Source organism: Toxotes jaculatrix, chromosome 8 (genome assembly GCF_017976425.1).
Source record: "Toxotes jaculatrix isolate fToxJac2 chromosome 8, fToxJac2.pri, whole genome shotgun sequence".
Taxonomy (NCBI): Eukaryota; Metazoa; Chordata; class Actinopteri; family Toxotidae; genus Toxotes; species Toxotes jaculatrix.
Window position 1 is genome coordinate 12,660,025 of NC_054401.1, and position 112,583 is coordinate 12,772,607.

The 112,583-nt window shown below is 39.8% G+C and overlaps 2 protein-coding genes and 1 long non-coding RNA gene across 5 annotated transcripts; 2 read left to right on the plus strand and 1 right to left on the minus strand.

Moving 5' to 3' along the window:
* Nucleotides 1-1,780: 1,780 nt before the first annotated feature.
* LOC121186347 lies at nucleotides 1,781-81,100 on the minus strand. Of its 3 annotated transcripts, none has more exons than XR_005894446.1 (4): nucleotides 80,994-81,100; nucleotides 78,914-79,032; nucleotides 64,148-64,239; nucleotides 1,781-1,814 (listed from the first exon to the last, which is right to left on the minus strand). It is a non-coding gene; the product is annotated as an uncharacterized LOC121186347 (long non-coding RNA). The 3 variants fall into 3 exon arrangements; XR_005894445.1 differs by lacking the exon at nucleotides 1,781-1,814 and adding an exon at nucleotides 63,412-63,750 and having other exon boundaries at nucleotides 64,159-64,239; XR_005894444.1 differs by lacking the exon at nucleotides 1,781-1,814 and adding an exon at nucleotides 63,412-63,750.
* dgat1b (diacylglycerol O-acyltransferase 1b) lies at nucleotides 80,571-96,815 on the plus strand. Its single transcript, XM_041045039.1, has 17 exons — nucleotides 80,571-80,975; nucleotides 82,125-82,212; nucleotides 83,636-83,676; nucleotides 84,198-84,283; nucleotides 87,495-87,547; nucleotides 88,070-88,175; nucleotides 91,346-91,474; nucleotides 91,756-91,824; nucleotides 91,934-92,037; nucleotides 92,469-92,507; nucleotides 92,716-92,757; nucleotides 92,896-92,940; nucleotides 93,462-93,574; nucleotides 94,080-94,145; nucleotides 94,833-94,920; nucleotides 95,125-95,187; nucleotides 95,658-96,815. The coding sequence occupies exons 1-17, from the start codon at nucleotides 80,728-80,730 to the stop codon at nucleotides 95,805-95,807; spliced, it is 1,530 nt and encodes a 509-aa protein (XP_040900973.1). The 5' UTR covers nucleotides 80,571-80,727; the 3' UTR covers nucleotides 95,808-96,815.
* Nucleotides 96,816-107,313: 10,498 nt separating this feature from the next.
* gpr20 (G protein-coupled receptor 20) lies at nucleotides 107,314-109,192 on the plus strand. The gene is made up of 6 exons (XM_041044866.1): nucleotides 107,314-107,511; nucleotides 107,634-107,900; nucleotides 108,032-108,276; nucleotides 108,510-108,594; nucleotides 108,765-108,890; nucleotides 109,013-109,192. Exons 1-6 carry the CDS (start codon nucleotides 107,314-107,316, stop codon nucleotides 109,190-109,192), a joined length of 1,101 nt encoding a protein of 366 aa, XP_040900800.1.
* The last annotated feature ends 3,391 nt before the right edge of the window (nucleotides 109,193-112,583 follow it).

Below are 112,583 nucleotides of genomic sequence, written 5' to 3' on the forward strand. Positions count from 1 at the left end.
CGCAAAAATAACTGAATCAACAAGTACTAAAGTATCCATTATGTGACTTCATTTAATCAGCATCACCTGTCTAAGGTTGAGCCAGGGTTGGTTTCTCTGCAGTATACAGGGCCACCACACAGGAGCGTGTCTGGAGTTAAACCTCCTGCTCTGATCTCTCTATTGCCTCAAGGATAAAGGTCACAAGTTACAATTAATGGGCTCAATTTTTTTTTCTTTTCTTTTAACTAAAATTGTAAAGAATGAACATGAAATAGGTGAACTATCAGTAGCAGTTCTCTTCCTGGGTCTGGTACTAAATCAAACATTTATGACCCAAAAACACTGGTCATTGAGGCAAGCGAGAGACAGAGGTGAGAGCAACAGTACAACAAGAAGAATATGGAAAACAGGAAGAAAGGATTGTAGGATGATATGAGGCTACTTCCAGAACACACACAGTAACCACCTTTCCCTGTCTCAAATATAAACAAATGGACTCACACAGACACACACACATACACATGCACATACAGTGCATTTGGAATGCAGCAACACTGAATCTCACTGCTACGCACAACTAAGCAGAAATGAGTCTGAAGCTAAAGCTACGATTTTCTCCTTCCTTTCTCTCCTTGTCACCCCGTTTCTTTCTCTCTCTGGTTCTCGCTCTTTGTTTGCCTTGTTTCAGAAGTCAGCGTTCTTGTTCATGTTTTCAGCTCCAGTGAGTCACCCTTCTGTATCTGTGTGTGTGTGTGTGTGTGTGTGTCAGGCTGCTATTTCAGCACTTTCCAGCACTATCGATTCAAACCAGCCTGCAGGGGAAAAACCAGGCCCCTTACAGCCACGCACACAACACACACAGACATACCTATACACACACAAGCAATTAAAGTTAAAGTTATTAAATGCATATGCAAATAATAAATAAATACAATTTTACAAACATGTACATGTGGTATATCTGTACATTCCAACAACAATATGAATATGTGTGTTCACAGAAGTTCACAGTGTGTAGCACATACTGTGTGTACACAGTATGTATGTAGGTTTATATGTTTTTGTGACCTTCACTTACAGTACTATGGACCCAGCAGGGAAGGGAAGAGATGAGAGGAGTTACGCACAAGCAGTCTGATGACTCAATGCTACACTAAAGCCTTGCCTCGACTATGTGTGTGTGTGTGAGGTGTGTGTGTGTCAGAGACAAAGAAAGAGAAACAGAGTATGCTAATGGGTGTCGATTTGCAAGGTTAAACTATTTTTGTAGTTCTGTTTACATATGTGTCTGTGTGATGAGGTGTGGAAGCATGTGTACAGTTATTTGCATGTGTTAATGGTTGAGGTGTGAGCTGTGTGTGTGTGTGTGTGTGTGTGTGTGCGTGTGTGTGTGTGTGTGTGTGGTCAGTTTACCAAATGACATGTGTCCAGAACAGTTTGAGAGCAGCTAGAGTATTTGTGTGTTTGTGAGTGCGGAAGAGAAAACAAAACACAAACAGATGTGTGTTTCCAGTGAGGCAGGACTGTGTGTGTTTGCACTCCCAGTCAAGGTCATCCACACAAACAAACAAATAAACACACACACACAGTGGACACTCTTTAACAGTTACCTGTTTGTATTTGCACACATGTGTTGCATATATGCATGTATCCTTATACACACACACACACACGCACACACACACACACACACACACACACACACACGCACACACACATTGACACACTCACCCTCTGGTGCTTGAGTGAAGGATACGCAGCAGGTGTGGGTCAAACCAACAGAGCCACATCACACCTCTCAGCATGGTGTACTCCTCCGCCGCTGACCTCAGCTGAAAATAGAACCAGGAAGTAGTTATTTCAGGATCTCATTTCCACCCACACCAGGGGTAGACCACAATTAGACCACATCTCTGTCTCTCTGACTGCCTCCTACTGACACTCCACTACCTTCCTCACTTTCTCCATTCACACTGACTGAACCTCTGTGGAATATGGCGAAGAAATGGGAGTTTTCTGCTCTGAAACAAGCTTCATTTTGATATTAAAGGGGGTCAGTGTGCTTCAAACAAAGCACTTGATGGATGGCTGAAACCCTCTCCCCCTCACACACACACACACACCTCTCCAACACTGGAATCGGGGATGTAAGGCAGAATTTGAACTTCTCAAGCTCTTGTTTTGCATTCTTCACACAACCACTTCCATCACTCCGCATATAAACGAATCCACCACCATGACTGTGTTTGAGGAGTGACAATCAGAAAGTGTGGGCCCCTCTCTATGACGGCAGACTTTTCACTAGTTGAAACAGCAATTACCAAAATTGAACTAAGAATACAATCTTTTTCCTGAATTCAACCAAGTCCTTTGAGCTGCCTAAATGCAATGATGCATACATCTAAATACACCAGACAAGTAGAAGTAGTACTATTTAGCCCCTGAGTGGCATTAAGGTGTTAATAGAATTTTTTCTCAAAAGCTAATATCACAATATGTAGCTGCTGATATCTCTGCCATCTTGTCCTAATTTGGCCTGTCTTTCATTTGATCCAGGTTTTAGTTGCTAATTCTTCTCTATTATGTCCTTTCTGTCTTAGTCATCCTTTCTTTCTGTTCCTCACACCATCTCTGTCTCTTTATATGGTTTCCTTGGATTTACCTCTGTCTTTGTCTGGTCTTTTTTCATACTCTGCGTTCTCTCTACTGTTCTGTCTTATCCAGAATACTTGTTTCTCATCCGTTCTTTACCTTCCTCTCCCTGCCTGTTTTCTCAGTACTTGGCAGGGGTGTGTGTTTTATGCAGACTGTGTGTATGAGTGTGAGTTGACAGTCACTGTGTATACACTAAACTGGGCACTTTGCGTGCATTCATGCACACATGAATTAGTACACATGAAAAAGCAAGCTAATCTTTTCTACTGGTATTTTTAGTTATTTTAGTTCATTATGAATCAAGTTTACACTGGTATGTTCTGCCTGCAGGAAATAGCCATGTCCTCGTTCTCCTAAGTCCGGCCCTGGCAAAGGTTTTAACCTTCTCTCGATTTTCTGGCTTCCATACATCACCAAACTCGCTGCCAGCCATATCAATTAAAGCATTACAACCTTAAATAGTGTGCAAAATCACTGGAGTGCTGTGTGACAAAGTTTAGCTATAGACAGCGCAGGTGGTGACTGACTGAATCAAGTTTTCCTCTTGGGGTTTGCCGTAGCTGTATGCGTTCGCTGCCAGGGTGAGACCGTTCAATACGACAAACCTGTAAAAACCTGTATAAACTCGTGTATCCATCTTGTCTCGATCTGGCTACTGCTGATACCAGCTTTTGTACATTCCTGCTGCCTTTGCCACTTCCTGTACACGCTGACCTGCAGCCCGTACACTGAAGAATGCTGAAGAGACCAAATAGGATCTTCGCAGGATTTATTCACATACCAAAATTAGCCAGCAGACTCAGTGCTGGATGTTACCCCTAATTTCTGTTGCCTGTGGCCTTTGGAGAAACTTGCTGCATTTTGATTTAAATACTTTTATCCTGTCCGGACCACATCTTATTTATGATAAATATTTATGATACAATATACATACAAGGTAGAAGAGTAGGTTTAGTATAGGTTAAGTATAATGATGCATATTGTTTTACTTCCATTTGGTACCAGCACATCATGTTAGTGTGTGCTGAAAAGCCCAATTTTAGAAAACTCGAAATGTTCAAAAATACTTGATATATTTAGAGGTCTGCACTTTTTTTTTTTTTTTTTTACATATTAATCATTTAATAAAGTATTTTAGGACACAAATTTCAAAAAGTCTGGGAAAAAATAAAAATAGACAAACAGTATTAGAAAATATACAAATTTAATCTATGGTGTTGTGGATTGTTCTAATAGAGTTCTACCTAAATTCATCGAGTAGAAGCAATAATTAGATTTAAAGTTTCTAACCGCTCTAGCAACCCAGTGAGAGATCCAGCTCCATACAATTCTTACATCTCAATGATAGTGAATGAAACTTAACTATAAAACCTATTAATTTGAAGCTATAGTTCCAAATTTGTTCTTGATTCCCTGTTCTAACAGCATAGCCATTTCTTTCTCAAAACCAAAATACTTACATACAACAATGCTTGCAGGCAAAGCAGATTTCTTCAATTTTTATGATCAAACCAGAAAATTACCAAGGTATTTGTGGCAGCGGTTTGTAATGCAGAACTACTTGTTAAACTTTTATGATGACCACAGGCAACCCTTAGTTAGGATCTCCACATACTGTGTGAATCATGGTCCACAGAAATCTGCAGAATAGTCTTAAGGAGTTTACTGTTGCTGCAGACTTCACTGGAGATGAGAAGTGTCTGTTTTGGGACTCAATTTAACTTTTAGTATGGAAGTGTAACTAAAAGTTACTGTAGCATGTCATCGATATCACACATCAATATCATGTATAAATATCATATCACAAATGAATGGCTACCTGCTAATCTGTCTCTGAGAGTGTGCGTGTTTGTTTGTAAACGGTCGAGTGTGTATTTATAATGTATAGCTGTAATAAAGTCAGTGTATAGCTGCTGTAAAATGGGATCACAGAGTAGATGGCTGCTTGTTAATCTGAGCTTTAGCTGCTTTAGTTAGTCTCATCCTCTCACAGCCTCTGTCTAAGGAACCGTGTACAGGGTAACTGTTACACACACACATACAAAAATTGCAAACACACTGGCATTGCACAGCATGAATGCACAGCTTACACTCACACACACGCACACACAGAGTGTTTCCTGCTCTCCATTAATCTTCACAGAACATTTAGACTGCAGAGGGAAATAGTGTAATAGTCAGCCAGAGTTCCTCTATTGAACAACTTCCAATCTTCACTGTAAACTGATGCATCACTATCTTGGAGACAGTGACATCACTGGAGACGTGCTTAATTGTTGTTTTGTTTTTTTTCTCCTTTTTTGTGCTAATCGTAAAACAATTAAAATCCATTTCTCATTTCCTTGCTTATGGAAAGCTGAAGACAAAATAGAAAGCGTAAATTCTGTTTTTGTTATTGGATTGAGTCAGTTGCCAAACTCATTATTTCCCTGCGAGTGCGTGGTACAAAGCTCCTGATAAAACACTGACGAGATGTGACAAACGTTTTCATTTTTCTTCACGTTATGCTGACGCACAGATTTTTTTTTTTTTGTAATGCAACAGCAGACTATGGTGATATAAAAGTATATAGTAACAAAATACAATTGCATTCAAACTGTCTATCTCCCTCTGTCCTTCTCTGCATCTTTCACATCAGGAAAATGCTCTCCTCTCCCAGACACTAGCTTGCTTTGGTTCCCCGCCACGATGAGAGTTGTGCTTTTGAAGCAGGTCTGTGTCTCTCACTGAGCTGTAACCTCTTGTCTCCATGGGCTCAATTAACCCGTAGAGTGGTACTACATGGCTGTTGTCTCCACTATCCTTTGAAAATGAGTGTACTCCTTGAAAGACTGTGAAACCAGACAAAAGTAAATTGACTGTTTTCTTGTTTTTCTTCTCTGCAAAATTTTCCCACCAGGAATCTTAAATGTCCTGTTCAGAAGCGTTTGTCAAGATTAATCCAAAGAAAATAAAAACTTTGCCAGTTGACCAAACAATCTCAGGTTGAGGTCGATTCAGTTGCCGTTCTGGAGCTTTCAGTGATATCACGTGATCTTCATCAGCAGATGGACGCCTGTCAGGTTGTCATGATAATACTGACATTCAAATTTCCACTTTTTGGAGCTCTTTAAAGACTTAAGGTCCCTCTTGACTTTGGAAACAGCGGAAACTATGTGCTGGTGAAGATCATGTGATATCACTGAAAGCTCCAGAACGGCACTGATGTCAATGTCCAAAACAGCTACTAAATGGACCTCTAGGTCTGACAACAGCTTTTTTGAAGGTCACATTGAAAGTGTATTGTTTATTTGCTTTCTTGCAGAGGGTTAAATGAGGTGATTGGTACCATTCTCATATCTGTCCATTAATTTTGAAGCTGCAGGCAGGAGATGTTTACCTTAGTTTAGCTTAGCTAAAAGACTAGAAGTGGGTGGAAACAGATAGCCTGGCTAACAAAACAAAAGAAGCAAAGAATGAAAATGACACAACTCCAGGAGATCAAAAATGGCATATAACTGTTTCGTTTACAACAAGCCAGAGATGCACCACAGCAAGTTCATCAGGGTCTGCTGCCTTTAAGAGATGCCTTAGCTTACAGTAAAGGCTAATGCCTGATAGTTGTTGTTGCATGGTCAGTGTACTGTATGTGGGCCTTTCAACCAACTATTATCCCTATTCTCATTATATATTGATCCACAGAGCCCCGTTTTATCACATCTATTGATTTACTGACTGTCCTCATCCTTACTGGAAACAAAACTTCCCATAACCACTGCCTCAAAAAAGTTGGCCTCAAGACAACACATGCAGACACAAACTAGATACTAAAAGCTCTCTTATAGCCTCCAGGCTGCCTTCTCTGGTTGTCAGTGTTTGTCTGTTATGTAAATACTCAGAGTACTCTGAGATTTCAGTTTCAGTTTCATACAAGTTCAGCTCCTGAATGCATCTTCTTTCCTGTCTGTCTGTTTGCCACCCACTGGCTCCTCAGCATCTTTCTGTATTTATCTCATTTATATCTCTGTACCTACAGAAGTGTGGAGATCACTCCCCGTTTCCCTCCACCTTTCTGTCTCTGCCTGTGTCTCTTGCTTTAGGACAGAGATAATTAATCTCTGATGAAACTCTGAGATTTCCTCTATGTTTACATCTCCTGTGTGTGTGTTTGTGTGCATCTCCTATGTGTCAGTGTGCATGTATGTGTATATATAAGAGTTTCACCTTACATTTGTATGCATGTGTGTGTGTGTGTGTGTGTGTGTGTGTGTGTGTGTGTGTGTGTGTGTGTGTGTGTGTGTGTGTGTGTGTGACTTGCTAATTTGATTAACGGGTGTAAACAGTTAAGCTAGCGGTAATGACTACCAAGCAGTCTGCTGCTGTAGCCAGTGGGCTTCATACTGATTACTATCAACATGAAGATAAACCCATGGAGCAGGATGTGTGTGTGTGTGTGTGTGTGTGTGTGTCTCTGCACTGTAAGTCAGTAGGCAATACGTGCTTATGTGCTCTCTGGATATGTGTGTGTATGTGTGCACATACTGTGTGTTGGCTTATTTGCGTGTGTCTATGTGTATTGGACCAGTGCTAATGGCTTTAAGCCTCTTTTTGTGTGTGTGTGTGTGTGTGTGTGTGTGTGTGTGTGTGTGTGTGTGTGTGTGTGTGTGTGTGTGTGTGTGTGTGTGTGTGTGTGTGTATCTGTGTATATGTCTTTCTCTAGTTGTGTGCCATTGTTGTGAGGATATTTTGGCCGGTCCTCACAGCTTTAAAAGGCTGTGTGAGCATTAAGACTCAGGGTAAGGGTTAGGATATGCAGTAGTAACTAAAACAACGGTTCGCTGAGATACATGTTAACCAGCAGCCACCTCCAAGCCATTTCCAAGCTGTTGCTCTTTTAAACTCCTGATTTTATAACCACAATGTTGTAATTTCAGCTATAATGTAAAATGATCATTCAGCAAAAAAGTTAGAAGCTCATTCATGTCTCATTCAGCTCCTATATGTCATGAAATCATAGATTAAGTGTTTAAAATGACCAATGCCGTGTTTTCTGATGAGCTTTATAAGGAGAGATTGTAAAGAAGGGAGTGAGCAGACAAACCTGTGGAGCTTCAGCACTGAGGGAAATGAGTCAAAGGTGTGCTGTTTTCCCACTGAAAAAACAACAAGTCAGGCTCATTTAAACCGGCCTGAGGATGCATGAGGATGAATATGTTCAATGCTCAGCTTGCGTCACCCACATTGGCATCATCTGCAGACTTTGACACTGTCCTTAATGAGGAACTGAGGGACTCAAATACATTTCTGTTCTGCAGATTTCCTTTTGAATCTCAAATTTTTCAGTTCAATTCAACTCATTTCAGTTCAATTCAATAACATGTAACTGAATTCTAGCTGTTGCAGAACGGTTTGCATCAATAACCTATTTATACAGTTTAATCTGCAGTGGAGTGGTATTCTGATATGTTCCACAGTATGCTCCTCTGTTCCCCTCACGGCTCTCTGCTCAGCGTTTAGGTTCACACTACTCATACACGCAAGTGTACACACACACACAAACTTGTACACGCTACATGCACAAACACAGGCATGAAAGCTCGCAAGCAGAGACGCTAATAAACAGAGAACACACACACAAACATGCCAGCACTCACACAGCGGCAGAAGGCAACTGGGAGGCTGCTCCCTTTCCTTGCCTGGAGAGGGAGAAGCTTATTATGGAGCCTTATTGAAGGCTTCAAAGAGTTTAAATTAGGGTGGAGAGGAGGGATTAGGAGACGAGCGAGAGAAAGAGGAGGGGAGAGGCAGAGGAAGAGGGGGTAAGTGAGAAGAAAGGACGAAGATAGAGAGAGGGAGGAAGAAAAGAGGTGCAAATAGAAAGAGAGGGTAAGATGAGAGCAAAGGGATGTTGGGAGGTTGGAGAGGGGCGAGAGAAGGGATGGAGAGGGCATGGGGGAGGAGACAGACAAATGGGAGGAGGTGAGTCAAAGAGTTTGCTGGCTCATGCTGATCTTACACTAGACGATGTTTGAAGTGATTTCAGAGTTTATTTCCAAGTGGGAGTCGCAACACTCGCTAGGAGTAAAACTCGCAGCAGCCTCAATACAGTCTTTTCTCATAATGACTGTTCTGACAGAATCAAACACATTACACTGCAGGAAATGGCTGCTGGTGCAAGGGCTAAGAGAGTCTCTGTTCATCTCATGATGCAAAAACAACATGTGTAACCTTGACAGAACAAAGAAGAGATGCACACTGCAGCAGTCTCAGAAGCAACCGAAGAAGTCAAAATTTCCATCGCAGTGTGATACAGTAAACTAACTCTCACAGTATCAATCAATATCACTTAGCTTCAGGTTATTTTTCAGTTGGTTTGTTTTTTTTTCCCCGTGCCCTCAGGTGAATGATTCAACCTGTACATTACTGGTATTAACAAATGGATGATGGTGCGTATGCTATTACTGGATATTTCTCAGCAGAAAAGAGAAGGATCTGAGTGCTTGATGGATCATTGAATCGATTTAATAAAACGCTACAACCTGAAAAGATTCAAAAATGAATGACTAAAGTGAACAAACATTTTATAAAACATTTCAGTGACAAAAAAAAAAGAAATACAGCAAATTTTATAAAATGTGACATAAACTAATATATGTTTTTGTCAGAATACAAGAGTTAAACTAAACCAGAACCTGGTGCTAAACTTCACACTGGAAATAGACATATTATGAGAGACTGTCAGGAATGAATGTACTTGAATGTATGGTTAAGCATTAATCTGCGACATCAACCTGCAGGGTTCAGCAAAACAGCTAACATTTGCTCAATACTGACACAATTCAGTGGACATTGTATTGAGTTTGTATCTAACTTTGTAACAATAACACGCTGACATAAATCATCGGTGGTGAGTAGAGGGAGAAACGAAGGAGGGCAGGAGAAGGGAGAGGAGGAATAGATGAAGGGAGAGAAAAAACACAGTGAAGCTATTGAGATGAAGGGGAGGGATGCGAGAGACCAGAGGACAGAGAGTGACGAGAGATGATTTGACCTAGAGGGATGGAAAAAGGCTGTCAAGGTTGCTAAACATGGAGCAAAAAGGAAAGACCAGGACAAGAGCAAGAACAGAGAGGAGAGGAGATCAGAGGCAAAGGGAAAAAAGAGAAAAGGGCTTTAAAGAGGTGGGTGAGAAAAATGGAGGGGAAAGGAGGAACAGAGGAGGAACAGAGAGGGGGAATAGTGCGACTCAGAGGGACAGAGAAAGGCTGTCAAGGTCGCTAAACAAGCAGCAGAGACGAGGACCTAAAGGGATTGGCTGCAGTGCCTGTTAGTCATGGTCACACACACACACAGGGAAGAGAAGATAAAATAAAATAAAATAAAAATGAGTGGAGTGGGAGATGACAAAGATATAAAGGATGACCAAAGAGATTGAAAAGGAAAGGAAGAAAAAGCAAAGAGACAAAAACAAGGAAGACTTTAAATATTCTTTGGCTGAACCTGAATTATGAGCCTGGTAACATTTTTCTCAAAGATGCCACATTCAGGAAACAGCGTACGTCTTTCCTTGAATCCTCGTCCACATCAACGGCAAATGACTAAAATTAAATTTAATGAGCTTATCTTTTCTTCCCCCTGCAAGCTAAACCAATTTGGGTCATTTCAGCTTGCTTGAAAATGTTGTTGTTTTTCTTAAATGTGCCACCAAAATACTGAACACCACTGGGAGACACAGATAATGCACTGACATGCAGATAATAGACTGTCAGACAACCTGTCTGTGTCTCAGTCTGCAAAGAGTTAAAAGACGCACACGGGAAACATGCAAAACAGAGATGGACGGTGCGGATGTCTTTCTGTGTCTGTGTCCTGTGTGTGTTGCTGCTCTGTGATTGCCCTGGGGAGAACAACGTGGCAGAAAGCAACAGTCACCTGTGTGTGTGTGTGTATGAGCCTAAGGGTAAACAAAGCACAGTGACAAACTCAAACACAGAGTTTGGAATAATTTTACTGCACTCAGCTCTCAAAGTAACATACCTGCATCTGACAAACACACACACACACACACACACACACACACACACCCACACACACACACACACACACACACACACACACCAGCAGCAGCAGCAGCAGCAGCAGGTGTAGACCTTAAAAACAAACACACATCACTAATGTGCTGTACTTCTACAGGGAATAGATGTTCCTGTCACCTGTAACTTCCTGTGATTTGTTTCATTTTATGTTTCATCACATAATGTGCTGGCCTTGACATAGTCTCCTGTTTTTGTTGTCTGACAGCCGTGGAAGTGTGAAAACCTGATTTGGTTACGGCTCACAAGTACATTAGCCATGCTGTGTAATTAAAGATAACAACCTTCAGCAAACATAAACCATGGCCAAGTCGCTGAAGCCAATGAGAAGAGCCTTTACATGCTTCTTTAATAATTTAATATTTATTTATAATAATAGGTAATGAATGGATGATGGACGGACAGATGCTGACAAGACTTTTTTACATCTCTTCTCTACAGGAAGCTATTACTTGTTTCACTTTTAGTTCTAAATGTATCTTTGTGGCAGTTTATTATTTCAAATTTAACCAATTTTACCCTTCCATTACAGAGATAGTAAGTCTTAAACAGGGGCATATTTTGGGTGCGAGGACGTTTGGTTGACAGGTCTCTCTCCGGGTATCTCAGTTGGTGGTGATCATTGCTGTTTGTCTGATCTGCCACGTAGTGACACACAGCAGCAAGCAGTTCAACAAAACTCAAACTTAAAGCTGCATTAATCATTATTTGTACACTAACAATGGGTGAAATGACCACAGTAAATGTGGAAAAAGTCACTTGCAGTAAATTCTTTAATATTAAAGTGCCTGTGGGACAAATGCAATAACTATCACCAACTCTGCAGATACCCACGGCTCAGGTTATGGTTCGCTCTCACCTCTACCTGCTCAGCACCATGGTTGGTGGTGAACACAGTTGAGCATTTAGCAGCTAAAGAGCCAGATATTTCCCTCAGGAATTGGTGGAGACCAAAACAGACCTGACAGTCATCAGGTGGATGGAAATACTATATGAAATGAGTTAAAGAGATAAGTGACGCTGCAAATTTTATCCATGTTTTTCATCAAGTGTATGACCCTAAAACAACAAATTTATATTTTATAAATGCTGATATATTGGTATGACAATGTACCACACATTGTTATGTATATTGCCTTACTGCTGTGAATCTTTTATTGGAAACCTGTACACTAATACAGTATTCACACTAATAATATTAGAATTTCCCCATACTTGCAGAAAACACTGGTGATAATTGCTGCTTCCTGTTTTTTGGTTCTGAAGTCTGTGGAAATCTAGAGTCCTTGTTTGGTTTTTCCACCCAAAGGAGCTTCATTTCCTAACAGCACCAGCAGCTCTGAACTGGAAAATGGGCCCATAGCCTTAGAAAATGTGTTTTATTCCAGGCACTGTACATCTAATTGATTTATTTACATTAAAAAAGCAGTTGCCAATTTCTGCTGAATGTTTCATGCTGTGTCTTCTGTAGTCTGTTCTTTGAGGACTTGGCAGCGCTATCAACTTCCTTATCATTGTCCCTGTTGGTAGAATAAATCAGACTGTTATGAAACGGGATTGGTGCACAGCTCAGGGATGACCAGAAATAAGAGTCTGACTTTGAGGATGATTGTAGAAGTAAAAAATTATTAATGGAAATAGAGTTAGATGGAAATATTTTTATGTATTTATGACAAATACCCTAATGGTTTCCTTCTCACTCCCCATCCCTCCCTCTGTCTCTCTCTCTCTCTCTCTCCCTCTCCCTCTCTCTCTCTGCTTCTATTTGTCACTGACATGCAAAAATCTCACACACCCAGACACACACAGATTTCAGTGTGACTATCAGGAGCGTTATCTCTGCATTGCAGACTATTAAACATTGATGTGTTGTTATTGTAACAGCAGCAATCTGGATCATCCAGACTGAATGACCCAAAATAAAAACACTTTGGCTTGCGACAACACGGATTCTCTGATAAACAACTATTTTGTCTGCAGTGAACAATTAGAGCAAGCTTTGCTGCTGGGACCCATTTCGGGAGAAGCTAATCTTTTTTTGGGAAGTTATTGTTGTTTTAAAAAGAACCTTTTTATGGAAACTGGTTTCCATTAGCCCTATGAGATGCTCAAAAAAATGCTGTAAAAAAAAACACTCACCAATACCATCACGGTATTTGATTCACCTGGACAATCTGAAAATCCAGAAATATGACTGGACTGCCTTTGCTTCCCTGTGTCACAGGATTACATGACGTTCCCTACTTGTCTTGCACAACCCTTGTGCTTTGTAAACATTTCCTACATTTACCATACTGCATTCTGGCACATCATTTTATGAGCTCCAAACTACATGTGAACTGAAAAGAAAGTCAAAATTCTTCTGTAACAAGATAATGAGTAATGCCTATTTTTTCCTCACTGCAGCTGCGTCCGCATTGTGTTTAGATTACCCAGATACATGACAAATGCAACAGAGCAACAGAGATAAAGGGAAGTGAAAAAAGACTGGAGAAAATTAAAGAGACATTCCACAGATTTTATGCATTTTATACAGGTTACTAAAAATGTCCTCTGTGGTTTGAGAAAATAACCCCAGTGATTTCATCAGCTCATCTCAGTTTGCTCTTTTTTACAGGAAGACTTAAAAACTGGTGGTATAGAGTTTTGAAAGACATGGCTATTTACCAGTTAAAGGGGGTTTAATGACAAACGCCACCCAATTACATCATGGGATGTGTAGGAGCTAGCGTTTTTGGAGGCTGACCCACACTGAAGACTGAGATATCTCAGCCACTGCAGCATTCATTTTGCCTTTTCTTTTTTTTTTTTTTTTTTTTTAAAGATCCTGTTCAATACGATCTTGACCTTTCTGGAAAACAGTACGTCTTCAGTGGTGAAATCACGTTGCACTAGTTGGTGTAATTAAAAATAACGAATCAATAAAGTTTTTTTTTTTCAGAAACTCTGCTCTTTTGCTTATGAAGTCTGATCCTTATGTGTCCTGTTTTAGCAGTAAATACATCACATGAGAGGCCAGGTATGGCTGAAAATTTCAAATTTCAAAAAAAACATGTCATCAGACCGCTTTATGGAAGTGTGATACTAAATCTGTTTAGTCTCCCTTTACGTTTTCTTCCACAGGTGCTCTGGTGGCTCAGGGGAACCACAGAGGAAAGACAAAAATCGCCAGATAAATTCAAGTCAAAGAATATGTGTGAATGTCTCTCCATAGTAGAATTAAGGAATTACTGGCTTCCAGGGTGACTAATACACAGACAGAAAGATTGGTTTAATTCAGATGAGACTTGTGCCCTCTCCCCCTGTCTCTCTTTCTCTCTCTCTTCCTCTCAATGTGTGTGTGTCAGCAGCTCACTCAAGCAGGATAATTCAGTTCTCACTCTGCGGATAAGGACTTCTATCCAGCTTTAGTCTGTCACAACATTTGTTCCACATTTAAATTAGACTGCTGCAGTGGGATGATTGCGTATAGATTTTCAGAGGGGAAACCAGGGAAGGGGAAATAGGGGAGTAAATGGGGGAGAGATGGGGCAAAAGGAAAGAAGAGGAGAGGAGAGAAAAAAAGGGGGGGGGGGGGGGGGGGGGGGGTAAAGGAGGAGAGATAGCAGAAGAGGAAAGAGGAGGGAAGAGGGAAGACACAAAGGATCAGTACTACTTTTCCTTGCCAGAAACTTTCAGTACAATCAACTGTTGTTGTTTCACCATCAGTCAGGTCCCCATGACAACTGTCCTGGATTCTGATGCATGCATCTCACAACAACACACATCTATTATAAATAGGCTGGAAATCAGACATCACATGTAATACTGCCTAAAACTATGCAAATGTACTCAGTAGTGCCACATATAGTACATTAATACTTCACATCCAGTTGATGGATCAGACTGGCAGGTGGATCTCAAAGTTTACCAGAACCCTTTCAGGGTTTTACCAGTCACCTACATTTATGTGAAACAATGTAGGTTATTTAAATAATGGCTGGTCATATACATGTACCAACGTGGATGTTACTGGAAACAAACTTAACAGTACAGTTAGAGAAGTGCCGTCAAGGCTATCAAGCAAACTGATGTGCATTATAACTAAATATATCTACTTAACTAAAATAATATGTTATTAGTCAACAAACGCTGCTGGTCATACCAGACCACGTAAAGTTGCATCAGCAAAGCCCCTGAGTGTTTTGAACTGGGCAAGGGTGCCTCTTATTGTTTCTAAAATTAAGCTTTTCGTTAGCATTATTTGGCTTTAATAATAAAGTTTGTCTTAAATAATACATTTTAAAATCCCTTTGATGATAATTGCCATCCGTAGACAGCACTGGTTTTTGCATTCCCTCTCAAGGTTCAACCATCAAATGGATTCACAAGAATAAACTGATATAACTAATTCATGTAATGACTGAGTGATGACTGGTTATTTATCAAGTGGCAGTTCGACATTACAACGTTAATAAATTTTTACTTTTTACAACCAGTGCTAACTAGTTAAAATCCTTCAGTAAGCTTTTAGAGTGTGTGACAAAATGCCACTAAAACAAACAGGCTGCTGTTGTAATTCAGTTTGCTCTGGCTGGTAGGTACAGCAGGTGGATATATTGATGGCGAGCCGTAAAAGCAGTAGATAAATGCGTTCTTGTATCAGAAGAAGCATAAAGTGGAAGTGTCCTGTTTTCACTGTTGAATGTATTCCCTCTAAATACATTAGAAAGCCATTCACTGTTCATTCCAGAGCCAGAAGCGAAATGTGTTTGCTGCTCTGGGTGTGAGAGTAAGAGAAAGCATGTGGGTTTTTTCCTGTGTGTGGAATGGAGCTGTGTGTGTTTGTCTTTTCCTACATGTATGGGACTGGATGAGTGCATGTTTTGTACAGTACATGGATCTTTGTACGTATGTGTGTCTACGTGTGTCTACGTGTGTGTGTGTGTGTGTAGGTGTCTGTCATATCCAGCAAGGGAATCTTTGTGTGATCCCCATCTCTGTGTCTCTGTCTCTCCCACACTTCCTCTGCCCCCTCTATCCCCAGTCCCCCCTTTGCCTCTCTAACCGATGGTGACGGTTGTTCTTTTTAAAGCAGAGTGGATCAGAATGCAGGCGGAGCGGCTGTTAATTATGGATGGCCTGTTTATCCTCCCAGGAGCACCCAGGGAGGGAAAACATCCATTCCAACTTTGCCAGCTAACGCCTCATCCGTGCTAATATGACAGGAGTCCACACACTGATTCTGCTTGCTAACACCTCAAAGAAACAGGCCCTCTAACCTCAGCTCAACGCACAGACCAAACACAACACTAATTCATCTGGAGCCTGTGCACTGATGCCACTCAGTAACTAATACAACTGAAATCCAACAGCTACTGGATGACCATAGAACCAAGACTGATGAGGACTTGTGATATTGATGTAGTTGATCTTGGCAATTGTGCCAGTTTTGAAAAGTTTCATGTTGTAGACTGTCAATTTCAGAGAATCATAACAGCAACTAACAATTCTTTTCATTATATGTCATATATTAATTTATTGATTTTTTCAATCAATAAATTATTGTTTAGACAACAAAATAGGAGAAAACAGTTTTCACACAGAGCTCAAGGTGACATTTAAATTGCTTGTTCTGTTTGGTCATTAGCCAAAAAAACCTCCGCAGATAATCAGCATAAAATCTCACATCTAAGCAAATTCCAATCCCTTAAGAAGGCCATGGGATAAAGTGAAAAGCTTCAAAAAAAGTAAGCGAACCTTAAGTTTTGAATGTTTTATCACAGATGCGTGCTTCCGAGGTCAAGACTGAATCTCAAGTCTTTTCAATGATTTAAATAGAGGAAAGGAAGCATTTCCTAAAAAATCTAAACATCAAATTCTCTCACAAATTTTCTTTTTTTTCTTCATAAAGGATTGATCAGTTTACTGATTAATTAACTTATTGTTTGCATATAATTTCATAAAATTGCATATCATGATTTTAGTCTCTCTGCCTTCTTCTCTTTTTCTTTGTTGTGGTTCCACAGGAAGCCTTTCACAACCAACTGTGTATATTTAAAATGTTCTCATTTTTTTAGTGGCTGAGGAAAAAAAATAAAATAAGATAAGATGAGCAGCTGAGCACAGACAACAGGTTGCAGAGAGCACAGTACCACTAACAGCCAGGTTTCATTTTGCTATTTGAGCAAGTTATTTATGGAATTAACTTTAATTAGCAACAGATAATACGGCATAATCCACCAATGACATCTGTCATTTCAGCCGACTGTCAGCTCCAGTTAAAAGCTGTCATCTGTATGTTTGGTATATTGCTTTTTGCAAATCAAAAGCATGAGGAGAGATAAAGGATTCACTGTGAGATTTGTTATCCTCTGACCTTCCATGAATTCCAAGTAAAGAACTAAAGCAGAGGCAAATGATACAGGTCATCTGTAATTCACAGTTTTTCACCTCTGTAGATAAAGATTCACTGAAAACCTCTCTAGAGTGGTGACTTGTTGTTTTCATTATGTTTAATGCAAAAGATCGTTTAACGTTCCCCACAGGCGTAAAATCAGAACATGCTGGAAGTTAAAAATATTTGGGTTTTTAACAAGAAATGTTTGGCTGCAAAAAGGTTTTCATTAGTCTTAAACAGCAGCCAGCACTTTTCATAAGCATCTGTGAAGCACTGATGGCTAATAGAGGTGCTTCAAGCCTGACACACACAAGGGCATAAGACCACACATCACATTCATCACCACACACACACACACACACGCATGCACGCGCATGCACGCACGCACACGCACAAACAGACACACACAAAAGGGTGTTTCCCATATTTTGCTTTTTTGTCAAGGAGCCTCTGGTTGATTAATCTCTTCTGGAGGTTGCTATGTGTTTCACCTTCATCTAGCATACTCAACACACACACACACACACACACACACACACACACACACACACACACACACACACACACACACACACACACACACACACAAACAGACAAAGATAGAATAAGACAGAATAGGATAACATAAGAGAAGAACTTAAACTCAAGTGTCAATATGAGACCAAGGTTTTGCAAATGAGTGACACATAAAGCTGATGACTCATGACAGACTCTAATAGCGTGAATACACACAACATAACAGAATTCAATAACCTGTTATTGTAAATGTTTTTTTCTATGTAACAAATTCTGATATTTGTATGACCTGATAATATTTATGTACTGAAGTTATTTTTACATAAACAGTTTCTGCTGGAACCACTCATTGTTCAGTGGCAGTCCACACAAACTGCTGTACAAAAAATTGGCTATTAATCATACGAGCAGGCTTGTTGACTTGTGAGAGGGCATTTTACAAATGAGGATGTCTAAAGTTTAGGTCATTATATTTGGTAGAGAGTAAATAAACTAAACTCAACATCTTATATTTCACAGCAAGGGAATTTTGAACTTTGATGGCCACCTTTAAAAAGGGACTCACCAGTGAGCTGTGGAAACACTGCAGCTGTTTTTCAGTGTGATTTAACTTTTGTCCTATTATCCTGCAAAACATGCGTCCTGTTGACAAGGAACACTCAGGTAAGTTTCATCTGTTTCTGGTGAATGCATGTGACATGGTGAAAAACATCCAACTTTCCAATGATGAAGATGCGACATCCCCAGGGGCACATACTACAGAGAGCTAATGTCACTGTTGTGAATACAGACCAATTAGCAATTACAGCAAGAGTCTGTTCTGCCTGAGTTTATATAGCTGCCTTGCTGTATCTGTAAAATCTACTCACGTGACTCAGCTGAGATTCATCCGCCTTGGTCAGAACAAACTCTTTTTCAACATGTGGTGCCAAACTGAAAATCCTTGCTTAGGTTGTGAAATGAATGTGTTTCTCAGAGAATGCCCATCTCATCCTCAAAGCCCCAAACCAATCAGTCAGTCCTCTGATGACTGAGACTCATTTAGCTCTTTCCTGATTGGTTCTAAAGGCAAGAGAAGTGCTGGGATTGCCCCAGTGGGAGGTTGGGAATTGGAGTTTTGAAGTTCTTTATGTGTTTCTCTTAATTTCCTCAAACTCTTTAATGTTTTTTCTATATTTAATGTGTGTGTGCTAATTCCTCGACTGCGTATATGCAGCAACTCAGTGAGAGAGTGTAGTTTAGAGTGTTTCTGCTAAAGCTTGTGTGAGTGTATACAGAAAAGTTTTTAATTAGCTAATGCTGCAACACACTGTGGCAATATGTGGTCCACAGAAAACCAGATGTTTATTGTTTTTAATAGTTTAACGATGGAGATCTCTGCCAGTGCTGCATGTTGGAAAGTGTTGCCTACTGTGTCTGCATCTACCCAACAATACTACATTTTACTCTGGAACATATTCATATCTCCACCAGCACAAACTGACTCTGAAGGCATGAGAATAAAACACTATATATGAAGCTTGAAATCTCAAGTTACACAATATGAACCCTAAACCATGTGCGGTTATTTGTGCAAAAAAGCAAGGAAATATTTAATTACTGTGTGTGTGAGTCTGTTTGCCTGAAAATGGCTTTTCAATTATGTACAAGAACATTTTGGGTGGATACATCAGCATTTTGGAGAGTGGAGGGCCGTGTTGTGCATCTGCTGAAGTAAGAATAGCAGCCATGGTACAGGAAGTCACAACAACAATGATCGCAAAAAAAGGATGAGAAACAAAAGAACAGCAAAGCAAACAAGAAGCAGTTTTGACGGACTAACAATATAGCTTGTGTCTCAGTGTGGAAATAATTCAAACTGCAGGACCCCAGCTGCAAGTAAGGCAAAATAGATTCTGTTATGCAAAAGGAGATGAAATGAAATATTAAAACTGAAGTGTCACACAAATCTACTTTTAATTGTGTCAGTGATTTTGTTTATTGAAGTCACCATGACAACAAGAAGAGCTTGTCACTGCTGCTGAGAAAAAACAAGTGTCGGAGGAGTTTATTTTATTCATTTATTTACTCTGGATCATAATGGAAGCAGAAGACTGAAAGGGAGGATCAGGCAGACGGTCTGCAGAGAGTCGATTCATGGACACACTACTAAGACAGATCTTTGTGAGCTTTCAAAGAGTAAACTCTAAAATCTCTAACACAGGTCAAGCTTTAACAAGACTAGGTTAAAACCTAATATACGGCTGGACATGACCATCCTTTATCTGTTTGCTTCACTCTTTATCTCTCTTTTCTCACATATACAGTAATGTAATGCAGTTGAATTCCCAATAACGCTGTTCTAATTTACATGTTTTTCTGTTACTGTTGTAAGACAATGCAACAAGTATGAAAAAGGGACTGAAACTCAGCCCACTGAGATACATGTTAACCAGCAGCAACTTCCAAACCATTTCCAAACTGCTGCTCTGCTAAACTCCTGATTTTATAACTACAACATCATCGGACAAAAATCACCCCACACTTAAGTTAAACATTTTGGCTAGATTTACTTAAAAATGTATGTAAAATGATCACTCAGAGAGAAAGTTAGAGGCCCCTTCATGTCTATGTCAGCTACTGTGCATTAAGCTGGATCAGAGAGAGGTGTGCCTGCGGAGAGAAAACCCAACCTCACTCACTCTTCTATGGAAAATCCTATGCTTTGTCCAAAAAGTCATTAGATTTGTCGGTGGGAGCTCAAAAATTCAGAAAAGTTGTTCATTCTGGAAACAAAGTTTGCAGCAATGACATATGAGAAACTGTTCATGCCAATTCATTCTGAAAAACCAATGGTGTAACTTCATCACTTAGTCAGTCAGAGACATTTTCATGTAAGGCTGGCCCCATTGTTGCGGTCCAGCAAAAAAAACTGGGTCTGACAGTTCCCATGATGCAACTCTGTAACATCCTAAGAACATCCCAGTCTGATAAACAGAAATTATGGCTCAATTTTACAAACTAAAGACATGATTTTTGCAATGTGATGAATACACTGCAATACATTAAAATGTTGCCAGGTGAATTGTGAATTATATCTTTGAATGGATTAAGATAAGTGCATTTCATTAACGTGACAGTGTGAGATTCTCTGTATCCACCAGTTTCCCAAGCTTTATATTATCCCTCCACAAATCACTACTATCTCTTTCTCTGTCTCTTTCTCTCAAGCCAGGAAGACCAGGAAGTGCCCACAGGCGTCAACCAATCAGAGTCCAGCACACAGCAGGAAAATCCCTCCAGGCCTGCCCACCACGAATGTACACACACACACACAGGCTTGTGTGTACGAGCACACACACATATATACACAAAGTCTTTTCTATAGGTTGGGTTGCCATATTGCCTGGGGAGTAACACCAGTACAGAGAGGACACTGGGAAGGACTGCAGAAACACATGCACCCACATACACACATACGCAGACACACACACACACACACGCGTATGTGTGCAGGTTCTCTCTCTCTCTCTCTCTCACACACACACACACACACATACATACACAGGGGAGCAGGATAAAAATACTGTGCTGACAAGTCAATTAATCAGATGTGAAGGTGCTGAGCAGAACAATCCTTTACAAGGCTGCAGTTCAAAAACACTGTGCGTGTGTGTGTGTGTGTGTGTGTGTGTGTGTGTGTGTGTGTGTGTGTGTGTGTGTGTGTGAGTGTGAGAGAGAGAGAGAAATATTAAACTTTCTGCGCTTAATAACCTGTGTCATAAAGCTGTTGATCAGAACATTTTAAAGAAATAAAATTAAACAGCTGCATTCTCGTGTCGAATGGGAGCTGAACTATTTTTGACTCACTGTTTCTTTGTTTTGGTCCCAGAAATGTCATTATGCTTATTCGGCACGGTAGCTGTGTAATTTAAAAATATAAAGTGAATAATTGCCCCATTAAAACACTTGAGAAATGTTTTGATCTGGAAATTGTGTTTCATTAGCTGCTCTGCACAGACACAACGGTGTCTTCAATTATCCTCACTGATTAGATCTTTTGCTCAGGCTGAAGTTGGGTGAAGCTATTTTGAGGATTATAGCTTGGCCACCAAAACCCTCGTACTAATAAAAATGATGAAGCTGGATTTATACTTGAAGCAAGGAGTTACTGTGCAGTCAGTGCAGTTGTAGATATCTATGGCATAGGCATCTATAGCTCTGGATCAGATTTCACCCGTTGATACCACAAGCACAGCACTAACCAAACCAGATGAATCACAGCTCTTACAGTTCATCGTAAGAGCTGTGACATCTTAGCCATTGTGTAGTTAAATGCAAACTACTAACTACTACAAACTATACCCCCCCCCCCCCCCCCCCCCCCCATCAAGGCCTATCAACCACAAAATATACACATGCCTATGTCTACATTAAAATGAACAGATAAACCAGAGCCTGTAACTTTCTATATGAGCCAAACACAGGTTTTATTGACTATTTTTCAGATGTGCACTGTGCTGCAATTGTTAGAAATTCCAACTCTACAGGTGGGTCAATAACTTTATGGAGTAAAACAGTGTTAATGAAACAGACTTCATAACTCATCAATGGCCAGTCTGTACTGTCAGCACCACTCAAGTGTGTTGACTTTGGCTTGAAATCAACAGTGTGACTGACTGGCTGATATCTCCTGAGCAGAGCTGAAAGCAGTCAATCAGCAGTGGGTACTGCAGTAATGACAGGGATGTGTGCACTCCCTCAGGAAGAGCTGTCAGGTCAATGGATCACTGCCACTCTGACACACACACACAGACACCCACACATACATACACAAAAGGAGACAATACATCCACTTATAAAATATGCTGCCATTTTGCCCGTGCACACACAGTATAAACAGTTCAGTGTTGACAGACTCTCGTGCTGCTTCTGTCTTGTTATTCATTATGGATTCTTCCCATGGGACTGACATGCACAAGCACTTCTTTGCGTCCACTGAACAGGATTATAACCGACACTGTATTTAAATAACAGTAGTTAAATCTTGAGGATATCCTATACAAAGAGTACAGTCTGTACTGCAGACCACCACAACTGCAGACAATGAGCTGAATTTTGCCGGCTGATGGATGCTTCCTAATCCTGTTTGTTCCAGGATATTTTATCTGGCCTGTGTCTCAGGCTGAGCAAATACATTTTCTCAGTTTGGGTCCCCACATGACAAGAGCACTAATATGTTTTAAATTGGCCTGAGCCCTCGGGTGAGAAACTACATTCCCTTTGTTTGGGTTCCTGTGTGACAGAAGAGCTGTTCTATTATAATGGACCTGGAACACAGACTTATTTTCTCATCAGAGGTGAAGAGTAAACATGTTTAAGGGTTGGTTTTGGTTGCAATCCTCATTTGTTGGAAAAATCTGGTCTTTCCAAAATTCATATGGAAAAATAAAAATCAAGCAAAAAAAGTGCTGGATATTTATACCCTTCTTATCAACCTTTGATTGAAAGCAACAAGTTCACACCTTCTGTTAAAAAATGACTGAAGTAGAGACACACTAGGAGGAAAAAGTACATCAAAAAAAGGACCATTACAAATGATCCATATCTAATATCAGATTATTTCTTTGGAGATAAGGTTCAAATTTGCCAAACAAATCTGCAAGATGTATCCCCATCATTTTTTAAAGCTCTCATTCATGGATGCTGAGCTTCTCTTTCCCTTCCCAGCATGGACATCCATCCACTAAGCCTCAGCACCACTTCCTCTTATAGCAGAATGACTTTTTGACTTTGGTTAAGTCACTAGAATTAATCTGTTGCTGTCCTACGTTTAAAACTCAGTTCCTCACATCCCCATCAGTCTGTCCCTCCCACATGATCCTCCTCTATTTCCTCTAAATCTTTCCTCGCTCCCCCTTCCTTTTTTCCTCAAGTGCTTGTCAAATGACAAGGTCAAATGACCGAGCTTTGTACTTGCAATGGTGATGACTTAAGAAACCAACTTTGCTTCACTGCAAATTACACTGGGTAACACCATCATCTATGGACCTGTAATTTATATGGAAATGAAATGTGTCTGTTAAACACCACAGAGAGCTGCAGACAGTTTCAGATAGAGCAGACGGAGTAGTAAACAGGTAGTTTTAACGACCTTTCATATCATGCGGTGACATGGTTGTTTACAAACAAACAGAGAGCGGTCGGACTTGTTTACCAATTAAACAGTTGTGGCAGATGTGTTTACAATCCACAAACACTGCCAGCCTCTGATGATTTTAATATTCATACCTTGCCTCACCAGAAATCCTCAGTAACACATGAGAGAAATGCATTTGGAATACTTAAAATAGGTAAAAGATATGTTTAATACTTAAGAGAACAAATGAGGGAAAAATAAACATGAGTTTTTTTGGCAGCTGAAATAAAGCTGAAATAAGATTATAAGATGAATAAACAACCTAAAAGTTTAGCATCTGGTGCATTCATGTTTGCACAGTCTGAAATGTAATAAGCCAACTTGTATTTAAACAGTATGCTGTATAGTGTGACTTACGGTCATTTGATTTCTTACAGTGCCAAAACTAAAAAAAAAATTACGTGGAACATTTCACAAAGCCTTACAATATTAAAGAGTTCTGCAACTGCAGTATTTCATGTTTTGTGCCAAGCAACATAAACAAGACGAACCATTCACTGTTCAACCTATGGAAGAGCATGAGGGATTAGGGTTATTTCAGTAGTGCCGCTCTCAGATGACTATGGAATAGTTCTGCGGGACTATTTCCTCTGACTGGTGGATTTACCTTGATTTATTGCTTTTGTTTTCATCATTCTCAGCAGTGTAGTTCACTACAGGTGTAGCTGCCTATAGAAATGATTCATAATTTATTTCATGTTTGCAGCTTTTCTCCGCCACTGTGGACAGGTGGGGAGTAAGGAGGTGCGAGAGCGGAAGAGACAGAGGGAGAAAGAGAGATAGAGGGGCTGATGAAACCGTGTGGTAGAAACAGAGAAGAGGTAAAAGGAACATAAAGAGGTAGAGTGGCAAATAGAAATAGAAAGGTGGGGAGAGTTAGAAAGAAGGTTAAGAGGCAGACAAGAGGCAGAGAAAGATAAAAAGCTAAAGAGTAGAAGAAGTGACTATAGAAGTAGAGATTAATATCAAACAATAGCATATAACATGTAATACAATAAAATAACTACAGGCCCCGCCTGGGAAAAGGTGAAGCAGCAGATGGATATCAATGCAGTGATAACAAGAAATATGGCAGTGCTACACACAACTGAGTTTAATGTAAGTTAAATCATTATGTTCATTTTTCAGGTGATTGGGAAGCAAACAGTATTGACCCCGACTTGAGGTTAAGTTTCTGACTCTTCCCTCTAGGAGAACAATAACATATGCAGCAGACAGCTTCACATGCATAATAAACCTGTGCATTAGGCCTTTGATATTGCCTTCATGCAGTATCTTTGTGCTCTTGAAATTTTCCCACGCTGCAACTGCTTAGAGAACCTCGCCACTGTAGGCTATGGCTTCTTTGATTTTGTGAAGGAAACTCATCGTAATTTAATGATCCTTGTCCTTCACATTCACACCCACTGCCTTTGTATGTTTCTCATTTCACCGTGGAAGACGTTAGCCTTGCGGAAAAAATGTCAGATCCTTGTTACATCTCACTTATCTACAGATCTAACTGCTACATCTGATTTTAGCTGTCTTCATTTTTGCCAAGGATCTGAAGAGTTTTTCCTCAAAATTAGATATCAACTATCTAGAAATATATATGTGTGTATATATATATATATATATATATATATATATATATATATATATATATATATATATATATATATATATATATGTGTGTGTGTGTGTGTGTGTGTGTGTGTGTGTGTGTGTGTGTGTGTGTGTGTGTTGAATAGCTTTGGGGAAAACATTATGATTAAAGATATTTTTGTGGTCTGGTTGAAATCTACTCATTTCCTCTGATAAAAATAATCTAAAAATATAATATTTTTTACCTAATAAAAGAGGGGAAATTAGAACTTGACACCGAATGACAGCTGAAACTGGAGACATAAGGACAGGTTAATAAGAACAAGAACAAAAGCTTCTCTGCACTGGCAAACTTTCCCTTTTCATGTCAGGTATCATCACATGAATAAATGAGCCACGTGCCACAAGGAGAAATAAATTAAAGTAATTGGTTTAATTTTTTTTTTTTTCCATCTGTTGATCAGACTATAACAGCAGTGAGTAGCTTCAGACAGTTTTAAATGTAACAACATCCCATTAACAAAGGAAGTTTGGTGTATGAAATCCAGCGTGCTGATGGAAACACCACAATGTCCCTAATGGTTTATCTTGGTTAGGCATGAGCAGCTTAGAGGCAAGCCCATCTTGAATTATAGATTTCAAGCACACACACACACACACACACACACACACACACACACACACACACACACACACACACACACACACACACACACACACACACACACACACACACACACACACACACACACACACACACACACACACACACACACACACAGCAAGACAGCACACTTGTACTGCATAGCTTCATATGACCTTAAATGCCCTGCCTGACACCCCTCACAGAGACATGATAAACAGACAGAAGGACAGTATTTATGGGCACTAAATGCTGCCTTCTGCAGCTGAACATGGTCCAGATTCATTCATGCTAGCACGACTAACCCCCCCCCGGGAGAGTCTGCCTCCCATTCAATGCAGCATTAATCAATACTTTGAATTAACAACCATAAAACAAACTGAAAAGGCAATTTCACACAGAAAAAGTGCACTAAGTATAAAAATGTCTTCAATTGAAATGCAAAACCTCGTCCCTCTGTCTTAGGGTGTGTGTTTGTACGCTGACTAAAATATGTTTGTCAGCTGGAGTTGTTATTTTTCTCTGCAGCATACGCCTCAATGGGCTGTCTGTCTTTTTGGATGGAGCTGGGCAAGACAAATTGACAGCTTCACACACGCACCAAAGTGCACACACATTCAAATATCTATACACAAATGAGTGTGTGTGGTGCCACAACGCCCCGATCTGCACACACTGCTCTCAAACCTTAACCACACAAGCGTGCACACATATGCAGAAACACAAGAGGCAGTCATACACTGGCTGATGAACTGAGTGACAGTTTATTTTCGGGACGTAAATGAACACAGGGATAGACTTGATGCTCTGAGGCAAAGGAGAGCAGAGTAAGCAGAAGAATAAGAGTCGCACTCACTGCTCGAGGGTGGATAGATTCCACATTAAACCACACACACACACACACACACAAACACAGTGGCCTTTGTCACTACTGTGCAACTGTCTACCGATGTTGGATTCAATGACCATTGCTGACAGAGCCGCTGAGAGAGCTGCACGAAGCAAGAGAACGAAGAGAGGATGTAGATGCGTAGATTCACTGGTCACCCACACATCTCTTTAATCAATCCTGCAGCAGAACTGCACCAGCTTCTACAAAGGATTAATCTTGAAAGTCACACTGTGATACAGTGATGTTCATAACTGGATCTATTGTGATAGAAAATTCTTTTCACTCAGACAATTGAATGCCAGACCCTTCACGGATCAAAATGGGAAAAGGGGGAGAAAAAAAATGCTAATGTTTTACAAATCTTCACTGAGCGTGGATCAACAGCGCAGCAAAAAAAGAAAGAAAAGAAAAGAAAAAAGAAAAAAGCGTGACTTTGATCATGGCTCTAGTCTTAAAGTGGACAGTTTGAACAGAATCAGCAACTACTGAGGCAAAAAAGTGTTTAATTAGTACGAATAAGGACTGCAACATTTCCCATTTTGTGGGCATGAATAACGTGACATAATGTGAAAAGAAAGAGAACAGCAAAAGCCACGAGAAGAGCTGACTTTGGAGATTTTCCCTTCCAGTAGTCTAACATTACACGGCAAGAGGGGAGGAGAGAGAGGCTGCTGGGAAGAAACGCTGAGGAAAGATGTGAGAGGAAGGAGAGGTCAGGGGGAGGAGGGATCATCCTCTACCCTTCACCTCCTGCTCCTCTTTTTCACCTTGTTTGAAGGTTTCTATACGTAGCATGTGACATCCTCTCTCTTATTTTGTCTATTCTGCTTCCTTTCTCCTCTTTGTCTCCTTCTTCCACTCCTCCTGTCTCTATTTAATGCCTGTCTCTCCTCTCCTCAGGCTATGTATCACATACATTTCCCCTATGTTTCTCCTCTACACTCTTCCCATTCCTTCCCTCATGACTTTCTCCCACTCTTCCACCTCCCTCCTGTGGCTGGATGTCCTCCACGCTCTTGTCCTTCCTTCCTCTCTCCTCTCCTCTTTTTGTTTTGTTGTCCTACTCCTCCGGCTTCTCCTCCCTGTGACAGATTTCCGTCCTTCCCCTTTTTCCTCTCCACTCTCTTCCCCAATATCCACTTTTGTAGCCCCCGCCACCCCCCACATCCTCCACATCCTTCACTTCCTCTTCCCCTCCCCCCTTGCTGTCCTCTACCTCAGCTCCCCTCCTCCTCCTCAGCCCTATACCTATAGTGCATTCATGTGGTGTTGGAATAATTGGAAAAATTAGTTTCTGACTGCAAAGTCCTGTGAATACCCTGTCAAGTCAGAACAATTACTTGGAAAGTCTGCAAACATTTTGGTGAGTTGTTGACGTCTTATACGTGGAATTGTGGCGGACGAAATTAAATGTTTGGTTCATGGTAAGAAAGTTTTGATTAATGTTATGAATACATGTATTGCATGTCAATTTTTTTTGCTCACATTTAATTTGTAATATGCTATTAGGTTGTTAGTTACTGTCCTCGTAGACTGACATATCAATTAATCACATGTCATGGCTCAACTGTTCCTTTTCCTTTACTCTTCAATGTCATGCAAACACTGGAAACCGCTATCAGTCTGTTTTTTAAACACTGACTAATAAAACACAACACATCTTTGTAGCGTCCATTTTTTTTTTTGGCCATGTTTCTTTAAAGTCAGAATGTTGTTTCCACGTTCTGGCTATAATCCCTTTTAAACCTGCCATAGAACCAAATCCTCCAGAACATATTTTACATTTTTACCTGCTGTGGTGGCACATATTTTTCTAAATACAGAGATGTCTTGGCTGTATCCCTCAAAATTAGAAATATAAAAAAGTTGCACAAATAATTTTAAATCACAATAAATTTGAGTGTATTCATTGGCTAGTCTTTGAGATACACTCAAATTTATAAACTAAGACAAAAACAAAACGAACACCCGCTATCTGGATTATACTAGTTTTATTGTGTGCACTGTTTATGGATTTTTTACTGGTTTTCTGCACACCCACTCGTGGAAGAGAACAGCTCTCTGAGACATGTTTAAAGTTTGATATGTAAGTGTTACTCCTCCGGTTTAATATGCAAAAAGAATTATTGCTTTATCTCATGTGGTTGTAGTTTTACCGGCATTTAAAAATTGATATGCAAAATAGATCGCCGGCGCTCCCGTCGGTCTAAACCCCTGAAAGATCGCCGGCGCTCCCGTCGGTTTAAAAGGGTTTAATAGCACATGAACACACCAAAGTTGGAGAATGACCTCCCAACTTGGACAATGGGACCGTCTGAGGAGCATGTGAATGCGACATTATGCGCTGGGACCAGCCCAGGGAGGGTTGCACAGGTCAAGTTGGTAAGGGTTGAAACTTTGTTGTGATTGGCCAGTGAGTCCTGTCCCAGAACACACACACACACACACACACACACAGTGCGCTCTCATGCGCACCCTGAATGACAGGCACACAGAGAGGAGCTGGTAAAAACTTTATGGAGTTTTTTTGACGGTCCCACCAATGCAGTGGCCCATCAGGATATGTCCTGGTATGCCCAATGCCCAGTCCAACAGTGCCCCTTCCCTCTCCTATTGTCCCCTCCCTCCGCCTCCCCTCTCTTTCCCAGTCCCAGGGCTCGTTAAACAATGTCCACATTCACCTGGCATCATCTGCAGAGAGCCGCCTATAGAGGTGACAGCATGGGTTTGTGTGTTTGTGTGTGTGTGAAAGAGAAAGTGTGCATGTACACATGGTCTAAATTAAGACTGGGAGGGTGCATTCATTACTTTGGAGAGGAAATAATAAGAGTTTATAAAAGAGTGACTATGTGCAGAGGTCCAAGAAAAGTATGGGGAAAGTTTTCTTTCACGCACACAGAAAGTTAACTTCAATCGAAGTGAAACTGTACAGAAAGTGAGAGGGAGACAAAGACAGAGGGAGAAGTAGAGATAAAGAGACGCATTTTGTTTTAGGAGTTTTTGGAGTTTTGCAATAGACTTTTATCACCGCAGAACAATTGGTATTCACCAGACTTAAGCATACAAGCTGTTGGTCTAGAGACAAGCGCCCAACCCTCTGTCACACCCACCCGCTTAACACCCCAACCTCACCAACCACCTCACACAGCTCTCCATGTTCCTCCTCTTTCTCTCTTTCCAATCTGTGTCTGTTATCATTCACACCCTCACCTTTCTGTCCATCCATCTCTCTAACATTTTCCTTTTCTTTCTTACCCTTAGTCCTTTTTTTTGGGCCTATAGATCTATCTTTGCTCCTTTTCTCTCCCTCACTTTCTCACGCTTCCTCTCTCTAAATCCTTTGATGTCAGCCCTTACCTGCTGTCAAATACCACCTGTTCAGTTCTCAGCCGGACAGGACTGGATTAAAATAAACTACACTAACCTGGATGGGACAGGACAGAACGGGCCCAGCCTGAATGAGACTGGACAGCTCAAGAATAGGTGGAAATTGAGGGCTGGTGTCAACTTTAGTGGCCCTGGTTACTATAAATATACTGTAGATGAAGAAGGATATAAGTGCTCACTTTCAGAGAAAGCTTTTTGAATAAGCCTGACCACTGACTACTTAACCTAACTAAACTAAACTAAACTAAACTAAACTGTTTCAGCTTCCTGACAGTAATTCTACTTAGTAGTTCCATGTGCATAAAACCATTGTCATTAAGTTACTCTTTTCTTGTGGCAAACAAATGAAAGGAGAATATGACAATACATTTTCCAAGTTCTTAGCCCATATCCCTATGTTAAATTCCACATTGTAGCTTGATATGTTAAATAAATATCAAAAAATCCTTTTGAGCAGTTATATGATAAAATCTCTCCCATTCTGTAAAATGTTAAAAGATTTTTGCCACGGTAACTGAGTGGGAACTAGAGGGTTCTCTGTGTGCAGCTGCCTAGCTAGCGCCTACCTATAGCTATCATGTGAGGCGTTTAGGGGACATCTGTGCATTGCTGTTACAGAAAATAACCTAGATTACACTCTCCCCCTCTACACTGCATGAATCTCTGCATGCAAGTCAGCCTCATGCTGCGTCACCCACTACCACAAGTAAATACTCGACCTGTGGGAAACAAAGGCCAAAAAGCCACACAAAAAAATAAGTTTTGGTACAACCATCTTAAATTATTGAGGAAAAATGCACTGACTTTCTTGAGATGTTTGGGGATTTCTTATTCTCTTAAATTCAATTTTATGTTCTTGGATGAACTCCATCTTAACACAGTTCTTTGTGGGCTTTAACATTCAGCCATGGTCTCTGCAGTTTGATTTTTTTTCAGCCCGAGTTGGCTCTGATCTTTATCATGGTCATTTCAGTTCAATTCAGAGAAACTCGTTTCTGTTTTAATCTGTCCTGTCTGACATTGTTCCGCTTTTCTCTTTGTGTTTCTGGTCTTTTCCTCTCTCTCTCTCTCTCTCTCTCTCTCTTCTTTGATCCAAAGCAATAGGTGAGTTGAAAGGTTAGCTCGTTCTTTGACCATGACTACTCTAAAATCCTGAACAGAAACATGAGCATTGCTACAAACTAGAGGAGAGAGGACAGGGTGAGTGTGAATGTATGTGTATGTGTGTGTGTGTGTGTGTGTGTGTGTGTGTGTGTGTGTGTGTGTGTGTGTGTGTGTGTGTGTGTGTGTGTGTGTGCGTGTGTGTGTGTGTTCTCCCAGGTGACGGAGCATGGACAAGAGAGATACTCGTTTGATCCCTGGAACAAAGAGAGAAGGGAGGGCAAAGGAGAGAGCAGCAGAGAGAGACAGCAGGAGGGCAAGAGAAAGAGAGACAGGAAGAGAGAGAGTGATGAGTGAGAGAGACAGATAGCTGAAGGGTGAAAGAGAGAGAGAGAGACAGGACAGAAAGAGAGAGAGAGAAAGAGGGAGAGAGAGACAGGGGGTTAGGAGGGATCAGGCCTCACGAGAACAGAGCTTTGTTGAAGGGGGTTTGAAGATCACGAGCTTTGTCAAACAGAGTGAAAAGGGAAGGAGAAATGTTGTGTCCAAAAACTGTTCAGTGCACACTCGCTCCGAATTTTAACAGCTAACCGTGCTGTTGCAATACAACAGGGGGGAAAAAATTACATAATTTTAAAAGGTTGGTTCAGTGAAACTGAAACAAACAAGCATGTATTCTAACTCTCCTGTTGTAGAGTGGCATGCAGATAGTTTTGGTTTAGTTTGGCTAGATTTGTAGATATCTGTCTTTGAGCTTTCTGTCTGGAAGATGAAGGTGGCTAGAGAGTAATGTTCCAACAGTGACGGCATTTGAAAAATATATCTTATCAAAAACAATGTCCCTGATATAATTTTCTTTTTCTTTTTCGAAATTTGGATGAACCCTTTAACTCAGTCTTCAACACAACATAGACAAGATGAAGTCCATACAGTGTTAATAGTATCACACTGCTATAGTTTTCTGCACAGTTTCATCATCAGTTGTGCTGTATGCACAGTATAGTGAATTCCTTTACCTTTCCTATGCAATCAGTCCCAGAAAACAGCCTACACTACCTTTATGGCATTCTACTGATGTCGGAGAAAAAAATTGCAAGGGAAATCATTTTACATCCAGTACGGTCATCAAGGCTCCTGATCAGCAGGTACCGTGGTGAAAAGTGTTTTCGACTTGCTGAAACAACTAAAAGGAGGCAGATGGAAGAGAGGAAGAGGAGGTAGGAGAAGAAGACAGACCTACACATATTGAGAAGAATGTTTAGCATTTTAAAGTACAAATTAATTATTTATCATTTATGCTACTGTTTGTCTTGTTGTAAAAGTTAATTATACATATTTACAAATGGTTTTGTAATATAATTCTTTCATCTCTCTCTATATAAAAAACAAACATTATGTGATGTTTCTAATCTAATTACAATATAATCTAGTCTACCATATGTATATGTCCTGTCCAAGGCCACAGCATACATTATAATATGACTGGATCACCTTCATGCACATATGCACACTATATTCTTATGTACACAGTAAAACAGCCCCCTCAGACTCTCTCTCCTTCAACCCTCCATTTAGTCACCTCCACCAAAGACATTTTTCTGCAGTTTAACTGCTGTTTATTAAAGTGTTTTTGCATGATGAAAAAAAATAACACTAACACAACTAATCACTAATACTCATATATTCCTGTCTGCGCTGATATGTAAATTCTTCTCTTGTTGGCTTCTTTGCATTAAAACATTATTCTACAGATATTCTCTGACTGTAAATTGACAATAAATTTCATTCACGCGATCTTGAAACTTCCTCTGAACAACATAAACAAAGACATTTGTGATGGCAGTATGCTCAGGTGTCCTTTAGCAATGCATTTTGCTCTGCTGGAGATTTTGGAATAGACCATTGTATTATGAAGATAAGCCTGTATGCTAAAAAGAAAAAAAATTGCATATGTACTCAGTCAAGACAAAGACAAATAATAAAGATGATGAAAGCACTGTTACAATATGTCTTCACAAGATGGAGATACATGTGAGTAATCACTAACTCTCATCCCCCCCTCATGCCTCACTTCTCCTGACATACTACTGTATATTGTAAAAGGGCTTTCATCAAAAGTGCCTCAAAATACCGGGAAAGCATACTGTACATCTCTCATGTGGATGTGCCCGGTGGGAATTGAAGAAAAGATATAAAATATGTTTTCCAGTTTCACGCAGCGCGACTAACAACCCAACCCCCACATCCCCACCTACATCTACCTTTTTATTCTCTTCCTCTCAGAGAGACTTTTATTATGATCCTCCAAACATGCCCAAGAGACAAGTGAGTCATTTAGAGAAATAGACTCGTTACTCTACAAGTTATTAATTTCATCTGAAGGTTTGGGTATGATGAGGCATGGCCCTAAAAATACTATCTATCCAATTTATGAATACATAAAATTGATTTTTGTATTGTATGACTTTAGTTTGTCTCTTCTAATGTGAACTAATGCCCAATGTCATCAGTTTCGTGTTTGTTTTAAGCTACAAGAGCACATCAGTAAGTGATTAAAACACATGGCACAGCTTTTTATGTCCCTCATGCCAGGAAGACACAGGTAAAGAAAGTAACTGATCTAAGAAACATATTCATCGAGTTGTTTGTTGCAGATGTAGCGGTAGAGGTTATGGGTGTTTTGTAGTGATAATGGCAATGTTTGGGAAGGTTAGTGTTGGGTGTTCACAAGCAAAACTTATACAAGATCACAGTGGCCTTGACCTTTGACCTCTGACCTCCAATACATATTGACTCCATCTTTGACAAGCAGTAATAATATGTGTGTGCAAAGTTTGAACATCATCACTCAAAGAATTGTAGAGATTGGGACCTCAAAGCGTTCTTGATATATATCGTGCGTAGAAGAATCCGGGACAGACGGATAAACGGAAGGATGGACAACCTGAAAACATAAAAATGGTGGATGTTGCTTCTTATAAACATCAGCATAAACAGGCCTGAACCGACTGAAATACGTTGGTTGTAGAGGCATAGTTCAAACCTTTCCATAAACCATTTTCCGGCTATGTTCTTTCCACGCACGCCCCTCGTTTTTTTTACGTCAATGGGTGGGGACGTACGTTTTTGTATACACGATGTATTCTGATTAAATACGTCGGCGCATGTAAACACCAGACCATATTAAATTGCTTCCCATGTAAACAATTGACTCAAAATCTTCAATCAGGGTGAAAAAACGTGCATGCAACCGCAGCTATAGTCAGTTAAACTACAACTACCAGGGGTCTATGCTAGTTGGGGATGGTACTTGCAACAGAACCTCTCTGAGCTACCTCCCACCTGATAGAAAGTTATCACATGATCACTGCCTGGACCTCATAGTCTTTCAGTAAGTTTTTAAACAGAAACAAAGTCAGTGTTTATCTGAGCAGACAACGATGCCTTCACTGGTGAGAGGAGTTCCTCTATAAAGTAAGTGTCCTCACTTGTGGCTCTACACTCTTTAAAAATAGTGATTGTAGATCAGAAAAGAGTCATTTGTGTAAATTCTGTAACTGCCCACAAACATTACATACATACATTACATTACAAATATCACAGTACAAACATTTTACCATGATTGCAGCATGAGAAAATACCTTATCAGCTCATATCGGTCATTTTATTGGACAATGACAAACAAACTATTTTGACATTTAGTTTCTGGTATGTTGGCATAAAGCTAATAATTTGGTCAGTGCCTCTGATGATTCAGTACACTCAGTTCAGCTTGAGGATTTGGTGTTTAACATCCACCTGTTCATGTCCTGAACATCTCTGGTAAAGAACCTTTAAAGACTCATGCGTCCTTGTGCTGCTGATTATGTGATTTAGGAAAGTGTTTGAGCAGCAGGGTAGTGAAGACAGGTTCTTTTTTTGGTAATTCGCTGGTGGCCTCTCCCTCTGTTTTCTTTCCCTCTGTCGTTGAACTAGACAGTGTTGAATCTAAGCTGCTAGCCTCCCTCTCTCTCGCTCTGTCTCTCTGTCAGACAAGAGCAGTAGAGAGTGCTGAATATGAGCTGGTAGCATGGTGAGTCAGCCAGCAGCTTTACATTTAACACATGCCAACGCTACCAGGACTGAAAAGGAACACAGTGGGGGTGCTTTCTCTCCCTCTGTCTTGTTCTCAGTCTGTGGCTCTCTTCCTATTCCTATCTCTTCCTCTTCCTCTGTTTCTCTTTTCTCTCTCCCTCTATCACATCTCTCTTTTCATCCTCCTCTCCCTCTTGCCATCCATTACCCATTGTCTCCCTCTCGCATACTCTATTTTTGCCCTCCCCCTCTCACTCCCACCCCCCTCCTTCTCCCATCTCCCTCCCTCTTTCTCTCTCTCTGTAGTCTCCCAGTGGTCTTGCTGAGGGGCATATGCTGTTGCAGGGAGAAGGGGATGTCAGCTTGGATTTCAGCACTGTCACAACAGGGGAACACACACAATCATATACACATGCACACAAACACACACACAGGTACACAGGCACAGGAAGCAAATGACCACTTATAAAATATGCTGCGTTTCTGTCTCACACACACACATGCACAGGCATACACACAAATGTAAACATGAATCAAATGGCCACTTGTACAATATGTGTGCACACACAGACACACACATACACAATGAAAAGAGTCTCACCAAGGTAGAAAACAGTGCTTGTCTGCAAACTGCCTGACAGGCAGAAAATAGCCCTGTCTAAGGAGGTGTGAGAGGAGAGGAGAGGAGAAGAGAGGAGAGGAGAAGAGAGGAGAAGAGAGGAGAGGAGAGGAGAGGAAAGAAGAAGAGAAAAGAAGAAAAGAGAAGAGAAGCTGTTTTAGAAAACGAGGGAAGAGAGGAAGCATATGAGGAAAGGAAGTGGGGGAGAAGAGAGGGAGGAATAAAGGAGAGTAGTTAGAGAGATAATAAAGTAGAGAGGAAAAACAAAAAGTAAATGTGTAATGGATGACACCTGGGGGCTGCGGTGCTTTTTGTGTGGAAACCAGATCACACCAGAAAACCACCACAGCTAAATGACAATTTGTTTAAAACAACCCATTCTTTCTTTTTTCTGTTGCCCTCATCCCTCTCTCCTTACCATCCTTTTACTGCCAGTCTGTTCCTTTGTTTTCCTTACTCATCCATCCAGTTGTGTGCCCTCCTCCTCCTCCTCCTCCCCCAAATTCTCTCTCACTCTCCCAGCTCCTGATATGGTATCAATGACCTTAGCTTAGTACAACGTGGTCACACTGGCCTGACCAGAATCCCATTACTGACACCCTTCATGTGTAACATTACTGCACTGTGTGTGTGTGTGTGTGTGCCTGTATACATGCGTGACATTGCCCTTTCCATAGCAACAACAATATTATGTGTGGTGCGTAGCAGACAGACACAAACTGACACACACATAAACACACACACACACAAACACCAGGACCCTAACACATATACAGGCTGACACAGACAAAATACATAGCTGCATGACAAAACTGGTACAGCACACACCCAACCACACTCACGCACACACTCTTTCCAGAATTATTCCATTCTTATTATTACGGCTCCCTTCTCTAAAGTTATTAATCCCCCACATTGGGATTTTTTTGAAACATTTCCGTCTGGGAGCCAAGCTCATTAAAACAGCACTCATGTGGGTACCGACCAGAAAAAAAAAAAAAAGCCCTCAGAAACAATCTGCAACTTGACGCTTAGTTTAAAGCAGCAGAAAAGTTTACATGAAACGTTTTATTTTTCATCTCATATCACACATGAGGTTTGGAATCTCCACCATGGTTTAAATGTTTAAATAACATCATTTGCCGTAGTTAAACACATTTGTTGTAGATGAGGAGCATCTGCTCGGTTTGCCTTTGAGGGGTTGCAAGGGGCGGGATCTGCCATGATTATGTAAATCAATAGCAAGTTTGCCAATACAAACCCTCATGGGGGGGGGGTTCTTTTCTGCCATAAATCAAGACTGGGAAAAACAGCCTTTATCACCTTAATGATTTAACTTTGACGTATGATGTAACACTGCTATACTGTTAATATCTACCACCTGTTAGTCAAAAAAAACAAACCAAAAAAAACCTGACCTTACCTTGTTTCTTACAAGAGCTGATTGAGGAAATTGGATTGAATTATGTTTGAATAATCCACTTTCATAGTATTCAGAAATGAAAAATCATCTATCTAACAAGCTATAGTGAATTAAATTATTGCAAACTGACCCAGAAATATATCTTTTCGACATCTGTATGTTCTATATAACACACATAAAGGCTCCGGCTCCCACATGGTGAAAAGACCTTATGAAGGCCAACACTTATGGACTGCAGGATTGATTAGAGTTGACTTTAACAGAAGAATGGCTTTGATTTTATAGGCTGTTGAAATTGCTGCATCAGCTCTATTGTGGCCATATGGTTTGTGTTGTAAGGATGGAACTGGCAGCCATGATGCTCGTAGGCAAGATGCTCTGAGTCGAATTTAGAAGGCAAATTTATATACAGCTTGAGTAAGACCTGAACACTTCGGGAATATGGTGCACAGTAAAACGATATACTGTGATTTCTTTCTCCTTACTCGAGGCCTGAATGAAATTGAAAAGGACCCACAAATGCAGAGGTTTGAATTAAAATTCCAGTAAATTTGGACAAAGACTCATAAATGTGTAATACTGCACCTCATGGGTCACACTCAAAGCTTCTTATCTGACCATATATTATGTTCCAGCATATAGATCCAATATGGTGGCTGTCAAATTCAACAAGGTTGGCTGATTTTTCTGCGAATAATTCTCAATGATTAATGGTCTTATTACTATAGCCACCCCTCCCTCCTCCTCAAATGCTCACAAGAGAGATACAAGTATATGATTAAGAGGGGTGGAAATGAGAGGAGAGAGAAGCAGGGCAGAAAATGGAGGGAGACAGAAGATGAAAAAGCAAAATGAGGAGACGAGGAGTGCCTGACAAAAGTAACATAAAAATGATCTTACAGTCATTGTGGGAATTCTTGCATAGTTATAATGATTGATTTATTTTCTAGCCATCTTACAGCAGCTCTGGGGTCTTTTACTTTTTAGGCCAAATAAATGAGAAACAAGCTTTTCACCTCAAACACTACTTACCCTGAAACAAAACGAACGAACTGTTCGAGGGATAATAAAAAACTTCTGTGTCTGGTTTGAAAAAAGATAAATTGAAGTAGAGAAAAAAAATGCATATTATTGTCAAAGTAGCTGTGATAACCACTATGGCATAAGCACTGTTTTAATTGTTGTACTTTCCTTTTGGCAGTTGGAGGTAAATACCTCTGCACCACCACAACAGACAAAAAGACAAAAATTAATAAATAAACAAGGAACATGTACTCTCAGCAGAGGCTGGCATTTAGATGCTCTACATACTATAGTGTTGAATGGGAAACAGCAATCGCTGAAGGATTAGGTTTAGAAAAAGATCAGTTTTAGTCTATTTGTGTGTGTATTTCTTTGTATGTTCGTGCACATGTGCATGCGTGTGCCCTTACGCATGTTTGTGTGTTCCCTTGTGTTTTACGTGGGCGTGCATGAGACAACACGATTTGTTAGATGTCTGACTGTATGTTAGCATGACATGTTGCTGAAACACCTGTAAGGTTTTGCAGAGAAGAGGTTAATGCTCTCTATTCTTGACTGGAAGAAAAACACATTTTATGTTATAGAGATCAATGCAGTAAAGTTACTCTCACTTGTGCTCCCTGAAGAAGCGGTTCATTTAGGGTAAAATAACATCTGTTCCTTCTGTTTGCATGATGTGATATGGCATTTTCATGGTTTGCTGAGCACAAACTTCCTTGTAATTGGTTTGCTTTTCTCCGAGCAAATGCAATGACCCCTGCTGCTGGTGACTGCCTACAAGTAAGTGTGTGGAGAGATGCTACTGTTTGCAGAACAGTTGATCAACATTTGTTTTTGAAATCTGTAAATGATGTTGTAGTGGATTAGTTTCCGTAATACCATAACCATAAAGAAGTGGGAAATTAATATGCACCCTGAAGTGTCTTAACACACAGCTACAAGTTACTAAATGGCTCATTATTCCCTGAAAATGTGAATTTTGTAAATCAAAATGTGTTTTCTCATCAACACTCTGAACTTTGCAGTTTAGCGAACACCACTGGGTAATCATTCATATTATCACATTTGAATATGAATATGAATTGTGTACAACTTGCTTTTGTATAAACTTCTTGTTTAATTAACACTCAGTTTCGTTTAATTCTTGCTTTGTGATAGATTCTGGTATAATTGTGTAATTATAAATAATGAGAAACCAGAAAGCTTCACATGGAAGTTTAGCTTAAATTGTTGCCTACAGTGCCCCTGTAAGAATGTCTCTAAGTCCTATTTTGTAAGAATAAGTGATGAATGATGGTAGGAACTGTATTCCTGTGGTACTGAACAGCTGCTCAGAGGACAGGCATCAGCAGAGCAGAGACGCAGACGCACCAGGACGAGAAAAAGTGAAGAACTGGCCTCACTAATGCCAGATTAGAAATCAAAATAATTAGACTAACAACACAAAGTGCACAAACAAGCAACTCTCGTTTTCTCTGTATTACTGCAGCAGTGCACTGAGTGAGGAACTGCAACAGTCTCTTGGCCTCTGTCTTCCGAGTTTAATGAAACCAGTCATGTTTCAGGTGAGTGTTTTTCCCCGTGTACCTTTTAAACTGCTCAATCACGCTACTGTAACAACTCTCTCGACACAAGTTCTTTGCTGAAGAAGTTCTTAAAATTTCAAAACGGAACTGGACTGGACAGTTGCAAATGTATCTTTCATTGACAATGTGCAAATTCATCCTATTTATTTGTTCTATGAAGGACGCAATTGGACAGACAGCGGAAAGCTCATGAGGGCTCAAAGTCGCTGCCTCATTGACAGGAACAGATTTTCTTTTCTTTAAGGGGAGCAAAAACTGCTGCTCACATCACTCAAGCTGCTGCAGATACAAGCTCCACGCTGTAACTACTCAACACCACTGCAATTAAACTGTTTGATCGTATTGTGTAACAAGAATAGATTCAGATTGATTCTGTGTCCTGTTGTTGCCCAGCTAACAACAGAAAAATCTAACTTTTGACTTTTTATTGCAACAACAGAACTTTTCTTTGCCAACAGTAAAGTGACTTTCAACACTATTGAGAATCATGGACAGACAGTCAGACCACAACATTAGCAATAACGTCAGTCCTTCAAAATGGCTGAAATATGTCCTCACTGTCCTCCATTTCTGTATAATCCTGTCTCTGCTCACCATACTGTCTATTATAGAATTTCCATCTGAAACACACACAGGTGAACAACAGGTATGAGGTGATTACAGTAAAAAAGAAGGTGTAGTTTATATGATACATGAAAAGGGTAAAGGAAGGATGGAAGAGAGGCAAGGGAAGGGAAGAATGTGGGAGGCAGCCAGAAAACAATAGAGGGAAGGTTAGACAGAGAGTGAGATAAAACATGAGTGGGGTGAGACAGAGACAGAGGAATGAATGGCAGAGGAGATGATTATGAGAAGAAAGGTGTGATGCAAGGAGCAGGATGAGTCTCTAATTAGTTTTTTCAGCTCAAACTTCAATCTCTCACTGTGACCTTAATAAACAGATGATATAGACACACATACGCATACACAAATCCATGGCTCCATGCACACACACACACAGACACACACATTCTCTTTCTCACACACACACACACACACACACACACAAACGCAGTGTGATGAAAGTGTTACCTCAGCATTTTCCAGCTAAATGTACTCATTAGCCTAGTTGCACATGGCTGCCTGGGAAAACAACAAAGTCAGCTCCAGAAAGCAGAGAGCATTCATCTAAGAGGCTGTCAGAGCGGGAGACAGGGAGCAGAGGTCTCAGCACTACCAGAAACTCATGGCTGCATTATTTTCTCTAAGTCAGTTTAGATGCCATTACATACATTTTCATGACATGTTTATTTGAGCAATTTTTGGCTTTTCCTCACAAGGAGCCCCAAATAAGTTGGACACTAAGCATTATGTTTTACAATTAACACTGCTAACAAAGTCTATTTTCCTTTTTTATTCCTTTTTTAAATTAGAGTCTAGCACCCACAATGCAAGCCCTATTAAGACCAGTACCTGAACTAATTCTGTTTGAACTCTACTAAATGCTATATAGAACATACATACTCTGTAGATAAGGTGGTTCCAAGGATAATGTGAATGCACTACCTCTGGATACATACAGCAGCTGGACACATGCAGGATTTGTACCCCATTACACCATCTCACCTCTCAACATTTACCACTCAAGGAAGAATTTAGCTTATCGCATCATCTGAGCATGTTACACTTACCTTTTCTAGCACCTGTTGAACTGGGATAAAGTTTGGAGATGCACAAAGATGAACTAGGGGTGAGAGGCCCTCTCTGGGTTTATCATCTCAAACAGGATACCATGGCAGACAGTGAACCAAGCCAGGTCTATACTTTCATGACTGAAATGATATCAGATTGTATGCATGGCATGGGATGGATGCTCCACTCCGATGACCATGGTTGTCCTGTGGATGACACATCCAGGTGCATATCTATGCATCCTTCCATTATTTACATGCAGCCACAGGAGGCTGGGACAAATTGATGGTGAAAGGCAGGGTTCACCTTGGACAGTTTGTCAGTCAATAACAGGGCTAACACGCAAACGGACAGACAAGCTCACACACCTACACACAAGAGTCTCAAAACCAACTGACCAGCGTGTCTTCCAATTATGGAAGGAAAAAAACCTGAACACAAGGAGGATGCCCAAACAGTCACTGAGAGGAAATGCAAAACTCCACACAGAAAGGCCTCAGACAGGAAACTGAAACTCATGACCTCTATCTGTGAGGTGACAGTACCAACCACTGGTGCACCACACCATCCATCCCATATTCAAATTGTTTTAAATATATGTACAATGTTCTCAGAGTACCAAAAGTGAATATCTGATGCACAGATCTGTAATAATTTTTCAGATTTTGTCATGCTCTTTTAAAAAAAAAAAAAGAATTAGATCATTTGAATGAAATGATGTGAGAAGTTTTGAGGGAAATGTCTCATCATGTGGAAATGCTAACAACATACAGACATCTGACGCCTGACAATGAGTTGGGAGTAAGTGGTAAGATCTTAATCTGAAAATAACTAGTGGCTCAAGTTGTCAGATAAGTGTAATGCAGGAGAAAGTATCATATTTCCCCCTAAAATGTAGTGGAGTATAAGTGTAGAGTAGCATAAAGTGGAAAAAAAAAGTAAGGGACAAGTATTTCAAAATTGTACTGTACTGGATTGAATGTACTTTCCACCACCGCTCTCACTCCGAGTGCAAAATGTCAGAAGTTTGTTAACAATTCACTGGTGCAGGTTTTGCGTTGAGGTGAGGAAATATCTGCTATATAAATTCTTCAAGCTGATTTCTCTCACATTGGTCACTTACAGGCAGATAGCTGCATTTCCTGCTAACACATAAAGGATTTTTGTCGACCTGCAAAAGCAAACTATGGAGCACAGCCCTTTCAAACTGTCTTCTCTCGTTAGCGAAACATTGGACTGTCTCACACCCTCACCCGAGTCCAAAGGCACCCTTTTCTGTGGCAGCAAAGACGGGATGACCATCTGATTCAAAAGGCTGAGCTTCTGGCAGAAATCTGCTGGGAGAGAGGAGTTCACGAGGGTTTCTGGTTGCTTTTGTGCATATTCCAGCCTCACGAAGCTTCAGGCTCATGTTTGCAGTCATGAAACTCATGGTTTCAAAGGGACAGGGGGCAGTGGTAAAGACACACACACACACACACACACACACACACACACACACACACACACACACACACACACACACAGAGCACATGGGAGAGAGGGAGGAGAAAGAGAGACAGTATTTGCTCAGTACTTCACACACAGCGATGTGTTGAATAGTTTAGCTTTTCGGGAAGACTAAACACACCCTAGATGCAAAAAAAAAGGAAAAGAAAAAAACATCATAGTCTAGAATAACACAAGCTAGCTCAAAAATGCAGGAGGATTTACTGTTTGCTCTCTCAGTCTCTCTATGCTCCACCTATGTGCTGTGATCAGTCCCTAAATGTGTGCAGGTCGCAACTGACCCCATCTAGTTACAGCACCAACTGATGCAGTCACCTCCAAATCCTCCTCTTCAGGGGATGTACCACATGATTGTCACAGTATTTACCCCTAATTACACAATCAGGGCAGATCAAAAGTAAATACTTGTGTTTACTGTGACTAAAACATTAAAAAAAATTCTTAAAACTTTCTATTTTGCCATCAACCATCTATTTTGCATCTGAGTTAGAAAATAACACACTCAGGCTGTGAGTTGTTGTTCCAGAGCGATGCTAATTTGTCAAATTTGTCAAGTGTTGTTACTTTTGTGGTTTGGCTTACATTTTTGGAAACTTGTGATTTTCTTTATCTGCTGGTTGGGTATATTTTGAAAACAGTTTAGTCCTTGCTCAACAAAAATGAAATTCAGTTAATTTTAACAAAACAGACTGTGTGTACTCTCCATTCTGGTCTTTTGTTTTTAAAGATTTAAGTTAGAAGTATAATATATTTAATGGCGGAGAATTGAACTTTGTGTAGACTGCAGTGAACAGCGGATTCAAAATGTTTCTGAGAACATTTGCTAGATTTACACTAGATTAGGAAGAACAATATATATCTATCTGGTTGATTGCATACAAAACTGTCTGCTTCAGCTAGGAAAAAACATTTTCAACTTCTGCAGTAATTAACAAGCAACTGGCTGTTGGTTAGTGGTATTGTCAAGTCCCAGGTGTATAAAATAATTGAGGCATTCAGAGGTCACAGTCATTATTTAGATTCACTATGAGACCATAATGATTCCAAAGGTGTATTTACATATATTACAAATAAAGAGTTTATTCATTTACACTACAGAAATGTGGGATATATATTTAACACTTATTATTGTTCTTGCACTTTTGCAAAGAATAAGTCCTCACTGTTTGAATAATATTTGACAAGCCTATATACTACACTTAAACATTGTTAAATGGATAAACAAGGGCTGTGTGGGATCAATTTTCAGTCTCAGTGTGATGTGATTTAAAGGGGAATGCTTTTAGATTATGAATGAGAAATGCAGTATATTAATTGAGACCCAGTGGTGGCGTGATAATTGAGGAGTTCAATTTATTCATATTCATTACTCCATAATGTGCTGCATATATAATCTGTGAGAGCTGAGCTGGAGATGCAAACAAGCTCCCAGTGAAATGTTTTAATTGGCCTGTTCTATTTCCATTTCAATAAGATGTCCCCTCCTCCCCTCTTCTCCTCCTTTGTCCCCTCCACTTCTCTCAAGCTGTCCTGTCTGATATCTGACATGTTGGCTCTCTCCCTCTCTCTCTGTGCTTCCTGTTAATGGATCATTTAGCTCCACAATTTGGAGCTGTACAGTAATGTGAGGGGATAAAGATGAGTGTATGTGAATGTGAGAGTTTGTGTGCGACTGGATGCAGCAGGACAAGACTAACACAGGAAGTTGAAAGAGGAGGAGATGGGAAGATGAAAGGAGAGACATGAAAAGAGATGAGACGAAGAGAGAAAAGTTGAGATTTCATGAACACTACAAGTAGAGCTCTGGCAACTGAGATGAGATGTGCTTCTGATCAGAAGCCATTACAGACTGACACCACCAAAACTGTAATCCAAAGTTATTCAGAATAGGGCCATCTTATCAGCACTTGAATTCAAATATCAAGACAGTCTTGAGTTTGGGAGTTTTAAAAACCTTGTTCAAATTTAAATCTATTTTAGACTAGTGTGATTCTATCATTTTTGACGCAATAATATAGTAGGCATACTGAGGCTCTCATTAACTGACAAGAATTTGAGCACAGCAGATTAGTCATGCATACTCTTTGTCATAAAATGTTTTGGTATCCTTGGAACAGGCAGCTATAGATAATACCTAAAGCTGAAATGAAGCACCATGTACAGTGTACATCCCGTGATAACATCAAGAATAAACTTTAAAGACCACAAATAAAAACACTGAGCAATAAGAGAGTCAGTTTTCATGAGAAAAAAAAAATTATTGGGTAATAAAAGGGGTTAGGTAAATTATCAAAAACAACTATTAATCAATATAAAGTTTTCCATTTAACATGTTATAGCAAAAACTACCCAAACCCTCCGTGCATTATGTATATAAAACCACAGAAATTATATTTAAAATATACACTGGAATCAATAACTGTAAAAAATAAAAGGGGATGTCTATGAAAAATAGAAATTAGAGAATTTAGAAATCACAGTGTGAAATAAATAAATGACACAAAAGGTGTGAAAATCTATGATAACCTCATGCAAACTGTAAAATAAAAAAAAAATGGAAGAAGCCATATTTATAAGTCAAAATGTTCAGTGCTGGAGTCCTCTCATGGCTGTTCTACAAACAGCACTCCCTCAATTCAGTCAAGTCAGGAAGCACATTTGCTTCAACAATCAACTACTTAAAAACCTCTGGCCAGAACGGAAATCATCTCAGTTTGATTGCTGATATTTAGATGCAGATGAAGAGGAAGGAGGGAGGGAAGAAATATGGATGAGAAGGAGAAATAGATCAAAAGTGAACAGGGTGGAGAGGAAGAAAATCCCGGCCTGTCTCCTTATGCCAAACCTCCTCTTCTGTCCCTTTCTCACCTATTTTTCTCACTTTTCTCCTTGTAGTTTGTTTAAATTCCCTTTCTTCATTTCCTGCTCCCCTCTGTCCTTAGCTTTTGTCTTTTATTCCATCAGTCTCTAATCTCTCCACTGTTCCCGCTTCAACCCCAATATTTCTCCCTCCTACCTTCCCCGCTTTTTCCCTCCCTATTTCAGTGGGTTCCCTATATCTCCTCTTTTTTTTACTCTAGGCCTTCTTTCTCATCCCTCCTCTTCCTTCCATCTCAACTCCTCCTCATTCGTCTCCCCCCTATCTGTTCGTCTTTGTGTGCCCTGCCATTCTCCGTGCTGCCCCAGGCTCAGACATATGGCGCTCTCCTCTCTGCTATTGTCATCCATTAACACAGTTGTCAGTGGGAATTACAGACACATAGCGCAACATGCAAGGCTGTGCTATTGCTTCTGATGTTGGAGACAGAACAAGGCAGGGAAAGATATAAGGTGTCTTAAAAGGGCAAAAACAGAAATCTTATACACTGCATTTTAGACATTATCTCAGACAAGAAATGTTTTGTGGTGAACGACTGACATAACTTACATCATTTTAATGTAAATAAGGTCCTTTTCAGTCCATTCAGTAGCTAACTAAGCAATTTATACCAAGGTACCTGGGGATGCACTCCTCCATCTGCAGCTGGGTTCAACACTTCCTGACAGGACGACCTCAGGTGGTGAGAGAAGAAAACAACATCCTCCTCAATAACCCTTAGCACAGGAGCCCCTCATGGACACATCCTCAGGCCCCTGCTATACTCCCTGTACACCAGGGGACTGTCAGACACCAGTTGTTCCAACAGACTCGTGAAATTTGCTGTTGACAAGGTGGTGGCGGCCTGATTAGCAAGAACGGCAAGAGGCCCTACCTGTGTGAGTTGGAGAGCCTGGCCTCATGGGGTCAGGCTATAATGACCTCTCCCTGAATGTTGAAAAGTCAAAGGAGCTGGTTGTGAACTTCAGCAGGACACAGTCCAAGAAATACAGCCCCGTCACCATCAGCAGGGCTTCTGTGGACTGACTGGAGTGTTTCTATTACCTTGGTGTCCATCTCATGGACAAAAGACACAGACAATCTGACAGTGAAGGCACAGAAGTGCCTCTACTTCCTGCGCTGCCTGGCCAAGTTCAGGATCTCCCCACAAGTGCTCAGGCCCCATGTCACCAAACTTTTAAAACCACGTATTTTGCTGTGCAACTTACTGGTGACCAGGCATTTGGCTTCATAGGTACCCAGTTAGCTTAACATTTCTTTTAGCAAATTAAAAGAACAGGCTTAAATTCTGTGGCTGTTGCTTGTTTATGACTTTACACACAGGACAAGAGGCCTGCTCATGTCCAAGCAAACCAGCTAGTAGTTTGTAGGAAGTGAACTCTCCAGGGAGTCACATATTTTCAGGGCTGTTAGAATAAATAAAGTAATATATATATATATATATATATATATATATATATATATATATATATATATATATATATATATATATAATAAATAGATCCAGAAAGCTCTCTGAACCTTAGCCCTCTGCTCACTGACTAAAAATGACATGGCTACACTTCGCTTTTCTACACACTCACACTCTTTTCACAGTGTCACAGCAGAGTGAACACAGCTGCTGCTTGTAAAATTAATTATGGGTAAGTTTGATTCAGGTGTGCCAGTTAGCGAGCGGTGGCAATGTCACTAATTAATTCAACTAACTTGCTCATTAGATTCTCAGACATACTGCTGAGAAAAGGGTCCACTGATCAATCAAACATAAACTATTATTATTTGCCTTTATTACATAAATGTACCATAAATGTATTTGATCTAATATATTCTGGATTGGGGTTTAAAGAAAAGCTGTTTGCAGTGTGATATAAAGAAGAAGATGTGGCCATTCTGATTAGATGCCTCTTTCAGATGCACATATAAAAGTAAAGTTTACATCTTTTCTGACAGCAACAGACTTGATTGCAGCAAGTTTGATTAGACTGGATGGAAAATCACCACACCAACACACACACGTGCACACGCACACACGTGCACACGCACACGCACGCACACACACACACACACACACATGCAGTCACTTCTCCAAAGTTCTAATTAAAGTGGTTGTGATGACAGAGCTCTGAGTGTGATGTACAGTATTACACAGCAGTCGGTATCACAGTCACAATGGTGTGTGTTGGTGTGTGTGTTGGTGTGAGATGCAGAGAGAGAGAGAGAGAGAAGGAGAGGGAGAGAGAGATAACAGCTCTATAATAATCAGTCCATAGGGAACAGCAGAGCAGAAAGCTGTGACAGCTTGTCCGCCAGCTAACTGTCAGTTACACAAACACAATCGCAAAACACACCTATGAGCACAGACGCACACGCACACACACCAATGCTAATCAAACCTTACAGTTGTTACATCTGATCCAATGTCAATGTCCTATTTAGAGATATTTTTACTTTATTGTGCAGTATGCAGTGGAGATATGGGAATTGTGGTGTTTGTGGGATAATATGGAGGGGCTGAATGGGAAACAGCTTTTTAATGACAACTTGACAGCTGATCTCAATTTGCAACATGAGAGTAAGAATTGGCTGCAGTTGCTGCAGCAGTAGCAGCGATGCAGGATAGATGCTGTAAGAAACAGGTAGATGGCAGAGTGAGAGGCAGACAGACTGACAGACAGTCAGGTATGAAGACAGAGACACAGACAGAGCCTGGGGTGGTGTGTTTGCATCTCTGCTTCATCGTCTGCAGGTTTTGATTCCGTTTGAAGTTCTCCTTTTCTGCAATGGGTTTTGTTAAGTCTTGTCAGATTGTTCTCTTGCTTTTTTCTGAGTTGTCAGGACAAGACGTCTTTAATCTTCCTTATCTACCGTATCTGCAAAGAAAAGACAAATACAGCTCTTTTCCATTTTTCCGCTCATAACTAGATGAAACCCACCAGCTGTGTCCATATTCCAATAATTTAAGGTTTACTTTGATACCACAGTTGTTAGAACAGATGTTAAAGAAATTGACATTTCAGATCTTTAATTGTGTGAGCGGACCTGGAGTATGTGGAGGAACATGTTCAATTTTTAAATATTATTTTTAAATATTAAAATCTTTACATTATGCAGCCGTTTTGGGAGTGTTCTTCTGAAATGAACATATTATCCATTAAACAAAACAGAGTAATATATTCTCTTTTAGACTGTAGAGCTTATGCTTAATGACCATTTAGAGTATATTGTTTCCCAAAACTAACAGTACATACTTTTCACATTACAACTATTACAAAGGATTTAGATCATTTGTTATGAATGAAAAATGGTAAATGTAAATATCATATTGCAGCACATAATATCAGTTTTTGAAGAGCAATGTGCTGTAGAAGTGCTTGTGTTTCTTTGTTCCGCACAAGTGAGTACTTGTAAGACATAACTATCAATGGAACACACAAGCACAACCTAATGGTGTAGGGGTATAAGCCTTTATTTTAATGAAATGCTCGAGTAAATATACTCACAGCTGCTGAAAACAGTTTAATGAGCACTTGTATAAACTATGCATCTGTTTGGTCATTCTTTTAGGCTGCAGAGTTGTATTCCAGATCTGAGCTGGTTGGGCAATACATCCCTCTGTTATGATCAAGCATTAAACAAACTATGTTTGTGATTATTTAGAAGAGGAGACGAGAGTAAACAAAACAGCACAGGGCTCAACTGAACTGAAAACTTCACAAGTGCAGAGCGGAGAAAAGAGTCATTGAACGTCCTAATCTTCTGTGACTTTGCTGGAAAGATCTGGAATCCTTGACCGTTAAAGTTAATCTCATCATAATATGGGTCTATTTTCCAGCTCACAGTTTGCTGACAGAGGAAATCATCATGCTGGGGACAAACCAAGCGTTCACACTTCAAATTACCGGTGACCCCAATGCTTACATACACACACACCCACACACTAACAGAGAGAGAGAGATATGGTACTGTAAATGAACAGATGTACAAAGAACACATGCTGACAAGCACATGCACGGATGGACACATAAAACACAAGCACACACATGTTCACACCTGAAAACACTACCCTACAGTTTCCTATATTTACTATTAGCAATTCTAAATATGCAGCATATTGAGGAAATCACCTTCACATTTCTTTGGAGGATTTGGAGTTAATGTGCAGCAAGATCAAAAAATGTATCAAATTTTCCTAAATGCTGGGTCTTACCAAAGACCACCAAAGACCAGAGTCATTACCTGAGAGAATAAAAAATAACTTCAGTTCAATAACCACTGAGCATCCCTTTATGCTGTTGCTGATATGCTTTCCCCATTGTTATCTGTATGTTTTTGCACAAATTAGAAAAAATGAAGCCTTTCTATTAGCCAAGGTATTGGCCAGTCAATATGTCAACTAGGATGATCTTTATTTATTCTTATTCACCAGACACAGTCCTCTCACAGTTTTAGCCTTTAAGGCAGCTCCATTGCAGGATCCACAGTGAGGCCCCACCAGCTTGAAGAAAATTGGAGTGCAGATAAAACAATGCAAGGTCTCACATAAACACACAGACGCATACAGTGTACACACACACACACACACACGGGTCAGTGCGAAAGACACTGTGGTGTGCAAAGAGAAGGTGGCAAATGAGGCAAATGCACAGGAAAGGAAAGTGCTCTAAAAGTCACTTACAATATGGAGAGCTACTTAGTCAAGGTCATTATTTTACTGAGTCTGTGAATGTGTGTGTGTATTCCTGCATATGTCTGTGTGTGTGTGTGTGGTTATCTAGTGAATACAATAATGCAGCCATTTTCAGCTATACCAGAGTGCAGTAAAACCATTAAGTGTCTGACAGAAGTGCTGACTGTAGATTATAGTGACTCTAAATCTGAGCCTGGCTTTGCTCCACACAACTGTATGTTATTTTCAACACCCATGAATGTGGCAAGGCGGTACCTATAAAAAGCGACACGTTGTGTTACTTATTCTAGTCAACATTTCCTTGTAGAATTGTGCATTGTGTTGCCACATGTTGTCGATTCATTTTTATTAACATAGACTACATATTTTGTAGGCCACACACCTGCCTCTAAGGAAGCTGAATTTATATGATAAATTGACTGCATACTCATTTTTGGCCAGTAGTGGTTCAACATTATCAAAATAATTATGATAATTTTTGAAGTGACCAACATCTTGCTTTGGAAAATAACTTATGTGGTCTCCCAAGCATCCCTCTCCAAAGAAAATGTGCTGAATATGTAATATCCTGCCATAAACTGTGACTATGAATGAAGAATACACTCACGCAGCCATTTGCAACACAACAGAAGCTCCATTTAATGTGTTTCTGCACTGCACTACAGTATGATTAAATAATAACTCGAGTGTAACAAAACCACTCGGGACGGGGATTCCTTACAGCCTGAACAGAGACAGGAGTGGCTCTGTGCTAATGGTTTAGATGCACAGACTACACACCCCGCATGGCGATTTCCTGTTGGCGATGAAATGTTTGAGAGATGATTGATCTCAAGTTCACTCCAACAGCTAAGCCGGGAGGGAGAGAGAGTGAAGGAGGAGAGAGAGCAAGACAAAAGACTGTGTGGAAAGAGAGAGTGCGAATGCAGTTGGGGACGAGAAAGAGAGAGATAAGCAGCATGTGTGAGCCTCTAACCACCAGCTGACACTCTTCATCTGTTGTGTTGTGTCTGCACGCCTGTTTCACCATCGGAGCACTGTGGGTTTGTCTGAATACATCAAAACAGCCAGAATAACAGAGTAAGAGAAAGACGGAGGGTGAAAGAGAGAACATTTTCTTAGAGAGACTCCGGCACCAGCCTTCTGTCTCACTTTCTTTCTTTCATTCCTTTCTGCGTAATATAATTTTCCCACTCTGTCCTGCTTTTATCCTCTGCCCGCCCCCATTCCCACTTTGTCTCTCTGTCTCTCTCTCAGCATCTCCTCTCAGAAGTAGGAGCTGGGAGTTGGGAGCAAAAGGCAGGAGACAGACAAGATAAAAGCTGTTTCCTGATTCTTCAGCTCCCAGCTTCTCTGCTGTCAAGGAAGAAGACAGCTAGTCAAGACAGAGAATTTCCTCCTAGATGTATCCCTGCACAGCTGCTGTCGCTAACAGGCAGACAGGCGGCGAGAAAAGAGGGGGAGAGAGACAGACAGAAGGACAGATAAAGAGGCAGAAAGACTGGTAAGCAGATATGTAGGCAGAGTAAAGAGGCAGACTGAGGATGATCCCGCGCTATGACACATTTGCTAAAATGTAGGCAAGTTTGTGTTTCACATGTAACAACAACAACAACAACAAAAACCATGGTATAAGATAAAATATGTATAAAACAAACAAAAACAATATTTTAAACTGGTGCCAGGGTCACTAATGATGACCCACAGAGAGAGATGAATGTATTGATGGTAAGAAGGACACATAAAATCTGGAAACATGAAAAGACAAACACACACTAGCGCACACTGATATTTACTGGATATCATCATGGTAGCTAACAGTAAGATGGTTAATGCTTCCTGTAAGCGATGGAGAGTGCCCGTCTTTGCGTCTCCCTTTGTCTGTGATGGCTGGTGGTATACTGTATACACACACACACACACACAATCTTTTGAAGCCCTGGCCTGAAGCTTGTTGTCTTGCAATTTGTTTGTTTTATCTGTGGGGAAAGTGTCTCCAATTCTCCAAGCAGATATATAGAAGATGAAGTGGAAGCATGAAATGTTCACAAGCGCACAGAGCAGACTGGTGGTCTGATGACAGTCTGGCTGTAATGTCAACGTAACTTTAATACCAACAAATATCACTCGTAACAGAGTGAAGTTTGCTTCACTTTTCTCTCGCTTTATGGATACATTTAGCGGCGTGGCAATTTAAAAAACTGCCAGACTTCTTTGTGTTTTTTGCTGCATCCAGGTTAACCGCACTGACTCATCATATTATGGTCCTGCATAGGTCCATGCCCTCAATCAAGCTGGGCTGACATTTTGACAACCTATATGTGTGGTTATGCAGGAAATACTGAAGGGGCCATGTGGTTTTGTTTTTTTTGTTTTTTTTTGTGATGCTGGACTGATCAATTTTCAAAACTGTGACAAACTTTTTATTCACTGTAAATGAAAATTTGACAGTTCCTGAAGTTGATTCACAATTCACCTTCCTCCAGTGAGCCATTAAAAGGCTTGAGAAGAATGGATGAAGACATACAGCTGTGCTTAAAAAGGTGGACGCAACAGCTGTTGGTCTATTACTTGCTGTGCCCTCACTGTTGTATGGAAACATGGTCTTAGCCACATGAAGGTGGCAGAGTGCAGTTTTGCAGCCTGATGAAAATTCAACACGTTTCGCATTTATTGCATTTCACACCAGATCCTTTGATGTTTCTCTCTCAGTGCTTCCCTTCACATAAGCATGTATTTTAGCGCTGCCACTCTGCTTGATGAGCACACACCTGAGTACACATGCACATACTGCCTCTGTCACACACAAACAAACACACATGCAAACACTAAGTCTCACGCTTTCGCTTGCAGATGTCGTACAAATACACATCAGTCACGCCGTTCGGTTCAATCTTACATGTTCCACTTTAATTATTCAATAACAATTTCTCAGTTTGGTCATGTGTAGTGACACTGATGGTATTCTAAAGCACTGCAGAAAAGACAAGCTTACTAAGTGATTTATCTTGTATTCTCCCTCGTCAAGCTTGTGTTGAGACACTTAAATTCACATTACAGTGCAGCATACGCCATTATCAGCAAATTTCCAAGCCTCGCAGGACAAACAAGACCTCACAAGTTGGTCTCAGCATGATACGCGTCTGCACATTCTCTCGCTGATAATAATTTAAATACTGCTTTGAATTATGCCAAATAGTTAAACCAGCCAGTGTGACTCATGTTTGTGCACGCCAGCTGTGGTGATAAAAGTCATTCTACATAGTGAGATTACCTGCTGAGGCTGCTAGCCAGCGTTTACTCACGCATTAACCTTATGCATTTGTCCATGTCGGTCAACAGCCTGACCGCTCTCTTCAGGAGAGGGGAGTCCGCGCACTCGTCTGCTCTTGTTTTAAAATGTATTTTGACTTTCAGGTCTGTAATAGCTAGCTGCAGCTACATGAGGACAGCTGTGGTGCTTCACAGCAGCCACTGTTCATGATTTTCCTGCAAAACAAAGGCAGATAGTCTGTCACTGCCCCAAATATCAGAAAACAGAAGGACCAAAACATGTCTTTGCTCAACTTGCTTTATCGTTAACTTTCTATCAGACAGGATGGCCAGACACGTCCCAGTGAGAGTATAACTTTCCATTCTTTCATGCTATTTTTCTGACACTATCTGAACTACAGTAGTCAACGTGCTGGAAGAACACTCTCCCATCAGACGCTGCTGCTCTCTCTCAGTGGAGCTGATATCATTTTTGTCATCCCCTCTCTTGTGTCTGTCTTTTATATTGTGATCCTCTGACTGTGGACTGTCCCTCTCTGTCTCTCTTCTCTCTGCCTTCAGGATGTAGGCTCTTGTTTTTTTTGTGCATGTGTGTATCTTTGTGTGAAATGCGTGTGTACATATATGTAGTGTGTGTGCATCCCCTCCAGTCCCGTAGGGGCTTGTATACGAGTCTGGCCCTCTCTGCCTGCCATTGTTATGCCAGCTTTGTGCCTCTGAGCAGCTGTGAGTGTGCGTTTATGCCCACAAATGTGTGTATGTGTATAATACGTGCATGCGCAAGTGTGTATGAGCATGTCTACCGTATGTGCATTTACATACTGTGCGTGTATACATGTTCATTGTGTGTACGTGAGTGTGCGTGTCGCTGCTTTCTGCCAAGACCCAGCTCCTCTCCGGGTCTGTCCATTGTGTCTAGTGTTGTGTTCAGTGGCTCTGGGCATTTGGCCGCTGTAGAAGACAATGCGGAACAGACAATAGTCAGACAATAGATGGGATACTCTGTGGAGCAGCGGGATGAGGCACCTACCATGTACTTACAGCATCAGGAGTTTGAGTGCACATCACAATCTGTTCTCACGTACCATCACTCCAACCCTCTCTGCCATTCTCTATTGTGTACAAGATGTAATGTCTAAACATGGCATGTAATAACACCTAATTAATTATGCAGTATATTGCAGTATATTGCACTGCAAAAGCATTGGGTCCAAATCTGACTGGCAGCCAAGGCTGCAAGATGTGTGTTTGTGTACGTGTGTAGGAGCTATTTAGCCTCCAAGCCATCATGCCATACATCCCTCCTCCCCCTCAAATGACCTCTTTCGTCCAACAGAAGCCAACCGACAGCTTGACATCCTGTATCTAAAATCTATTAGTCATTCTTTCTCCATCGCTTCATCCATCTCTCTGTCTCAATAAGCCATCAGTGGTTTTGGTTCTGATCCAAATCAATCCTGTTCTGACACTGACCTGAATCATTCATCTCTCCCCGCTGTCTCTCTCTATCTTTCTGCCTCTCTAACAGTAGGAGTGTGTAGCCAGCTGCCAGCTAGCATCAGTCATGTTGTCAGGGTCTAGCTCTGGGGTTGCTGTTGGCTGTGAGGGCAAGTTCTGCAACGAGTTTCTCTTCGAGTCTGTCCCTAAACAGCCTTGATGCACTGATGGCATTTAGCAGTGTTGGCCTTATCATGTGGTTTTGGAGCAGAATTTTAGGCTGTGCAAGCAAAACCTGAGGACTATTTAAGTGGTAGAATACTGTTCCAATGAAGTGACCATGATTTCATTTGTGTGTTTTCAAAGCTTTAAGCACCGCAAACATCAAGATGTATGTCATAAAACCTAAACAAATGCAACTATTAGCACTGCTAGATACCACTAGAGGTACCTAAAAATATTTCTTCTCATACAAGTGTGTTACCCTTTAAATAATCTGTTTTACTATTTACTTTTACTTTTTAACTGCAAGAAACCTTAATAGCAACTTAAAAGAAGCAAAGTAAATTAATTTTGGTATGGTCTAGTGTGCTCAAGAAATGTATTGCTTTTCATGTTTATTTACTTGATAGCTGCTGTCCTAAGGTTGCTATTGTTTGTCCTGTTCGTTATATTATGACGGTAGGAGCTTTTATTTTGAAAGGGAAATATATAAACTAGTATAGGAATACCAAAATGTTTTCCTTTGTCTTCAAAACAAAGGAAGAAGTCATATTATATGCTTGTATGGTACCTGGCTGATAGGGGCACAATGTCAGTATTTTGTTTAAAATTTTGTTTAATACTGCGTAATATTATATAGTAATATTATAACACCTTTCCATAGTTGTGCAAAGTTTTAAACTGTGTGTGAGCTAGCAAAAATGCTATGTTAGCTCAATGAACTGCAGTTTCTGTTGTTTTAACAAGCAATTCACATTCCTCAAATTTTGGTCTTAATTACACTAAAGACTGTAGTGGCTTAACTTTTCACCTTGCTGCAGTGATGTAGAAGTGTACTCCAGGGTGTGTCAGTACCTCAGGACATCACCGTGATTACAGGTTTTTAAAAGCACATTATTAGAGCAGGCAGTAAACAGTTTTCAGCCTGGTTGAAAGCTACTCTTTAAGGAGAGTGTTTTACTTTTGCTTTACTTTTTGGATCTTTGATATTATCCTTTTGCTTAACCAAAAAAAAAAATTCCTGATGTGGCCCGCATGGTAATGCACAGCATGAACAGCTGTTTCAGGTTCATAAAGTCACAGACAGACTTTTTCAATGATATCTCATTGAAAAAGCTGAGCCTCCTTTTAGTGTTTGGCTCATATGTGTTTTGAGATGTTTGTGGTCTTTGATCATTGCATTGAATCACACAAGTTCATCGTCTTGACCTGTGCATCATACTGTTCTTGGGACTCAGCCGTCAAACTCCTCAGATTCAGAACCAGAGAAAACAGCTGCTTCTTCAACTTCTAAGAACAATGATTAGTTAAGTACCTAAATTATCATCATGTTCTCTACAAAGATCAGAGTCACATAGAGTTAAAATTAGATATTGACTGTGTAAAAGCAGCTGCATTGTGTAGTTAGTATGTTCTTAACTCCACTCTTGTCTTTGCTCTGGTTAATCCTCTCCTCTCTTCTCCTCTCCTGCAGCAGATGTCATTTACCTGCTGTCTACTCTCCAGGGACTCCAAATAACACTTTTACAAAATTAAGAAAAGATCCACTCCCCCACACTCATGTTGTTTTTCCTCTTTCTCATTTGCCCTCTCCATCTCTCTCCAAACCCCCGCCCTTTCCATTTATTCTTTCTCCCTCCTTCCTTTCCTGTTTCTCTGAGATCAAATGCGATCTCTCTACCCGACACGACAAGCAGTTTACAGCTCTTGCAGGCCTTCAAGATTAAAAAATGTAAAACTTCTGCTTTTTTAGACGGATTTTCCACCAAAGCCCACAGAGTCTCCTCCAGATTTAATTGGCCCTATAAATAAACCATTCTGCTGCAAAAGTCGTTTAGAGGGAGAGAAATGGTAGGGAACACACACACTCAGAGACAGAGACACAGAGATAGATGGTGGTATGCAGAGAAAGAAAGACAGACAGAGTGAGGGTGTGAATTACCACAGTAGATGAACGTAATTCTCTAAGTCTTGCCTGAGCAACGTTCAGACAACTGACTTAGGATGCAGACAGACGGTGATGGCTTCATCAGAGCATCTGAGAGAAGGAGGGGTACGTACACATGAGAGAAAGAGGATCTGTGTGTGCCTCACAAGGAGATGGAGGTGACAGAGAAAAACAGATGCAGAGTGAAGAGACTAACTTGCAGAAAAAGAGAGGAAGCGAGATGGGGAGGTAAAAGGAAGAAAGGAAAGACAAATGTTTTAGTGACAGGAAAATAAACACCTTACAACAGTCTTACAGTTTATATCAATTTGGCAAAGTTTGTAATGTTTGCATATTGTTGTTGCAGTCAAAAATGAAAATGTATGGTAATATCTGACACCTGTAACTTGTAATACTAAGAGAATAATCTCTTACCTACACTATATGGCTGTTTTCCATGGTGGGCTAGGTCCTGTGATGAAATACTTCACTGTGAGAGACTGTAATGGCAAACTCTGTCTGGTCTTCACTCACATGAGAGGCAAGAGATTGTCTGCTATTCTGATTTTGCGTGTGAACAGGGCCTTAGCGTCAATTAAACAAAATCTTAATGCTCCAACATACAATGATTACTAAGGAAATGATGTATTTCCATGTTCTGGCAACAGATTAGGGAAGGCCCTTTCCCGACTCCATGCCCCAAGGGATGTCCACAAAGAAATGGTTTTCCTACTTTGGTGTGGTGGAACTGTAATGTTCAAGTGTCCACATACATCTGACCATGTGGTGTATCTTTCACTTGAGATCCCTGTTCCTTTTTGCTTTGGCAGGCTTCTTATGTTTGTTTATATTCTTTTTGAGATTTTATCACATTCATTTTGATGCACCTGCAACTCAGGCAGCAAAACTGTAAATCTCAGGTACAAAGAATCACAAATGACTCATTAAGTTGAATATTAATTAGCAGTATGTGTGAGCTTTGACACAGGTTTGAGAGATTTTTAAAGAGAGTTTTGAAGGCAGCATAAGGCAACTTCAAAATGAGGCCCGATAGTTGCTGACAGAATTGCTGGTGCATCACTCAAAAACATGGGAGAATTGTGTAACGTAGCAAGAGGAAAAGCCCAAAACTGAGGATGACATGTGCCAGACACATGCCCGAAATATTATGAGCAAAGAGGAACAGTGGTCTCACTGGTCAATGTCGCAAGTCAGGCAAAGTAGTGTGTGTATGCATGAAAAAATCACTTTGTATGTGTGTAAGACATCTGTATATTTGCATGCATATGTTTATGAATATGAAAAAAAACTGAGAGAGAGCAAGCATGACTGTGAAATTTGCGTGTGTGTCTGTGTGACACAGAAACAGAGAGTAATCATTGCCGTGCAGGGTGTTGACTCTACAGGGATGTGCAGTAACATGCCGTCTAATTAACAGTGTCCTCTCCATGGTGAGGCTGGTTCCCACAGCCCCAACAGCCATGATTAAAAGAGATGCTCTCAAAGGATGGCAAGCGCTTCCAATTCACTCCAGATACTTCCTGGATGCCATCCACACACAATCAACCATCTCATCTTGACCAGAACGGACGCTCTTTTAAGTCTCCGTCTCACTCTGTGACTGGGTCCTGCTCAAGTACGCACACACTTTCTCTCTCGTTCCCTTCATCTGTGTGCCGCTTTTTTCTCTCTCGGCTCTTCTTTTCCCGCAAACACTCCCTCTCCTCCCTCCCCTCTCACTTCTCTCACCCTCGCTGTCTGCCAAGGCTTCACATCAAAGCCGATGATTGGTTTGTAACTGTTCAGCAGGCAGTATTTTATCCTGCTTTGTGTGAAGAGACCAAAATAATCAGCATGAATATGGAAAAACCTGCTTCTATGGTAATATCCAGCCCAGTAATATCCATATCAGTCAAACTAACTTGGCTTAATTTGACTTACATACAAACGGATGGCAGCACTTTACTCCAAAGTCCCCTTGGCTTAGAGTCACATTGTAAACACTGTCTTTGACTTATGTGTATAAATATACACACAACTTGTCAAGGTTGTTGGCTCGGTGCTGAAACTGACTCATGTACAGAAAGCAACAATTTACTTCATTTCTTGTGTTTTCTTGGCACCATCTCCACCTCCTGATGTAAAGTCTCTTCACCTTGGTTTGACTCCTCCATACACTACCCCTACCTCAAGGTTGTTAGCTAAGTGTTGTGAGGCTGTTTTAAGAAGTTTCTTCGGCAAGGTCTCCAACTTTAATTTAACAGTTGAATTTAATTAGTCTCTTGTCCTTGGGCTCAAGTTTTCTGAAAACATACTCATTTGGGACATGATAGCAGGAGTTTTAGGTTTTATATGCATAGCTTTAAAATCCCTGTGAAACACAGTTTTAATTTTTGGTCTAGTATCAATACTTTAATGAACCGGGTTGATGCCCACAGTGTTCTGAGTCAACTGGATGATGATAAATGCTGACAGTTAATGTTGACAAGAATTATTGGAAAAAGGGTTAAATGGTAGTTAGCATGGTAGCTACCTTGGTTGATAACCGTTACTGAACACAATTTATTCAAGGGATGTCTTTTTACCATTGTCTCCTGTCTTGGCTGTCTGCAAACCATGCCTCTTTTGTGGAGCAGTTTATTCTCCAGCAGCACAGAGTTTAAAAATATGATATTATAATATAAAAATGAATGGTGCAGCTGTCATTGAAGACACCCAACTGCTGCTGGGACGCAGCAGACTTATAAAAGACGAATGTGCACACCTCTTGTTTACCTAAGACTGGGCATACACACGGTTTTCAAGAGACAGCTGAGAGTGAAATGATAAGGCATACATGAAATATAAATTAAGAGATGTAACCTTTTAGTAAAAGTAGTTTAGGCTGTTTGCAAATTTCACTGATTGTGTTATTATTTTGTATAACATTATACATTAACAACCAAATTTGCCCACCTGTCACCTGTCACCAACCTATTTTAGCAGGCAGATCTCATTTCAACAAAAGTAGAAGCTGGAAAACCACCTTAATGTCTCCTCTGAATATTAAAGAGCAGCAAATCACATGTGTAACTCTTAACTCTGAAGATTGTACACTCCTGAAGCATTAACAGAAGTCCGGGAAACAGGTTACAAAAGTTGGTCTGCAAAATTGCTCAGGAATGGTACCTGTTATTGTGTTGAAATAAAGCAGCTGCTGACACTTCAAATCTGCCACCTGCAGTGTGTCACCGAAGCCTCAGATTAGCAGCAACAAATGACGCATTTCAGCAAATTGCTTCCAGTGTGCTTAGTCTTTAACTTCAATCAAAGTCTCCTACAAACCCTGGCCTCACTGCTAAGCTATACCCTGGTTTCATAAATTCTTAAGTGGAGATGACAAACTGTCTGAAAGGAGGAAAGGAACCGGCCATTTGGGGTATTCACCTCTAGAAATAATAAGTTCTGAGTAAGCATATTTTGATACTGCAGTATTAGGAGGAATCCCTATGGCTCAGTGGATTAAGTCTTGTGACATGATGTGAATCCTCCCAGTTTTGTCACATTGTCTTTCTTCCTGTTGCTCAGTGAAATGAATTAAACAGAGATGCTTTTATGTGGCAGAAAATGGAGGGAGAAATACAGAAGGACTGTAACAGATTGAGGGAGAAATGGGGAGGGTGGAAAGACATATTTCTCCCTCAAAGATTGATAAAAGAGAGATATTTCTGTAACTCCAGGCTAATTCAATGAGTAATGCCAGATCTTGCTGGGGATTTACAGGCCTGGCTTCAAAACAATTAGCTGGAGAATGGGAGCCGTTTAAAAGACAAGGAGACGAGGAAATCTTAATACAGCTGTGGGTATTTCCCCATGGAGGAGTCATTTTTACAACCTCCTTACAGAGTCTCTCTCTCCCTCTCTCTCTCACCCTAATACTGCTAGCCAATCTCCTCTGTCTCATTTCACACAGAAGACAATTTTCTGAAAGCTGCTGTAGGGAAAAAGGAAAGCGGAGAGAGAGGAAGAGAAAAGGACTGTAGTGCAGACAGACAGTGAGGAGAAATTAAAAAAAGAAAGAGATATGAGTGTGAGGTCTGAGACGGTGTTAGAGAGACAGAGGGAGTATGTTAGAGAAACAGAAAGAGAGGGATAAAACACAATTGGAAGGATGCAGTATGGAGCCAAGGGTGTGTGTGTGTGTGCGTGTGTGTGTGTGACTTAAACAGTGAGACAAACAAGAATAAAAACAGACAGAAATAGAGAGAAACACACCCGTAGAAAAAGATAAGGCTCAGCAGAAGTTGTGCTTGTGGTTGTCTGGGGAGCTGGAAGATTGAACATCCCTCTCTCTTTATGAGGACTTCCTGCTTGCTGCCCCCTCTATGCCGAGGGCCAATCAGTGAGTCCATCTGTCCACGGGGCCCAATCAGTCAGAGAGCAGAAGAACTAAGTCAGCATGTCCTTGTCGACACAGGTAATCAAAGACACTGTTAAACCTCTACCGCTTTTCACATGCTCTTAACCCAGGGTTATCCTCGCTGAAGCACTCACAGCAGAGGCCGCCTTTAGCCCCTTTTTCACTTGGCTGTAGATAACTTTAACTTGTCACCTTAAGCATTCATGTAGATATTACTGCAATTAGAAGTTCCATACTTATAAATTCAGCTCACATCAACAAGCTGCCCTAATAAGTACTTTTAGATTGATAATGGCTTAAACTGCTATATGTAATGCCTAAGTTGTCGCTCATAGTTATGAACCTCCCGAGAATGATCACCTGACTGCGCAGTTCACCTTAGCTATATGGATTGCTTTTGCATGTTTCAGCTCATTGTTTGGGTTTTACGGCCTGCAACTTTATTGGTTTGGTTCACTCTCACTGTTCTCATCATTTACACTTCCACGTGCAACAGGCAGTTTTTTCCAGCAACAAAAGCTCAGACGAGCTGTACAGAAAGACACAGTTAGCATGGAGCAGGTGAACATTCTGGCACATTTAGCAGCTAAACATTAAGATATTTACCCTAAGGAGTCAGTTTTAGTGTTATATGCCCATCCAGTGTTTTTTTTTTTACCCTTATACAAGCAACGCTGCAATCATATGACCCATGATCATGGCATAAACTATATTTTCCCTTTTTGATATGATATATGATAAAATGTTATGCCTCTCAAGCTAACAGTGTCTCTTTGCAAGTAGCTTTTTAATGCTGCCAGACAGTGCCACAACTGGGAGCGGTACAGTAGAGATTTCTCAACTAGTTGATCTGATGCCAGCAGTGGGCCGGAATACCAAACCCCTACTAGCACTATCCATTACTGTAAAGTGATAACCACCTGTGTACACAGCCGACAGCCTAGACAGTCAAAGCAAAACAATTATATTTTCAGCGTAATCTTAAATCTCCAAAAAGCAAACATCTATACAAAAATCAAAACAATTCTTCTCAGAATAGTAATGCCACTGGCTAAACATGTATCACAGAGAGGATTAGAGAGATCAATCACAGACAATGATTACTTTTTTTGGCCAATTTACACATTAAGCTGGCCTCCAGGAAATTAGGGGTCCTATTTGAACTGAGCCCTAATTCTGAGCGACTGAAATTTGTGTTTTTCCAACCAAAACCAAAAACAGTCTTAGTGACTCCATTGTGCCCAGCAATGAGAATGAGAATCCCCTTTTTTATTAATCCATCTTTTGTCTTTTATTTGTCTTGCTTGCATAACACAGTTGCTCTCCTTATCAATATCAGTAACAAACATTTCTTCTGCACATCCTACCAACAGTATATACACATACAACTGTTCTCTGTGGTGCAGCAGCCCATGTCATCAGACTACTCCCACTCACACCTCCTCCTCTCAGTATGATAAATGGACTTCTCCCTGGAGAATAAACAATAAAGTCATCCAACCTCAACCCTACCAGTCACTGTCACTTTCAGGGATACACAGTCACAGGTTCCATGTAGCAGAAACACAGTTAGACATTTAGACGCATTGTAAGGAGGTCAGGAGGTGACGATGACCTGAGGCTGACTTCTGACCTGCAGGAAAAAATTGTTTTTTAAATGCTGTCTATTTTTATCATTTTTGGGGAATAAGTAGAGCATTGTGGAATTTATCTTCTGTAGTTAAACAGTATTTTGTAGGATTTAGAGCTAAGGTTGTTAAACAGCACCTTCCTACACTTCTCCCTCTTTTCTCCCTCATAATGCTCTAAGAAATTTATAAATTATGTTTGTTTTTATAAGGATGATACACGGCAGGGGCCTTTCTATTTTCTTGCTTTTGCAACATTATTGTTATTATTGTCAATATCAAACTATCATATTTCATTACTCACACTTGCGATAATGATCAGAAACACCATCCCTTTAAGCTAGAGTGTGCAAGTGCCAGTCAAAAGCAAAGACTAATCTTTATTCAAGTAACAAACATTACCTTTTTGTTACCTGTTGCTTGCTTTCTTTGTGACTGTTGTGTCTGTACTTTGTTGCCTCCCATATGTCAAGTTGTCCCAAAAACCTTCGAATCTGCAACACAGAGAAAAAAAAACATGCATATGTTCTCACATACTGGTAAATTTCTGTTAACCTGAAGAAAATTGAAAACTCTTCAAGTGAGAGAACCACTGTTGTCAAACAACCACTTGTGAATTCAATAGGTTTTCTCCCTGTGTATTCTGCTTTTAATTCAGTGTTTCAGTATTATTTGCATGTTAAGGTGTCTCTCTCACTGGGGACCAATTAAATGATAAAGCAGTGCTGTTACAGGTTTATGTAAATTCACTCTGCAAGAGGCTTGTATTGATAAATGGCGTGGAATTATAGAACAGCAAATAACTGCAGGTGGTGTACATTATTTTCCCCTCTGTTAATGGGTAAGGTTGTAGAGCAAAAACTTGTGTCTTAAGGTGAGTAGCAAGGGTCGTTATTTTTAAAGAGAAAATGAAGGAGTACAACGAAAGAAATATAGAGGGAAGAAGAGGAAGAAATATACACTTTAATGCAGCGGCTCAACAGCTTGTTCAGCTCTGGACACCCAAGTGAAAAATGGAGGCTCTTATTGTGGCAGCCAACATCATTAAAGCTGCATTAAGCAATATTTTTTACATTAACACTGAATCAGATGGTTCCTGCTCTGCTGCTTTAAGACACTTCTTCGGCTCATTCTCTCGCTTTGTCGACCAGCAGAACCAAAACAGTCCTCGTTCAAATAAAATCAAGGACAAATGCCTTCAGCCCACGAACACACGCAAGCCATTTTTACACTAGACTAGGGAGGAGGTGACTGGTGAAGAAAGTTTAAAGACACATTCCTAAGAGTTGGTGAACCAAGCCTGTTGGCTGGCCAGCTATGTTTAACTTCAAACGCATCTATATTGAACATTATGGGGGAGTGAATGCTACACTACAATAAATATCACTATCATCACTCACTGGTGAGTTTGAAGTGAAACTAACTACACATGACGTAGCAGTTAGTGTTGACTTCACACTCCAACATAGAATCAAACTTAAGTGCAGCTGGTGCAACAGGCTGCTGGGAACAAACACTAGTGATTTTTTTTTGGAGATACATTCACTCTTACAGGATGCCCATGTTTCATCCCAGATTTGTAAGTAGACCTTTGTTTGCTAATGTATCAGCCATGCAGATTTTTTTTTACATTAAAGTAAAATATTCTGCTCCTTCCTTTACTGTTTTAAATAAACTAACATTTATTCCATGTGGGGAAACTAACCTGAGTAATTGTCTCACCCAGTCTGATCAATACACAGTACATTTGGGGGTGGGGGGACTATCGCTGGTATGTATCGCTTGTATCTTCCCTTAAAAATAATAAAGAAAGTTAACAGCTCAGTTTACTTGTTAAAAAGAAAATAATAACACCTGAACGTCACAAATTGATACCGTTGAAATGAATTTACAATCACACACCGTTACATTATCAAGGCGTTTTTCCTAAATAACAAGAAGGACTAATTTACACAAAAGCATCTGGAATTGCTATGAATTGTCATCCACTTAGAGGAGACTGACAGGTACTGAGACAGACAGACAGACAGACCAAAATATACACACATGCACATAAACACACACACACACAGTCAGCCATGAGTCAGAAAGGCCCCTTGATGTTCCCATCAAGCCAGAAGGCACAGCAGGGACTGACGATTCACTGTCAAGAGACAAATCGGCACACACAAATGCACACAGACACAGACACACACACACACACACACACACACAGGACAGAGAGAGTAATGTCTAAACATTTCCCTCCAGTGGTTCTTTCATCAAAAAGTTAACTGTTTGTGATTCTGCAGGAAGGATGGATATTAAGAGATGTAGCGCATAAGTGTGTGACACTTCTGTGTCAGTGTGTCTCTGGGAAGAGACAGCTAGCTACTCCCCTCTCATTTCTTCATAAATCAGAGTGACAGAAAATACAGAAGTTTATTAATGACAAAACTACTGAGTGAACAGAAAAAGTCGAGCTGTAATCAGTGTGCCAGTCAAGGTTTGAGAGCACAGGAGGACAGTTTTGTAAGTACGAGACAAGTCTGTAACACAAAATTAACTGGTTTTACTGCTAAAGACTCATTTCATCACCTCCATTTACCACCTTCCTAAACATAAAATGTTTTCTAAACTGCTGTAATCTTCCCAGACTTTGTGTTATCATTCCTCTAACAGTATCTCCAGCATTCACACTGACTGCTTCACTACTTCCTCAGAAGCAAAATCATTGATAAATAAGACACGTTGGATCTGAGTCCACAGACCGGATGGTACATCAGTCTGTCTCTGAAGGTCTTAACATTTATGTCTTACATCTTTGATACTGGATTTTATGACTTTTGTGTAGCTTAGCCGCATCCTGGAATATAAAGAATATACATTTGCTCAAAGTAAAAGATGGAATAAGCTCAGCAGTGAAATTATCCTTGAGAGTTCAATGAAACAATGACTTTTAAACACCTGTGCTTTTCCTACTATAAGTCAAAATGGCATATAAGAGGCACAACAAACACAGATTTGCTTACATGCAGTGTTGCACGTTGTGTGTAATTAAGGCTTGACCCCTCTTCTACTTTATAAATAATATTAAAAACCTGAAACCTGTTTACAGTCTTCTCTCTCTTGACCTTTGATGGTATATCCATCATAAGCAGGTAACACAACATGCATTTTACCAGCCCCTGTAACTTGAAAAACTTTATAGATAAAAACAATGAATTGCTTAACTCCATCATGATAGGAAATTTAAGCTTTCCCTCTTTTCACACACTTGTGTCTGTGATACAGTAAAATGATAAAATAAAAGATAAAAGATAAAATCCAAAGTGATTTAGTGATGTTACAGGTCTTTACAAGTCCTCCATTTGTCCCTTTGGTTCACTTCCCACAATTCTGTATATACAGTATGTGCTTTTAATTGCCTCTAATTAAGCACTGGCAATCGTGAATGCCTTCTTGCAATCTGGTGTTTTCCTCTGTGTCTTTATCAAATGCTATTATCACAGTGCTTGCAGCAAAAGCATCTTCTGTTTTCAGTGACAGCATACCAATATTTGTGTATGGATCTGGTGTGGTTCAGGTCAGGTGAGCATCTGCCTGTAACTACAGTGGGACTGTCAATAATGCGCCATATAACTGGATCATTCTTTTCTAACGCATTCTACTTGAATCGTGGGGCGCGCTGACCTTCAACCCGAGCAGAGGTTCAGCTCTGTGAAGCAGCTTTAGAACATTTTGTTGCAAAGGTTGAGGCCTCTTACATCCCTGTCTGAGAGGGACAACTGTGGACTTTGTGTCAGACAACACCATTATAAAATACATTGTCTGTGACACTCTTGCCAAAGTGCTTTCTACACAGGTGGGCATTTTTTTCACACACCAGCTCAGCAAGGGCGGTATGTGTTTTGACCTTCATCTTTCCAGCTCATGAACTGTGACAGGATGGGTTGCTGTTTCTCTTTCAAGTCCTTTTCGAAGCACAAATGAGAAGGAGACACTGTAGGCTCAGACACACAGTGAAGACTATGAGGCTGCAGTGTTCTTTGATAACTCTAAACCTCTGGCTTAAGATCAATAATGCAGCCATAGCTACAGTGCAGTGCTGCAATGAACTGACAGGACTGACTGACTAATAGGGTTAGACTGTCTTCATACTGACAGCACATGTGGATTAGGTGATCTATCCTGTGGATCTGTTATTATCAGCATGTTCTCTGTGAATTTCCGATAAACTTTGACAAGAATATTGTAAGACATGAACCCAAAAAGCAAGGATTTCGTTTTTTTTAGACTGTAGAAGCAACGATGCAGTTATTTAATCTTAATTGATATTGATCAACTTTTAAAAGGACAGCAGGACAAAAACATCAGTTATTAAGGAGTGGAAGCGGCCTTACTGTTTATGAAATGTCATTTCTTTTTGCCTTAGTCACAAATTGTAGCAGTAGATGCAGTTTGTATGGTCTGTTCGACTGTCATTTATTTTTTTAGTGTTCGATTTTAAGGTTCATTATCAATCTTGGAAATAGCAGTTTGACAAAAAAAATTCTTAGCATGAGGTCCATTAACTGAAAACTTTCTGGAGCTTTCAGCAACATGTCATGTCCTACAATCAGGAGGTGGAGTTCACTCAGTTGTCACAGAGATGGTTCAGATATTATCACATGACCCACCTTTCCTCCCATTTATTGTATGTAAAGCACTTTAGTCTTTCTCGCCTATAAATGTGTTTTACAAATACTGTTTGGCTCAGCTTGGCTAGAGGTGAAACAGGCAGCACCCTTTACATTTATTCTTTACAATTCAACAGGCATCCTTTCACTCTGTCGTCTTGAGTTATAGACAGTCTCCTGCTCAGCCTTTAAATGTGGGTGTGTGTGTGGGTCTAGCTAAGGAGGAAACTCAGGGAGACAGTTGCCACCACCATTTCAGCACCCAGCAGTAAAGTATTGATCTCTTGTTTCAGCAGCTCTCTCTTTTTCCATCTCTTTCTCATCACTCTTCTTTCCTTCTGTTCATCTTCCATCCCTCTCTTCACTATCTCTCGTTTTAACCATTCCATTCTATTCTATTTAATTTTTTTATTCTGTTTTTTTAATTTCTATATATTCTTCAATATCCTCACAAGACATAACTAATCCTTCTCATTTTACTTGTTTACTTTATATCCTCTTCTTCTCTCCATTTCCCTCTCTCCTCTCATTTACTCCAATTCTCCCCCGTTCTATCCTTTCCCATCCTCTCCTCACGGTGTTTTTCATCCCCTTGCATCCCTCTCTTCCTGACTCCTACAGATGTTAACCTTGTAGCGCAGTTTCCTCAGGTTGGAGAGACAGAGAAAGAGATGAGAAGCAATGCAGAGCTCAATACCTCCACCTTCAGGTGATGAAGTGAATTTTTTTGCTCTCACACAGCTTGACCGTAATAAAATCAAACCTTGATGATTCATGGATTTTTACAGCAGTGCTGTAGAGGGCTGTAAATCATTTTAAGATATCGTCCTCATAAACCGTGGCATGGGATCATCGTTCCTATGTAGACAGAGATGTATAGCATCGAACTGCTGCTTTCATGAGTCTCTGTTGTTCAGCTGAAGGCTTTGAAAGGAAAGTAAAATCCTTTTTATTCCAGTTAATGTTTTCAGTACAAGTAATCTTTCTGCAGCACAAATTTCAAACTGAAAATAGTTTATTGTGAGATTGTATTAAAATATCTAAATTCATATATCTATAAATATTTTAATAGCCAAAAAGGGATCAGATGGAGCCGCTGCTTTCATAATGAGGGTACGTAAAATTATTATATATATACTTTTATATCACCCACGAAGAGGCCAAACAGCTCAGCACACTGTCTTGGATTTCAATCAAGAAAAAAGATTGATTAGATTGATTAGATTGATTAGATTATAGTTTTGGAGAGAGGAACTAAGTAACACACACACACACCGAGATGCTTAAGTATCTGCAACCAAGTGTTTGATGGCAAAATTAGCCATTCAACTTGAAAAAGTTCCTCAGAGAAGTTAAAGAAATTGACAGCTTTTCTGTCTCACAGATATACAAGTACTTAAAATATGTCAGAGTCTGAAAACTGACTTCTGGGTGAGACAGAAACAGCTACCGTATGTGAAACCCCTTTCATTCATTTAAATGATGAATTGTTTTGGAACCCACAGACGAGGCTGGTGTCATCAATGTAGACCCAGAGCTCCCGGATCTTTAAATATTTAGAGACTCTTCACTAAGGTAGCGTTAATGCTGGTTCGTGTGTTGGTTGCATCAATATTATATCAGAGAAAGAGACACAGTAATGAGGATAAGGTGACAACATAGGCAATCTCTGGGTGACAAGGGGGAGGAGAAGGAAAAGGCATGAGGCAAAGAAGGGAGGGGTTAGAGAGTGGCAAGAAATGAGAGGCAATAATAGGAAGAGACAAGAGGAGGATGAAGAGGGGAAGAGAAGAGAATAGAGTAAAATAGGAGCGAAGCATGGGGAAGAGGAGGAAGGAGGAGAAAGTGTGTGTTGTCAGTCTCATTGCAGTTTCTTTTCCTTCACTGTCAGCCTGAGTCAGTTCAAACGTTGAAACCGGCATTTTCCCTGGGACAACAAGCACACACGCATGCAAGCATTTGTGCTCGCAGACACATCCACATAAAGTTAGTTGCAAGCATGCAAAAAGACACATGCACTATGTACAGTAGGTACATAAAGAAAACAGAGGGACTAAACCAAAATACACATGTGCAAACCCAGAATATACTACAGACTGAGGAACTCAACTCCAACAGGACACCATTCATTGAGTGACTTCATGCATTCTGCCCTGCTAGTTTTGAAAAGCCTTGGAAAAGTGATGCCTGATTTATGTTCTGATTCAGTGTAAACCAGCACTGAATAGCAATCCAGAGTTCAGTTTTTCATACTTCAGTGTCCTTCCAACACAACTTGTTGCCGTAGCTATTCAGAGAGTCACACAAACAATACAAACAAACAGTGAAAGACAAAGGTTTACCCCCAAATCGTTGCCCATTTAAAACAACTGCAGTTAAAACAAGTGCAGTTCAATTTCAATATTAAATATTTCAAGAAAGATGAAGGTTTCATTACATCTACCATACAATCAAAGGTAAAAATACAGCTGTGCACTGTCTCATTGTTCACATCAAATTTAAGGAGGGGTTCTTCTCTCTCTGCAATAAATAAGTGGAATTAAATTACCGGTAACAACAGTCTTACACAGTGTTACACAGCAGCATTTTTCTTTATTAACAGCAAATTTCTCTGAATCATCACAACTTATCTTTACTCTTTACTGTAATAGGGGTTATGTAAATCCCACTTGGTTCACTTTTAATGGGACATTTAAATGAATGAAAGTGAGCTAGAAATGAAATTTCTGCAGATTTCAAGCAGTTAGCAAGACATTTTCTACAATCAGCTCCCCCTTCATACAGAAATTACAAATAATCCTTGCTGTTCCTTGGTAGCACTACTTCAAATAGCTAGAATCCACACACACAGACACACACAGTCTCAGATACCTACACATGCAATCGCGGTACACATTTGAATACAAAGGGATAAACAAACACACGCATGTAAAACACACTCAAAGAAGTTTTCAGGCGCACACCTCCACTGGCAGCAGATCAAGAGAAGAAAGGCTTTGTGCGTGTGTGAGTTCGTCTGTGGATTGTGTGCATTGCATCTGTGTTTGTGTAATGAGTGAAAAAAAAAAAGCTTCTCGGACAAATCCAGTCTAAATAATCATCCTATCCTGGCCGTCCAGATACCAACACTGTGTCCCATGTGGCTTCATTACTGTTGCTGCTAATTAAGCAGCTCCAAATAAACACCATCTTCTGCCTTCATTAACACAAACACAGCAGCATCATCACATGCTTAAACTTGATGTATTTGTTGATGCTGACACAGATACGTATGGAAATAAATTATATGCTGATAATAATGTAGAAAATTAACAGTATAGGATATGATGTATTTACTAATCCTTGTAGAGTTTATATTCCCATTTATACATTTACTGTACTGTAGTAATCCATTGCTAGTAGCAAGCAGGAACTAGAACTCAGAGAGTACAGACCTCTGTCAAGGCCAATGTCAAACAACATACACCAGACTTCAGAGAGCAAAATTCAAATTCATAGTACATGATCCAGATCTGCCCCAAAATGTAATGGTTCTCTGCTGGCCCCTGCCCCATCCCTCCACCAAGATCGGTGCAAATCGGTTCTGTACTTGTTGCGTAATACTGCTGACAAAAAAAAAACCATAACCTCCTTGGGAGAAGTAATGGAAATGCCAGACTTTCATTTGAGGATGTGAGATGGGTGAGTATGAATCAGTCCATCACAAGGGCAAACAATTTATATACATTAATACTTTACAATATTATTCATTATAATAAAACAGGTAACAGTGATGGACTTAAACCCATCTGAATGCCAAAATTCATATTCCTCTGTGTCAAAAATGCTTGTCTGGAAAACATGGCTATTAGTAGCACCAGCAAAAACTGTTGTTAAACCCAAGTTGAGAGAACCATAAACTTAACTGATTAGTCGAGTCAACAGAAAATTAGTCTATAACAACTTCAATAATTGTTTAACTGTTTACGTCATTTTTCAGAAAACAGCCATGCTAGCAGCTTTCTACTTGGGCACAGTGTTACTTTGAGTTAAAAGCTAACATGGTTAACGAAGATGTCAACTTTAGCTCTGAGAAACTGTAATGGGTAAGATGAACTGATAATTAAAATAGCTGCATCCCTACCAAAGTTTCATTTGCAATCAGACTGGTATTTTCAGGGCTATGGCCTGCTACTACAGTGAACAAATGGATGAACAAATGGAGACAGACCCATAGTAACACCCATGTCCGCAGTTACATAAGCAAGTACTTGAACTGTGCCAACATTACTGACTCATATTGGAGGATAAAGCTGTCCCATTCCCTATATATTAAGTTCATGGCCACCAACTCACTGAATGGATAATAGAAGAGTCACAGTACATCCACCTCCTCAGCTGCATCAGTGGAGACCACTGCATGGTGATATGATTTATCAGCAGCAGGCAAGAGGGTAGAAAACAAACAAAGATCTAGTTTAATTCATTTGAGTCTGCAGTCAAAGTGAGTAATTACAAAAGAGCTGAGTGTGGAGAAATCATTGAATTGGGCTGAATTACATCAGAAATGTTCGAGCAAAATGCTTCAAAGTTGCTTAAGGAAAAAGACACTCATACTTTAAAAACTGCATCTGGCTACATACGTGGGTGTTAGTGCATATGCATACTGTACATGTCCGTCTGCATTCGTACTCTATGTCTGTGGAGCAGTGTGTGCGTGGGGGGTTGTGTGTGTGTATGTCTGTGAAATAATGAGCAGGAGATAAAACATAATTGTTTGCGGAAATCTCAGCACTTCAATTTATTCCTCCATTACAGCTCAGAGTTCAACACAGTGCAGAGAGAGAAAAGCCTTTGATTATGAAGCTGTTGAAAACGAGAACACAATGTAAACAACAGCAGACCGCCAGACTGAACTTGTACATTTTCTTTCATCAAAAAGAGAATTGATCCCAGATTTGCATACAAAGACAATTGGCTACAAAATGCTTGGAATGTGCAAATGTTTGAGGCGTTTGTTTGAAGACTGCAGTGTTGCAGTTTTTTCACAGAGTTTTGATTTCACAAAGTGTGAGGTTGATAATGTCACAGGAGCTGCAGACTCAGAGAAAAGCTGTGATAAAATGCTTCATAACCCCGTGACTAAAGGACACCTCGTCTCTCTTCTTGTAACCCTCCAACTCTCTATCTTTCCCCACCTTTCCCCATTTCCAACAGTTCACCCGTGGGCACCATCTAAGGTGAGAAAAACAGTTGTATTACTGCCCTATTTTAAAGTCACAGACGACCGGAATGTGTTGGAGATAAAGAGGTAGAGATAATCTGTACTTGTACAAAGGTGGAAGTTAACATGAGCACCACATTTTGAGCACTTTGTTTTCAACTTCACGATTTCAGGAAATTAGAGGCTTTAGATAATCTGAGTTTTAATACTGATGTCACGAGCTAACAAATTAGCATCTTGGTTAGAGTGCAGTGTTAATGAGCGCTGATTTTTCAGTGACAATTATATGGAGTTGACAAGTTGATTAGAGTGTTGTTTGTTCTCTCATCTCAAATATTCAAAACCACATCAACGTCTTAAATGAACTCTAAATGGTACATAAACTTATATTACCCCAATATTAAAAAATTTAAGTTGTGTTTGACTTGTTTATGCGTCACTAAATATAATTATTCTGAACTTAAAACTAATGAACTAGAGAGTGGATATGAAGTAAAGTATATGCATGTGACATTGACTTAATTTCTTTTCTCCCCAAGCTTCCTGAAATTTCTTGAAACCTCAAAAGGATATCTTGGCATTTTGAATTTCAGTCTGTGTTTCATCATCTCACACTTGTCACATTGAGGAAAATTTTTTTTTCAGCTGTCTAATTTACTAGTTCGCTCACTGAATGTTCATGCACACATATTTATTTGCCATAAGGGGCACTGATTTTGAAGGGTTTTCCAATAAACTGAACGCAAGCCAAATCACAACTGTGAACCACGCAGAACCAGATTAAAAACCATCTTCTGCGATAAAACAGGCATGTGTTAAGTGTCACAATTAACTGAAAACAGATGGAAAAAGTAATGGGAAAAAAATGTTGCTTTTAGTTTGGAGTTCCATTTCTGGTTTGGAAGACGTTAAGACGTCACAATGTGACACCCCACTGAAAATTCATGAGTATGAATTAACGAGTGCAAAAAGTGTCACCTCCAACAGATCAACATACTGACATGTTTCTGGTTTTTGAGTGTGTGTGAGAGGAATATTTTTCACTCATTAACAATAGTAAAGTGCACAAAGAGCACAAAGCTATTCTATAACCAGTATGCAATGCTGTTGTCACAGCACAGAACAACTATGAGACACTTTCTAGTAGTTTTTGTATATGTTAGTAGAAAAAAATTTTAGTATGGTCATTTTTGTTTAACAAAATGAGATGGAGCTAAAGAGTCCGATATTTCAGGAGCTGGAAGAGACCAAAAACAGAGCTAAAGGGAGAGTGAATATTGGGTTTATGTTAAACAGATTCCTAGAAGCACAACTCCAAGTGAATGCTAATATTACTCAGTATTTGCTAGATGTGTAAATAGGCAAAGTATTTCTAAAAAGTTCACCATAATAACTCACAATTTCACAAAATAACAATATGGTGATTATATGTCATTATATGTGAAGATTTTAGGCAAAATCTTGCCTAAGGCCTTCTGAGGACTTCCTTTTCCCTGGATGTATTTGTGAAGGTTAATCTAAATCAGTCACAGTCATTTTGCCGTAACCCCATGAAGCAGCCATGAACCTTTCCTCAATCCCTCCCATTGTGCTGGACTTGATCAAAATTTTACACTGAAAAGAAAGAAAAACAAAATCCTCACTAAACCTCCTCCTGCAGGTTTCAACACCCCTCCAGTGAAACCAGATCTAATGGAATTCTTTTAGGTGAGGACACCAAACTCACCTATTTCACGGTAGGGGAAACACTGAGGCTACAAATGAAACAGATAAAATGCTCCTCCATTCAGTCCCATACAAATCATTTCCCTTCTACATCACTACTCATACCGCGAGTGGTGAATGACATTTCCCCAGGCCAGCTGTTAAACATGGTCGGCTTCACATACACACAGGCACGCACAGATAAAATGCATGCGTATAAAAACAAACTGTCTTGTCCCTCTCAGCTTATTCTCTCTGTCTAACTCCCACTTGTGCCCTTTACTAATCTGAAGCGAGTCAAACTATTTTAGGCGGCATTCAACTCTGCCTGCTGCTTGCATGTCTCCGATCCATATCACAACAGTGGTAAACTGCTCTGATTGTAACCTTCTATGTGATATAATTATCTTTGAGTTTAAGTTCAATATTTTGTCATTTTTTTCTGTAAAATGCAAGACTGAATGACAGCGGGAAGAGAGTCAGGGCTTTAAAGCGAATGTGACAACTGACAGGGTGTGATTCATACTCAAACTGACAACATTGTCAACATGAAGCATGTGTTCGCAGCCAATGAGGCTCAGGTATTTACCATCAAAGGGGACCCTGTCTGGCAGTTAGAGTTCCAAGTTGGGATGTAGTTATCATAATGTTTAACATTTGCAATATATTTTAAAAAATATATTTCATTGAGACAAATTATGATGGCGATGACAAGAAAACATTGTGCGTGACTAAGACCTGTTTTTCCTAAAGTGCTGTTAAAGGTATTTTTGCAATATGTTTGTGCAAATCCAATAAACACCAAACTGCTGAAGCTGACGAGAAAGCAGAAACGGTTATTGACTGGTTGTACTGTAAGGATCTGATGTAAATGAAGGAGTTGCCCTGAATAATCTAATTGGACAAAACACAAATGCTGTCCTCAGTCACCAAAAACTTATTTATAACATCATAACTCTCAAAGTAAGCAACTAGAGAACTTTCAATCATTTATAAACGGATATATCTAATTCTCAATAGAAAATAAAATCTCAGATGTTGTCTAGGGGGAAAAACAATTACACTTGAACACTTTGGGCAGACACTATAAATTAAAACTGATATTCATCAAATTATAATCCAAGTAAAAATCCCAAGAGCCACAGCATTCTCCGACTGGACGTAACAACATTCCTACGATCCTACAGTAGTAATCTCGTATACTAAGAAAAAAAAATAGGAACTGAAACATAAGCTGAGGAGAAAAGGTCAGCTTTTTTTAAACACAATGGGTTTCCAGAGAGCGGCATGATTCAGCGAGGAAGGGAACCTGAAGGGTTCTTAAAAGAATACGCTTTCAGATACATCAGAAACAGAAACTTACTCTGTAGGTCTGACTATCACAGGAAGGTTATTCTACTATTAGAAAGCCAACAGAAGCAAAGGCCTGTGGATCAGTGGAGTTCATTTTTCCATGGGGAATGATGAGCTAAGAGTCCAGCAATACAGCATGCTGCATTACCCAGAACACTAGGATGGACTGTGATCTGACATGTGGGTGTAGCTCTTCCAGCAGCTGTATAAGCGGATCTTTTCCAGGGCCCTTGACACTGGGAAGTTTGGTATCATTCATTCATTCCTTCACCCACACTTTTCCTATTCTCTTCCCAATTGCAGTCATCTAGGAGGCAGTACATCCCTCTCTTTTTCTCGTTCTCTCTCCCTCTCTCAGACATGTGGAGATGGATGGACAGTGTGTGCAGGAGTCCTTGGCTGAACTGTAGAAGTGCTGACGTGGCGCCAAGCCCTCTAACAGCGCAATGACGCCTCTATCTGTCTCTCCATGATGCACTCTGTCTCTAACACACACACACACACACACACACTTTGCACTACACACTCACAGGTGCATGTCTAAATGGGTACTTGCACAAAAACACACACTCACATATTAATGTGTGACTGAACATATACATAGAAGAGAGCATACTTGGCCTGCACTATATGTGCTCACAAGTGCAAATGTACATGAGCAGGCACAAGTGTGTGCACATACACACATGGGTGCATGTACACATGTTAACAGCAAAACATAAACCTGGTCTGTCTATCATGGTCTGTCCATCTAGTGATACCTTCATCACTCCAGTCTCCTATATAATCAGCATCAGCATCTATTGTCACACACACTCCTACCATCACCACCACAAACGCACAGGCCCTCACACAGATGCACCCACACACATATACACACTCAGGTCAGCTAAGTGATGCTAGAGTGTGTATTTCTCTCCTGCTTGTGTTAAAGTGAGTCATCTATCCTTCCACAGCTTCATTACAGCCTGCAAGGGCAAACACTATCTCTCGCTCCCTCTGCCTCTCCAGATGGAGGGAGAGAGAGACAGAGATATACAGTAGACAGAAAGTGAAATCCCTTTCTCTCTCTCTTCATATCCCCCCACCTTGCTCTTCCTCTCTTGCTCCGTCGTCTCTATATTTATCTTTTGTCTCTAAATCTATTGCCTCATATCTATGTTTTCACTCACACGGTCTTTCTCTCTTCCTCGCCCACCTATCTTTGAGCAAGTGCCAGTATGGTTAAGCAACTTGATGTAAACATTTTAGCCCAGCAGAAGATGCAGCAACATGAATGCAACAGAACAGATAGAAACATAGACTAATACAAACAAAAGTATGTGCCCCCCCCCGCGCAGATATTTTTTGTTGGGGGACATTTTTTCATGGTTTTGGCCCCTAAGTTCCAATGAAGGGATATTATGGATCATAGTGTGTTCACTGCTTTGTGGTAACAGAATATTAAAGACTTTTTAAACCACGACAGCATCCCTGTGCACAAAGCAAGATCCATAAAGGAATGGTTTTCTGACACTGACTTGAACAAGAACATGACTGGCCTGCAAAGAGCCCTGCCACATCCCCCAGGAGAGTGGAAGCTATCATAACTGCACAGTGATGACTATGTTTTTGGAATATTGAAAAAATAATAAAATGTCATATGAGGGTTCAGATAATGTTCAGATGTCCACATGCTTTAAGCCATAAAGTTTAGACAGACAGACAGATAAACGGAGCCATACAAGGCAAAAAATAGAGGTATTAAATAGGGAAACAGAAATTTAAAGGTCATGTTTCTATAGTGAGAGACAGGAAGAAAGACAGAGACATCTGAAAAGAGAAAAGAGAGCTTGCAGAAAGCTTCAGTTTTTGAGCCCCTACAGAAAACATGAATAATGTATAGCTAAAACCTCTTATTCTCTAAATTTTAAATGGCTAGCTGTTATCAAAAATAACCTGATCTGTGGAGCATTAGGAAGCTTGCATGCAACAAAGTGGCTTCGATGGTATGTTATAGGAAAGAGGAGGCACTAGTTCAACCTGGACTCACACTTCCAACTTTCTTATTTACAAAACCCTCTCCATTACTTATTATGAGAAAAAAAAAATTCACTAGTTTTTTTTTATCTTATTGGCAAATATTCATTCATGCATTTTAATACAATAAATGTTGTCAGTTGTTGTTAGTGATGAGTTGACAACTGAAGTTCTCTAAAACCACAGACTTTAACCAGGACAAATAAGACACAAAACATTTGCTTGACTCACCAGAAGTTAGAAACAGGATTTAAGCCTTGGACTCCCTCTACTGGCTCATACAACAGGCTGATAAAAAGGCTGTGGATACTGTTGGGACGTTGAGATGTCTCTTCAGTGGAACAACCTCCCTGAGGAAGATTATTACAAACTGTTAGAAAAGAGACTCCATTCAAATGCTGAAAGTCTGAAGCAGCAACGTGGATTTTTTTCCGCTTATAATCAACCAACAGAGAGGTTTTCATTATTTTACAGTCACCATAAAGAAAAGGCAAAAAAAAACCCCAACAAGATGACAACCATAAGGCCAACTTGAAAAGGGGTTTAATGTAGTTTAACGGTTTGAGGAAAACCCTGGGAAATGTAGCTCATCAAGGAGTTTAAGAGTTAAAACAATTAGTCATAAGTTTCTTATTGATTCCTCCCCAAGGTCTCTTATCCCAACAACTGCAGACAGGCTCATTACTCTAAAAGACAACCTTATAGGCAGTAGGGACTGATAAAGGTGGATCAATGCCACTGATCAGTTCCCACCTTGGCATGTATAGGCACATAGAACTAGAAAAGACAGGGTATTCTCATTAAATGAAAGCTTTCAAACAGTCTTTTTGCTTGTATATTCTGAGAGTCTGATGCTAGTAGCAATTTTTCAAGGAACTGACAACAAATGTTAAAAGGGAAACCCAAATCCAATCCATTATGGTGAATTAATAATCCCTAAAATTAAACTGTTGAAGTACTTCAGCCATAGACTTGAAGGAGCTCTGCATCTTTAACAAGACTAACAGTCCATATTAGTCACACTCCTGGCTGTGTGGGGCTGTAATGCTTATTACACATCATAAAACTACGGATGGATGAAAAATGGGCCTTACCACCAGCGCTTTACATAAAACATGTAAGGTTTCGAGGGTTCAGAGGGTGGAGCTAGAAGAAAGTCTATGTTGTTTCCAATTTCAAACTGTTCCTGCATTAGATCAGACTCAGCTCTATACACTGTCAGACTTCACTGAGATTTCATTAACCTAGTTAGTTTGCAAGTAATCAGTCTCAGCAGTCTTTTTTTGTGCGTTCAGGTGTTTATAAAAAAAATCTGACAAATTTAGTAGTTTTTTCTTCAAAGGACAACACATAATGTGTAATCTAATAGGCCGTTAGACTACTGTATTTTTAAGCTTGACAGTTCTACAACTAAGCAAACTCCACCTGCTGCTGAAGATCATGTGATATAACTGCAAACTTCAGAACAGATACTGGACCTTACACTGTTTTATCATCTGCTCTTTTCTATTCTGCTTGTGTTCTATCTTGTTGACATTCAATGTGAATCACATGCACATTTACCTGGTGAGATAACAGATTTAAAGAGAGAAAAAAATCTGTGTTAAAATCAAATCAGATCAAATATAACATAATTTATTTGCATGAATGTTGACATTACTTTATTGTCAAAGCTTATTTTACTTAATTACTGCAATTTCACATTCACAGGTTATTCTGTTATATTATGGGAGGAGTCTAGACTTGCATACCAACTGAAACCTAAATGTTTCTCTCTTTTGAATGAACCTTCAGGGTCTGACTCACCAGTTACAGTGTCAGACTGGTTTAACTTCATGTGGCGTCATGAATACACTCCTACCTTCATGTCAACTGTACGGAAATCTGAAGTTTGGGCGGACTGTTTTGCAGCCCGATCACTTCCCACTCTTCTAGGCTACTACGGCTGTGTGTCACAGTAGCAACAGGCATGCTACTCTCCGGGGAAAACTGCTGAAGCGAACTTTTACAGTTTTACAGTTGTGTTTGTTTTTAACTCTGTCATCATGGGTGACTCGGACGCGGCCGGGGCCTTACTGACCCGCAGGAGAAGGGCAACTTTCGCTGCGGGGAGAGGTACGAGTCTGCAACCGGCGGACGGGAGGTCTGCAGCGGTGTGTGAGAGCTCAGTGACCGCTGGCGTTAGCGCTGACAATGGCCGGGTGAAAAACCGCGACCGTTCACTGGAGACGGTCCGCTCCAAATCAAAGAGCGAGAAAAAGAAACGCAGGAATGACATAAGTGACAGACTGAGGTGAGTAGCAAAACTTACCGACGTGTTTGGGGAAAGTTTAGAGGTGACTGTTTAGTAATCAAACAGCTAACGTTCAAATGACAAACAGCTAACGTTACATTTACTTAGAGCTACTATCATTGCCGTCTAATTTAGTTAGTGTCGTAATTAACGCCAGCTAATTTATATTTACGGCAGACCTGCATGGGGTTAACGGCAGGTCGTGTGGGGTCGTCCGTCGATCCATAGACTGTATTGCTGCTGTGTCTGCTGTCACTCATTCATTCATGCTTTGATTCATCCGTTCACAGTGCTGCTTGGCAGAGAACCAAAAACTTTAGCACCTAGTCTTTATAACTAGGCTAAGGATAAATACAGCTAATGTGAGTTTTAATGGGATTTTGTCATTGATCAGGGGCATCTAATGGGGGCCCCATGAGCAGGAGTGAAACTTGGACTAGTTTAATCTCCTTAGGCCAGCACTGTGTCCCCAGTTATATAATACTAAAGTATACCCTGTGAACTAATGTTGATACAGTACTGCCTGGTATTTAGTGAATAAGAAATGAGTGTACTGTATTGTTCCATACCATCAGGAAATAATAAAACGTGTGTGTCAAGGGTCAATCATTAAGACCACAGCTTTGGTCAGTTTTGAATAGTTTACAAGTAGCAAGCAAATATTTGTCACATAATAATTACTTTATGCTTTTCTGAGTTGCTGACACTCATTTGTTGTCAGGTGTACAATTTACAGTTTACAGAGTATGGATAGCCTATCAGTTACTTTTCAAGTTACATAGTGCAAAACATATATATATATATATTTTTTTTTTTTCATGTCAGAGTATTTCTGGCCAAGTGAGTAGGGACATTTGCTGCTTTAAGCCCTCACTAACTCATAGGTAAAATGAGTTCCCTTAAGATAAAAGCCTAAAACAATCAGATTTATAAATCTTTTTATTGATAAAAGAAATAAAATACCAACAAAAAAGTATATATATAAAAAAAACACAGATGTCAGTGTAGGTCCATAAAAGACAACAGCCTCCTCTCTTTCCTCATTGTCATTTGATGTTCAATCATTATAATCCATGTGTCAAATGTAAATAAACCTAATTTAAGATCATATTATTCTTGAATGATCCATGCCTCCATCTATTTCTGTAGCTGTCACAAGACACAGGAGTCCCTGCTGAGTTCAGCCAGTGGTTACAATAACTACAGAGGAATCCTCAATTGGTGTGTTGTGATGCTGGTAAGAAAAAGAAGCACATACATATGCACACACACAAAACCGATGCCTTGCATACCTTGTATACAGATAAATAACACATCAAATGTTTTGGCTCTCCATCCTGGCAAAATCTACATTTGTGACTAAAACAGCTTTTGGAAGACATTCTCAAAAATGGGTAAATTTGTAAGTCTTGCGTGGAAGTGTGAACAGTTAACAGTTCGTGCTGGTTGCATTATTGTGTTTATCTGTCCTTAGTTTAGATCTACAAGTGAAAAGTAAAAAACACTGGAAACAAAGCATCAGTGAAGCACTGTGAAACCGAGCACAGATGAGAAATTTAACTGTGAATCCCTTAACTGAATTGTTTGATTTGTAGTGTCCAGTTTGTTCTCATCATGTCTTACACATCACAGAGCCCACTCTAAAACAGAAGGAGAAAGTCAATACCAAGAAGATAATCCACTGGCATGAATTGATACAATTGAATAAATCAAAATAACATAAAAGAAAGAAGAATTTGTCCAGCTTGTTCCATAAATACCCACTAAATCACAATCGCTGTGTCTGATTCTGTGTCAAATCTGGTTTCCTGCCAGCTTAACCACACTTGCCAAGGTGTTGTAATTAAAATGAAGACTTGCCAACCCTGATCTGAGATGGTTTAAATCAAACATGTTACAGTGCCGGCAGATCATTTGAGGAGAATGTATGTTTGGAAAAAATGTATGTTTTGTGAAATAATAAGAACAAAGACTACAAATTTAAGTTGATCACCTGTTCTTTTTTTGAGAAATAACATCAAAACCCAGTTGATGTGCTGAATTTGCTCAAAATATCAAAATTGTGTGCAAGAACAGTAAAATAATTTAATATAATTAACAAGTTTATGTCAAATTCAACATCTTGTGCAGTTCTCACTCCCATGTGCTTGGGGGAAGTGACAGAATATAAGAGAACAGAAGAGAAGAGCAGGCTAGCAAAGCCATTTGTTAATCCAGGCCTTGAACACAGATTTTTGTGTTCATTGCAGGAGGTTTTCCTTTATTCCCACCGAACTTCTGTCCCATCCCCAGGCACAGAGCCTTTGTGCTGGGTAATGAGATATTACAATCCATTTAGAAAGAAGGAGAGTGAGGAGGAGAGATAAAAAAGAATGATGGGAGGAGGAGGATGAAAAGGAGAAGAAATGGAGTGAGGAAAGAGATGGGGTATATGTAGGGAGAGGAAGGAAAACGGGGAGCAACAGAAGGAAGAAGAAAAGCATAGAGGAGGAGAGAGGTGATAAGGACGGACAGCTTTATTCAATTAGAGGGAAGAAATGACTCTGACAACAATGAAAGAAACATAAGTAGGGAGAAAGGAAGAGGGAGTATTATTGTGTGACTAACAAAAACACATAGCTACACAGTTACAGTTCTTAAACTTTTTCTTTTTATTACAGGTACTGAGTAATGCTCGCCTCTTCTTAGAAAACCTGTTAAGGTGAGTAAATTTGGAGTCTTTTGAAAAGCATGTTGTTTCTATATTCCTGTCTTTTTTTTTTTTTTTTTAAACATACATTATTACCACTTATTTCAAGAAGCTTCCTGCACTGCTTATACTTTGTGTGCAATTCCTAAGCAGAGATTATGGTGATGTTTGAAATATACCAAGAAGAAAAACCAGGGTCTTAAAATATTCTTCAAAAACTTCTTCCTTCTCTTATGGAGTGATTTTACTAATCCCTTTTACTCTCTTTTGACAATAGAGCTTATCCACAGCAGACATTTTGACATGTCATAGCAGGAAAAGCACAGGTGTAATTAATACAATAACATCTGCATTCCACTTAGACTCTATGAAATGGGCACTAATGTCTCGTGTCCATTGTAAACAAGAGACTAAATTTAAATCATTCATTTCCCTTGTATAGTAAATATGCATACATTGTATAGTTATTTAACATCTGAAGAACACTGACTTCATTAACTGACTTTAAAATCAATTTGTGTATTGTTTGACAGGTACGGCGTGCTGGTGGACCCTATTCAGGTGATTTCCTTGTTTCTGAATGATCCCTACAGCTGGCCAGCAGCATGCCTGGTGATTGGTAGGTAAACTTTTGAAAACATCTGTCCCAAATATCATCACATCTTGGAAAGCAAACAATACATTATTGTAATGATGATTGAAAATGTTAAATTCTAAGTTACTTATTAATACAAATGATTATTTGATATTTATCATTCTTGGGGTGGAAAAGCACTTCACAGTGTCACTTGTTTCAGTGTAATGCCTCAACATGAAGGAAAAAAAAGAGTGAAAAGCTTGCTCAGACTAGAACAACTAACCACAATAACTTAAAAACTTAATAAATGATCAGCGATGCATGGATGTCATATGCAGCTTTGTGGAACTGAGTACAAATATGTCTGACAGTGCCCCTGAACCTGAATTCTGTTGAACCATTGCAAGTGATGTACACTGACACCTTTACTAAAAATAATTCATAATATTTGGATAATTCTGTAAAATAACTGAACTGGTGTTAACTTAGTGTACATTTTTCATTTTTTTCCCTTTTGTAGGAGTGATCTTCTTCATTTTAAGCCATACCTTGTTTTGAGACACACAAGGGTGCATGCTATATTCAACGTTTTTTCCATATTTATTTTTATGGTATATTGCAGTGAAAGTCTGCAGTGTCTCTGGAGGGACAATCACCTGCCCTATATACTGCACACTGGTACGATGCTGCAGAGAGAGGTGGTGAGATAAAAATGGGGAGCAAAAGGAAGAGCGAGAGATGGTGGGGAGGAGAGAGAAGCCATGTAGGGGAAGAATAAAATGGAAGAGAAAATGGAGAGAGTGGGCAAGAAAGGAGGAATGAAAAGAGAGAGACAAGAGGGAGAAGAAAGAAGTGGAGAAGGAAGAGAGAGCGAGATGATGAAAAGTGCTGCATCGACACAAGGCAAGAGAAAAGAGAGGGAGGGATGGATGGAGTAAATGACAATGGGAAGGAGACAGATGAGAATGGGAGTCTGTTTACAGTGGCATGGACAGTAAAGCAGCTCATTCCCAGGGGGCATTCGGTACTCCTGGAGTCACTGCAGCAACACACACACACACTCATACACACCCATACACAAATACCCCAACACAGAGTAAAGGACTAGTCTACATTTCATGATAACCTATCAGCAAAGTGGCTAAAGTTTGGAAAACCAGTCTGGAAAGTTTAACGTTTAGGCAACTGACCTGCGAGTGACCAAAATGAAATGAATTTTACTCTAATGTAGGGTATTTCACTACATTAGAAGTGTGTTGCTTTCAAAATGTCTCCCAAAAGCTACTCTGTAGATACCTGGTGAAAGGTTTATGTGCATGGAACAGGTGCTAAATGGCGCTGTTTGTCTCAGTTTGATGCACGAGTGGGTACAATAGTTGTTGTTTGTCAAAGATGCTGAACAGGCCTGTTTCCAAGAGAGATTTAAAAAAGCACATTAGGAGTAGCATGCTATGACTTTCTCATCATCTCTGCTGTTCATATAGTTGAGTCTTTATGTTTGATGAACACGCCTGTACAGCGTTTTTTTTAAAAAAAAAAATCTTTTTAGACATTTTTTTTTCAATGGAGAAAATGATGCCGAATGAGAGCCAGAATGTTTACAAGTCACAGTATAATAATGTTTCATGATACATCCATTTGCATATTCTCTGAAAATCTGAGTTGTCCCTGTGTTAAAAGCCACCTGGTTAAAATAATTACTGTGAGGAAATTACAGATAGTTGGTCTCCAGACTGTATGTGATTTTTGTTTATTCTGTAGAGGTGCTTTTAATGCTAAGATAAAATGTGACATTTGCCTAAATACAGAATCCCATGTAACTGTAATGAACATATTTGAAGAGACCTGGTGAAGTGATGCCTACTTCACTACAAACTGCAAATGATGGCAGGTTGAATAAAACTGTTTTCCCTAGTGCATGATTAGTTAGTTTAATGCAAAACTTTTGGTGATGTCACAAGAAGAAGAGTTTGTGTCTGAAAGGCACCCTTTTTGTCTCCTCAGCATATCATAAGGTCAAAAATAAGCATGTGAGCAAAGCTTTAAACAAATTGATTTGGAAAGGCAATGCTGATGGAGAGTTGCATTGATGACAGGATGATAAGACCCACTGATCAAAATGTCTCGCAGTTTACACGTCTGTTCGCTCTAGATTAGATAGATTGACATGCTAATGCTCTGATTAGTTTCTTAAAATGGAACAATTGCTGCAATTATGTGCCATCAGTGTGGCTCAGCCTTGTCTAGTCAGGGTAATGAGCAATCTACATACCAGTGGTTTCTTTTCAGTTTATTCAGCATTTAGTTAGCCTGGAGTTTAACCTGATACTGCAGCACAAATAAAAAGGAAAAATCTACATACAGTTTAGCCTAATTAGCACACCTCACAGATTCAGGGTTAGTGGCAACAAATAATGCATAGTGTATTAAAGAAATAAATGGGACACCACAGAATTCTTAAACTATTTTTAGCTCAAATATGTCCCAACACTACTCCTGCTTTTCTGATATGTCGGTATTGTAGCTGTTAGATTCATCACAAGTTCTCTCTCATCACTTTGCTTGGGTTCTGCTAAAAAGACATTTGAAAAGCTTAAACCAGAACAAAACTTTAAACCAACATATATTCACCAGTGTATGACTAAAAACATACAGTCCCAGTCTTTTGTATATATGACTGATGCACAATATGTTCAATTCAGAATCCAATCAGTAAAAATGCAGCTCATGTGAAAAGCTTTGCAATCCTGTTTGGTAAGATTCCTGTTTTCACTTCAAATGAGTGATCGTGTTACTGTGTGGGTTTACTTTAAGGCTAAAGCTAATGAAGCCTGTCAGTATACTCACTGCATATTGTCAAAACAGTGTGCTTGGCGAGACAAAGTCTTCACCAAAACAGGAACAACAACAACCCACTATTGCTGCAATCACAGTTGCCTCAGGAAATTGATAGATGGTTCTTACAATACATCTGTCTCAAGTGTTACATTTCCTACCAGCAACGTGACCTGTTAGTGTTTTTACTTTAATTTTATAATTTAGCGGAAGACAATTTTACACTTATGTGCAATCATCATTACACTTCATTAAAGACATGCATACCTCCAAAGAAATATGTTTTTTCTGGAACTCAGGGTCAACCTCTCCTCCTGCTGGGACCTTTCAGACGTGGATCTGTAAGAGGGAAAAAAACGTGAATGTGAACTGTTTCAGATAAACTGATACGAGTCTCTCTTTTTTCGTGTTTTGACAGTGTCCAACGTGTTCATTCTGGTGGCTCTCTACACAGAAAGGCAGCTGTCGAAGGTGAGTGGAGAAACTCCGCTTGCACTTAAACGGCAGAGCGCTGTGGACTTTAACTGAACTGTTGAATTCAGAGCACTTTCGCAACTCCCGGGAGGGATTATTTTTCTGAAACTGCTCTCTAAAACTGACTAGCTGACCCTTCCCAACTGCATCTGCATATGTTAAATGGTAAAATGGGAAAATTAGTTTCACTATCTGCATTTAGGACATAGTCAGTTATGCCCTGTCTGTCTGACATGAATATGGAACATTATGAGCCTTATAAAACTTTACTAGGTCATCATAACTCAAAATGTAGCTCAGTTTTACTCCAGTTTTCAAAAACAGTGTAAACAAATGCTTAAAAGAGTTTCTGGTACTGTTCTCAGTGTTTTTAGAATAAAGTCAGCAACAAATTATTAGGGCTAAAAATTTGCAAGCAGAATGAAGCTACTTAGTCGGGTCATGGTGGTTTAAAACAGGACAAGATTTAATATAAAAACTCATGCTGCCCTGTCTGTCTGTCTCTCTCTTTCTACTCAGGGTTCATTCAGTGAATCTGTTGGATTTCTGGTCCATTGCATTAACATGGTAAACATGTTAACATTCCCTGCTGCACTGGTCCTGTTGGTCCCTTCCATGACCCCAGGTAAAATGTTTCTCACTGCTATTAAAATACCATCTCTGCCGCCTTGCTACAAACTGCTCCACATGACTGAGACAAATAGTTGACTCAGACAGTAGCACCTATTATGCATCCACATTATTATCTATTCATTGGTAGTTAGCAATGTAGCCATGTGTATAAAACAGAAAATAATGTGATTGTAATGTAGATTAAGAGGACATTCACCACCTTGCCCTTCAGAGAAACAGTTGACCAGTTTGATAGTGCAGTAAAAGACATGTCTTATACAGAGTCATAATTGGAGTCGGTTAGTGGTAATGGACCAGTTGGCCATGACTGGATTATTTCCAGCTGGCTCTGAGGAGAGGAGAGGAAAAGAGGAGGAGGAAAGGAATAGGATAGGAAAGGAAAGGAAAGGAAAGGAAAAAAAGTGGGTGTGGTTCACAGTATAGGGTCATCCAAGGGTCACCCTCTTCTGTTGTCATCATGCTACATGACAGAAACCATGGCCACCCTCTGCAAATAGTGTAGTCACGATGCATTTGCAATACTGGACACTACATGATACATAAGATGACTCATAAAAAGTGGAGGTACTTTTTCAAAACCTTAAATTTCCAGTGTTAATAAAAAGAACAGATATTTCCCTTTTAAATGTTGGTGTTTTTTAGTAGAGTAAATGAGTAAATGATTCAAGATAGCCAGTAACAGTGACTTACACTCAATAGAAAATTCCACTGTCACGTAAAGAGTTATTTCTTAAGATATAACAGAAGGTGCATACTTCTAGTGTGATCGGTATTTTATCCATTTTTACCCCTGGCTGACCTTCGTCAATGATGGTTCAGTTTCATAAAATGTAGCTCCTCAACCTCTGCTCTACTCTTGTGTCCTTAACACGCAATGAACTCAAAATTGTAAAATATTTCACTGCTAATGTCAAATTTATCACTTTAACCTGCAAATTTTCCACAGCTGAGGTATTTCACACCATTAACATAATGTATTTAGCTCAGATTTTTGGCGTAGCCTCAGTCTTCCATTCTTCAAGCTTTAGTTGGGACAGTTTTAACTTTTACGACAATCATGAGACTGATAGCGAGTTTGTAGTGTGGTTTGGCACACATTTTAGTGTTGATTTAACAACTGTTTTAATTCTTTGCTCCTCTCCCATTTTGGTATACTCTCCTCTCCTCTCATCTGTTCTCTCACTGGGAGGTGAAGGAGTAAAGGAGTCAGTCCATCTGTCTGTCTGTTCTCCTCTCTCCGCTGCTGTTCACACAGGAAGGGCAATGACAGAGGGCAGGTGTGTGTATGTACAGATATGTGTGTGTGTGTGTCTGTGTGTATGTGTTGGGGGAACTACTGCATTTACTGAACCAGTATTCAGCCATTGTACATGAAGCAGAGTGCGAGGATCTGATATCAAGGTTCATTTTAAATTGTATTGAATTTCATTTGAGGAACACTGTAGTGATGAGGGAGAACTGTTCTCTTCTGTCTGCTGCCATTATTTCATTATTGCTTCTGCTTTTGATGTCTTTTAATGTGCCAAGTCTGCTGCAAGGAGTGGGATTTACAAGTAGGTGTAAAACCCACTGTAACACTCTGCTTATGCAACCAGTATTCAGACATTGTACATTAAGCAGTGTGCTTAGAGGTATTAAACTGTTGAAAAGTTTTGTTAAACTGTCTTCATTATAAAACATGATGAAACAATTGACAAAGACAGCAGCAGTTAAAAATATGGAGGAAAATAATCTTGTTTTTCATCTTTTTTGGATGCAGGTACTCAAATAGCTCTCAGTGTGATGGATGAGCAAAGAAGAATAATTTAGTTGGGTGTTTCTTGTCACCTACAATGTGCTTTTAGATTTCTAGGTTCCCAATTAAAGATCCAAACTTGATAATTATCCACATCGCACAGGTTAGGTGTGTTGTGTCAGGTGTGTCAACTTGGCATCTGAGAAATTTGCAGCAGTCATCATGTTACTTGATGGAGCTGAGGCTGGCATTTCTGGCGGTGCAACCACTTTGAACTTTTTACCCTGATCAAAGTACTCCCAAAAAAAAGGAGAGACACGTCTCACTGTGAAAAGTGAAGCATGTCGATTTTAATCAGTGAATCATCAAGCTCTCTGTCGTTGCCCTCCTTCTGCTGGCAGAAAAACAGCAACAAAAATCATGTAGCCTACCAAGAGGAGATTTTTGAAAATGTAAAGTGGGTCGTTGTGAGTTCCCAGGCAAATTCAGGATTTTGATGGGAAACTGTGAGTGGATAAATATGAATTCTGGCATGTGTTTTCATTTAAGCTCCTCCTTAGTGAATGTTTCTGTGATCACTATCTACACTAACTGTCGGGCTGCCACACTGAGCCAGAGAGACAGATGGTTAATGGATAAGATCTGCTCTGGTTTTTATGTCAGGTGTGTTGCCCTCCACCTCACCCTGTAGGCACAACAGGCAGATTTTATTTGCGTGTGCATTTGTGTGTCTCTGTGTATTCGTTCACATGTATGAGGTTTGTATGAGTACATGTGTGTTGGTGTGTGTCTTCCTCTGTGTTCAGCATGATCCTCTTCTATCAAGTATATTGTGACTATCGATAAAGCCCTGGTAGGGAAACTGCTGAGCTGGCCTGTGAGTGTGTGTGCACTCTCACAATTTTCAAAATATGTTTATTAATCTCCCTTCAAATCATTTCTCCCTTACTGAGCAATCAAGACAAACACTGGAACAGTTTTATGAGTGTGCACACATACACATATACAAACACACACACCTCCACACTGGTAAGCAACATGGTCACTGGCATAGTTACACTGCTCTCATACTTGGAGTTGAGATAATTTATTTTACTGGGCTTGTTTTGCTGTTTGATCAAGATCAAATAACGACCTCTCTTTCTCTCTCTCCCTTCCTTTTTCATTCTCTAAATCCTCCCCCCTCTCCTTTTGTTTTTCTCCCCCTCCATCTCACACTTTTTGTTCACTTTCTTCTCTTCTTTCTCTCCTCCCTTCTTTCTCATTATTTTCTGCCCTCCACTGACTTTTCTTCATTTTTTTCTTCTCATCTCTGTGTACATCAAAACAGTGTATCAGTTCTCACACTACAGCCTTATCCACATGACAATGTTAACTATGATCTCGTTTTCTCTCTCTCTCTCTCTCTCTCTCTCTCTCTCTGTCAGTTGGTGGTGTGTTCGTACTTGGTATTTACACCATTCTCTTCCTGAAGTTGTACTCCTATAAGGACGTCAACCTGTGGTGCAGAGAGCTGAGCACTGTCAAGGCGAAGAAACTGGCCAGGTCACTGTCCTGTAAGTCACAAACACACACACATAAAAACTTTGGCAGGAGATGGTTTTCATACCCCATTTTAATGACAGAGTACCAGAGTCATTAGCCCAGAGCATTTCCAAGTTCCTTGATCACGCTGTTACAGTGACATCTAATGGCAGACTCATCATACTGCAGCTCTCAGATTTAAACAAAAAATGTTTTTGTATGTCATGACTCATAGAATAGAATATTACAGAATACATAATTATCAGTGTCATTATATTAGGCACACATATTTATGTTTTAATTCTTCCCACAGGTCCCACAGCACAGCATTTCAATGGAGGTGACCGTAAGGTGTGTTATCCTGGCAACCTCACCATCAGAGGTACTCTAGTTCGCCTTTCTAGAATTTGCATGAAACTGAACTGGTCATGTTTCATTTTGCCACATTTTGATTAACTGTCACATTGACCTTGTCTTTTCTGTCTCTGCAGACATGTACTACTTTGTCTTTGCTCCGACGCTGTGCTACGAGCTCAACTTCCCCCGCTCTCCTAAGATTCGCACGAGTTTCCTGCTAAGGAGACTGTTTGAAATGGTGAGGAAATATCTCATGTCGGCCAGTGTTTTTGGCCGTAGCCATATTTTTACAAGCATCTCCCAAAAAGTACTTAAGAGCAATATGAATGCACAGCTGTAAAGAACATTTGCTGTGATTGTGATGAGGGTGATTAATTTATTTTGAAGTAAATTCTTATTTAAAGTATAATATTTTTGCTGTTACAGTCCAACAGGTCAAGGAACATGAGCAACAGTTAGATATGTAAACCATCTCTATACTAAACAGTATAGTACAATTACTTGGATGTCTCATGTATTGAAATATAACCTTAAAAAAGTTCTTTAAAAAGTTCAGGAAGCTTCTCTGTTATCTTACTCACTATATTCTCTGTCAACTTTAAGTAACAATGACAGTTTATTAATGTGAAACAATGTCACTAACTTCTTAATGTGTGTCTTTCTCTGCAGCTGTTCTTCATCCAGCTGTTAGTTGGTCTCACACAACAGGTACAGTCTTTTAATGTAAACCAAACTTGATATAATCTTCTCTCCATTCAGCTTCTAGGTATTATAATCTCACCATTTGTATCAATACTAAACTCCTGATAGAGTTAAGTAACTGTAAACGTCTCTGACTAGCGGAAAGACAGCCATGGATAAAGGAGACTGAAAAAAACAATCTTGCATTGTTGTTTTTCTTCTTTCTCTCTTCCAGTGGATGATTCCCATCATTCAAAGCTCCATGAAACCACTAGAGGTGAGCTAGACAGAATGACAGTGGAGCTTATACTGCACAGAACAACATGGTGTCATGTTGTTCTCAGATGCAAAGTGCTGCTGTACATCATTTGTTAATCTATGGGCCTCTCCTCTCCACTCCTTTTTTCTCCCGTAGGACATGGATCTTTCCAGAATGACTGAGAGACTCTTACGATTAGCTGTGAGTAAAAATAAAATCACTAGAAGATCTTAATGCTTGTTGTGAGTTGATGACCAGCTGCGTAACACAGAACATTAGAAAAACACAGCTATGTCCATTATCCCAGTATGGAAAGGCCATGATCATGATTTTCATTTCTTCTGTTTTGAATTTAAAATGTAACACACTAATTTCCAGTGGGAGATCACAATAAAACTGTAATACTGCTCCACAGTCACAGTTACGGCTAATAAATACATTATTAAAATCAAAATCGACTCTACATTTGCATTTCAGTTGTGTCTTCTCAGAATCTTTCTGTTGCACAAATGAAGGATTACATGGATTAGACACTGCATATTACACATACTCAGCTCACTTTGAGAATGTACTATGACCATGTTGAGAGTACAAGTATGAAAGATTATTGCATCAGGCTTTTACTCACAGTTAGTTTGGGCATCTCTTCCTAAATGTCTCATACACAAATGACTCTTAATTCTTGTTCATATGATAGCTCCATTTCTGAAACCCTTTTCTAGGTTCCTAATCACTTGCTGTGGCTGATGTTTTTCTACTGGTTCTTCCACTCGTCTATGAACTTCACTGCTGAGCTGCTGCGCTTTGGAGACCGACAGTTTTACATGGACTGGTGGTAGGTTTGTGTGTCTGTCTTGTTGTGTATGAATTTTATTAGGCGTGGTGTTCTGTGCTGAAGCACTGTCAGGAACTGTACAGCTCAGAGTTGCTTCACGCACCGGGCTTTGCAAGTGTGGGCTTTTAGAGGGATGTGCGTGCAAACAATTGAAGAAAACTAAAAAGTATGTGTGTGTGTGTAAGATTTTTTTAAGAACTTTGGGGAGAACAAAAGTTTGGAAACTCTAGTTTTTTTGTATTTTGTCAATGTTTAAAACCACTTGGGTTTTTACAGTGCCCTTTCTAGAGTCAAAAGATTACATTTTTTATACATAATTTTGTGTATTTTACCTTTGGTTGTATTAATAAATCTATATCATCATTCCTATTATTTCCTCTTTTCTCACATGACAATACAGTTTTTAGACTTTTTCATGTCCATCAAAATTAATCAGGCTGCCATAGAGATCCATTATGTAGACACTGTAATACTTAAACATTCTATTTGCTGACTCTTCTTTCAGGAACTCTGAGACGGTGACATATTTCTGGCAGAATTGGAACATCCCTGTACACAAGTGGTGTCTACGGTGAGCTACTCGCACACTAACACATTGAGAGGGAGCATTTATAGAACTGAACACAGGGGACAGCAGGAGAAGGACTTAACAAGGCACACTGATGTATTTGGGAAACCGATTCATTTGGCTGTGAGAGAGTAAGTGGTCGTAATAAATACAGTGCCCACAGCCAGTTCCACATACGCCAACATAGCAGCAGGAACAAACTCAGTGAGGTTGCATTAAACAAGACAGAGTAAATAAAAGGCTATTTAGAGGCTTTAAAGACAATTTACTTTGATATCCTTCTAGCTAAGAAGACACTTCAACATATTAGACAGCAGAAAATAAAATGTCACATGACTAATGGAGCAAATGAGTGAACTCTTTTCTCCAAATTATGTCAGTGTATTTGAGTTTTCTAATTCATGTGTCCTTTATTATATTCATCAATGGTCAATCTACCCTTTTTTCTCAACTAATTGTTTTGTCTAAAAAATGGCAGACAACACTAAAAAAGCTTAAAGTAGCATCATCATAGTCCTTGTTTTGAGTCTGAAACCCAAGGATATTCAGTTTAATATCATATATGACAAAATAAAACAGCAGAAAAATCTCAAATTAGATGATTTCTGCTTGAAAAATAAACTAAGACTAATAATTTCAGCTCTGACCTGGGCATCATCTGATGTGATAATCTGTCCCTCTGTCTTCTAGCCATTTTTACAAACCACTGCTGAGGAAAGGATTTAGCAAAATTGTCAGCCAATCAGCTGTCTTCTTCTTGTCAGCTTTCTTCCATGAGGTAAGACCTGAGACCATAACCGCTTTCAGTGATTATCTACACACTGTTGACTAGTCTTGGGCTAGTCTCAGTGTAGATCAGTTGCTAGTAAACTCTGCCTAATATTAGAGTTTCACCCTTTCCCCTCCATATCCTCAAAACTCAAGACTATATTTTATCACTTAATCAATAAAAGTGAATAATTTTTCCCTGTCTGTTTCTCAGTATCTGGTGAGTGTTCCTCTCAGGATGTTCAGGCTTTGGGCCTTCATGGGCATGATGGCGCAGGTGAGACACAACACATATCACTGGTGATACACTCACAGCACTTTTCTTTTCTTTCTTTTCTTCTTTCTACTAGTTGTTATTTTATATTCTATATTATTGTATATATTATTACCTCTAAATTTTTTATCCTGCCTCTGGTGTTTCCTCATTGCAGATTTCTGAGATTTATGATACCAGTGTTTCCTCAGTTCCTCTTTTTATTGAGTCCTTTATTTATAATATAGTCGTTTACTTTGTGCATGAATCGGGGGCTTGTTTTTTCTGTTGTGTAAAGCACTTTGTGTGACACCATTTTAATATGAAAAGTACTATACAAATAAAGTCTGACTGATTGATTGCTGAGTCATACAACACAGACAACAGAAAATAGGGAAAACAAAACACAGAAAATTGAGATTGTACTTAGTCATTAAAAAACACAATGACCCACTATGTTTATTTAATTACCTTTGTTTATATTTACCCATCAGCTTCCATTAGCCTGGTTTGTTGGTCACTTCTTGCGTGGTAACTACGGCAACGCTGCAGTGTGGATGTCCATTATCATCGGTCAGCCATTCGCCGTCCTGATGTATGTCCATGACTATTATGTCCTGCACTACAGACAGGAGGCAGATTAATGCAAGCATGCACATACACACACACACACTCACACAATGTACACCATCTTTTTCTCATGTTGTCTCACTTTTTTTTCTCTCTCATACAAACAAACACAGAAATACTACTAGTAGACGCTACAGTGCAGGTGATAAAGATTGTCCTCTGCATGTCGGGATGAGATGATCACATCTGTTGCATTATGATTTTAGCATGTTTACATTAGACATCTTGGTCACTGTGTCTTCTTGCTGGGAAAGCTAACAACAACTCACGGAGGAAAACTAATTAAAAATTTCATGTGGACAGTAGAGAAAAATGTCTTGACAGTCTTGAAACACTACTGTACAGTATATAAGAGCAGAAGGTGACGTAATGATGCAGTGTGTTACTCAGGTGATTTTTCTTCCAGTGTGTTGTTAAAACCTCTGACAACACAGTTTGGGCTGATATGTTGTTTGAATGAATAATGTGTTATATTTGGTACTATAAAAACAGCAACATACTGGATTACGCAGACTTTTTTTTTTCCTCTTCATCTGTGGATATTATGGTGACTGTAGCTGAATTTTATAAAATGTTTAGTTGACAACATGTTGCAAGTGCCTTCTTGGATGTTATGATAGAAATTTATGATCCACTTTCCTTTTTGTGAGCCAAAGGGGCCTTAATCTCTTTGGTTTTGATGTGAGATGAGAACATCACTTGAAAAAACGAATGTATGCTGATAAGATTTTATTATTAGACATTTTTTATTTTTTTACAATGTTTGTCTTTTATAAAGCATTGTTGTATGTCTCTTTTTTTATATATCTGATGTGCCTTTAGAGTAATACAGCACATATCCAGTCACACCTACATCTTTTGTGTGCTGATTTTTTTTTTTAGATCAGAAGAACATTTGGTATGCAAAATCACTGAATTTTTTGTCATTCTGGTATCTCAATAGGCTACTGTCAAGTAATGGTGTCTAAGAATGTGTCTAAATACAATTTGCATGTCTGAAAATAAACATTCAAAGAGATCAATTTAAATCTTGTTATTGTGCCAGACTTACTTCCTCTTTAAACAGGTACATCAGTTCAGATGTTCTTTGGTATGATAAACTGTAACCTTTACTACTTAGATTATATTAAATGTTACACTGTTTGTCCCATTTACCTTCGGCATTCACTCGTCTACATCAGGGAATTTTCAGAAGAGACTTAAGAATCTGAACTAAGGGAAGCTGAACATCAAAGTTCCCTTTTTGAGTGAGGAGTGTCTAGTTTCAGTTTGTCTTGTTGCTAAATGGACACTTGTGACTCAAGCCAACCCAATTTTTTGTCCACCTTTACTTGTAAATTTAGAGGCCCTGATCACCCTGACGACTGCATTCACACAGCAAGAAGTACAAAATGACCACAGACAGAAAAAAAACACAACAGCAAAACAACTGAAAGAGACACAAACTGAGTAAAAATAGATGCAAAATGGCCACAAAGACATACAAAATGTCTCTTTTAATCTGTGTCTCTTGCACCTATGTATGAGGGTTGGGGGCCCATTGTCTTACAGTCCCTCCATGATCTTGTAGTTTTGCACCAAAATGAATTCCAATGAATCAGATCTTTACTTTACTATTTACTGTCAGTCATTTTCCAACACAGATTGCGCCGACTGCAGTTCCTTCCTATCTAAAACACTCCTTTTAACTGTTCAGCACTGATCCTGCGCACTAGTCTTTATGCCATTACTGTAACTGACAGTGGCTTCTGTTTTAAAATTCACGTCCCTGTTGATGTAGGCGCTACAGAAATCCATACCACCATGAAGTTATTCAGCTCTTTTCTCTCTTCTCGCTGTTCCTTTCCCAGTTATAGAATGAGGCTTGTGCTCCAGTCAAGACATGAAGGTCACTCCCACCTGTGACGAAATTATTTTTTCTACTCAAAAAATACTGTCCACTTCACCCAAATTCCAAATCCTGACTCATATTTTATTTCCTGTGCTTATCTCACAAATGACCCCAAAGTGTCTTTTACGCTCTCATTTATTTTTGTAAGACTTTTTTTATGTGTCTTCTGAGATCATGTTGATACTGTCGGTTTAAAGTCAGCTTTGACAAGAACATCTGCTTAAAGCTTAAAACGTAAACATATGATGTAAATGACATTTGCCATGTCTCTGTGCTGTCTCCACACACAGTCACAACTATTTCTCTGACACTCCAGTGTTAGGTCAGGCAGCTCACGATATGTTAAACGGCTTAACCCCATCATCAGTCAGTGACATTCACATAGACTGTATAAAACAGGGACGTAGCACCCGTGACGTCACCCAGTGGTTTCGGGGAGTCGGTTTTGTGACCAAACCATGGGCATTTGAGCTGCGCCATCTTGGATTTTAGTGGGAGTGTACTTTCCATATTTGACGGAGAGGCGGTTACTCTACGGGTCAGTCGGCCGACAACCCGGCCACTTAGCTCGGAGCAACCGAGCTAGCCTAAGGCTAATCAGCTAGGCTAACAAGCTAAGCAGCAGCCACGCGCAGCTACATCCACCACAGGACAGTGCCCGAGTCCGACCCGACTAGCTCGACCCTGTACGACCGCGACACACAGCATACAACAGAGATCATAATGTTGCTGCTGTGTCTGAAAATGACTGTTTCAGATAAAGAGGTTTTAGGTGGAGCTGCAGGATTTAGTGGAGTTGTGGGGGATTTATTTCTAGCCTATTATTTAACTGTGAAGAATATGTTTAATAAAATATATTAAAACGTTAAAAACATGATTATTAGTGTCATTATTATTAATAATAATAAAATAATGATGATAACAATATATTAAAATGTTTAATATTTAATATATATCGGCTTTCACCGCTGCCTCCGCCCACTCTCCACTTACAGTTACCGCAGCGCACAAACAGCACCAGCCGCTCACTGACGGAGCTGCTCTGTCCATGCAATGTCGGACTTTTTAAACAAAAATAAAACGAATAAAATTGTAGCCTAGTATTCCCGCAATAAACGGACTCTGAGAGCACGGAACACACCGCAGCAGCGTTCCTAACATTAGCTGCTCCTCTATCTGTATCAGCAGCGACCATAAATCGGCAATTAAGTCATAAGCCAGCTGCAAAATATGCTAATACATGCTAATTAGTGCAAACATCCAGGTAAAATAGTGAGAAATTTACTTACCGAAAAAACTGCAACACAGACTCCTTCGGCGGTCGGTTAGTACAGTCTACACTACAACAAGCTACAAAAACCTATCCGAACATTGGCAAACGAACACGGACACTGTCAACTGTTGCAGGTAGCCGGAGGCCTTTGGATGTAGCCGCCTAGCCCAGCCGAGCTAACTGCCAGTGTCGGTCTATGGAGCTGTCACTCAACGTAACCATGCCCTAATTTATGTAAGAATTTTAAGCCTAAATAACACTAACCTCCCAGCCGGGTACATTTTCTGGTACATAAAAACTGTACCAGGCTGAAAATATGTTTTTTTTTTTAGGCTGTAAAGTTGGCTGTCTAACATGGGGGTCAATGGCGAATTGCTCACTTCTGGCGCCAGCCCCCAGCAGCAGCCAAGGAACTGCAGCTTTTTGAACGCGGAAGTGATCCTCACTGCTGAAACCTACAACTCCCCCCTTGGATATTCATTATGATTGAGGGTACCTACCAGGCTGAATATCAAACCTAAGATAGTGACAAAGATAATTTTACTACTCTGCTACTGGGCTTCCATGGACACAAAATCATGTCACAAATGTCTCTATGTGACTGTGTGCACATGTGCGTGGATTTGTTATCCAGGCAGCACTGTGAACCTGTATCTTGTCAGGTTGACAGTGACTTAAACAGCAAGTCTGAGGCAAATCACAAAGTTTCTGTAGGCGTGTGTGTACACTTGCTCTGCAAGTGTGACATTTGGTTAAACAATCGTCAGTGGGGATTAGAGTGTAGATGTGACAGGAGACATGGCTTTGCAGGATACACATTACGATATGGAGAATCAGCCGGCGCTAAAAATGTACAAACTTATTTTTCCATCAGTCTTTTTTTTTCTCAAGTGAGGACTTGAGCCACTATTTCAGTAAAAAGGTGCAAAGCTAGTTTTGCAATTTAACATGTAGAGACCTAACCTATTCTACAATTCTGAGGTGACTTCTTTTTTTAAATGGCAGAAACTCTAGATGCAGCATTCTCAGCATCACTCTGTAAAAATCATTAAGTAATGTTCTTCTGGGTTCATCTAACTGACAGGTGCACAGTTAAAATCTCAGTTGAACATGAATACTCTGAATACTCTGATCTCCACTTGCATCTTAATGAGAGGAATACGTGCAACTATTTGTGCAAGCTATCGATTCCTCTGATCTGTCATAACTGAAGAAAGAGGCCACTGTTGCCAAAAAAGAGCTTTTCCTGGGGGACAGCTGTAATCCCCCATACATCCCCTTCTCATTCCTAAAAAAAGTAACCATGAGTGGACAAGGGGAGTGCAGTAAAAAGAGCAGAAACCTCATCATCTCCCGTCTGCCATCAATATTTAGACTGTTCCTGACATAAGCAAAGCTTTCTCAGTTCCCTTGGTTGGACTGACTCACTGTCTTTGTACATGCACCCACATACACATACTAACACATGTCATATAATGATCCATCTGCCATTTCTGCACCTATACATACCCTCATACAGTACTTCACTCACTCTGTCTTTGTCTCCCTATCTTCATGTTGTCTAACTGTTGTTTTCACACCTCCCCCACTCACTCTCTCTCTCTCTCTCTCTCTCTCTCTCTCTCTCTCTGTCCTTTCCTTTCTGTCCCCATCCTGTACCTTCCCTTTGTCCTGGACGTCCTCTGTAACAGGTTGATCCATGGCTCTTCGCCTGACATCCGTTATTCCGGATCTTTCCAAAGAACGCTGACGGACCGTGAGTGATGATGATCCTCTAGACAGGAAACCGGGAGACACAAACCTGTCTCATTCTGCAAGATAGATGGAGCGAAGGTCCAGAGACACATTATAAAGAGACAGACTCAGCCTTACATTTGAATACAACTTTTAGTGAGGCGTGTGTTTTCATACAGATATGTGTAACTGATGCTCTAAATCGCAGTTTAAAGGAGACATATGACTAACATTCAGCATTTGAGTTTACCATTTACAGCGCACACTTTTTATATATCATGGTTTCTGTACATGCTGTGCATGTTTTTCCTGTCAAGACATTTACTACAGTTTTTTATTCCTTATGTTTGACAAAGAACCACACTGTACAAACATTTTCTGTATGTCTGATGCTTTCTGGCAGCAGGTAATAAATGGAACATTTATTTTATGGTTTGGTTTAACATAATTTATCTAAAACAAACCTCTAGGCCATTATTTTCATCTCATTTCTTCTCATTTCTTTCAAAGTCAGCATTGATTGAAGCATTTTGCCTTTCTTCTTCCTCTTCTTTCAAACTGTGTCCTTCTTATAAAATCTACAATGGCAAAGACAGTATTTAAATTACTTTCCACCCCCCTAACCTTTCATTCTCGATCTCTAGTTTTCATACGGATTTCATCCAGCCAGTGAAAGTTTAATGCACCCGGCTAAAACAAGTTTACTCATCCAGAGAAGTGATTAATACCATTAAGGTGATATGCCTAAGATGATGCCTATCTTCATTTATTTTCCAGTTTTAGTACAAACAAGTGTCAGGATGAAAAGAACATCCAATCACTTGTAAGGCCTGATGTGTTTTGTTGTCAGAGCTCAACAGAGTAAGATGAAAAGGTCTGTTCAGGTTCGCGATTTTGTGTTTCGAGTTTATTTTTAATATATCACGGAGAGAGTAGTCATGACAAAGCACTGGCATTGCATCACAATCATATTTGATCACAAATACTGTCTTTTTTTTTTTTTTTTGCTTTGCTGGCTCCTTTTTATGTTTGTAGAAACATGGGGTGTTTCAGCGTACAGACACACGTGACAGAAAATCAGAGGGCTTTCTGTCTTCATCTTCCAGTTCAGTCCCATGTATTACTCTTCTTTCATATTCACATTTATCATAAGACCAAATCCCCCATCCTTGATTGAACACATTTCATTTTTCTAGTATGTTATTTTAAATCAGAAAGAAAGAGATGTATTGAAGCATCAACAAATGATTTTTCCAAATGATTTAAAGATCATTCTTGACATAAAGAACTTAAAATTTTCATAGTCACATACTGTAATTGTCAGTGCTTTGAGGATACAAGGCAGTAAAATAACAACACACCTCGACTAATATAAAGATGTTGATAAGTTTTGCATATAATGAAATTGGTTGTCATATTTGGTGGCAGTTAAGGTTCCACAATATCTTGAAAAAGATCAGTGTGAGTTAGGACACTAATGAGATAAATCAGTTTTAAAAAGACATATAAATAAAACTGCTACACTTCAAAGAGGTTGTGTCTTCATTTTAAGTGAGGGAGCATGCAGAATCTCCATCATTTATGTTTTATAGTGGTCCTTTTAGTTTAAGCCACATATATAACAATATTTAATGCTTTTGTGAAGGACTTTATGGACCTACACAATAAATTACATATTTAATGTACAAGTTGTGCTTGTGATGTTGAATGCCGGATCATATTCTGTATTTGCATGTATTTGTGTATGTGTGTGCTAACATTGGTGTGTGTGCGTAAGCATGTGCATGTCATAGCAGAATGTAAACACATACTAAGACTTCCTGTCTGAAGCCCAAACTAAGGGATGATTTAGAGAGAGAGGGAGGGAAGTAGAAAGACAGCGTCACTGAAGGGAAAGAGAGCGACCAAAAATGATGGGAGAAGAAGAAGAAAGACACTGAAAGGAGTGAGACCCACAACAATAGAAGCAGAAAGATCTGAGGATGTTGGAGGAATCTAGTGAGAAAACAATACACTGAGTAACAGCAGACAGAGAGACAAAGTGACAGAAATTACAGGGAGACCTCTTGATGCACAGATCTGAGGATGAGTGTTGATTGCTGCATCCAAATGGCATGACTTCAGTACCTGAAAGGAGAGACACGACTTTCACACTGACGAGGGAACTGGAAATTCTCACTGAAATGCTGAACCGCTCCACACAGAGAAGGGTCTGATGTACGTGGATGTTCAGAGACGATACGAGGGCGCTGAGGTCACAGAGGGTCTAAGCTTTCTTGCTTGGAAAAGATCCAGCATCACCTGGTTGTACAGTGACCAAGGATCCTTGTATTAGGACAAACATGAAGACACTCCAACTTCATCAGACACAGATTTGAGAAGTCTGGAGTTTATCAGCTGGTTTGACTAGTCTACTTTTTCTCTAGAGGTAAGCTGTAATCTGAAGTGGATGAATGGTGTCTACATACCATATTTAAAAGAAGGTAAAAAGAAATCAGGACTCATTGCTATGTTTCACCCTGGAAACCAGACTAATCACATGGTGCATGTCTAAAATGTCAAAAATCACTAAACAGGGGCATGACTAATCCAAGTATATATTCAGTGTGCAAAGTATTAGCAGTGCACCTTTACATAACACAGACAAAGCAAGCAAGCAAAGCCATCCACTAATGAGTTTTTTCCATAAACAGATCCTTAATGAAGTAGTGTTTCAAACAGATACAAACATGCTGCACTCCTGAGCATGTTTGTAATATATTACATAATCAGAGTACATGGAAAGACCCCTCTGAACTATAATTGCAATACAACTATCACTAAATTTAGAGTTACAGCAGCAACAAAATGTTCCATTTGCCTCGAGGGCTTCTCTGTAAAGCTATAATTTGATGTAGGACAGCGTGAGATCCGTGTACCAGTACCCCATCCTGTCTCTTTCCCTTTATATATATTTCTGTCCTTCACACAATCCTAGGCACACACACACGCACACACACCCAAAACGGGACTCCCACGCTGCTGGAATTTATTTGGACAGTGTTATTTGTGATCTGCCCCTAGGCCCTCTGCTCTCCTTTCAGTATCACTTTACAGTTATTGCATCACCACTGTGTTTGAAGTCGGAAGAGCAACAATATGATAAAAACAGTGATGCATTAGATTATCAAACAACCTGAGTTGACTCAAATTAGAGGATACACAAGCTTATTCCCGTATTCTTCATATCTATTGACAATTAGTGCGTCTACACACAGTTTGTTGTAGGATTACAGTAAATCCAGTCATTTTGGTGACTGTTGCTTTTAAAAAAATCTTAAAGTATCATGTTTTGTCACAGGACATGTGAAAATACACCAATTACCAAGATATGAATCATGTACAATGATTTCCAGATGTTTGAAGGCCTATAGCCAGAGCTTGTGTTCATGAACTTTTAAAACAATTTTTCCCATTCACCATATGTCTGGATGAAAAGACAAGAAAGACAAGTTTACATCAAACATTTTCATAATACAGTTTTTTTTTTTTTATATCAAACATGCAATGCTGAAGATTATTTTACGGGCCATTGTATTTGGCCAAACTATCAACTTTTTGAGTAGTTATAAAGGAATGGTTACCTACTATGGACTATGGACTGGATATTCTTTTGTCCCCCTATATGCTGCTGCATGGATGAAAGCTGTGCTTAGGCACTGTAGTGCTTTTAGTTGTATGATGTCACGTCTTAGTTTAGCATGTTAACATGCTAACATTTGCTGGTTTCCAGTAAACACTTTGCTTTTTATTATGTATTGATCTGATGAAAACGTATTTAGTCTTGCAGCTATTTGGTCATGAACAGAAGTGTATAACAAATTCAAATACTGACCTTATGATGGCACTAGAGGAAAAGTCAGGGGATCACCTGAGATGTTAACACATCCTGATATCTAGTCACATGGCTAAAAAGACTACAGACTGTAACTTTGTGTATTTCGGTCAGATATGGCGACACATCAATGAAAACCACTGAAATACATTACTTGTCCTTGTCATTTGTTTCTGAACATGTGAAGTAAGTGGTTTAATTCACAATTTTCCCAGAGCAATGCTCCTAACACTCGTTAGCGCTGTTAATGATGATGAACTAGCTCCAGTACGCTGAATAGTATCAGGGGATATTACTGTGAAAACACCCATTTATTTCCTTCAGTGGTCTTAATGTTCTATGGCCAGACTGGTCTTGGTAATGCAGATGAATCACATTATTCATGCCTCACCCTCAGCTGAGCATGTTATTCTCATTAGCCTGAATAGACTACATTTTTCATCAGCTGGATGATTATTTTCTGTGAGAGATTAGTTGTGAATCATGAGCACCTACAGCACAATATGCTGGGCTTCTTAAAACCTTTCCAGCCTGAGACTCACATGAGCGTTTAAACTACATTGTCATAGAAGGATACAGTAGCACGCTAGCTGCCAGTCAGTTTTGGGTTTACACTCATTTAGATGCTGCGAGGAAAATCAGATGTTTAACCTCATGTGACTTGACTGTTTTTTTTTTAATGCCAGTGGATTCCTCATGAGTTTGATTCACGCAACAGGCTTTTTGCATCTCCTTCATATTCCTCGACTGATACAGACGCCAATGTGAGTCTTCAGATCAACTCTGTCCATTTAACCCATGTAGTAAAATCAGTGAACTAAACACAGAACAACAAAGCCAGTTGTCATGCATCATCATTTTAAAGGCATAAAGCAAACTTTAGTCACCAACAGGTAGAACTGTTTATAGCCGCATAAAAATCAGTGTGCATGGCACTGTCCAAAAATCACCTGCCCTTTTGTCGTTCTCTTCTCTTCACACATCTCCACACCCCACTTTAATGCTTTTCTAATTACGACTGTCCTTCATGGACCCCAAAGACTCTGTCCCAATAGGCCATTGACCACTTCATGAGCCGTGTCAACTGATGAGGAAACATCTATAAGGACAAGAAGCAATTGATTTATGTTTAATTTATATCTGTTCTCAGATGAAATTCCATTGAGATATGTGCATTGCGGTCCCTGACTGCCCTCTGCTGTCTACAATATTGTAATACCTGGTAGAATCTAATTCATATATTTCAAATATTTGCATATTTTCCTCCTCACAGTTGAAAAACATATGGAATACATATGGATAACATATGGAAAGGGTCACGTAGTTAACTCAAGTGTCTCATTTTATGAAGTCTCATAACAGCAGGATTTTGATTGTGCACTGTAAGACATAATCACCAAAGTGTGAGAATGCAACGTGAAAAATACAGCGAAGATGACATGTTGTCAAAGTGACATCTGTTAACTCTTTGTTGTTGAACTTGAAAGTAGTTTGCATTTGTGTCATTTACAGGTGCAAAGTGATTGTACACACTGTAGCATTTATTTCACCTTTGTCCATGTTATTTTAGGATGATTAGTTTTTGTTTCATCCTCTGTCAGTATTGTCAAAGCTGGGAAATGTGTTGCACAGAAATGTCTTCTTCTGTTTTCGTGGAATATAAAGGAAAAATGCGGCATTGTAAGAAGTTAATCTGTTAAACTGTTTTGGGGGTTATAAAGGTCTCAGTGCTGCACTCGTGGTAACATCCCCTATCGCTCACTTTTACAATCTTACAACAATGTGTAACAGTGTATGTATCTGTACAAAAAGATGAAGCAAGTTTAATGTAGAGTGCTCTAATTTATTATATGAAATGACATAAAACTTAAAAATAAGGCTGTCCTCACATTTTGTAAACAGTTCCACTGTGTTTATTCCAATTATGAGAAGAATTTGCATTTATTGGAGGTAAATAAACACATTTGGGCAATCTCTGAGATAAGGATTGATTCACACAGACACTGTAGGCACAGATAAATAATTATATTATAAATAAATAGTCTAAATATTGGGGAAAAAGTGGCTTTGTCAGTGTGGCCCTGCCAACAGCAACAACTGCTGTGAGGTCAGAGACGGGGAAGAGTGGACATCAGGGCACGGGAGTGGATGTTTGTCTTTGCGTGTGGAAGGCACTGAATGGGGTTATTTGGGAATCAGTTTCATTAACTGGATAAACAAAAGTAAGACAGACTCATTATATAAGTAGCACTTTAGATTTTAGTAGTATTTTAAAGTAAAAAAGGATCTAACTGCACTCATGTGGTTAAAAATAAAGTCTTTAACCTCAGAACAGGTTGAATCTTAGCTCTGGTGTATTTTACCCCTTTGTTTACATACGGTTTACATTACTGCCACAGTCTTTTGCTGTGAGTGTGAAGATGTGTGGGAATGTGATTATCTATTTCTGTTGTAGCTGCAACAGATGTGTTCAGGGTTTCCCTATCACCCTAATGCTAGCTGGGATAGTCTCCATCTCCTAAACAGCTACACGAGTAAAAAAAAAAAAATAACAGATGGACATTAAAATCCTTCACATTGCAAACTTCACACTGCATTTTGCAGCTTGACTAAAATTTAAGTAAATGTTTACTGTATCAAAATAATGTGTCATTTTGTCTGACAGTTTCTACGCCAGCTCTGAAGCATCATCATTATCCTCTCCAGTCTCACCTACATATCTTCATCATCATTATCATCCTCACCATTATGATGAACTTCAACAGTACTGAGTCCTGGGTTTTTATCAATACTTCAGTCCCCATCCTGCCTGTAATAGCCAGCCCCACTAACAGGAGTGGGATGGAGGCATATCTTCAAAGACTGGCTCATTTAGATGAGGGGCTCTACAATGACTTCTACGGCCTCTGGATCGCGCTGATGGTCATAAACTCTCTCATATTTCTGGTAGGAACATTTTCCAGAATTTTTTTGGTGGTGTAGATACTTGTGCTCTTTTGCAACCTATGTCTGTCAAGAGTCTGTGCAAACTCTAATTTTCCACTCCTTTACATCTCTCACTTTTCCAGGTGGGCTTGGTGCTCAACATAGTTGCACTTTATGTTTTCTGTTTCCGCACCAAGCAGAAGACCACCTCCGTGATCTACACCATCAACCTGGCAGTGACAGACCTCTTGGTGAATCTTTCTCTGCCGACTCGCATCCTTCTCTACTACAGTGGAGGAACTTGCCTCACCTGCTCTTACCTGCACATCTTCAGCTACTTTGTCAACATGTACTGCAGCATCTTGTTTCTGACCTGCATATGTGTCGACCGGTACCTTGCCATCGTGCAGGTGGGTGTTGTCAGTAGTTTGGTAACAGAATTGGTCTCAGTTACGTTCTCTGAAGCCTAAACCTGCTCATCCTGTACTGAAACACAGAGGAACACAGACCTAAAAGTACGTATTTTCTTACCTCCTTGCAGGTTGAAGCTTCCCGTCGATGGAGGAGCTCCAGCGTGGCCAAATGTGTGTGTGTTTCTGTCTGGCTGTTTGCCATTGTGGTCACCTACTCCTTCCTCTCCACTGCTTTCCAGCATACCGGATGCTGCATCTCCAAGCTTCTTTTTCTCACCATCACTGAGTTCTTTCTACCCCTCATCATCATTGTAGTCTTCACCTTGAGGATTATGTGGGCCCTTGCCGACCGCCGTCTGATGCAGCAGAGCAGGTATAAACACTGTTACAGAAGAAAGAAAACAAAACACCATGGCATTTCAGCTATTTTCTTGTGTGTGGTGTTGAACAAAATTCTGAACTTATGAAAATAAAGCTTTTGAAGAAGAACATATCATACAAAAATAAAAGGATTGGGTTAAATTACTCAGATATGCAGCTCTGAAAGCACTGTTGGCACACAGCTGATGGGATGTCACAGTGGTGATTTTAACTGTGCTTCTTCAGGGAGAGGAGAAGGAGGGCTGTCCAGCTGCTGACTACAGTGCTGATCATTTTCACTGTGTGCTTCACACCCTTCCACATTAGACAGGTGAGTGAGTGACAGGCACGACACATTGTTTTCAATGTGAAGTTATCATCATGGACTTTTAACCCTCAAGTGGTCCCAAAATATCTTTTACTGCTTTTCTTCTTAAAGGATTTTTTTTTTGTTAAATGGCTGTGGTAATGCAATGGCAATGTTATCTTTTTGTGTTGCAGGTGGTGGTGTACTTCTACCCTGACATGCCTCATCATGTGATTGTCTATCACTTAACTGTCACTCTCAGCAGTTTGAATAGCTGTATGGATCCTGTCGTCTACTGCTTTGTAACAAACAATTTCCAGGTAAGACTTGAGTCTGTCCATCTATCCATCCAACCTTGCCTGCTGCCATCCATCCATCACTCATTCATTCACTTATTTACTTACCGATTCACTGAATGATTTACTGCCTTTTTCTCGCCCAGGCCACTATGAGACACCTTTTCCGCCGTGCAGAACCTGAGCAGACCAGTGGCGACATCATCAGCATGCAGCACAGCTCCAAGGCCTCAGGAACCAACACCATCACAAATAATGTGATCATGATGACCAAGATTCCCACTTCACTACAGAAGGACAATCTGGGGAAGAACCATACTGTGTAGATCCCCTTTCACATGGAGTGAGGCGAACTGAAAGTTTCAGAGATGCCACAGGCATCTGGGGAAGTGTGGCTGATATGTCTGCACTCTGCAACAAGCTGACCAGTCATAACAACATCATTGTGTAATGGCACAGTGCCAGCTCAGGACTGACAGCTAAATCTGTCCACAATAATTTAATAATGAGGACCAACCTATACATAAAAATTGAGATATCACAACAAGGCTGATTCAGCAACCTAAAAACTTTTACTTACCACTTGAACAAATTACACTGACAAGAGACAAATTTAGTCTGCAACTTACCATTTATCATCATGCCAATAAAACCTTCCGATTACTTTTCAGCTGTGAGACTCCCAAATTCAAACAAAACAACTGGATACAAAACTTACTAAAGTGTATTATTACTAGGAATCATAGTGACAAAATGTTTTTCCACATCCACATTCAAATATTATATATATTCTTTTAAAGTGTACTTTCACAACCAAATACACTTCCCTAAGTTGATTCAATTTAAGAACTTTAAAAATACTACCTGCAGTGTAGCTCACAAGTACAGTTTCTATTTTGGCAACATAATAGAAATAGTCCAAACAGTTGCAGCACTATCTAAAGGATCTAAAGGGTGAAAAGGAAGAAATTCAATAATGTATCATTGGAACATAATGTGAAACACACCACACGTGCCTGTTTCCCATGCTGTAGGAGAGTGATATAGATATGTGATATATATATATATATATATATATATATATATATATATATATATATATATATATATATATATATATATATATATATATATATATATATATATATATTCTTTTTTGCTTGGATTACATGTTGACCACTGCAAGGAAACGTTTGGGAGCGATAACCACTTTTGTGCAGCAGAGGGCAATATTGCACTCCCTATCAAAGACCATTACAGCAAGAGATCAAAGAAAATTTTATCAGTGAGATCTAAACTGTTTGCTTGACTGGGAGCACGGATATGTGAACAAGAGCTGTTGAGCTGTAATCATGTTTTTTTTTAATATATATATACATAAATATAACAATGTTTGATATTCTGTGCTGTTAAACAAACACTGTAATTTTTGTTTCGCCAACCATCATCAGAACCTCTCTTTGCAGGAGAAAGATGTCACATTAAATGTTAAAAGTGGAAAAACTGAAGCAGCTAAAATGTTTTGCTTTTAATTATGTACTGATCTGTTATTTCCCTTGTCTAATGTTAATGGCAACGAGTTCTAGAGAATGAGTGAAACTTGAACATACCATTACAGTTAGAGCTCCTCTGTCTGGTTCTTCAAATGTAAAATCAGTCTCATAAGTCTTTAGATTTCATGTTTGAGGAATGAGATTTATAAGAAAAAACAACTAAATCTAATAATTGTTTCATATTCATAATACCCCTTTTCAAATTATTGATTTATTGTTATGCACAATTGTGGTTACAATTACTACACATTACATTATTCATATCGGTGTTTACTGATTTTAAGCAATAGATGAACTATAACTCCCCGCCCTCCGTAGGTGAGTATCTTGCGGACGTCATGGACGTTCTCTTTTGACCACGCCCCGCTTTGTTACTGTGGAAACCAGTGAGACTGATGAGTGTAGTAAACCAGATGGTCAGTCAGTTAGCTGGCAAAGGTTAGCCAGACTGCTAACTCAGATTGAGAGTTTTGACTAAGCCTTATCGAAAATATACATAATGCGGATCTGGTTCTCCTCCATCTGAAAGGGAGCAAAATCTCAGGTATGTGACATCTCCCTGCCTTCATTTAGAGTGGGTCTCGGTGTCGCAACTTGCTAATGTTAGCTGTCAGATTTATTAGCCAATCTAGCTCGCGAAGGTAACGTTAGCCCGCAAGTCTAACCTCAGTCAGTGTAAAAGTTAATTTGTTCAGAGCCAGGTGCTTTGATCCAGCCGAACAAAAACACACCTACCTATCACCATGTGTGCCATCTTCACACACGCTAAAAAATCACTGATAATGCCTCGGTATTTATTGTGTTGACTGTGGAACAGGTCGGTAGTTTGCGCAGGTGTTGCTCAAGTCGGCGTTAGAAGGAGCTGCCCCCCCGAGCAAAACGTGTCCGAACTGGTTCAGTAAGCCCCCCAGACACATAACTTAACTGTCATGCATTCCTGTGAGAAACACGTATTTTCAGCTTCTCTCAGGGGAGGTTAAAAACTACAGTGGTCGCTACACACAGGAACAGGTTACTCTTTCACTGGGAAAGCATAACGACAGAAAATTGCACAGGACTGTCTCATATCTGTGGTTTTAAAGCTAAGTTTATTTTGTTTAAACATTAACACGTACGTGACCTAACCTTTATTTGGGGTGCCTGTCCTTTGTTTACCTCAGAAAAGACAGGCATTAAGTGACTGAAAAAAGATTAGAGAGAAATACGGCTTAACTATGTCCAAAAACTCAAATCACAGTCCTGTTACATACTTTGTGTCCATCCCAGAGGTGGTTTAGGAGATGGGATCTACCTGTTTTAACTGTTAACAATTATGCAACAGCTGTGTTGTAATAAGGGTCGATTTCTTAATGTGGCTTTTGTTCATGCCTCTTATGTCTTTATAGTCTGCCAGTTCAAAGTTTATGGTTTCAGGGGATGTCACTGAGTAGTGAAAGAAAATACATGAATGAAAAGCTTTATAAACATTTCGAAATACTTAAGGTGTGGCAAACTGCTTGATCCTTTGTTCCTTCATTCTGTCATATGATTCATATGATGAGTCTATTACCTCAATAAAATGTTGCGTTTTATATTGAGTTTAAACTTGTGGCCACTGTATTTCATTGGGGTAGGGCAGCATTTTTCTAAAGCCTAGAGACTTTTTGTTTCCCTTGATTGGACCCAACTGCACTGAAATATTTTTACACATGGGAGCCTTTTAGTATTTGGCCCTTGACCCCAAAAAAACAAACTAAAAAATTTTACTTTATTTATTTTATCTATCACTATCTGTGGAGTATGACTGTGCATATTAAAACCAATTCATTGCTGCCCCCTGTACTATTTAATAGCTTTAACTTACTGTCTAACTGGTGCCTGTTTTTCTGCAGGTTGCTGTGTGACTCAGTGGGTTTCCACTTTGACCTTGACTTGCTCTCATGGACACTTAGATGCACATTCATAGACTTCTTCTTACCCACACTACAATCTTTCACAGTCCAAATACTGCATGCACACAGCCTCCAGCACACACTGACAAGCAACAGCAAACACGGTTGTAGACCTGTTACGCTGCTTGCCACAACCCACAACACACATATCACTACCCTTCTCCTCCCACTTCTTCTGGTCTTTCCCGCTCCTCCCATCTGCATACCTCTGGAGCTGCGCAGAACTTCTCTGC

Bases quoted from the DNA above. Each gene is read 5' to 3' on its own strand.
- dgat1b (XM_041045039.1), top strand. From the start codon at position 80,728: ATGGGTGACTCGGACGCGGCCGGGGCCTTACTGACCCGCAGGAGAAGG. The intron at 87,548-88,069 runs GTGAGTGGAGAA...CTTTCTACTCAG, and splicing joins CAGAAAGGCAGCTGTCGAAG to GGTTCATTCAGTGAATCTGT. The intron at 92,038-92,468 runs GTGAGGAAATAT...CTTTCTCTGCAG, and splicing joins TAAGGAGACTGTTTGAAATG to CTGTTCTTCATCCAGCTGTT.
- gpr20 (XM_041044866.1), top strand. From the start codon at position 107,314: ATGATGAACTTCAACAGTACTGAGTCCTGGGTTTTTATCAATACTTCA. The intron at 107,512-107,633 runs GTAGGAACATTT...TCACTTTTCCAG, and splicing joins TAAACTCTCTCATATTTCTG to GTGGGCTTGGTGCTCAACAT. The intron at 108,891-109,012 runs GTAAGACTTGAG...TTTCTCGCCCAG, and splicing joins TTGTAACAAACAATTTCCAG to GCCACTATGAGACACCTTTT.